Source organism: Natator depressus, chromosome 23 (genome assembly GCF_965152275.1).
Source record: "Natator depressus isolate rNatDep1 chromosome 23, rNatDep2.hap1, whole genome shotgun sequence".
NCBI classification, from domain to species: Eukaryota; Metazoa; Chordata; order Testudines; family Cheloniidae; genus Natator; species Natator depressus.
Genome location: NC_134256.1, coordinates 18,650,493 through 18,768,453, shown reverse-complemented (window position 1 = coordinate 18,768,453; position 117,961 = coordinate 18,650,493). Strand labels below are relative to the sequence as shown.

At 60.5% G+C, this 117,961-nt stretch overlaps 9 protein-coding genes across 14 annotated transcripts; 7 read left to right on the top strand and 2 right to left on the bottom strand.

Moving 5' to 3' along the window:
- The first annotated feature begins 20,923 nt into the window (after nucleotides 1-20,923).
- Nucleotides 20,924-24,426, top strand: LOC141976867 (uncharacterized). Its single transcript, XM_074938032.1, has 5 exons — nucleotides 20,924-21,134; nucleotides 22,934-22,969; nucleotides 23,288-23,413; nucleotides 23,610-23,694; nucleotides 24,261-24,426. The coding sequence occupies exons 1-5, from the start codon at nucleotides 20,924-20,926 to the stop codon at nucleotides 24,424-24,426; spliced, it is 624 nt and encodes a 207-aa protein (XP_074794133.1).
- A 431-nt stretch (nucleotides 24,427-24,857) lies between these two features.
- On the bottom strand, nucleotides 24,858-26,338 carry TMEM238 (transmembrane protein 238). The gene is made up of 2 exons (XM_074937499.1): nucleotides 25,965-26,338; nucleotides 24,858-25,173 (listed from the first exon to the last, which is right to left on the bottom strand). Exon 1 carries the CDS (start codon nucleotides 26,336-26,338, stop codon nucleotides 25,967-25,969), a length of 372 nt encoding a protein of 123 aa, XP_074793600.1. The 3' UTR covers nucleotides 24,858-25,173; nucleotides 25,965-25,966.
- A 4,302-nt stretch (nucleotides 26,339-30,640) lies between these two features.
- Nucleotides 30,641-38,073, top strand: LOC141976865 (uncharacterized). Its single transcript, XM_074938031.1, has 5 exons — nucleotides 30,641-31,728; nucleotides 32,364-32,413; nucleotides 32,586-32,674; nucleotides 33,157-34,607; nucleotides 37,962-38,073. Exons 1-5 carry the CDS (start codon nucleotides 30,641-30,643, stop codon nucleotides 38,071-38,073), a joined length of 2,790 nt encoding a protein of 929 aa, XP_074794132.1.
- A 2,306-nt stretch (nucleotides 38,074-40,379) lies between these two features.
- Nucleotides 40,380-41,196, top strand: COX6B2 (cytochrome c oxidase subunit 6B2). The gene is made up of 3 exons (XM_074937502.1): nucleotides 40,380-40,524; nucleotides 40,721-40,821; nucleotides 41,143-41,196. The coding sequence occupies exons 1-3, from the start codon at nucleotides 40,389-40,391 to the stop codon at nucleotides 41,194-41,196; spliced, it is 291 nt and encodes a 96-aa protein (XP_074793603.1). The 5' UTR covers nucleotides 40,380-40,388.
- A 1,001-nt stretch (nucleotides 41,197-42,197) lies between these two features.
- RASIP1 (Ras interacting protein 1) lies at nucleotides 42,198-53,952 on the top strand. The gene is made up of 12 exons (XM_074937485.1): nucleotides 42,198-42,332; nucleotides 44,552-44,706; nucleotides 45,050-45,627; nucleotides 46,137-46,507; nucleotides 47,223-47,843; nucleotides 48,415-48,452; nucleotides 48,917-49,068; nucleotides 49,352-49,467; nucleotides 49,635-49,875; nucleotides 51,270-51,442; nucleotides 51,663-51,810; nucleotides 53,512-53,952. The coding sequence occupies exons 2-12, from the start codon at nucleotides 44,573-44,575 to the stop codon at nucleotides 53,709-53,711; spliced, it is 2,772 nt and encodes a 923-aa protein (XP_074793586.1). The 5' UTR covers nucleotides 42,198-42,332; nucleotides 44,552-44,572; the 3' UTR covers nucleotides 53,712-53,952.
- Nucleotides 53,953-58,212: 4,260 nt separating this feature from the next.
- On the top strand, nucleotides 58,213-65,519 carry MAMSTR (MEF2 activating motif and SAP domain containing transcriptional regulator). The gene is made up of 12 exons (XM_074938030.1): nucleotides 58,213-58,349; nucleotides 59,466-59,519; nucleotides 59,734-59,792; nucleotides 60,304-60,379; nucleotides 60,637-60,786; nucleotides 61,208-61,326; nucleotides 62,122-62,298; nucleotides 62,802-62,837; nucleotides 63,401-63,763; nucleotides 64,270-64,398; nucleotides 64,500-64,554; nucleotides 64,894-65,519. Exons 1-12 carry the CDS (start codon nucleotides 58,295-58,297, stop codon nucleotides 65,307-65,309), a joined length of 1,689 nt encoding a protein of 562 aa, XP_074794131.1. The 5' UTR covers nucleotides 58,213-58,294; the 3' UTR covers nucleotides 65,310-65,519.
- Nucleotides 65,520-67,568: 2,049 nt separating this feature from the next.
- Nucleotides 67,569-71,417, bottom strand: IZUMO1 (izumo sperm-oocyte fusion 1). The gene is made up of 8 exons (XM_074937396.1): nucleotides 71,176-71,417; nucleotides 70,929-71,003; nucleotides 70,081-70,167; nucleotides 69,103-69,183; nucleotides 68,602-68,702; nucleotides 68,265-68,415; nucleotides 67,956-68,127; nucleotides 67,569-67,762 (listed from the first exon to the last, which is right to left on the bottom strand). Exons 1-8 carry the CDS (start codon nucleotides 71,408-71,410, stop codon nucleotides 67,687-67,689), a joined length of 978 nt encoding a protein of 325 aa, XP_074793497.1. The 5' UTR covers nucleotides 71,411-71,417; the 3' UTR covers nucleotides 67,569-67,686.
- A 1,235-nt stretch (nucleotides 71,418-72,652) lies between these two features.
- Nucleotides 72,653-104,328, top strand: NTN5 (netrin 5). Its single transcript, XM_074937312.1, has 7 exons — nucleotides 72,653-72,860; nucleotides 95,874-96,841; nucleotides 97,285-97,473; nucleotides 97,578-97,727; nucleotides 99,173-99,226; nucleotides 100,494-100,574; nucleotides 103,624-104,328. Exons 2-7 carry the CDS (start codon nucleotides 95,905-95,907, stop codon nucleotides 103,950-103,952), a joined length of 1,740 nt encoding a protein of 579 aa, XP_074793413.1. The 5' UTR covers nucleotides 72,653-72,860; nucleotides 95,874-95,904; the 3' UTR covers nucleotides 103,953-104,328.
- A 5,288-nt stretch (nucleotides 104,329-109,616) lies between these two features.
- Nucleotides 109,617-115,036, top strand: LOC141976227 (sulfotransferase 2B1-like). 6 transcript variants are annotated; one of them, XM_074937066.1, is made up of 7 exons: nucleotides 109,617-109,721; nucleotides 111,482-111,638; nucleotides 112,631-112,839; nucleotides 112,958-113,084; nucleotides 113,358-113,452; nucleotides 114,075-114,233; nucleotides 114,363-115,036. In XM_074937066.1, exons 2-7 carry the CDS (start codon nucleotides 111,494-111,496, stop codon nucleotides 114,549-114,551), a joined length of 924 nt encoding a protein of 307 aa, XP_074793167.1. In that variant the 5' UTR covers nucleotides 109,617-109,721; nucleotides 111,482-111,493; the 3' UTR covers nucleotides 114,552-115,036. The 6 variants fall into 6 exon arrangements, with proteins under 6 accessions (XP_074793167.1, XP_074793169.1, XP_074793168.1 ...); XM_074937068.1 differs by having other exon boundaries at nucleotides 114,075-114,255; XM_074937067.1 differs by having other exon boundaries at nucleotides 114,029-114,233.
- Nucleotides 115,037-117,961: the final 2,925 nt, after the last annotated feature.

Below are 117,961 nucleotides of genomic sequence, written 5' to 3'. Positions count from 1 at the left end.
GCCAGGGCTCGCACTGCGTCACTGGGGCACAGCGGGATCCCCGTGCCTGGGCTCACACTGCATCACTGCGGCAAAGTGGGATCCCAGTGCCGGGACTCGCACTGCGTCACTGGGGCACAGCGGGGTCTCCGTGCTGGGGCTCGCACAGCGTCACTGGGGCACAGCGGGATCCCAGTGCCAGGGCTTGCACTGCGTCACTGGGGCACAGCGGGGTCTCCGTGCTGGGGCTCGCACTGCGTCACTGGGGCACAGCGGGATCCCAGTGCCAGGGCTCGCACTGCGTCACTGGGGCACAGCGGGGTCTCCGTGCCAGGGCTCGCACTGCGTCACTGGGGCACAGCAGGATCCCCGTGCCAGGGCTCGCACTGCGTCACTGGGGCACAGCGGGATCCCCGTGCCTGGGCTCGCACTGCGTCACTGGGGCACAGCGGGGTCTCCGTGCCGGGGCTCGCACAGCGTCACTGGGGCACAGCGGGATCCCCGTGCCTGGGCTCACACTGCATCACTGCGGCAAAGTGGGATCCCAGTGCCGGGACTCGCACTGCGTCACTGGGGCACAGCGGGGTCTCCGTGCTGGGGCTCGCACAGCGTCACTGGGGCACAGCGGGATCCCAGTGCCAGGGCTCGCACTGCGTCACTGGGGCACAGCGGGATCACCGTGCCAGGGCTCGCACTGCGTCACTGGGGCACAGCGGGATCCCCGTGCCTGGGCTCGCACTGCGTCACTGGGGCACAGCGGGGTCTCCGTGCCAGGGCTCGCACTATGTCACTGGGGCACAGCGGGGTCTCTGTGCCGGGGCTTGCACTGCATCACTGGGGCGCGGTGGGGTATCTGTGCCAGGTTTCGGACTGCATCACTGGGGCATGGAAGGGTCCTCATGCTGGGACTCGCACTGCATCACTGGGGTGCAGCAGGGTCCCTGTGCCGGGGCTCGCACCGTGTCACTAGGAACCGGAGTTACTTCTCCCCTGGGTCCAGCAGGGGAATTCTGGGGAAATCTCCTTCCTTGTTTGCCTCTTAAGCAAGAGCCAGGCCCAATCGGTCCTCCCGCACATCCGGCTTCCCTCCCCCGACCTCCCCGCCGATCTTCGCCCCCACCCCCACCCCCCGCTCAGGGGATGAAAGCGGGACAGCAGCCCGGGCCTGGAGGCACCAAAATGCTTCCGAAGGCTCTTAGGAGCACCCAATGCAGCCACCTGTGGGGTGGGGCACGGCGGCTGGTCATACAGGGACCCCTCGCTCGGTGCTGAGTTGCGGCCCCCCAGGGGGGCTGTTTAGGACGCAGCAATGCACTGTGGCATGGGGGCCAGCACTGCCGGCTAGGGGAGAGCCCCTCCCTGCTGAGACCCCCCCCCAGCATAGCACCCCCCCGTAGAGCCGCACTGGAAAAAGCACCCCAAGACCTGACTCCCAGCCCACCCCACCCACTCTAACCACTAGACCCCAGGGCCTTCATGGGGGGACTAGACAATTGGGGGAAATCTCACCCCTAGAGCCCCTGGTGGGGTCACTGCGCTGAACTGAAAGTTGGGCTTTTCAGGGTTAAAAGGATTTTTTGTTTCCTTCGTTTCCCTCATTACATGTGGCCATCTGGCCCCAAAGCCACCTCGGAAGGGGAGCCAGGACACCTGGGTTCTCCCCAGATCTGGGAGGGGAGTGGAGTCTAGTGGTTACAGCGGGGGGGCTGGGCGCCAGGACATCTGGGTTCAGACTCAGCCCCACGTAAGAGCCCGAGTGGGGGGCGCCCCCCAGGTCCCCTCCCCAGTGCATTGTGGTCTGGTGGCCGGGAGATGAAAGCTTTGGCCTTCTGCTGGCTGGTGAGACGCTGACTGTGCGGCCCGGGGCCCTGTGTGGATTTCACAAGCCCCCCCCCAGCCCAGGTGTGTCCCCCCGCTGGACTGAGAGCTGAGTCAAAGCCACGCTGGTCAGTTCGGAGTCACCCCTGGAGCCGCAGCTGCCGTCAAACTGGGCTTGACACGCTCCGGGCCCCCTGGCTTCCGGCTCCTCTGCGGCTGATGTGTCAGCTGGCCCTCCCCGCTCACAGGCACCATCGCCGGGGGCCCCGACTCAACCACCAGCCCCCACGCCCCTCCCAGAGCCGGGGAGAGAACCCAGGAGTCCTGGCTCCCAGCTCCCCCCCCCACCAACCACTAGACATGACTCCCCTCCTGGGGAGAGAACCCAGGCATCCTGGCTGCCACCCCACCCCCCACCCCCAACACTAGACATTACCTCCCTCCCAGAGCCGGGGAGAGAACCCAGGAGTCCTGGCTCCCAGGGTCCTGCTCTAACCACCAGCCCCCACTCCCCTCCCAGAGCCGGGGAGAGAACCCAGGCGTCCGGCTCCCAGCCTCCCCTCTGCTGGCCTGCTCTGACCCACATGCCTCCCAGGGGAGGGTCCCCTTTGCCTGCTTTCTGCCTTCCCAGGCGCCCAGCGGGCAACCGATGGCTCTGTGTCTCTCCCTAGCCAGAGTGTGTCACTGGCACCCCGATTGACAACCCTCCAGCCCCGTCTCCAGGCGGTCTCCCCCCCTGCCCCCGCCCAACCCGTGGGTCAGCTGCTAGGCCAGAGCAATGGAGAAGTGAGAGCGGAGCTCACTTTTCTCCCCCATAGCTGCCCCCCATGAGGGTTGCCCCCATGCCTGGGGTAGCAAGGGGATCCTATGCCCACTAGAACCATGGATAGAACCCAGGAGTCCTGGCTCCCAGCCCCCCAGCTCTAACCACTAGACCCCACTCCCCTCCCAGAGCTGGGATTGAACCCAGGAGTCCTGGCTCCCAGCCCCACCCCCAGCTGTACCCACTAGACCCCACACTTCTCCCAGAGCCAGGGAGAGAACCCAGGCGTCCTGGCTCCCAGGCCCCCGACTCTCTTCTCAGAGCTGGGGAGTGAACCCAGAAGTCCTGGCTCCCAGCCCCCACACCCCCCAGCTCTAACCACTAGACCCCACTCCCCTCCCAGAGCCAGACATCCAGCTGGCCAGGTCCAGCCCCTCCGTGACCCCGCTCTGTGGGAGCCAAGCTCCCAGCCCACAAGCCCCACTGACAACCCAGCAGTATAAGGGCCCCACTTCACAGCTGCTGGGAAGGGGCCCCCCTCGGCCTGCTGGGAAAGCCAGCCTGGGGCCAGGGGGGAATATAGGCCCCATTGTGTCTGGCCCTGACCTCATAGGTCCATGACCCCCACAGGGCTAGCAACTGTGTGTGTGTGTGTGTGTGGGGGGGTGCTCCTGGGTATCCCAGCCCCTCCTTTCCCAGCAGGGGGCACTGTGGGGCACGGGGTGGGGGCTCCAGCTGGGGGGGCGGGTTTCCTGGCTACCCCAGCAACTCCTTTCCCAGCAGGGGGTGCTGTGGGGAGTGGGTTGGCGGCACTAGCTGGTGGGGTCCTGGCTACCCCAGCCCCATCTCTGCCAGCAGGGGGCGCTGTGGGGCACAGGTTGGGGGCTCCAGCTGGGGGGTTCCTGGCTACCCCAGCGTCTCCTTTCCCAGCAGGGGGTGCTGTGGGGAGTGGGGTGGAGGCGCTGGCTGGTGGGGTCCTGGCTACCCCAGCAGGGGGTGCTGTGGGGAGTGGGGTGGAGGCGCTGGCTGGTGGGGTCCTGGCTACCCCAGCAGGGGGTGCTGTGGGGAGTGGGGTGGAGACGCTGGCTGGTGGGGTCCTGGCTACCCCAGCAGGGGGTGCTGTGGGGAGTGGGGTGGAAACGCTGGCTGGTGGGGTCCTGGCTACCCCAGCAGGGGGTGCTGTGGGGAGTGGGGTGGAGGCGCTGGCTGGTGGGGTCCTGCTACCCCAGCAGGGGGTGCTGTGGGGAGTGGGGTGGAGGCGCTGGCTGGTGGGGTCCTGCTACCCCAGCAGGGGGTGCTGTGGGGAGTGGGGTGGAGGCGCTGGCTGGTGGGGTCCTGGCTACCCCAGCCTCACCTCTGCCAGCAGGGGGCGCTGTGTGAGCCTGGAGTAGCTGGGAACTGCCCCCTGCCCCGCTCCCTCCAGCGCCCCCTGGTGGGACAGGCCACCCTTGCAGCTGCTCCGGGGCGGGGTGGGGGGGGGAATGAGCCTTTTCTGCGTTAAGCAGCAGCGTATCCGGCAGGCCCGCGGCCTGGCCGGCGTGTGAATGGGCCCAGTGTGCGCCGGGCTCGGTGCCAGGTCCCTCGCCATAGAAACCCCCGGCCGCAGCCGTAAACAGGCCATCAGATATTCCCCTCCCGTGCCCGGTGGCCGGGGGTGGGGGGGAGGCAGCGCGAGCCAGTGGAGGGAGCGGGGAGAACACGAGGGAGGGTGAGGAAAGGAGCTGCCGGGGTGGGGGGGGCACTGGAGGGGGCCGGGCTGGCGGGGGTGGGAGGACGGGGAGATGCCCCCAAAGCCAGAGACTAGGCTGGGCTTCAGCCTGCAATATCTCAGCCCAGCGCTAGGGGGCGCTGCCCTCCATCCCCTTCCCCCCCTGGCCGTGCCCAGCCCCACGCCAGGGGACTGGACGGGTGGACACGCTGCTGCCCTCTGCAGGATGCACTGAGAACTGCCCTGTCAACCCCTCCGACAAGGTTCCCCAAACCGTGAGGTGCAAAGGAGCGTTCGGGGGGTGGGGCACGGCTGGGGCCCAGGCCAGCCCCCACGGGGATGGGGAGGGAGCGCCACCCAGCCCCACCCCCGCCCTCAGTCCCTTTACCCCGCCCGCGTCCCTCCCCCATGGAGCGGCAGCCCCACTCCCAGGCCCGGCTGCAGGAGGTGGCGGGGAACTTGGATATAAGGGTGTGGGGTGTGACCCTGAAGAGTCTGGGGACCACTGCGCTAAGAGCTGGGGAGAGATATAGAGAAAACTGTTTTACCGAAGACAGGGAAACTGAGGCACAGAGTAGGGAGGGTGATGGACTAAGGTCACACAGCAAATCAGAGGCAGAGCGAACCCAGGAGTCCTGGCTCCTACGCCCCTGCTCTAGCCACTAGACCCCACTCTCCTCCCAGAGCTCGGGAGAGAACCCAGGAGTCCTGGCTCCCAGCCCCCCACCCCTACATCAGTGTCTCTGGCACGATGGGGTCCCACGCTCACTTGGGGCCAGGAGCTTGTATCGTGATGCACTTCACATGGACATTTAATATCTCAGGAGTGAAAATCTCTCCTGATTACTTGTTTTTATTCTCTCTATTAACCTGGGAACGTTAACAGCAGGAAGGGGCAATATTCTTCTCTGGTATGGAGCCAAGGGCTAAACGACTGGGGTAGATGGGCCCAGGGGCTGATCATGGCGGGGATGGGAGGAGGCGGGATACCGGGGTAGATGGGCCGGGGGGCTGATCATGGGCAGGGGGATGGGAGGAGGCAGGATCCCGGGGTAGATGGGCCTGAGGGCTGATCATGGGGCAGATGGGAGGAGGGGGATACCGGGGTAGATGGGCCCGGGGGCTGATCATGGGGGAGATGGGGGTAGGCAGGATACCAAGGTAGATGAGCCCTGGGGCTGATCAAGGGGGGATGGGAGGAGGCAGGATACCAGGGCAGATGGGCCCAGGGGCTGATCACAGGGGAGATGGGAGGACAGGACATACCGGGGTAGATGGGCCCAGGAGCTGGTCATGGGGGCGGATGGGAGGAGGCAGGATACCGGGGTCGATGGGCCCGGGGGCTGATCACGGGGGGCGAGGATGGGAATGGAAGGATGGGGGATACCAGGTTAGATGGGCCCAGGTGCTGATCACGGGGGCGGGATGGGAGGAGGCAGGATACCAGGATAGATGGGCCCGGGGGCTGATCACGGGGGGGATGGGAGGAGGCAGGATACCGGGGCAGATGGGCCTGGGGGCTGATCATGGGGGGGATGGGAGGACAGGGGACACCAGGGTAGATGGGTCTGGGGACTGATCATGGGGTGGGGGGGGGGGGGCGGGATGGTAGGAGACAGGATACCGGGGTAGATGGGCCCAGGGGCTGATCACAGGGGGTTGGGAGGAGGCAGGATACCGGGGCAGATGGGCCTGGAGGCTGATCACAGGGGGGATGGGAGGAGGCAGGATACCAGGGTAGATGGGCCCGGGACCTGATCATGGGGTTGGGGGGCGTGGGGGGAAGTTTCTCAGCTGGTTCCCTGCCAGGGTTATGAAATTCTGTTATTTTCAGGGACAGCCTCTGCCGGTCAGTTCCTGTCCCCGTCCCCCCCCCCAACCGGTTTGCAAAACAAACACTTGGAAATCCTGACCCGCGTCCAAGACAGGAAGGTCAAAGGGGGGGCTGCGGTGGGGGCGGGCTCGGGGCCGCGACTCACGTCAGCACCTCATTGTAATGGAAACCAGAGCTGGGCCCGCAACCACCACAGACTATGGTGGAATAACATCCCCCCCCCCGGACAGTGTCCCCCCCACAGCCACTGCTCCCCCCCTCCGGCCTCCCAGCCAACGCCCCCTCCCCTGCCCCACAGTGCCCCCCCACCCCACGGCCAGCACCCCAACTCCATACCCTGGGGGAAAGGGCGGGGGGGGGGTGTTCAGGGCTGGGATGTGTATCCCAGCTTGGGGGTACAGGGCTGGGGGGGCAGGGCATGGGATGTGTTAACCCGCGGGGGAGGTCTGGGGGTGCAGGGCAGGGGAATGTGTATCCTGGCTGGGGGGTACAGGGCTGGGTGGGGGGCAGGGCAGGGGTCATGTATCCTAGCTGGGGGGTATGGGGCAGGACTGGAGGGGCAGGGCAGGGGATGTGTATCCTGGCTGGGGGGTACAGGGCTGGGGGGCAGGGCAAGGCAGGGGGGTATGAGGCTGGGGGGGAAAGGCCAGGGGACGTGTATCTCAGCTGGAGGGTAGGGTTAGGGGGGCAGGGCAGGGGACGTGTATCCCGGCTGGTGGGTACGGGGCTCGGGGGCTGAAGGCTGGGGGATGTGCATCCCAGCTGGGGGGGCAGGGCTGGGGGGGAAGGCCGGGGGACGTGGATCCCGGCTGGGGGGCAGGGCTGGGGGGCGAAGGCTGGGGGACATGGATCCCGGCTTGGGGGGCAGGGCTGGGGGGCGAAGGCTGGGGGACGTGTATCCCGACTGGGGGGGCAGGTCTGGGGGGGGAAGGCTGGGGGACATGGATCCCGGCTGGGGGGCAGGGCAGGCGGGGGCAAGGCCAGGGGACGTGTATCCTGGCTCGGGGGGCAGGGCTGGCGGGGGGGACGGCCGGGGGACATGGATCCCGGCTGGGGGGTACGGGGCTGGGGGGCTGAAGGCCGGGGGACGTGGATCCTGGCTGGGAGGGCAGGGCAGGGAAGGGGAGTACAGGGCTGGGGGGGCAGGGCAGGGGACGCGTATCCCGGCTGGGGGGTGCGGGGCTGGGGGGCTGAAGGGTGGGGGATGTGGATCCCGGCTGGGGGGGCAGGGCAGGGAAGGGGGGTCCGAAGCTGGGGGGGGGGCAGGGCAGGGGACGTGAATCCCGGCTGGGGGGCAGGGCAGGCTGGGTGTGGTTGTGCCGCCCGGAGCCAGGACTGTCCCTCCCGCCCCGTCCACACGCAGACAGACGGACGGTTTCCCTGCGTGACTCAGGACAGACCGACTGTCTCAGCCCCCGCCAAGGTGTGTGGTGGGGGGAGGGGAAGAGGGAATCGGAATGTTGGGATCAGCTGTTCAGTCCCCCCCCCGCCCCCTCCCCGGGGAGCTCTGACATCATGGACGGGTCAGTGGAGAAACCCCCTGGCCGGCCTCTGAGGGGCGCTGCGGGTCACTGTCACCGGGGATGGGGACCAGAGGCCCCCGGTGTATCCCTGGGGGAGGGGGCCAGGGATCGGCTGAAGGCAGGGATTGGGGGTCCCCCGTGTATCCCAGGGTGGGGGCAGGGCTGGGTGGGGGGCGGGGATCAGGGTCCCCCTGTGTATCCCAGGTCAGGGCAGTGCTGGGGAGCCAGGGTTCAGGGCCCTCTGTGTATCGCAGGGTGGGGGCAGTCGGGGGGCAGGGATCAGGGCCCCCTCTGTATCCCAGAGTGGGGGCAGGGCTGGGGCGGGTGGGGATTGGGGGCTCCTGTTTATCCCAGGGCAGGGGCAGTTGTGGGGGCAGGGATCGGGTCCCCCTATGTATTGCAGGGTGGGGGCACTCGGGGGGCCAGGGATCGGGTCTCCCTGTGTACTGCAGGGCAGGGGCAATCAGGGGGGCAGGGATCGCGTCCCCCTGTGCACCGGGGTTGCTGGGAGGCACCAGGGCGGGGCGGGGGGGGGCTGCCAGGCTGGGATCTGCCTGCGTGGACAAGTAAAGACAAAGCTGGGGAAGGAATGTGGGGCGGGGGGGTGGGGTGGGGGGGCTTGCGGGTGCCAAGGAAAACAGCCGTTGGAAGGGTAAATATTTAGCTCCAAGGTGACGGGGGAAGCGGCTGGGCCCTGGCTCCCCGCCCGAGGCCCTGCGCAGCCTCACCTGACACCGGGCTGGGGAAGGTGGGAGCGTTGCAGCGCCAGGCGGTTCCCCTGCCCCCCAGCGCCCCGGGGCCGACCCCACGCCTGCAGCTGCCCCCGGGCAGGCGGGCAGGGCTGGAGCGGGCAGGGCCTGGAATTTGGGGCACTGGGGACAGAGACGCACTGCTCGGGGGGCTCGCTGAGCAGTTGTGCACCCTGTGCAGGGAAGACGTACACTGCACGGCTGCACACACGGCATAGATGCACTGCAGGGCTACACACACCGCACGCGGCTATAAACACTGCACAGATGCACTGCATCATTTTGCATACTGCATCGTTACATTGCAGGGCTATACATAATGCACACTGCAGAGCTATACACACTGCATAGATACACTGCAAGGCTATACACACTGCATAGATTCACTGCAAGGCTCTGTACACTGCATAGACACACTGCAAGGCTATACACACACCATACACTGCAGAGCTATACACACTGCATAGATACACTGCAAGGCTATACACACTGCATAGATTCACTGCAAGGCTCGGTACACTGCATAGGCACACTGCAAGGCTATACACACTGCATAGATTCACTGCAAGGCTATACACACACCACACACTGCAAAGCTATACACACTGCATAGATTCACTGCAAGGCTATACACACCATACACTGCATAGCTATACACTCTGAATAGATATGCTGCAGGGCTATACACACACCACACACTGCAGAGCTATACACACTGCATAGATTCACTGCAAGGCTATACACACCACACACTGCATAGCTATACACTCTGAATAGATATGCTGCAGGGCTATACACACTGCATAAATACACTGCAAGGGTATACATGCCGCACACTGCAGGGCTATACACTCTGCACACTTCAGGGTTTTACAAATTGCAAAGATACGCTGCAGGGCTTCACCCTCTGTCACTGCACGGCTCCGCACCCTGCACGGCTCTGCACACTGCACATTGCATGGCTCTCTGCACTGCGTAGCTGTGCCGCACACACTGTCCCTGCACACGGCCAGGCTATAGCCCCTGCCCAGTTAGCCACACCGCGTATGTGCACTGCACACACACTGCCCAGCCCTGCACATGGCCCATAGAGACCCTGCTCACTGCCCCCCCCACACACACTGCATGGCTCTGCAGGCTGCTCACTGCAAGGCAGTGGGCAGTGTGTTAACAGGATGCGGTGCACACACACTGCCCACCGCACGGCCTTGCCCGCTGCACCCTGGGGTTCAGTCCGCCTTGGGGTCCTGCCCCAGCAGTGGTCACCTTGTCGGAGGCCACCAAGCTCTTGTCCTCTGGCCCGTCTGCGCCAGGGAGCATGAACCAAATGGCTTGGGATGGGCCGACACAGGGAGGGTGGCTTCCTAGGGAGCCTGTTCAATGGTGTGTGTGTGTGTGTGTGTGTGTGTGTGTGTGTGTGTGTGTGTGTGTGTCCTGACTCTGCTGGAGGGGATGGGCCCTGCGCTCTGTGAGTGTGTGTGAGTGTGTGTGTGTGTGTGTGTGTGTGTGTCCGTGTCTCTGCCGCCCTCTGCTGGAGGGGATGGCCCTGCGCTCTGTGTGTGTGTGTGTGTGTGTGTGTGTGAGTGTGTGTGTGTGTGTGTGTCCGTGTCCCTGCTGCCCTCTGCTGGAGGGGATGGGCCCTGCGCTCTGTGTGTGTGTGTGAGTGTGTGTGTGTGTGTGTGTGTGTGTCCCCGTGTCCCTGCTGCCCTCTGCTGGAGGGGATGGGCCCTGCGCTCTGTGTGTGTGTGTGTGTGTCCGTGTCTCTGCCGCCCTCTGCTGGAGGGGATGGGCCCTGCGCTCTGTGTGTGTGTGTGTGTGTGTGTGTGTGTCCGTGTCCCTGCTGCCCCCTGCTGGAGGGGATGGGCCCTGCGCTCTGTGTGTGTGTGTGTGTGTGTGTGTGTGTGTGTGTCCGTGTCCCTGCTGCCCTCTGCTGGAGGGGATGGGCCCTGCGCTCTGTGTGTGTGTGTGTGTGTGTGTGTGAATGTGTGTGTGTGTGTGTGTGTCCGTGTCCCTGCTGCCCCCTGCTGGAGGGGCTGGGCCCTGCTCTGTGTGTGTGTGTGTGTGGTGTGTGTGTGTGTGTCCATGCTGCCCTCTGCTGGAGGGGATGGGCCCTGCTGTGTGTGTGTAGGCCACCAGAGGCCGCTCGATTCGTTCGTCCTCCTGTCTTGCACAGGCTGTTACATTTCACCCGCACACGCCTCTGGTGAGTCCAACAGGTGTTTCACTAATGCATCTTCCAGAAAAGCGTCCATCTCCTGGGGCTGTGTATGTGTGTGTGGCTGCATTGTGTGTGTTGTGTTGTGTGTTGTTTTGCATGTGTGTGTTGTGTATTATTGTGTGAGTGTAGATGTGTTGTGCATTCTGTTGTGTTGCATGCATGTTGTGCATGTGTGTATGTGGTGTGAGTTATGATGCGTGTAGCTGGGCTGTGTCTAGTTTGGGTGTATAGGCTGGGTTGTGTGTGTTGCGTGTTGTGTGCCTATTGTGTTGTTGTGTCTGTGTGTAGTTGGGTTGTTGTGTGAGTGTAGCTGGGTTTTGTGTGTGTTGGGTGCGTGGTATTGTGTGTTACGTGCCTATTGTTTTTGGTTGTGTCTGGCTGTAGCTGGTTGCAGGATTGTGTTGGGTGAGTGTTGTATGCCTATTATTGTGTTGTGTCTGTTTGTAGTTGGGTTGTTGTGTGAGTGTAGCAGGGTTGTGTGTGTTGGGTGCGTGTTGTTGCATGTTAGGTGCCTATTGTTGTGTTGTTGTGTCTGTGTATACCTGGGTTGTTGTGTAAGTGTAGCAGGGTTGTGTGTTCTGTGTTGTTTGCCTGGTATTGCGTTGTTGTGTCTGTGTGCAGCTGGGTTGTTGCGTGAGTGTAGCAACAGGGTTGTGTGTGTTGTTGTGTGTTGCACGCCTATTGTTGCGTGGTTGTCTGTGTGTAGCTGGGTTGTTGTGTGAGTGTAGCAGGTTGTGCGTGTTGCATGTTGTGTGCCTATTGTGTTTTTGTGTCTGTGTGTAGCTGGATTGTTGTGTGAATGTAGGAGGGCTGTGTCTGTTGTTGTGTGTTGTTGAGTTGTGTTCTGTGCTTACTGCCCCCCACCCCAGCTCTGGTATTTTGCCCTCCGGGCCCCTAGTTTTCACAGCACCGGCTGTTTCCTTAGTGACTCCCCCCCCCCGCCAGTGCCGGGGCTGGGGGGGGCAGGATGATGCTGGGGGGGGACGGGGGTTGACGCCTCGCAGGAAGCATGCCCAGCTCTGCCGGTGCCCCTCACTCCCGACCCGCAGCCCCCTGCTCGCCCAGCCCCGGACTCCCCCCAGCTCTCCCGGTGCCCCTCATGCCCGAGGGGGGCGAGCTGGGGGGTGGCACTTCGCCCCCAGTCCAACCTCGGTGCCATTCGCAACTTGCTGGACAGAGGCACAGACAGAGCCTTTGGGTCAGGGGCTCCCGGGGGGCAGCGTCAGACTTGGGGCTCTCGCTCCCTCCCCCCCCAGCCACACTGCCGGGGGCGCCATCTGCCCCCACCCCGTGTCTCCTGCTCTGCCCCAGAGCAGCTTTCTAACCACCCCAGCCCCCTTCCCCAGTGAAGTCTAGAGGGAAACTGAGGCATGCTGCAGCATTACGGGCTTCTGGGTGGGCGTGGGGAAGTGAGGTTGGGGGGAAGTGAGGGAGGGGATGTTGGAGGGTATTAGAGGGAGAGTTATTCAAAGCACAATCAGTTCAGGGTGCTCGTCTCCCCCCTCCCCCACCCCCCCAGCTGACAGAGGCCCCACATGCTTCCACCAGGGCAGGCCAGTGGCGTCCACAACTCCGAGACAGGCCCCCCCCCGTCCCCCGCCACGGCTCCCTGGGGCGAATCTGTCCCTGTGGGAGGCTGGCCCAGGGCCCGGCTCCAGGATCCGCCCGGCCTCAGGCTGGCACAGTTTGGCCGAGACCTCGTCATGGGCCAGGGCACTAGCCAGCCACGTGGCCACAGCCCCCAGCTGCGACTCCGTCTCCTGGCCCCCCCCGAGAACAGCCCTTATCCCACCCCTCCCCACCAGCCCCTTTGGGGCTCCGGCCCCAGTCCCTGCTCCCGGCGCCCCTCGCTCAACCCTTCGGGGGACTCCCCGGATCCGTCACCCGGGGGCTGTTTATCTGCCCGGCGGATTTGAGCTCCTCTCGCTCTGACGAGGCTGCGGAGAATAAGAACCCCTGGCGCCGGTGCCCGCCGGAGACCCGGCCTTTCCCGACGGCTCTCCCTTCGCCCCCAAGGCTCCCTGGGCATTTCTCCCAGGGCTTTGAGGCCCCCTCCCCGTTGGTTCTCCACCCCGTTGGCGCCCCCCAGCAGCGGGGCATGGCGTTGATTTCCCGGGGTGCCTCTCCGCCAAGGCATTAGGCCGACACTTCTTTCCTCCTCACCTGGGCCCCCCCTCTGCTCTCACCCTCCTGGCTTTACAATCCCCCCTGCAGTGGGGCGCCTTCTGCAGCTGTCCCGCCCTGGGACCGTAACTGGCCTCCCAGCCCCACCTGGACCCCTCCAGGGCCTGTGTGAGTCACCCCGCCCCCCCGTCACAGCCAGTCATTCCCCCCAAGCAGCAGGGTGACCCCCGACCCCCGCCATGTCCCCTGGGCAGCTCCAGGAGCAGCGTTCAAGCCTTCGGCACCCACCGGGGAGCCGTGCAAAGTGCAGAGGGAAACTGAGGCAAGCACCGGCCCCATCAAAATAGTACAGAAAACTCCCCCTACGTTACAACCCCCCCAGCACCGCCCTGGGGCATCGGGGCTGGGACTGACGGCCCGGGAGAGCACCCCCTGCTGAGCCCCTGCCCCGCTCCTTGCAGCCCAGCGCCCCCCTCTGAGCCCCCGCCCCGCTCCCCACAGCCCAGCGGCCCCTGCTGAGCCCCTGCCCCGCTCCCCGCGGCCCAGCGACCCCGCTGAGCCCCCCACCCCGCTCCCCGCGGCCCAGTGCCCCCCGCTGAGCCCCCTGCCCAACTCCCTGCAGCCCAGTACCCCTCTCTGAGCCCCCGCCCCGCTCCCCGCAGCCCAGCATATCCCAGTGCCAGCTGAAGGGTTTTTCCCTCTGGAAATTCACGTATGTCGCAAAGGGTTTCTTAATAATCTTTGTTGGCTGAGGAGCCCCAGCTGGGCTCATTGTGCAAGGCAGTGAAAACCAAGCTAAGCTCACAACTGAATCCTGCCAACGCAACCAAGTGCAACCGGACGCAAGGCAAGACAAGGGAACCGGGTGCCCCAGAATATCCGGCACCGCTCGGCAACGCCACCCGGCACAGGGCCGCCGACCACAGCACGAGCAGGACGCGAACCGCCCCGAGACAGGGCAATGGTGCACCGCACGACGGGGCGAGGCAACCCGCTGCCATCCAATGGGAGAGAGAAACCGTGCGATAACACAACACGATACCGGGCAACAACACCCACAGCGCCCCAGCGAACCACGTCAGATGCGGCGTCCTATTCCGGACGAGCCCAGGCCGGGAGGGAGTCGGCGGTGCAATGCTGCACCAGGAAACGACGCGGCCCACTTCTCATGCAACGCAAGCGAAAGTCGCGCAATCAAACGTGCGAGAAAACACGACAGTGTAAAGCACTATCAGGCAGTAATGCAATGAACTATGTGTCGCCGTAGCGTGCGGCAGAATGCACCGCAAGGAAACACAGGGCGAATCAGGCCACAGATCAGCGCGGAAGAGAGAGGAATGCAAGGAAAAGCAACGCCACACCAGGCCATAATGCCGCACAATCCAGGGCCGCCCAGAGGATTCAGGGGGCCTGGGGTCTTCGGCGGCGGGGGTCCTTCCGCTCCCGGTCTTCGCCGAAGACCCGGAGCGGAAGAAGTCGCGGCAGGTCCTTCACGCCAGGTGTGTTCAGCGGCACTGAAGGACCCACTGCCGAAGTGCTGCCGAAAACTCTCCTGGGGGCCCCTGCGGGGCCCAGGGCCTGGGGCAAATTGCCCCATTTGCCCCTCCTCTGGGAGGCCCTGGCACAATCTAATGCAGGGGTTCTCAAACTGGGGGTTGGGACCCCTCAGGGGGTCACGAGGTTATTACACAGGGGGTCGCGAGCTGTCAGCCTCCACCCCAAACCCCGCTTTGCCTCCAGCATTTATAATGGTGTTACATATAAACAAAGGGGGTTTTAATGTACCGGGGGGTCGCACTCAAAGGCTAGCTGTGTGAAAGGGGTCGCCAGGACAAACGTTTGAGAACCAGTGAAATGCCACAGAATATAAGGCGAGCGACAACAACACAATCAAATGTCACGGAACAGAATCCGCCATCTATAAAACTCCCGAAACGAGAGTGAAATACAGTGGGACAGAAGCCACTGCCGGGCCGGAGAACGGGATCCGGTAGGACGCCGTGCGGTAGAAGACACTGCCGGGCCGGAGAACGGGATCCGGTAGGACGCCGTGCGGTAGAAGACACTGCCGGGCCGGAGAACGGGATCCGGTAGGACACCGTGCAGTAGAAGACACTGCCGGGCCGGAGAAAGGGATCCGGTAGGACGCCGTGCGGTAGAAGCCACTGCCGGGCCGGAGAAAGGGATCCGGTAGGACGCCGTGCGGTAGAAGACACTGCCGGGCCGGAGAACGGGATCCAGTAGGACGCCGTGCGGTAGAAGCTGCTGCCGGGCCGGAGAACAGGATCCGGTAGGACGCCGTGCGGTAGAAGACACTGCCGGGCCGGAGAACGGGATCCGGTAGGACGCCGTGCGGTAGAAGCCGCTGCCGGGCTGGAGAACGGGATCCGGTGGGACGCCGTGCGGTAGAAGCCGCTGCCGGGCCGGAGAACGGGATCCCGTAGGACACCATGCGGTAGAAGACACTGCCGGGCCGGAGAACGGGATCCGGTAGGACGCCATGCGGTAGAAGACACTGCCGGGCCGGAGAACGGGATCCGGTGGGACGCCGTGCGGTAGAAGCCGCTGCCGGGCCGGAGAACGGGATCCGGTGGGACGCCGTGCGGTAGAGGCAGTTGAATAAAGTGCCACGCAATGCAACACAACGTCACCCAGGGCAGTAATGCAGGAGAACACAACGCAATCCCATCACACAATACAGGCCACAATGCAACCGAATGGGATGCCGTGCAAGGCACCAACACAATATTATCACTACAATACACCCCACCCTGCCCCCGTGACATCACCAGCGCCCCTGCCGCACGGGAACCTTGCACGGGCAGTGCACAAGCCCCCTGGACTCAGGCCCCCCCGCCGCACAAATCCAGGACCCACCCACACGGTGCAGGGCCCGAGATTTCACGCACACCCAGAGAGCAGGGCCCAGCCCCTCCAGCAGGGGGCGGCAGGGACAACCCCCCCCCCTGCACCCACCCACCCCCCCAACACACACACACAGCTCGGGGCTGGTCAGGCTGCAAGGACCCGGCCCCCGGCTGTGCTGGGTTGGGGGAGGCTGCTCCTCCCCCGGGATGCGGGGCGGGGGGGGTGCGGTCTGGCTCTGCTGACGCAAGGGTTGAAATGCAGGAGTCCCAGGCCGGCTTGTGGTGGTGGGGGGGGGTTCAGTCTTGCACCACCCCCCAGGGGCACAATTACCAGGAAGCGGCTGCAGGTGCAGGCGACTGGCCCAGCTGGGTCTGGCTTAGAGGCATGAGTCAGACAGGCCTCTGGCCGGCAACCCAACCCCTCACTCCCGACCCGCAGCCCCCTACTAGCCCGGCCCTGGGCTCCCCCCCACAGCTCTGCCCGTGCCCCTCACTCCCGACCCACAGCCCCCTACTAGCCCGGCCCTGGGCTCCCCCCCCCACAGCTCTGCCAGTGCCCCCTCACTCCTGACCCCCAGCCCTGGCTAGCCCGGCCCTGGGCTCCCCCCCGCAGCTCTGCCGGTGCCCCTCACTCCCGACCCCCAGCCCCTGCTAGCCCAGCCCTGCACCCCCAGCTCTGCTGGAGCCCCTCACTCCCAACCCACAGCCCCTGCTAGCCCAGCCCCCCTCAACCGCCCCCAGCTCAAATGACAAAGGAGTCGGGTCTGCCCTGACACACAGATTCCTGGGACAGCTGCAGGCCGGCGCTGGGGCTTAGACAAACACATGGCTCATATCCTCGCCCCCCGCCCGTCTGCACCCGCTCGCGCGCACACACACACACACACACACACCCCCGCTGAGTACACAGGAAGCCGGGGTCCCCCTGCATGGGGCCAGCCTGTGACGCAAACGTCCCGTGTCACGGCAGGCCCAGGCGGCCGCAGTGCGGTGGGGCTGGCACCAGGCCCGGGCCGCGGTCTGGCCAGGCGCACGGGCAGCCGGAGAGGGGTGGGCGGGAGGGGGGGGAGTGCGTCCGCACAGACAGAGGGGGCAGTGATCCACACGGAGACACTGACACACACACGCAGCACGGCAGCCTGGGAGCCAGGAGCATGGACACACGCCACGTGTGTGTGTGTGTGTGTGTGTGTGTGTGTGTGTGTCCCTGCTGCCTCCTACTGGAGGGGCCAGGCCCTGTTCTCTGTGTGTGTGTGTGTGTGTTTGTGTGTGTGTGTCCCTGCTGCCTCCTACTGGAGGGGCTGGGCCAGGGGTGGGCACAACATGGCTCAGCCCCCCTCCGGCTCCTACGCGCTCCAGTGGCCCCCTCCAGTGATCCAATAGGAGCTTTAGGGGGGTACCTGCGCACGGGGCAGGGCGCAGAGACGCCTGGCCGCGCCTCCGCCTAGGAGCCGGAGGTGGACATGTCGCTGCTTCCGGGAGCTGCTTGAGGTAAGCGCTCCTCAGAGCCTGCACCCCTCAGCCTAACCCCACGCCCCAACCCCCTGCCCCAGCCCTGATCCCTCCCTCCCTCCAAACCCCTCAGTCCCAGCCCAGAGCACCCTCCAGGACCCCCAAACAGAGCACTCACTGCCTCCCCACCCCAACCCCAATTTTGGGAGCATTCATGGCCTGCCGTACAATTTCTATTCCCCGATGTGGCCCTCGGGCCAAAAAGTTTGACCACCCCTGGGCTGGGCCCTGCTCTGTGTGTGTGTGTCCCTGCTGGAGGGGCTGGGCCCTGCCCTGTGTGTCAGTCACATGGGACCTGTGCCCTAGTGGGCCAAGCACCGGCCTGGGCCTCAGGACGCCTGGGTTCTGTCCCAGCTCCAGTTGGTGACCTTGGCCAGGTCCCTTCCTTGCTGTGTGCCTCAGTTTCCCCACATGTGTGCAAGGGGGATGGTGCCCCAGCCCCTCCCTTTGGCGAGCCTGGCGAGCTGTCGGGCAGTGAGCGCCAGGGATTGTGGGCATTGGACGGGTTGAGGGGAACCCTAGGGCAGATCCCGGCGGGGGGATCCCCGAAACAGACGGGGACCCAGGCAGCTTCTCTTTTTTCAACCACTGCATCAGCGAACCCTGCCTCAGCTTGGCATCTGTCTGGCAGGGGTCATGGGTCATGGGGAGGTCAGGGGTCACGTACATCTGCACTATAGGCTCAGGGTCACAATGGGGGGTTGGAGGGGTCACTATGGGGGTCAGAGTTCACAATGGGGCCTATCCACTTACTGCTATAGGCCCAGAGGTAGGGGTCACAGTGAGGGGTCAGGGGACACTATGGGGTCAGGGTTCATGGTATAGGTTAAAGATCATGTGGAAGTCAAGGGTCATGCACTCTAGGCCCAAAGTCAGGGGGTCACTGGGCGGGTCAGAGGTCACTGTTCTCTACTGGAGGACTCCTCCCAGAATCCTTTGCAAGAAGTGGCCAAGGCCCTTCCTTGCAGGGGCTTCTGCAAAGGATTCTGGGTGATGGGCTTGATCCGCCTCCCCCCACACCCCCATTGCTTTGGGGTCACCTTGTACTGAGCAGCACCCCATAGATCCCGGCTGCTGGGCCCCATCCCTGCCCAGCACAAGCCAGCTCGGGTCGTGGGGTGGGGAGGGGAATGACTGGAACTGCCCCAGCCACCCCCCAGACAAAGCAGATTCGGGGCTTGGGTGCGGTGGTGGGTAAAAGGGGGCAGTGGGGGGAGGGGGAGGGAATACCCCGATCGCAAGGCCACTGAGCCAGATGGCGAGGGATCCCCCAGCCCTGGGGTGCCCTGTCTCCCTGTGACACCCCCGAGCGCCGCGTCTGATCTCCCCCCCCGGCCCCTCAACTCCTGCCTTGGGACTGGGGGCAGGACAGCAGGATCGATTGGAGGCCATAAAGTGAGAGAGAGAGAGAAGGGTGGGTGTGGATGGATCGATGGATGGGGGGGTTGCGTGGGGATGGCTGGTGGGGCAGTTGTCTATGAGAGGGGGCTGTACGGGGTGGGGGCTATATAGGGTGGGGTCTGTACGGGGTGGGGTGATGGGGCAGGGGGCTGAACGGGTTGGGGGCTGTATGGGGTGGGGTGATGGGAGGGGGGCTATATGGGGTGGGGACTGTACAGGGAGGGGGGTGCCCGGGGGCGGTTGGCTGCTCCGGGCGGGGACGCCTGGCACACGAGGCAGCAAGCGGGGGCAGGGCTGGGGATCGGGCCCCCGTGGCAGCCCCAGGCCCCCCATGGCTCCAGCCCCGGCAGGGGCCGGGGGATCCCAGACAGGCCGGGGGAAGCCGGCAGCGGCTGGCGGGCAGGGGCAGGGGCAGGGCGGGCACTGCCCTCCTGGCTCCGATGACTCGTTCTGGCTGTGCTGGGTCATTTCACGCTGGGATCTGCTGGCTGGGAAAGATTGGACGCCAGTAGGGGAACTGAGCAGAGAGCCAGGGAGAGAACCCAGGAGTCCTGGCTCCCAGCCCCCCCGTGCTCCAACCCCTAGACCCCACTCCCCTCCCCGGGGCGGGGAGAGAACCCAGGAGTCCTGCCCCATCCTGGACCTGCAGGATCGTCCCAGCGTGGAAACGCGGCTGAACTGTACCCAACTCCCCCCGCCTGCCCCCACTGTCCCACAGCGCCCCCTGCTGGGAGAGGTGGGGCTGTGGGAGCCAGGAGCCACCCCACCCCTCCAGCCAGCCGCCCCCCCCCACCCGCCGGCTGACCCTGCCAGGGCTTTGTGGCTGCCTCTCCCCCCTTGGTGGCCCTGGCTGCCCTGCCCTGGCGGGTTTGTGGCCAGCCTGAGACATGACGCCGAGGCCACCCCAAAGCCCTGGGCTCCCCCCGCCAGCCCCACACTGCCCCACCACAGGGAAGGCAGGACGCCAGATGAGCTCAGAGCCTGGGGAGCAAGGGGGGATCTGGGGCATTTGGATCCTCAGCCCCCCATCCCGAAACACACTGGGGGGATCCCAGACACTGAATCAGCTCTGGGGGTGCCCCCCCACTCCAACCCCCCCCCCAGACTCCTGGGATCCATATGAGCCCAGAGACCCCAAGTGGCCCCGATTACCCTGAGGGGCTGTTGGGCCATGGGGGGTATGGAGGTCACGTGCTCCTGACTGGAGGGGGCCGAGTCACCCCCCTAGGCTATGTCCCCCCTTTCTGGGACTCAGCTTCCCCTGGGGTTGGAGATCCCACATAGCACCCTCCACAGGCCTCTTGGGGCCAGTGCCCCCCCCTCCGAAAAGCTCCCCCCCCATTTCACTGCTGGAACTATTCTGAGGTTCAGAGAGGAGCTGGGGGGCGGGCGCTGGGCAGAGCTACAGACACACAATGCAACACAACACAGCGCTGCATGCAACACAATGCAACACAACGCTGCATGGAACACAATGCGACACAATACAGCGCTGCACAGTGAGAAACAACACAGCACAGCGCTGCATGCAACACAACACAACACAATTCAACACAACACAGCGCTGCAGAATGCAACACAACACAACACAGCACAGAACTACCCAGTGGGAAACAACAGACCATAATGCAACTCAACACAGCACTGCCCACTGGGAAACAGCACAATCCAATGTCACATAACACAGGGTAGGAGAAGACCACATACTGTCCCACAACCAAATGTGCCACACTGAAATACAATGTAACGTGGTGTGATACAAGGGAACACAATACACAACACAACAGCTCAGTGGAACACAAAACAATGCTGCCAAGTACACACAGTACAGCCAGTGTTATGAAAGGTTACACAACTCAGCACAATGGCATTCAACACACTGCAGCAACACAATGCAACACAACGCAGGACGACATACAGATGCAACACAACCCAGAGACATAACACAAAGCAAGACAACACCACATGGATGTAACTGCAATGCAACAGAATACAATAGAGGGTGCAACACAAATCAAGACAACACAACATCATGCACAATGCAAGACAACCCAGCCAGCACCACACACAATACAACAGAAGGTGACACAGGAAGTCTCAACACAACAACAGCGCAACCTGGGACCGACACAACCCACCGTACCCCTGGTGAAGAGGCCGCTCACCAGCCACACAGCACCACATGGGACAACTTCAGGTCAAACACAACACCAACCACAAGACAACACAACTCGGCTTGGGGTCGGGGCTTTCCACACTCACCCTACCCACCCACAGCGCTTTAGCAGGGATCCAGACAACACAACACAACACAACTTGGTGTTGTGCAGGCTCGTCCCTGCTCACTGACCCTCCCCTTCCAAAATACCCTTCACAAACTGCACACAACACAACTCAACACAACAGGGCTTGGTCTACGGTCCCGCCATGAGACGCGAGCCGGGCTGGATCGCGGATTGCAGAGGAGGCGGCTCTCGCCCCCTGGGGGTGCAGAAGGTGGGTGTTGTGTTGTGTTGTGTTGTGTCACAACAACTCTGCCTCGGCCGCGGAGCAGCTGGGAAAAAGGAGCAAGCGGCGCCCTCTGGTGGCTGCAACCTGGAGCCGCAGCCTGCGCAAGAGGACCGGGGGCTGGTTCGGGGTTGGTTTCTTGGGGCGCGGGGGGGGGGGGGGGCGAGGCGGCAGCGTCCGTGCTGGGGAGGGACGGACGGATAGACAGACAGCCGGGACACGCGTTTGGTTAGTTAGTGTAGGGCCCCAGGTAAACACCTGGAAAGAGGCCAAAATATCCCGGTCTGTGAGTGGTGTGGGGAGGCCAGGCTGGGCTAGCAGGGGGCTGCCGGTGGGGAGTGAGGGGCACCAGCAGGGCTGGGGGGGTGCCAGGGGGGCTGGAGAATCTGGGTCAGGAGTGAGGGGCACCAACGGGGCTGGGGGGGTGCCAGAGGGGCTGGGGGCAGGGGGATGAGAGTGAGGGGCACTGCGGGGCTGGAGGGCGCCGGGGGGGCTGGGGGTCAGGAATGAGGGGCACCAGCAGGGCTGGGGGGGTGCCAGCGGGGCTGGAGGCTCTGGGTCAGAAGTGAGGGGCGCCAGTGGGGCTGGGGGTGAGGGGCACCGGCAGAGCTGGGGGGGGTGCCAGGGGGGCTGGGAGTGAGGGGCGCTGGGGGGGTGCCAGGGGGCCTGGGGGCTGTGGGTCAGGAGTGAGGCGCACTGGCGGGGCTGGGGGGGTGGAGGCTCTGGGTCAGGAGTGAGGGGCGCCAGCAGGGCTGTGGGGGGTGCGGGGGGGGGCTGGAGGATGTGGGTCAGGAGTAAGGGGCACCAGCGGGGCTGGGGGGGTGCCAGAGGGGCTGGGGGCAGGGAGTGAGGGGCACCGGCGGGGTTGGAGGGCGCCAGGGGGCCTGGGGGTCAGGATTGAGGGGCACCAGCAGGGCTGGGGGAGTGCCAGGGGGGCGGGAGGTTCTGGGTCAGGAGTGAGGGGCACCAGCGGGGCTGGGGGGGTGCCAGGGGGGCTAGAGTGAGGGGCGCCAGCGGGTCTGCGTCCGGGATCCCGTTCAGCAGTTGCAGGTTCCCAGAAATCCTGTGAGTTCATCACCCGAGACGCGGCGGCTCCGGGTTTCGGGGCGGGGGGGGGCAGTTAATGGCCCCAAATGTCGCTGAGGCTGAGAAAGGGGCGAAGGCAGGACACTGCCCCCAGCATCTCCCCTGGCAGGGGAGCGGGGGTCTGGCTGGCTCAGGGGGGCAGGGAATGAGACACGGGGCCTTTCCCCTCTAGGGGGTGCCAGCTCCCATCTGCCCCCAGGTCTGTGAGCTGCTTCCCCCCAGCCCCCCTCACTCCCGACCCGCAGCACCCTGCCAGCCCAGCCCCCCACGCCCAGGCCCCGGTCTCCTGGGGGCTCTAGAACGCCTGGGTTCTGTGAGGCGGGTTCCAGAACGGTGGAGCCACCGCGGGCTCTGTCCAGGCCCCTGGCCCTGCCCCGCCTCCTGGTGCCCCCTGGCGCGCACAGCCTGACCGCCCAGCACTGAGGGTCTTTGCCATGTGCTCCCTGCAGGGGGCGCTCCTGGCACGGGAAGGGAGCTGCCCCCGCCCCTGCCCCGCCCGCGTAGGGCTTGGGATGAAGACAGGCTCTGGCCCCCACCCGCCCCTGCCTCTGCTCTGCCTCCTGCTGGCGCTGAGTGTCGGGGGGGCTGGTGAGTGGGGGGCTGGCCCCTAGGGATGGGACCCAGGTGTCCGGGATGGCAGCATGAGGCACTGGTCCCTGCAGGACCCCGCAGCTCCCAGCCTGGGGGCCAGGATGGGAGGGGGGAGGCAGCCGGGGAACCTGTGCAGGGCGGCCCCCAGCCCCAAAGGGGAGAGTGGGGAAGGGACGAGCGAGAGGGGATGGGGGGACCGAGGCGGCCGGGAAGGATCGGGGCCAGTCTCAACTCTGCCCCTCCCCACAACAGGTGCCCCAGGGTTAGGCAGCTTCTTCAGACCCCTGAGTAAGTAACTGCCCCTCCCCACCACCTCATCCCCTCCCTCCCTGCCGCCCCCACAGGCCCACCCCCACATTTACTGCCCACAACTCCCATCTGCTTCCCTTCCCTACTCCTCAGCCCCACTGAATCCCCCCATTGTGCCCCCCCCGGCCACCCCACATCCCCTGCTCTGGGCTAGAGCAGACCAAGGGTGCCCCCTGGGGGGGAACACAAAGAATGACCTGGACCTCAAAGTGGGCCGGGGGAGGGACAAGGGGCCTGGGAGGATGGGGGGGGGGGGGGCGGGAGGCAGCTGGCACTAACAGGGGTGTCCCCCCCCAGCCTGCGCTCAGCCCCCCTCCCTGCGGAAGCCCTGCGGCGGCAACCCCGAGAGGTTCTACCCCAGCCAGTGTCTGCAGAGGAGATGCTGCCACGCCAACGGCACCTGCTACCACCGTGCCACCGATGGTGAGCGCCCCCCGGAGCCGGCCGCCCCCCGGAGCCGGCCGCATCCCCACCTGGGGCTCTGTGCCCCCAGCTCCCGAGGGGGTCCCCCTATAACCAGCCACCGTGTGCCCTACCCGAGAGCCAGCCGCAGCCGCAGCCCCGCCCCGGAGGCGGCTGGTGGATGCCGAGCTGCCCCAACCCTCCCTTTCCTTGGCAGCGCCGCGCCAGCGCCGGAATGCCGGGATCCTGGGGGGGATCTGCGTGGGGGCCGCCGGGCTGTTCCTTTGCGTCTGCGTCGCCTGGTAGGTAACGGCTGGAGCAGAACCACCCCGGGCTCCATGTCCCCGGGGGGGAGGGGGAGGGAACCGGAGCCATGCGGTCGGGTGGCTGGAGCGTCCCACGAGCACAGATGGGGCTCAGGATCCGCCCGGACTCCTGGGTCCTCCAGCCTCAGCGCTGGAAGCGAGCCAGCTTTCCACACACCCCAGTCCTGGCTGAGAGCTCAATGGCTGAGCCCAGCAAAGGACCTGGGGCCTTTCCCCTCTAGGGGGCACCAGTTCCCATCCAGCCCCAGGGCAAGGACTGGCTGGCTCAGGGGGTTGGGGAATGGGACATGGGGCCTTTCCCATTTGGGTCACTAGATACCCCAAAACACTCCCCTCCCATGTGAGAACCCAGTTGTCTCTCCCCCCCGCCCCTGCCCTAACCACAAGGCCCCACTCTCCTCCCATAGCCGGGGAGAAAACCCAGGTGTCCTGGCTCCCCCCCCCCCCGCTCTAATCACTAGGCCCCACTCTCTTCCCATAGCCAGGGAGAAAACCCAGCCCCCCTGGCTCCCAGCCCCCCATTCTCTCTCTGCTCCCCACAGCAGGCTGAAGGGCAGCCGGGCGGCAGGGAAGGAGGCGGGGGAACCAAAGTCAAAGTCGGATGCAGAGTTGGCTGATTATCTGATGAAGCTGCTGGAGGAGAGCGACCAGGAGGAAGAGGAGAGGATGGAGCCTAGGGAGGAAGAGCCAAAAGAAGGGGGGGAGTAGGGACAGGCTGGGGGGCAGCTGCCCCACCCCCATTTGGACTGCTGCACCCCTCACACAATAAAGGATTAATTTTTTCCACTTCTTTCCAGATCAGCTGGGGGGCACATGCTGCCCCCACGTTCTCTTCCCCCATCCGGATCCCTGAAAACACAGCCCCTGTGCTCCACCCCAGAATGGGGGCAGGGAATGGGGCACGGGGCCTTTCCCCTCTAGAGGGCGCCGGCTCCCATCCGGCCCCAGGGTGGAGACTGGCTGGCTCAGGGCAGAGGTATGGGACACAGGGCCTTTCCCCTCTAACCACTAGCCCCCACTCCCCTCCCAGAGCTAGGGAGAGAACCAGGAGTCCTGGCTCCCAGCCCCCCACTCTAACCACTAGACCCCGCTCCGCAGCGTGTGACGCAGGACAAGGAAGCACGGAACAGAGGGCCTGAGACACAAAGTGTTTTAAATACAAATGAAACTTCCCTGCGATGGACAGACAGATGGACAGATGCCCCTCTGCCGGGTCAGGAGAGCCAGCACCCCCCCCAAGCTCTGCCGTCCCAGCGCCGGGCGAGGGGTCCCCAGATACGCGGCCCCCGAGCGCAGGGGCTGGGTGTCTCTGTCCCTCTGTCCTGGGGCCAGTTCGGTCCGTCTGTCTCGCAGCCCTGTGGGTGCTCTTGGATCGGTGAGGGGGTGAGGGGTGCTGGTCCCAGACAGATCCCCCATCCGACTTGCCCCCCCACAGGGCTCCATCCCAAGAGGCATCTGGAAGAGACAGACAGTTGGTCATAAGCTGAAGGGGGGCGTGCTTGAGTTGGGTGGGGGGAGGGGAACATGGCGCTAGGGGACGCTGTGCTGGTGGGGGAGGGGAGGTTGGTGTTCCTTCTCAGCCCTTTCGCAGGGGGAAGGGTTTGGGGAGTAGGGCAATGTGGGCAGGGTCGGGGGCAGACAGGGTTTGGGGGCAGGATTTGGAGGGGCCCGAGGGGCAGGGCAGAGCTTGGGGGCACAAGGGTGCAAGATTTGGAGTCAGGGTTTGGAGGTAGGGTTTGGGGGCACAGGGAGTGCAAGGTTTGGAGGCAGGGCTTGGGTGCAGAGGGGTTGGGGACAGGGCTTGGGGGGCACAGAGGATCCAAGGATTGGAGGCAGGGCTTGGGGGGCAGAGTGGCGGGGAGAGGATTTGGGGGGCACAGGGGGTAGGGCTTGGGGGCACAGCAGAGAGGACAGGGTTTGGGGGCACAGGGGGTGCAAGGATTGGAGCCAGGGCTCGGGGGGCACAGGGTAGAGAGGACAGGGTTTGGGGGCACAGGGGGTGCAAGGATTGGAGCCAGGGCTTGGGGGGCACAGGGTAGAGAGGACAGGGTTTGGGGGCACAGGGGGTGCAAGGATTGGAGGCAGGGCTTGGGGGGCAGAGGGACCAGGGCTTGGGGACACAGAGGGCAGGGCAGAGAGGACAGGGTTTGGGGGCACAGGGGGTGCAAGGATTGGAAGCAGGGCTTAGGGACACAGGGGGCAGGGCAGTGGGGACAGGATTTGGGGGGCACAGGGGGCAGGGTTACCTCTAGACCGTCTCCCGGGTCGGGGGCCCCTGGCTCCCGCGCACGGGGCCCAGGGCCAGCGGGCCGGGTTGGCGCCGGGACCAGCGGCGGGAGAGCTTGCGGGCGAGGCGGGCCAGGGTGCCCCCCTTGGCGGCGTAGTCACGCCCCAGCTCCTCGGGCGCCAGCTCCAGGTTGCCCGTGTACCAGAGCACCCAGCCCAGCAGGCTCAGGAAGACCAGCACCGCCCCCGAGTAGATCAGCAGGTCTCCGAAGTCCTGGCCCCGCACCCGCAGCCGGGCGAAGATGCCCGTCAGCAGCGCCCCCATGCCCGCCCCGTCCAGCAGCAGCGCCAGGCCCAGCGCCAGGCGGCACCGGCCCAGCCCCCCCGAGGCCATGGCGGGGGGGGCAGCTCCCGAGGGGGTGAGGGGTCCGGCGGGGGGGGGGGGGGCAGAGACCCAGCAAGGCCCCGGGCTGGGAGGCCGCGGTCAGGTGCGCTGAGAACTGGGCAGGGCGGGACCCAGCAGGTATCGCTCCCTGCCCGGGGTTAACCCTTCCCTGCCGGGCACAGGCTGATGGGCGCGGCTGGGATGGTCACGCCTAGCTGGAGAGAGAACTCAGGAGTCCTGGCTCCCAGCACCCCGCCCCTTCTAACCACTAGCCCCCACTTCCCTCCCAGAGCCCGGGAGAGAACCCAGGATTCCTGACTCCCCCCCCCAACCACTAGACCCCACTCCCCTCCCAGTACTGGGGAGAGAACCCAGGCGTCCTGGCTCCCAGCCCTCCCCCCACACAAACACAATAGAGGGCGGGGCCTGGCTCAGTCACCGGGTCACTCAGATTCGCTCTACCTGCTGAGATCAAAGGAGACCCTGCCTACCCCTAAACCCCGCCCCCAGGTGTGCTTATCCAATCAGATGTGCGGAACGCCCCCCACTTCCTGCTCACCTTTACCTGTCCGGCCAATGAGAGCCCAGACGGTGGGGAAGGCCCAGTGGAGGTTGCTTTTAACCCATTCCTAACAGGTACGGGCCGCTCAAAGTTATAAACCCAGCATGGGTGAAACCCCCCCGGAGACAACCCGCGAGTCCTGGCTGTCCCCCACCCCCCATCCCACTTCTGTCCCCTCCCCGAGCTGGGGGGAGAACCCAGGAGTCCTGGCTCCCAGCCCCTCCCCCCGCTCTAACTACTAGATCCCACTCCCCTCCCAGAGCCAGGGGGAGAATCCAGGAGTCCTGGCTCCCAGCCCCACCACCTTCTAACCACTAATCCCCACTCCCCTCCCAGAGCTGGGGAGAGAACCCAGGTGTCCTGGCTCCCAGCCCAGAGGGAGGGCTACCCCTGTTTTTCGGGACACTAACTTGAGCCATGGGACACCACCAGACTGAATTCCCTGCCCAGCCAGGCTGGTCACTTAGCCTGTCTGGGCCTCAGTTTCACCATCCCTACAATGGGTAAAGCAGCCCTGCCCTGCCTTGTGGGTGGTGGTGGGTAAATAGCCTGCAGCTTGTGAGGCACCCAGAGGCCATGGTGATGGGGGCCCGAGGAGGCCCTGCGGCGGGGAGGAGCCTGCTGATATCACAATGCCAGGCCCCAGGTCAGAGGTTCCGGGCCGGCCCAGAGCAGCATGGGGCAGTGATGCTGGGAGCACCCTGCGCTGGGGCCATGGGCCCCTGGGTGCTGGCAGCCACAGGCCCCTGCTGCTGCTGTGACATGCCCCATGGTCTCGGCCTCCTGGGACCCCCAGCCTTGACAAGCCAGCCCTGACCCAGCTAGCTGGCCATGCTGATGTATCCACCAGGTGGGCTGAAGATGGGGACTGGTGTGTAAGGGGGCCAGGACTCCTGGGTTCTCTCCCTGGCTCTGGGAGAGGAGTGCGATCTAGTAGTTAGAGCAGGGGGGCTGAGAGCCAGGATGCCTGATTTCTATCCCTGGCTCTGGGAGGGGAGTGGGGTCTAATGGTCAGAGTTGGGGTGGGGAGGCTGGGAGCCAGGATGCCTGGTTCTCTCCCTGGCTCTGGGAGTGGAGTGGTGTCCAGTGGTTAGAGCAGGGGGGGCTGAGAGCCAGGACTCCTGGGTTCTCCTCTCGCTGACTCCCCCACCCAGGCATCGTGCGGAGGAGTCCACGCCCCTTCCCCGAATGCATCAGCGACTTCGCCTTCGCTGGCTGGATCCCGATCATCGGGGAGCTGCAGAGATTGCTGGGGCGGGGGGAGTACAACCCCTTGCAGCCCACCCCCCTCTTCGAGAGCAACTTCCTGCAGGTGAATGCTGCCCCCTGCTGTGGGGGGGGGGAAGCAGGGCAGCTCCTTGCCCAGCAACTGCAATCCCCTCCCTGCACCTTGGCTGGGCTCCGTCAGGCCCAGGGCCAAGGCCTCTCCCTGGTGGGGCCGGGAGCCATGGGTTCTAGTCCTGCTGCCTGGGGAAAGGGGTGTGTGCTCCAGCTGGGGGGCTGGTGCCTGGCACCCCCCACTAATCCCCCCCCGCCCCCTGCCTTGCAGGTGACCAAGCAGGGCGAGCTGGTGGATCTGCACAACCGTGCCAGCCTGGTCACCCTGGGCATCGCCGCCACCAGCCCCGCCCTGCTCCTGCCTGACGTCATGATCATCGCCCGCCCCATGGAGAGGCCCCAGGGGGAGCCTTTGGGCCCCAGGACAGCACACGCCCCACCAGAGCTGGAGCTGACCCGGTGAGTGCCAGCAGGGGGCACCCTTCCCAGCAGTCAGGGCTCAATGCCCCAGGATGGTGCTAGGGGGCGCCGTGCTGCAGGGCTCTGTCTAGCAGCCAGGCCAATATAAGCTGCAGGGGCCTGGTTTGTGACTCAGGGGCAGGAAAAGCCCTGGCGCCCCACCCCAGAGGTGGCTGCATCTCAGTGCTGTGTGAACAGATTCCAGGCCTACCTGCTCTAACCATTAGACCCCACTCCCCTCCCAGAGCCAGGGAAAGAACCCAGGAATCCTGGCTCCCAGCCCCCCCCCCAGCTCTAACCACTAGGCCCCCCTCCCCGAATGGGGCTGGAACCCAGGCCTCCAGCTGACCCGCCGCCCCTGGCAGGCTGATCCCACTGGAGCTGGTGAGCCTCTACCTGCACGACATGGGGGAGCAGCGGCTGAAGCTGCGACTGGCCACGGGGCGCGTCTACTACCTGAAGCTCTGCGCCCCCCGGGGGGAGGAGCGCCCGCTCTTTGCACGCTGGCTGCGGCTCATCTACCTGCTGAGGGCCCCCCCGGACAGCTGGGCCAGCATCCCCTCCTGGCACACCTCCGACCTGCGTGGGCGCAGCGCCAAGGTCAGCTGGGGGCAGCGCGGGGGGCGCAGGCCGGGGCAGGGCGGAATGGGCACGGCGGGTGTGAGGTGTATGGGCTGGAGGGGGCAGAGGATGGGGGGGATGTTGGACACCAGGGGGACCCGGCTGGGCAGCGTGGGGGGTGAGGGGCATGGCGTCAGTGGCTGGGGAGTGGGCAGTGGCCAGTGTCGGGAGTGCAGGGCAGAATGGGGGCACAGAGTGAGGGGAAGATCCTGTTCTGCTGGGCTGACCCCATTTCTCCATTGCTGCTCCCCCATCTCTCCAGCCACCCCATAGCCAGCGGCTGCGGCCCATCCAGGAGGAGGAGGAGCCCAGGGCCCCGATACCCCAACTTGGGGAGCCCCCGGGCAGTGGGAGCCGGACCCCCAGCCAGGGGCAGCTGAGAGGGAGGCAGCGTCCGGCCAGCCCCACCACGGGGCAGCAACCCTCCACGTAGGTACTGCTGGGCCAGCCGGAGGCTGTGGGGTGCGGGGGCTGGGAGCCAGGACTCCTGGGTTCTCTCCCCAGCTCTGGGAGGGGAAGTGGGGGCTAGTGATGGGAGCAGGGAGGTCTTTCTAGCTGATAGATCCCCTATGTCTCTCTTGAGCCCACGGTGCAGGGAAGCATGGAGGGGCAGGGGCTGGGACGCAGGGGGACCCCATTCCCTGAAGATCAGGGAGGTTTTGCGGAGACTCTGTACGTGGATCCCACCTGGCCTGGGGGGCTGCCCCTGCCATCCCTCCTCCCCCATGGGCCGGGCGGTTCTGATCTGGGCTCTCTCTCTGCAGGCGGAGCGCAGGGGGACAGGGGTCCACATGCTCCACATCGCCCAGCATAGGTAGGTACTGCACAGGCTGGCACAGGAATCAGGACGCTCCCACAGCGCCCCCTACTGGCAGAGGTGGGGCTGGGGCAGCCAGGAGTCCTCCTGGCTCCCAGCCCCTCACTCCCATCCTGTTTCCCAGCAGCCCTGGTGAGACGCTCCCCCAAACTCCTTGATGGACTTTCTGGGTCCCGGGCAGAGGTCACCAGCCCCTGGACACAGGTGAGGGCTGACAGGTGGGGGTGGCAACCCTTAACCTAGGGGGCTGAGGGGGGCTGTGCCTTGGGCAGCGGACCCACGTCTCCCAGGAAGGGGGGGCACGCTGGGAAAGGTATCTCCCCCAACCAGACCCCCCCATTACTAACCCAGAGGAGTTCCCCGTCTGCCCTGCTCTTCATGGGGCCTAGTGGGCGTTGCTGAGCAAGGGGTGATGCAGCAGCTGTCTGCAGGACAGGTGTCAGTGCAGTCTAGTGGTTAGAGCAGGGGGGGCTGGGAGCCAGGACGCCTGGGTTCTCTCCCTGACTCTGGGATGGGAGGGGGCTCTGGTGGTTAGAGCTGCCGTTACTCCAGGGTCCCTCCCCAGCAGGGCCCAATGTCCAGGGAGCTGAGCGCAGAGAGGAACCGTGGCCAGCTGAGCCTGGCCATCCCCTCTGGTTCCCGGAGCCCGGCAGGAACCCCGAGCCAGCGGGGATCTAGTGCCGGGTCTAGAGCCACCATGGCTCCTGGCTCCCCTGAGCGATCCAGAGCCTCCGTGGGCATGGGGCGCTCGGCAGTGGGCACCGCCTCCGTGGGCGTGGGGTGCTCGGTGGTGGGCACCGCCTCCGTGGGCGTGGGGCGCTCGGCGGTGGCCACGGTGTCGGCGGCGGCGGGTCCGTCCAGGCCGACCAGCGCCCGGCCCTCAGGGATGGGCAGAGAGATGGAGCCGGGCGAGAGATGCAGGGAGCCCAGCACGGAGACAAGACAAGCCCAGTCGGGCTGCGCCAGCTCCTCCACGGAGCAGGGCAGGTCCTGTTCCCAGAGCCAGCGTGGATCTAATGCAGCATCCAGAGCCACCGTGGCTCCCAGCTCCCCCGAGCGATCCAGAGCCTCTGTGGGCGTGGGGCGCTCGGCGGGGGGCACTGCCTCTGTGGGCGTGGGGCGCTCGGCGGGGGGCACCGCCTCCGTGGGCGTGGGGCGCTCTCTACCGTCCACTGCTTCAGTGGCAGCGGGTCCTTCCAAGCTGGCCAGCACCCAGCCCTCGGGGATGGAGCCGGACAGGAGATCTGGGGAGAGGAGCCGAGCCCAGCTGGGCCACACCAGCCCCTCCACGGAGCAGGGCCGTTCCTGTTCCCGGAGCCAGCATGGATCTAGTGCAGCGCCCGGGCCAACCAGAGCCACCGTGACCCCCAGCTCCCATGGGCAGCCTAGTAGCTCCAGAGCTCCCAGCTTTCCGGAGCCAGCCAGCTCGCCCATGGCTGCTGCTGCACCGCCGGAGAGATCTCAACTCTCTGGGGGTGTGGGGCCTTCGGAGGTCGCCACGGCGGCCCTGGCCATGGACCCCTCTGTGCAGAGAAGCCGGAACAGCTCCGGGTTGCATCGAGCCGAGAGACAGGGCAGGAGATCCAAGGAGACAGTCGGAGAAAGCAACAAAGGCAAAGCCCGGTCCAGCTCCGGCAGCCCGAGCCACAAGAGGCCGTCCAAGTAGGTGGGGTATCGGTTAAATACATCACCAGCCTCCGGGCCCCGCCCCAGAGGGGCCGCATCCCAGTGCCGTGTGAGGGGTCCCCGTATGACCAGCCCTGATGCCCCACCCCAGAGAGGCTGCATCCCAGGTCCAGATGAGGGGTCCCCATATGACCATCTCCTGTGCCCCACCCCAGAGGGGCCGCGTCTCAGCACTGAGTGAAATGATCTCCTATACTCTATATAATCGATTTGGTTAAGGAGCTTTGGGATCCTTATTGTGTAAAGAAACCTGCTGTGTGTGTGCGTGTGTGTATCCCTGTCATTCCCGGCTGGAGAGGAAGAGTCCTGCTCCATGTGTGTGCGTGAGCCCAAGCAAACTATCTGCCCTCTGCTGGCCGCGGTCGGATCTCTCTGACGCTGTATCCTATGCACCATACTGCTCCAGACTGAGGGGGATTATCTATTTACCTAAAGGGCAGGGGCTGGAGCTTTACAAATAGGAGGTAGTGGCCCATACCCCTATGGGCCGGAGGAGCAGGACGTGGGAGGGGGATGGTACCGTCACCCCCACCCGAGATCCTAATGTGAATATCTCAGGATATTTGGGCTCCCAGGTCACCAGAAGCTGAACTGTGGATCTTCCTCCGCAGGGAGAAGAGCGTGGAGTCGAAGGGGAAGTTGAAATCGGCCCTGGGTTCAGGTACGGAGGTAATTCTCCCTCCCACAGCAAGGGAATTTCCCACCCCGTGCCCCACAGTACTCCCTGCTCAGGTAGCCAGAAGCCCCCCCCCTCCAGCCAGTACCTCTGCCCCATGCCCCACAGCACCCCATGTGGCCGCCCTGTGTGTCTCATTGCTCTGTCAACCCCTCAGCCAGGCACAGGAGCAGCCTCACATTCGTGACTATCTACAGCGTCCTGTCGAACTCCCTGGACAAGCTGACGGGCGGGAAGCTGAGACAGGTAGGGGGCGCTGGTGGGCCGGGGTGCAATGGGCGGGGGGCAGGTGAGGACGGGTGGGAGGAGGTGGGGGGCTAGGATGGGTGGGGGAATGCAGGGGCTCCCTTGGATGGGAGGCAGGATGGGGGGCTCAGCCAGGTGAATCACACATGGGATCCAGCCCCTTTCCATTCATTCTCCTTCAGTGTGACGAGTTTGCAGGCCCTTGGTCCCCGGGGCTGAATCCCCGTCCACAGGCACCACCCAACTCCCCCGGGGAATGGCCAGGCAGGCCACGGAGCCTGAGCCCACATCTGCCTCCGGCATAGGGCCCCCGGGGCAAGGGGACTGTGTGAGCTGGGGGGGGACTGGCACCATTCCCATCCCCCATAATCCCCTGCAGCGCTCGTGCTCACTCCCATGGCACCCTGTGCCCTGAGCCCTCCCCCCCTTGGCATCCACTGCCCTGAGCCCCGTCTGATTCTCTGTGACTTCCCTCCCCAAAGAGAAGGAGCCAGGAAGATGCCAAGACGCAGCTGTCTTCAAAGCCCTCCAAGCGGGTCACCATCTCGGGCGTGGTGGAGCTGTCGGTCCCGGGCAGCCAGGAGACCAGCTCCGTGGCACCCTCAGCTATCGAGAGCACCAGGGTGCAGGGCCCGGCTGGCTCCGGGGCAGCTCCGCAGCGGGAGAGCGGCCCACTGCCCAAGGCGCAGTCTGGGAGATCAAGAGCCGCCACAGTTCCCAGCCCCGCTGAGCGATCCAGAGCCTCCATGGGCGTGGGGCGCTCAGCAGTGGCCACGGCCTCCGTGGGCGTGGAGCGTTCGGCAGTAGCCACAGCGTCGGCAGCAGTGGGTCCTTCCAGGCTGGGCAGTGCCCGGACCTCGGGGATGGGCGGAGAGAAGGACCCGGGCAGGAGATCCAGGGAGCTGAGTGTGGAGAGGAGCCGAGCCCAGCAGGGCCACGCCAGCCCCTCCACGGAGCAGGGTAGGTCCCGTTCCCGGAGCCCCATGGGGAGGCCAAGCCAGCCAGGGTCCAGTGCCGTGTCTGGAGATTCTGGAGCAGCCAGGCTTTCAGAGCGATCCAGAGTCTCAGTGGCCGCCGGCCCTTCGGAGAGATCCAGAGTCTCAGTGGCTGCTGGCCCTTCGGAGATGGCTACGGTGTCGGTGGCTGTGGGTCCACCCGAGCTGGAGCCATGGAGCAGCGCCCGGCTCTCGGGGAGGGACCAACTGAGCCTGCCAGGCAGGGGATCTAGAGAGCGCAGCAAGGCGGGGAGCTCCACGAGAAACGCTGGGACCCCTGGTGCCATGGCTGCCCTAGGGATGGAGGGTGATGATGTATCTAGAGAGACATCCAAGAAGTCCAGAGCCTCTGTGGTTCTAAGCTCTCCAGAAAGATCGAGACCTGTGGCTCTAGGTTCTGCGGAAAAATCGAGAGCGTCGGTAGCTCCAGGTTCTCCAAAGCGATTCAGTGTCTCAGTGGCCGCTGGCCCATCAGAAAGATCCAAAGCATCCGTGGCCGCTGGCCCTTCGGAGATGGCTACGGTGTCGGTGGCCGTGGGACGGTCTGAGCCAGGGTCTCTCAGCAGCTCCTGGACCCCGGGGACAGATGCTCAGAGGGCTTCCAACGCGGGGAAGAGCCGGCTTAGCTCCCCGTGCTCTGGGGCTCCTCTGGGGACGGAGGCCGGCCACGCATCCCCGGGCAGTGCCACCCTGGGGAGATCCGGGGAGCAGAGCCGAAGCCTGGCCAGGGAGGAAGGAGGGGCCCGTTCCCAGAGTCCCTCGAGCCAGGCGCCCCATGCGAGAGCTGCAGTCTCGAGGCCCAGAAGCACCCGGCCCTCGGAGCTGGACAGACAGGGGGAGCCGGGCTGGGGATCCAGCCATCCCAGTGCGACGAGGAGCCGGAGCAAAGGCCGGAAGGGAGACAAGCAGGACCCCTCTGTTGGGCACCCTGCCAGCAAGTATGTGGGGCTGGGGCACGTCATGTCAGCTGCATGTGTTCAGCAGAGGCCATTTCCGCAGGACTCCTGGGTTCTCTCCCCGGCTCTGGGAGGGGAGTGTGGTCTAGTGGTTAGAGCCGGGGAGGGGGCAGGACTCCTGGGTTCCATACCCAGCTCGGGCTAGCTGGACCAGCCTTCCATTCCATGAAACGGGTCATTTTGAGATTTGCTTCCCTTGTGACACTGCACAGAAATGAGGCCCTTTGAATGCATTCCCTGGCCAGCTGGGACCCGGGGGCGCTCTCCTGGCATGGCCACCTGCCCACCATCAGGGCACAGTCCTGTCATGTGATGCCTCTGCTCTGCGCCATTTGGGTGAGCGACCTGAGCCAGGGCGTGGCACTGGCCAGGGGCTACCCAGGACTGTGATGGCCCCCGTTGCCCTGAGTGCTCTGCGGAGAGATCTGCTCCCCAACTCCACAGGCAAAGCAAGCCGCCGCCAGACCTATGCAGGGCAGCCCTACAGGCACACCCCAACACTCAAGGGTCCCCCTGCAGCCTCCAGGCCCTGGGTGCCCCGGTTTACCAGCCCCCCTCCTCTCCCTGCGCTGCATTAACTCCCAGCGTTTGGCCCTACGTCTCGTGAGCCACAATCCAGGCAGGTTTTGCCACACTAGACTCAAGCAGTCTCTGTCCTCCTGCCCCAGGCCTGCCTCTGCAGCCAGCCGGTCTGGGATCCCCCTTTCATGAGACAGGCCCACGAAGGATCCTGGCGGGGCATCTCCACCGGGTCAAGCTCCTGCACCTGCCCTGGGTCAACTGGCCTGGACCGCCAGGCTAGAAAATTGCAGCGGAGTCATTTGGGCCTGGGTTCTGGGACCTTCCCGCTCACGGCCGTTTCTTTTCCCCTCTTCACGTTTTCAGGCCAGTTTCCTTCCCCCTTGCTGTGCATTTCAGCAGTTTCTGGCAAAAATGTTTTGTTCAGCCAATATTTTGTTTGTTTCTTGCCAATTTTTGGTCAAAATTAGGGCTGTTGATTAATCGCAGTTAACTCACGCGATTAACTCCAAAAAATGAACCGTGATGAAAAAAATCAATCGCTGTTTTAATCGCATTGTTAAACAATCAAATACCAACTGAAATGTATTAACTATTTTTGGATGGTTTTCTACATTTTCAAATATATTTGTTTCAATGACAACACAGAACACAAAGTGCACAGTGCTCACTTTATATTATTATTTTTATTACACATATTTCCACTGTAAAAATGATAAAAAAAATTAGGGTTTTTCAATTCGCCTCATACAAGTACCGTGATGCAATCTCTTTATCGAGAAAGTGAAACTTACAAATGTAGATTTTTGTTTGTTTGTTACATAACTGCACTCAAAACCAAAACAATGTAAAACTTTAGAGCCTACAAGTCCACTCAGTCCTACTTCTTGTTCAGCCAATTGCTCAGACAAACAAGTCTGTTTACGTTTACGGGAGATAATGCTGCTGGCTTCTTATTTAAATCTCACCTGAAAGTCAGAACAGGTGTTTGCATGGCACTTTTGTAGCCGGCGGTACAAGGTATTTACGTGCCAGATATTCTAAAGTAACATTTGTATGCCCCTTCATGCTTCGGCTACCATTGCAGAGGACATGCTTCCATGCTGATGATGCTTGTTAAAAAATAATGCATTAATTAAATTTGTGACTGAACTCCTTGGGGGAGAATTGTATGTCCCCTGCTCCGTTTTCCCCGCATTCTGCCATATATTTCATGTTATAGCAGTCTTGGATGAAGACCCAGCACATGCTGTTCGTTTTAAGAACACTTTCATTGCAGATTTCACAAAACGCAAAGAAGGTACCAATGTGAGATTTCTAAAGGTAGCTACAGCACTCGACCCAAGGTTTAAGAATCTGAAGTGCCTTCCAAAATCTGATCAGGATGGGGTGTGGAGCATGCTTTCAGAAGTCTTAAAAGAGCAACACTCCAATGCGGAAACTACAGAACCCAAACCACCAAAAAAGAAAATCAACCTTCTGCTGGTGGCATCTGACTCAGATGATGAAAATGAACTGCTCTGCTTTGGATTGTTATCGAGCAGAACCCGTCATCAGCATGGACGCATGTCCCCTGGAATGGTCATATGAATCTTTAGAGCATCTGGCACGTAAATAACTTGCAACGCCGGCTACAACAGTGCCATGCGAACGCCTGTTCTGACTTTCAGGTGACATTGTAAACAAGAAACCAGCAGCATTATCTCCTGCAAATGTAAGGAAACTTGTTTGTCTGAGTGATTGGCTGAACAGGAAGTAGGACTGAGTGGACTTGTAGGCTCTAAAGTTTTACCTTGTTTTATTTTTGAACGCAGTTTTTTGTGTGTGCATAATTCTACATTTGTAAGTTCAACTGTCATGATAAAGAGATTGCACTACAGTACTTGTCTTAGGTGAATTGAAAAATACTATTTCTTTTGTTTTTTACTGTGCAAATATTTGTAATAAAAATAAATATAAAGTGAGCGCTGTACACTTTGTATTTTGTGTTGTCATTTAAATCAATATATTTGAAAATGTAGAAAACATCCAAAAATATGTCAATAAATTGTATTCTATTATTGGTTAACAGTGCGATTAATTGTGATTAATTTTTCTAATGGTGCGATTAATCGCGATTAATTTTTTTAATCGCTTGACAGCCCTAGTCAAAATTTGTTTAATTTTTCAGCCATTTCTTGGGGAGGGGGGACGGTTGGCCAATTTTTATAGCCCAAATTTGGTCGATTATTTTCAACTAACCCTTTTCTTAGCCACTTGTTTTGCAGCTGTTTGTATTATCTGGCAATTTTTTCATGATTTTCCAGTTTCCTGGGTGATTTTTTTAGCCAAAGTCAAAATTTAGATGGAAATGGAAAATCATTGGGCCAGTTGTGATTTGCTATGGAAAATCCGCCCCATTTTCCGATCAACTTTAACCAGAGAGTTCTGCTTAATAGCTTCTCTTGACTTGCCTTTCTGCGGAGCAGGGCAGTTGGGGGGCTACTTACTCTTATGCAGAATCAGGTGTTTCGATTGCGACATTGGGGCCGGGACGGTCCCAGCTGATCACGGTGTGGGCGTTTGTCTCCACAGAGGCGGCAGTGAGCGGGCTGCAGACAGAATGAAATCCCAGTAGAGGTCAGGTAAGCGCAGGCATAGCTCCATCTCCGTGAGCTTGGATGTGGTGCATCAACACGCTGAGATCAGGGCCCCGGTCGTGCCGGGCGCTGTACAGACCGAGTGCAATCCCTGCACCGCACAGCGTCCCCTGCTGCGGGGTGCAGTGGCCAGCAGTATGTTCTCTGCCCTACATGACGACGGTTTCTCTTCCCGCAGGCCGGACACAGCCCGAGCTGGAGGGGAGGATTCGTCGCTGGGCCCCGGGAGTCTCTCAGGGACAGGACGGCTGGAGGGCCCAGGCCAGGGGATCGGGGCAGGGAACAGCTAGGACGCCCCACAGCGGCCGGCCGGCCAGGGGCACAGGGCAGCGAGTGTCGTGCCTTTCCCAGCTTTGCCTATTAAACTTTGCAGTGAACGTTGGGTCAGGGTTGTGTGTGCAACTGTCCTCCGCTGCGGCAGCCAGTGACCACCAAGGCTCAAGGCTGGACCCCCGCCCTAGGGCGGTGCTAGGGGGCTTGGGCTGCAGGGAGGGGGCTGAGTGCGGGGGGGGTCGGGGGAGGTGTCAGGGGACGCAGGGGGGAGGGGACTATGGGGGGGCATTCAGGAGGGTGATGGGGGAGCAGCATGAGGAGGATGGGATCCGGGGGGGCATTCAGGGAGGTGGGGAGAGCAGCATGGGAGGGTTCTGTGGGGGGGCATACAGGAGGGTGGGGGGAGCAGAAGGGGGGGACTGGCTCGGGGGGGGCTTTCAGGGGGGTGGAGAGAGCAGCGTGGGAGGGTTCTGTGGGGGGGCATATGGGAGGGTGGGGGGTGGGCTCCGTGTGGGGGACACGCTCGGGGGCTTGGCATTCGGGGGGGTGGGCGGAATCAGGACCGTGGAACCCCACGCTCTTATTGGCTGAAAGGCCTCCCCTCCCCGCACATTTCTAGAAGGTTCCGTGGCAGTTGCTCCTAACTGACATGCGGTGGGGAGGGGCCAGGCCCCGCCCTTTGCTCCCATTGGCCAGAGCCTTCCATGGCGGGGAACGTTCCAGCCAATAGGAACTCAGGGGACACTAAGTCCCCTGCCCTCTCAGAGTCTGTGGGGAGCAGTTCCAACCCATGGTCACACTGTATGGGGGGGCGGCGAGGGGAGCGCAGGCTGGGGGCGGGGGTTGGGGAAGGATCCTGGCGGCTGGGGGGGCGGCGAGGGGAGCGCAGGCTGGGGGGGGGGTTGGGGAAGGATCCTGGCGGTTGGGGGGGCAGTGAGGGGAGCGCAGGCTGGGGTTGGGGAAGGATCCTGGCGGCTGGGGGGGCAGTGAGGGGAGCGCAGGCGGGGGGGGGGTTGGGGAAGGATCCTGGCGGCTGGGGGGGCGGCGAAGGGAGCGCAGGTGGGGGCGGGGGTTGGGGAAGGATCCTGGCGGCTGGGGGGGCAGTGAGGGGAGCGCAGGCTGGGGTTGGGGAAGGATCCTGGCGGCTGGGGGGGCAGTGAGGGGAGCGCAGGCTGGGGGGGGGTTGGGGAAGGATCCTGGCGGCTGGGGGGGCGGCGAGGGGAGCGCAGGCTGGGGGGGGCGTTGGGGAAGGATCCTGGCGGCTGGGGGGGCAGTGAGGGGAGCGCAGGCTGGGGGGGGGGGTTGGGGAAAGATACTGGTGGCTGCGGGCGGCGAGGGGAGTGCAGGCTGGGGGGGGTCAGGGAGGGATTCTGGCAGCAGGTAGGGGGGCGGCGAGGGGAATGCAGGCTGGGGGGGTTGGGGAAGGATCCTGGTGGCTGGGGGGGCGGAGAGGGGAGTGAAGGCTGGGGGGGGTCAGGGCGGGATTCTGGCAGCAGGTAGGGGGGCAGCGAGGGAAGCGCAGGCTGGGGGGGTTGGGGTAGGATGCTGAGGGGGTTGGGGAAGGATGCTGGCAGCTGGGGGGGGCGAGGGGAGTGTAGGCTGGCGGGGGGGTCAGGGAGGGATTCTGGCAGCAGGTAGGGGGGCTGCGAGGGGAGCGCAGGCTGGGGGGGTCAGGGCAGGATTCTGGCAGCAGGTAGGGGGGCGGCGAGGGGAGCGCAGGCTGGGGGTTCAGGGAAGGATCCTGGCAGCGGGGGGGCAGCGCAGGGAGCCCAGCAGCAGGGGGTGGGGCAGCGAGGGGAGCGCAGGCTGGGGGTGGGGAGTGCAGGCCAGGGACTAGTCGTGGGGGGATCCTGACAGCTGGGGAGTCAGGGAGGGATCCAGCAGTGGGGGGGCGCACGCTGGGGGGGTCAGGGACAGATCTCAGGAGCGCCCCTGGGGGCAGAGGGAAAGGTCACCCCCCTATTTTATTCTTTCTCCCTTTAGAAGCCCAAAGCAACTGAATTTACTAGCTTGGGGCATTGGGGGTGAGACACAGGTGAGCCCCAGCTTTGGGAGGGGAGTGGGGGCCAGCAGCCAGAGCTCGGGGAGCAGGGCTGGGAGCCAGGACTCCTGGGTTCTCTCCCCGGCTCTGGGAGGGGAGGGGAAGGGAGGAAGGGTCTAGTGGTTAGAGCAGGGGGGCTGGGAGCCAGGACTCCTGGGTTCTCTTTCTGGCTCTGGGAGGGGAGTGGGATCTAGTAGTTACACCGGGGGGGCCAGGAGCCAGGACTCCTGGGTTCTACCTGGCTCTGAGAGGGGAGTGAGTCTCCACTTTCACGTGCCTACTTTTTCAGGAATGCAAAGCTCTTATGGAGCTGGCGCGGGGGAGAAGGGCGCCCCCCAGGGGTCCCGGGGGTATTACCGCACTGCCCCCTTCGACCCCCGCTTCCCCAACACCAACCAGACCCGCAACTGCTACCAGAACTACCTGGGTGAGTGGCAGAGGGCCCTCGGGAGGAGGGGGGGAAACTAGGAGCCAGGACTCCTGGGTTCTCTCCCTGGCTCCGGGAGGGGAGTGGGGTCTAGTAGTTGGGGGCAGGAGTTTGGCTATGAGGGGAAGGGTGGCAGGGTTGGGTCACTGGTGCCTCCTTGTGGTGGCAGAGGGTAATGCGTGCTGTCTTCCTGCAGACTATTACCGCTGCCTGAAGACACTGGGGGCGAAGGGAAAGGACATCAAGCCATGCCAGTGGTACTATCGGGTCTACAAGTCCCTGTGCCCCATCTCCTGGGTATGTGGGGTGCCAGGACCCCAGGGGTACCCCCCCACTCTGCACTCAGTGGGAGAGGAGGGGAAAAGGTCGCATGCCCTATTCCCTACCCTCCTGAGCCAGCCAGTGCCCTGCCCTGGGGCTGGATGGGAGCCGGTACCCCCCAGGGGAAAGCCCCCCTGTCTCATTCCCCACCCCCTGCTGGGAGGGGGGCTGGGCCCTGCTCTGTGCGTGGGGGTGGGGGGCCCTGCTGCCCCCTGCTGGGAGGGCTGAGACCTGCTCTGTGTGGAGCTGCCCCTCTGGATGTGGCCCCCACCCCTAACCCCGTTTCCCTCCCCCCAGGTGAAGCACTGGGATGAGCAGCGGGACAACGGCACCTTCGCTGGCAGGATCTAGGCCCAGCTGCTGCTGGGGGGGGAGGCAGACCCACAGGCCCTGCCCCATGGCGTGGTCCTGCCCACTGCAGCACACCCCGTAGCGACTCTCCCCGCTGGCACCTCAGAGCCCCACAATAAACCTGCTCGTTCCATAACTTGGCCCTGGAGTCCAAGTGTTCTAGTCCCCATAGCGCTCCCTCCGAGGAGATCCCCCGCTAGCTCTGGGTTTGGGCCCAGAAAGCCCTAGTGGGGATGCTGGGCGGTGCAGGCTGGGCCAGTCCCAGTGCACCCCCTCCCTGCCCCCTCACACTGCGTCCCTCTCCATACACACACACTGCCCCACCCTTCCTGCTCCCCCTTTCACCCCCCACTGTCCCCCAGACACTGCTCTCTCCCTCCCACCCACTACCCCCACATCCTGTGTCCTCCCCTCCCACCTCATGCCCCTCCCCCATTCACTGCTCCCCATATCATACCCCTGCCCCCCACTGTGCTTCCCAGTGCCCCATCCCCCATAGACTCACTGCCCCCTCCCCCACACCACGCTCCCTCCCCCACTCACGGTCCCCCCCTTGTACCCCTTCCCACTCATGCCTCCCCACCCCCTCACACATTGCATCCCCCCTCGTGCCCCTGCCCCCACTCGCATCCCCTGCCCCACCATACAGTGCTCCCCCACTCACAGCCCCCCACATTGTGCCCCTCCGCCACTCATGCCTCCCCATCGCACCCCCTCCCCCCATGCTGCCCCCAGACATCCCGCCCCTCCCCCACTCACTGCCCCCGCATCCCGCCCTCTTGCCCCCCACCTTGCACCCTCTCCCCCCCACCGCTCCCTCTCGCTTTTGGCCCCGCCCCCCCTTTGCTCTGCCCCTCCCCGCCCCCCAGCTTCGTGTCCCCCGCCCCGTCGGAGGGGCCCCGCTTCCTGGCCCGGCTCCTTTTCCTGCCCCCCCGCTCCAGCCGGGCGGGGGCCGGGGAAATCTGCGGTCAGTGACTCCAGCCCCGACTGGCAGCGGGCTGGCCGCAGAGCTGGGGCTGGGCTGGGGGTCGCGCCCCACCGAGGGGCCATGGGGCGGGCGGGGCAGCCCCCAGGCTGGAGCTGAGCGCGGGAGCGGAGCCCGGGAGAGGAGACGTCCGGCCCCCCGACGGGACTGGGTAAACCCCCCCCGCTTTCCTCTGGGGCAGCGCAGCTGGGGGGGAGAGGGGTGATTGGGGGGCAGCCGGGGGGAGGGGCAGAGTGGGGTGATCGGGGGCCAGTCAGCGGGGGGTGCTGAGTGGGATGATCGGGGACCACCGGGCGGGGGAGGTGGGGAGATCAGGAGCAGCCAGCCGGGGTGGGAAGTGGAGTGATTGGGGGCGGCCAGCCGGGGTGGGAAGTGGGGTGATTGGGGGCAGCCATCTGGGGGGGAGTGGGGTGATAGGGGGCAGCCTCCCCCCCCGCTGTAACCACTAGCCCCCACTCCCCAACCAGAGTGGGGGACAGAACCCAGGAGTCCTGGTAGCCCTGCCAGGCTCCTTACGGCTTTGGGGTAGGGGCGAAGTGGGAGTAATTCGGGAGGGCAGCCCAGGGGGGAAGGAGAAATTGGGGTGATTGGGGGGCAGCCAGCTAGCCAGGGGGAGGGGCAAAGTGGAGGTAATTGTGGGCTCCAGAGCTCAGATAGAACCCAGGAGTCCTGGCCCTCAGCCCCTGCCCCCACTCTAACCACTAGCCCCCACCCCCTCCCAGACTGCGGGACAGAACCCAGGAGTCCTGGTATCCCAGCCAGGCTCCTTACAGCTTTGGGGCATCGGGGTCTCCCCGATGTGGCGCCTTTGTCCCCTCTGAATCTCACCCTGGGGAGGGGGAAGCATTTGAACCAATAAAGGGCCTCGAAAGACAGCCCTGGATGGCCCTGGGGTCCCTCCACCTCCATGGATCCCCCCCCCCCCAGAGCAGCTGGCTCTGGGGCGGAGTGGGAGGGGGGCTTGCAGCTGGATCTAACTCGGTGGAAGCCACTAGCTGTGCACTGGCAGGACCAGACCTGGCCCCCAACATCCCAGCCCCCAACCTACCCCCATCCCCGACTCACCCCAACAACCCATCCCCCACTCACCCCAACCTCCCAGCCCCTAACCCACCCCCATCCCTGACTCACCCCAACACCCCATCCCCCAACCTACCCCCATCCCCTGCTCACCCCAACATCCCAGCCTCTCACCCACCCCCATCCCTGACTCACCCCAACACCCCATCCCCCACTCACCCCAGCATCCCAGCCCCAACCTACCCCCATCCCCCTTCACCCCAACATCCTGGCCCCCAACCTAACCCCATCCCCCACTCGCCCCAACATCCCGGCCCACAACCTACCCTCATCCCCCACTCACCCCAACATCCCGACCCCCAACCTAACCCCATCCCCCACTCGCCCCAACATCCCGGCCCACAACCTACCCTCATCCCCCACTCACCCCAACATCCCGACCCCCAACCTACCCCCATCCCCTGCTCACCCCAACATCCTGGCCCCCAACCTACCCCCATCCCCACTCGCCCCAACATCCTAGCCCCCATCCTACCCTCATTCCCCACTCACCCCAACATCCCGACCCCCAATGTACCCCCATCCCCCACTCGCCCCAACATCCCGTCCCTCAGCACACACCCAGCCCAATATCCCAACCCCCATCCTACCCCCCATCCCACACTCACCCCAGCATCCTGGCACCCAACGTACCCCCATTCCCCACTCAGCGCAACATCCTGCCCCCAACCCACCTCAACATCCCGACCCCCAAAGTGCCCCCATCCCCCTTCACCCCAACATCCCGGCCCCCAACCTACCCCCATCCCCCACTTGCCCCAACATCCCGTCCCTCAGCACTCACCCAATCCCCCCCTCACCCCAACATCCTAGCCCCCAACCTACCCCCATCATCCACCCACCCCAACATCCCGACCCCCATCCTACCCCCCATCCCCCACTCGCCCCAACCTACCCCCATCACCCCAACATCTCAGGTCCCAACCCACCCCCAGCCCTCACTCACCCCAACATCCTGGCCCCCATCCTACCCTCCCCCGCACCCTGCAACCTCCTGGCCCCCAACATACCCCAATCTCCCACTCACCCCAACATCCCGGCCCCCAACCTACCCCCATCCCCCACTTGCCCCAGCATCCCGGCCCCCAACCTCCCTCCATCCCCCACTCACCCCAACATCCCAGCCCCCAACCTCTCCCCCCCTCCCCCCACATCCTGCAACCTCCTGGCCCCTCACCAGCGCCCTCTGCCGGGTCTGGCTGCCGGCTCCCACCCTGTCTGGCTGTGCCCCTGCCCCTGGCACGACTGCCCCACTCCCGCCAGCGCTCTGCCATGGCCGTGTCCCCCCAGGTGCCCGGCGCCCCCGGCACCATGTTCTCGGAGGAGCGGAAGGAGGGCAGCCCCCGCTTCGGGAAACTCCACTTCCCCGTCGGGCTGTGGATCAACTCGCCCAAGAAACACTTCGTCAAGATGAGCCGCCGCTGGCCCAGCGTGGGCTCTGTCAGGTACCGGTTCCCTGCCTCCTGGACCGCCCCTCCCTCCTGCCCCCTGGAGCACCTCACAGCCCTGCTACCCCAATATTCTGCCCCCCGGATCAGACCCACGGGCCCGTCTGCCCTGGTATCCCGCACCCTCCTGCCCCCAGATCAGACCCACAGGCCCATCTATCTCAGTATCTTGCCTCCTTCCTCTCCCCGAGTCAGTCCATGGCCCCATCTCCCCCAGTATCGCCCCCTCCCATCTCACCTAGGCCAGCCCCACGGACCCCTCCAGCCCACACTCCCGGCCTCCCCTCTTCTCTCAGAGCAACAGGCCCATCTAGCCTGGCCTCCCGCCTTCCCTCCCCAGGTCCACCTCCTCGGACACGGCCAGCCGGGGCAGCGAGACGGTGGAGCTGCGGCCCCCCAGCAAGGCGAAGGCAGGCCGCCACAAGCGCCTCTCCAACCTGTTCCACCGCAGCCCCAGCAGTGGAGCGGGCGTGGGGGGCGGGCGCTGGGGCAGCGAGAAGAAGCTGGCGGATCTCATCGACCCGGTGCCCGAGGACCTGGTGGAGCTGTCCAGCCAGCCCCAGCTCCCAGGCATCCTGAAGATCTTCGGGGGAGCCATCTCCCGGGGGGCCAACTACAAGAGCGTGCTGGCCACGCCACGCTCCACGGCGCGCCAGCTGGTGCGGGAGGCGCTGGAGCGCTATGGGGTGGCGCCGGAGGAGGAGGAGGGGGGCTACGTGCTGTGCGACGTGGTGGGCCGCTTCGAGGGGCCCGGCGGGGCCTGGCAGGCCGAGCACCTGCGCCCCGTGGGCGACACCGAGCGGCCCCTGGTGCTGCAGGACGTGTGGAAGCCCAAGGCCGGCCTGTCGCGGCGCTTCGAGGTGCGGCGCCGGTGTGAGGTGGAGCGGGTTGGCGAGGCCGAGGATAACGAGACGGCGGGTGAGGCTGCAGGGGGGCTGCCCCTGTCCCCTGGGTCGTCCCAGGCCGGGAGCCACGGGACCCCCAGGTCATCCCAGGCCGGGAGCCACGGGACCCCCAGGTCATCCCAGGCCAGGAGTCACGGGACCCCTGGGCATGCCAGGCTCGGAGTCACGGGACCAACGGGTCATCCCAGGCCAGGAGCCATGGGACCCCCGGGTCATCCCAGGCCAGGAGCCACGGGACCCCTGGTCATCTCCCAGCCAGAAGCTATGGGGTTTCCCAGTCATCTCCTGGCTCGGAGACGTGCCCCCCCCCCCCACAACCATTTTCCTGCACCCAGGAGCCACGGGACCCTCTGTCGTCCCCAAATTCGGAACCATGGGGCCCCCCAGTTAAGTCCTGGCTCGGAGCTGCAGGGGGAGAATCCCTGAAACCCCCAGGGCAGGGAACCGGGCTGGGGGTCTCTGAAACCCCCGGATTGGAGAACCAGCCAGCCCTCTCTGAGGCTCCCCCTTCTCGCGCTCCAGGCATCAACGCCCAGGCGCGGCGGCTGCAGAAGAGCCGCTCACGGGCGGCCTCAGGGGGCCCAGCACCCAAGGAGCGGGCCGACAACCTGTCCCTACGCCGCAGCATCAGCGACATGAACCTGAGCGCCCGCAAGCGCCGCGAGCGCAAGGCCGTGCTGAGCGTGGCGGGCGCCGAGGTGGGGCCAGCCGGCGAGGAGCAGGACGGGGAGGTGGCCCCGGCCCAGGAGGCAGAGCCGGCGGACGGGGGCGCCAAGTCCGGGGAGGCCGAGGACTCAACAGACGGGGCCAACCTGGAGCAGCTGTCCCAGTGCCTGATCCAGCCCCCCACCCAGCACCCCTACTTCCTGCTGCTGCTCGGCTGCGACAAGCAGGTAGGGCAGGGGGCTCTGTGGGATGCTGGGCTGCAGGGAGCGGAGGCTCAGCAGGGGGCGCTGTGCTGCGGGGAGCAGAGTGGGGGTCAGTAGGGGGCACTGGGCTGCAGGGAATGTCTCAGTAGGGGGCGCTGTGCTGTGGGGTGAGGTCAGTAGGGGCTGCTGTGACTCCAGCCCCCAGGACCATTTGCTCCCCACTGTTGTCCAGCAGAGAGCATGCTGGGAGCACAGCTTTCCCATAATGCTTTGCACCCTCCGGGTTGGCCGTGGGGGAGGGAAGGGGTGGTGGGAGCACCCCGGGGGACGGGGGGGTGCAGTAATGGAAGAACCCATTTTAACATAGAAAATAGAGGGGATTCTTGGGAGATTTTCCCCCCCCCACAAGAGTGGTGGGGTGCCACAGTGGGAGAGAGCCCATTGCCCCCCAGAGGGCCAGGATGGCATGGCAGGTGTGGCATGGTGGGAGAGCCCATTCCCCCCCAGAGGGCAGGGGTGGTGCAGTGGGAGAGCCCATTCCCCCCCCAGAGAGTGGGGGTGGTGCAACAGGAAAGCCCATTCCTCCCCAGAGGGCAGGGGTGGTATGGTGGGAGAGCCCATTCCCCCCCAGAGGGCAGGGGTGATATGGCGGGAGAGCCCATTCCCTCCCAGAGGGCGGGGCAGGCCCACGTTCGATGCCACTCCCATTTTTACGCCATTTTCTCCCCTCACCCCCCAGGATTTTGTGATCTACGTGATGACCCGGCGCCGGCACGTCTTCGGGCGCCGCCTCCAGCCCGACAAGGGGGGCTACGTGGACACCTTCCTCTGTGCCCCGGACATCCTGCCCCGTCACTGCTGCGTGCGGGAGGCCGAGCCGGCCCCGGGGCTGGCCCTGGTGCGGCCCTTCCGGGGAGCAGCCGTCACCCTCAACGGGGGGGCCCTGGTGCGCGAGGCCGAGCTGCACCCCGGGGACCTGCTGGGGCTGGGCCAGCACTTCCTCTTCATGTACAAAGACCCCCGGACCCCCCAGCCTCGGCCGGCCTGGCTGCCCCAGCCTTGGGCCTCGCCCGGGCTGGCGGGCGCCTTCTCATGCCAGGCCTGCGGGCGCTCCCTCCAGGAGAGGCAGGACGCCTTCCAGGCCTACGTGGAGAGCCGGGAGCCCGAGCTGCGCTACCGGCCCCAGGAGGAGGAGGCGCTGCTGAGGGAGATCGTCCGGCTCCAGGGGGCCACTGCCTTCAACCTGGCCCCGGCTTTCCTCCTGGGCCTGTGCCTGGAGCACTCCACCCGCGTGCTGGAGCCCGGCCACTTCCCCCGCCTGGTGGCCAGGATGGCCCAGCTGGTCAAGGAGGCCGTCTGGGTAACGAGAGGGGGGATGGGACGGGGGCTCGGGGCTGGGGATCAGCAGTGGCGCATTAGCCACTGGGCCAATGGGGGCCCGTGCCCAGGACCCTGGCCAATTGGGGGGGCCCCGGAAAAATGGGTGCCCTGACCCGCTCTGTCTGCCCACCCAGCGCTCCTGCGAGGGGTGTGGGGGCTTGGCGTGCCAGGCAGGGGGCGGGGCAAGCCCCCTGCCCTGACCCCATGTCCCCGGCAGCAGCGCACGGGGGGCGGGGGCAGACGGACTGCAGGTGGACGGGGTGGGGAATGGGCCCCCACTTAGTCTGGCCCAGGTTCCTACAAAACCCCAATCCGCCCCTGGGGGTCAGGGACCCCTCCCAGAGTGGGGAAGGGCTGAGGGAAGAATGGCTGGGGGCAGGGCCTGCTGTGTATCCCAGGGTTGGGGCAGGGCTGGGCGTGGGGGCCCTTGTGTATCCCAGGGTGGGGGCAGGGATGGGGGTGGGGTCCCCCTGTGTATCGGGGGTCAGGGCTGGGGGAATGTGACAGCAGCCCCATGGCCTGTTCCAGATCCGTTCTCTCTTCCCTGCCAGGAGAAGATCAAGGAAGTCGGGGACCGGCAGCCGGAGAAGTGAGTGAGACCCCGGGACCCCAGCCACACCTCACCCTGGGATACACACGCCCTGTCACGCCCTCCTCTGCGGCAGCAGGCAGGGTAGGGGGTGCTCTGTCCTCAGACTCCAGCCCCATGCCAGAGGGGTTGCATCTTAGCCCCGGGCGAGGGGACCCCAGATACCCAGTCCCTGTGCCCCACCCCAGAGGGCCCGCGTCCCAGCACCGGGCAAGGGGTCCCCATATACGCAGCCCCCACACCCCACCCCAGAGGGGCCACGTCCCAGCGTCGGGCGAGGGGTCCCTGGATACCCACCCCAGCATCCACCCCAGAGGGGCCGTTAACCCATTCACGGCTAAGTATGTCCCAGTGGAAGCTGCTAAGAACTGCATGGGGTCCCAAAGGGCCCGGGGTGGGGGGAGGGTGTCCCAGCAGCTCCGATGATCCCCCAGTTGCTCCCCCCACCCCTCTCTTCTCTCCAGCCAGCAGGACAAGGGCCAGGTGGGGGCGCTCAGCATTGAAGAGGTGGCAGCTGACTTGCGCCCCCTGATGCTCTGGATGGCCAACGCAATGGAGCTGCTCAACCTGGTCCAGAAAAAAGTGCTGGACATGGAGAAAGAACTTGACCTGGAGGGTGAGCAGGACTCCTGGGTTCTCTCCCTGGCTCTGGGAGGGGAGTAGGGGCTAGTGGTTAGAGCAGGCGGAGAAGGCTGGGAGCCAGGACTCCTGGGTTCTCTCCCCAGCTCTGGGAGGGGAGTAGGGGCTACTAGTGGTTAGAGCAGGGGGCTGGGAGCCAGGACTCCTGGGTTCTCTCCCCAGTAGAGGATGGTGGGGTGAATCCCAGAGGGATGGGATGAGCTCAGCAGGGAGCCCGGCTCACAGAGAGCCCCACAGCTGGCCCCCTTTGTCCTCTCCAGGAAGTTCCCATGATGCTTTGCTGTCCAGCGACCTGGAGACCTGCGACGAGGCCATGGCAGTGCTGGACGAGGTCATCATGTCCACGTTCCAGCAGTCGGTGTATTACCTGACCAAGGTGAGCTCAGCCCCCCCTGCAGCCCAGCGCTCCCTAGGGCCAGCCCTGCCTGCCTGGGGAGAGCGCCCCCTGCTGAACCCCCCACTCCCTGCAGCCCAGCGCCCCCTAAAGCCCTGTTGGCTTATTGCAGCCCCTGCCTGGCGTTTAACCCTTTCCTTTCTGGGCAGACGCTGTACTCGGCCCTGCCCGCCCTGCTGGACAGTAACCCCTTCACTGCCGCAGCGGACCTGTCCCATGCCCAGGAGCTGAGCACCATGCCTGAGGGCATCCGTGGCACCCTGGCCATCTACCAGGCCACGCTGGAGCTGACCCGGGAGTGTGAGCTGCACCCCGACCTGGTATCCCAGACCTTCGGCTACCTCTTCTTCTTCTCCAACGCCTCCCTCTTCAACACCCTCATGGAGAGAGGTGAGTGGCTAGGGGCCGGGACTCCTGGGTTCTCTCCTGCTCTGGGAGGGGAGTGGGGGCTAGTGGTAAGAGCAGGGAGTTGGGATCCAGGACGCCTGGGTTCTCTCCCTGGCTCTGGGAGGGGACTGGGGTCTAGTGGATAGAGCGGGGGTGGGGAGGCTGGCAGCCAGGACTCCTGGGTTCTCTCCCCAGCTCTGACAGAGTCACCATTCTCATGAGCTAGACTCAGTGAATCACGGGCAGCCCGAAATCCCAGCCACCCTCCCCCGTTTCCTCCCATTGTCCCATCCCGGGATCAGCAGGAAGGCAGCTCCTTCCTGCCCATGGGCCCCGGGGCAGGGCAGGAAACGGGTCCTCCCCACCCCCACCGAGCCAGGAACCAAGGCTGGAGGGGAGGGCCATGAGGGGCAGGGATGTGTGAGGAGTCGGGAGGGAGGGCTCAGTCAGTGGGGGCCCAGGAACCATTGTGGGGTTGGGAAGGCTTGATCCCGGAGGGGGAATGGGGGGGTCGCTGGGGCTACACCAAATCCAAACTCTGAGGCAGGGCTCCCAGCCGTGTGTCTTTCCCCCTTCCCCCAGTCTCAACCCCTGGCTCCCTGCCCCCCATCTCTCCCCGCCCACCGCATGGCCTCCCCCACAGCGACCATCACACCCCCACACATCACAGTCTGCTTCACCCCTCCTCCCCCCTCATATTCATCATGTCTCCTGGTAGGTGAGTAGTCAGGACAAGAGGCTGGGCAGGGGTGGATGAAAGGGGTGGGGGGTTGGGAAGGTAGGTGGATGAATGGGAGGGAAGGCGGAGGGACGGCCGGGAGGGGAGGTGGGGGGACAGGAGGGAGGAAAGGCCGGGGTATGGCCTGGGGAGGGGAGGCAGGGGGATGGCCGGGGGGGAAGGCGGGGGTGAAGGATGGGAGGGAAGAGAGGGGGACCGCTGGGGGGGATGGATGGGAGAGAAGGCGGGGGGACGGCCGGGAGATGGGTGAGAGGGAAGGCAGGGGGACGGTGGGAGGGGAGGTGGGGGGAAGGCGGGGGGACAGCCGGGAGATGGATGAGAGAGAAGGCATGGGGAGGGCAGGGGGAAAGGCAGGGGGGACGGGTGGGAGGGGAGGCGGGGGGATGGCCGGGGGGACAGACGGGAGGGAAGGCTGGGGGATGGATGGGAGGGTAGGCGGAGGGATGGCCGGAGGGGAAGGCAGGGGGGAGTCAGGGGGGACGGATGGGAGGGAAGCCGGGGGGACAGCCGGGAGTTAAGGTGCACGGATGGACGGACGGGTGGGTTGGAGGGTGGGTGGCTGGATCCTGCCCCAGCGCAGGGTCAAGGCCCAGCTGCCCCGGGGGTCCCATCCAGCCCCACCCTGCTGTGACTGTGGGTCTCCTGCTCCCGACGGCAGGCACCGGGGGGCCCTTCTACCAGTGGGCCAAGGCCGTGCAGATCCGCACCAACCTGGACCTGGTGCTGGACTGGCTGCAGGGCGTGGGGCTGGGCGACATCGCTGCCGAGTTCTTCCGCAAGCTCTCCACCACCGCCAACCTGCTCTGCGTGCCCAAGACCAGCCTGGTCAAGGTGAGGGGCAGCCTGCAGGGGGCGCCGCGGCCACAGCGCCGCTGGGGGAATGGGGCAGGGGGCCTTTCCCCTCCAGGGGGCGCTGGCTCCCATCCGGGGCGGCGACTGGCTGGCTCAGAGCGGCGGAGAGGGGGGCACGGGGCGGGGGGATCTTTCCCCTCTAGGGGGCGCCATCCTCCTGCAGCTCCCAGGGATCTCAGCGTCTCTCGGCTCCCCCCAGGCGACCTGGTCCCGGCTGCGCAGCGACTACCCGGCCCTGACGCCCGCCCAGCTCCACCATGTGCTGAGCAACTACCACCTGGGGCTGGGGCGCCCGTACCCCGAGGGCTGGAGCCCCCCGCCGCAGGAGAGGGAGGAGATGGCGAACAGTGAGTGCCGGCGCCCCTCACTCCCGCCCCGCAGCCCCCCCCCCCAGCCCCGCTCGCCCCCGACCCGCAGCCCCTGACAACTCAGCCCTGTCCCCCCCAAGCTCTGCCGGCGCCCCTCACTCCCGACCCGCAACACCCTGCCAGCCCAGCCCTGCCCCCCGCAGCCCCGCCGGCGCCCCTCACTCCCGGTCCGCAGCCCCCTGCCAGCCCAGCCCTGCCCCCCGCAGGCGCCCCTCACTCCCGACCCGCAGCCCCCTGCCAGCCCAGCCCTGCCCCCCGCAGCCCCGCCGGCGCCCCTCACTCCCGGTCCGCAGCCCCCTGCCAGCCCAGCCCTGCCCCCCGCAGGCGCCCCTCACTCCCGACCCGCAGCCCCCTGCCAGCCCAGCCCTGCCCCCCGCAGCCCCGCCGGCGCCCCTCACTCCCGGTCCGCAGCCCCCTGCCAGCCCAGCCCTGCCCCCCGCAGCCCCGCCGGCGCCCCTCACTCCCGGTCCGCAGCCCCCTGCCAGCCCAGCCCTGCCCCCCGCAGGCGCCCCTCACTCCCGACCCGCAGCCCCCTGCCAGCCCAGCCCTGCCCCCGCAGCCCCGCCGGCGCCCCTCACTCCCGACCCGCAGCCCCCTGCCAGACCAGCCCTGTCCCCCCAGCCCCGCCGGCACCCCTCACTCCCACCCCGCAGCCCCGCCCCCCCAGCCTCCTGCCAGACCAGCCCTGTTCCCCCCAGCCCCGCCGGCACCCCTCACTCCCACCCCGCAACCCTGCCCCCCCCCAGCCCCGCCGGCACCCCTCACTCCCAACCCGCAGCGCCCTGCCAGCCCAGCCCTGCCCCCCGCAGCCCCGCTGGCGCCCCTCACTCCCGACCCGCAGCCCCCTGCCAGCCCAGCCCTGCCCCCCGCAGGCGCCCCTCACTCCCGACCCGCAGCCCCCTGCCAGCCCAGCCCTGCCCCTCCAGCCCCACCGGCGCCCCTCACTCCCGCCCCGCAGCCCCCTGCCAGCCCAGCCCTGCCCCCCCAGCCCCACCGGCGCCCCTCACTCCCACCCCGCAGCCCCGCCCCCCCAGCCTCCTGCCAGACCAGCCCTGTTCCCCCCAGCCCCGCCGGCACCCCTCACTCCCGCCCCGCAACCCCGCCCCCCCCCAGCCCCGCCGGCGCCCCTCACTCCCAACCCGCAGCCCCCTGCCAGCCCAGCCCTGCCCCCCCCCAGCCCCGCCGGCGCCCCTCACTCCCACCCCGCAGCCCCGCCCCCCCAGCCTCCTGCCAGACCAGCCCTGTCCCCCCAGCCCCGTCGGCGCCCCTCACTCCCGCCCTGCAGCCCCGACCCACAGCCCCTGACAGCTCAGCCCTGCCCCCCCCAAGCTCCGCCGGCGCCCCTCACTCCCGACCCGCAGCCCCCTACCAGCCCAGCCCTGCCCCCCGCAGCCCCGTCGGTGCCCCTCACTGCCGACCCGTAGCCCCGCCCCTCCCAGCCCTGCCGGCGCCCCTCACTCCCGACCCGCAGCCCCCTGCCAGCCCAGCCCTGCCCCCCGCAGCCCCACCAGCGCTCCTCACTCCCGACCCACAGCCCCCTGCCAGCCCAGCCCTGCCCCCTCCAGTCCCGCCGGTGCCCCTCACTCCCGACCCGCAGCCCTGCCCCCCCGCAGCCCCGCCGGCGCCCCTCACTCCCGGTCCGCAGCCCCTGCCAGCTCTCACCCCTCTCCCCTCCCCCAGGTGAGATCTTCGAGAGTTTCTCTGACCACCCGCCCCTGATCCTGCCCAACGAGGGGTTCCGGCTCTGCCCCACGGCCCCGGTGACGGACGACGCCCTCCACCGCCAGTTGTGCGGCCTGCGCCGTTTCCTCTGGGACCTGGAGCAGGCCTCGCTGCCAGCCAACCAGCGGGCAGCCCATGGGCTGGAAGGCGGCCAGTGACCGCGGCTGGCACCAAGGGCACCGAGCGCCTGCCGACACCCGACCCACCTACCCGGGCTCCCCAGTGTGGGGGGACAGACATCGCAGGGCCTGGACAGTGGGGGGCTTCACCCCAATAGCCCCCCAAAGTGCCTCCCCTCTGGGAGAGCTGGGACCCCGATGTGGTTCCCGTAGCCCCTGGGCTTGGACGAACTGTGTATTCCACTGTGTGTAGCAATAAACCCTGTCTCTGTGTCAGCGCCCATCTCTGCCAGCAGGAGGTGCTGGGGGCCTCTCCCAGCAGCGGGGTCTGAGTGTGTGAGACAGAGACCAATGCTGCCCCTGCTGGTGTGTTTGTGGTGGGGGTGGGGAGAGCCAGGACTCCTGGGTTCTCTCCCTAGCTCTGGGTCGAGAGTGGGGCCTAGTGGTTAGAGCATTGCAGGGCTGGGAGCCAGGCCTCCTGGGTACAGTCCCTGGCTGGGGAAGGGGAGTGGTATCTAGTGGTCAGAGCAGAGCTGTCCCGGCTGGGTCTATATTTATCAATGGCGTCAATCCCGGGCGTGATTTAATCCTGGAAACTTTAGCTGGGGAAAGACGCATGAGCTCATCGCGCCCGGCTGCAGCCGCCACCCCCCTCCCCGCCCCCTCCAGGGTCCCTTCACAGCTACAGCACCCAGCCCTGCCCCCCAACCACCCCTCAGGCATCCAGAGACAGGGATCAGCCCCCACAGAAGCGAGGGGAAAGAACCCTGGAGTCCTGACTCCCAGCCCCCATGCTCTACACATTAGACACCACTCCCCACTTCAGAGCTGGAGATGGAACCCAGGAGTCCTGTCTGCCCTTCCGCAGCCCACACTCCAGTAGGGGGCAGAGCCCATCTCACCCCCCCCCCCCGGGTTTTCCCTGCAGGTGCTTTTGGTTTGACCGTTTGTCTGGCTCAGCATCAGCATGGAGCTGGGGCTGGGGGGGGGGAACATGGGGGTACAGGGCCAGGCAGAGGTGGGGCCTGGGTGCGGGGTGGGAGGGACCGTGGCTGGGGGCAGGGTGGGCATCAGGTCGGCTCTAAATACCCGCAGCTGAAACTGATCCGCAGTGTCAGTGAAATCCAGCTCGGGCCGGACGGCCAGAGACAGGTGCCACCTGTCGCGGGATCCCCCAGTGCCCCGCTGCAGCCGCCGGCAAAGGGCACTCGGCGCGCCGGTCCCTGGCTCGCCCTGGGCCCCGCAACTGCCCTCGGCACAGCCCCACAGCGCAGCCCCAGCTCCCAACACGTGTGTCCAGGCCACACCTAGTGCGATGGGGCCGCGATCTCGGTGACTGTGTCTGGGCAGCGCCCGGCGTGACGGGGCCCCAATCTCGGGGACTCTGTGTCTGGGCAGCGCCCGGCGTGACGGGGCCCCGATCTCGGTGACTCTGTGTCTGGGCAGCGCCCGGCGTGACGGGGCCCCAATCTCGGGGACTCTGTGTCTGGGCAGCGCCCGGCGTGACAGGGCCCCAATCTCGGTGACTCTGTGTCTGGGCAGCGCCCGGCGTGACGGGGCCCCAATCTCGGGGACTCTGTGTCTGGGCAGCGCCCGGCGTGACGGGGCCCCAATCTCGGGGACTCTGTGTCTGGGCAGCACCCGGCGCAACGGGGCCCCAATCTCGGGGACTCTGTGTCTGGGCAGCGCCCGGCCCGACGGGGCCCCGATCTCGCTGACTGTGTCTGGGCTGCGCCTGGCCCGATGGGGCCCCGATCTCGGTGACACTGTGTCTGGGCAGCGCCCGGAGCGACAGGGCCCGGATCTCGCTGACTCTGTGTCTGAGGAGTGAGGAGTTCTGGTGCTGAGCCAGGAAAAGGACCCAGGAGTCCTGACTCTCACACCGCCCCCTCCCCCGTACTAACTCGTGGAGGCGCAAGAGTCACATCCCCCTCTCCTGGTCAAACCCAGGACTCCTGGGTTCTCCCCGGCTCTGGGAGCGGGGTGGGGACTAATGGTTAGAGAGGGGGTAGGGAGCAGGACTCCTGGGTTCTCCCCGGCTCTGGGAGTGGGGTGGGAACTAATGGTTAGAGAGGGGGTAGGGAGCAGGACGCCTGGGTTCTCCCCGACTCTGGGAGGGGGGTGGGGTCTAGGGTCAGCCCAGGGGCGGGTCCCTGCTGAGCCAGCAGCGCGAGTGGCGGTGTCGGATGACCGGCAGGTGGGGGCTTTTCACACGTGGGGGGGGTCGCAGCTGCTGCCCCCCCCTTTATCGGGGCAGCTGTGACATCACCGGCCCGCGGTCCCCCCCCCCCCCAACCCTGCAGAGCCCGCCCGTGACCGGCCCCAGCGCCCCCCACGCAGCCGGGCCGGGACCCGCGGGGAGAGACCGACCGAGCCGGGCCGGACAGCGACCGGGACAGTCACCGCGCGGCGCTGGTGGGTGGGACCCCGATCCCCGAACCTGCCCCCTGGGGCCTCCCGATCCCCCAGCCCTCCCCCTGGGAGCCCCGATCCCCCCAACCTGCCCCCCGATCCCCCAGCCTTCCCCCTGGTGCCCTCCGATCCCCCCAACCTGCCCCCTGGATGTCCGATCCCCCAGCCTGCCCCCTGGAGCCCCCCCCATGCACCCAACATGCCCCCTGGGGCCCCCGATCCCCCAACCGGGCCCCTGATACTCCAAACCCGCCCCCTGGGCCCCATGATCCCCCTCAACCTGTCCCTTGGGGCCCCAATCCCCGCAACCCACCCCCTCAGGCCTCGATCCCCCAACCTGCTCCCCAGTCCCTCCAACCCACCTCCTGGGACCCCCAATAACTCCAACCTGCCCCCTGGGCCCCCCTGATCTTCCAACATCCCCCCTGGGGCCCCCCCAATCCCCCATCCTGCTCCGTGGGTACCCTAATACTCCCTACACACCCCCTGGGCCCTGTACTCCCCCCAACCTGCCCCTCGGTCCCTCCAACCTGCCCCCTGGGGGCTTCTGATCCTCCTAAACCACCCACTGGGCCTCCCAACTTGCTCTCTGGGGCCCTGTGATCCCCCCAGCCCACCCCCTGGGGCCCCAGATACCCCCAACTTCCCCCATGAAGCCCCCAATCCCCCAGCCTGCTCCCGGAGCCTCCAACCTTCCCCCCTTGAGACCCGATCCCCCCAGCCTGCCCTCTGGGTCCCCTGATATCTGCAATCCCCTTAACCTGTTCTCGGGGGCCCCGTGATCCCCCCAGCCTGCCCCTTGGGGCCCCTAATCCTCACAATGCACCCCCTGGAGCCTCCAACCTGCCCCCTTGAGACCCGATCCCCCCAACTCACCCCCTGGGGCCCCCAATCCCTCTGACCTGCCTCCCGATATCCGCAACCCACCCCCTGGGGGCCTCCAACCTGCCTTCTGGAGCCCCACAATCCCCCCAACCCACTCTCTGGAGCCCTGTGATCTCCCCAGCCTGTCCCTTCGGGCCCCCGATCCCCCCAACATGCCCTCTGGAGCCCCAATCCCCCAAAGTGCCCCTGACCCCCCATCTGCCTCCTGGGGCCCCAACCTGCTCCCTGGAGCCCCCAATCCCCACTACCCACCCCCTGGAATTCCCCAATCCCCCAAATTGGCCTCCTGTACCCCCTGATCCCCCAACCTGCTCCTTGGGGCCACCTGATCCCCCACCTGCTCCCTAGAGCCTCCAACCCATAACTCAGCCCCTAGATCCCCCAACTGGATCCCCCCAAACTTGACCGCTCTCCCCAATCCTGACCCCCAGTCGATCTCCCTTCACCCAATCCTGCCCCAGCCCCCCCAAATCTGCCCCCCCAAGACATCCCTGCCCTCAAACCTGCCCCCAATCCCTTTCCCACAAATCTGATCTCCCAAATCTGTCCCCCTATAGCCCCCCTGAAATCTGCCCTCTGGATCTTCATGTCCCAGAATGTGCCCCACCAGGTCCCCCCAAACCCTGCTGTCTGACCTCCTGCCTCCCAAACTGTCCCCCAGATATGCCTGTCTCTAAACTGTCCCATCCTGTCCCCCAAGCTCCCTAGATCGGCCCCCAGATCTCCTCTCCCCTCTCCCCTTTGTTCTCTCCCCCTCCACACAGATCCCCCTAGATCTGCCCTTCACCCCCGCCTATGCCCCCACCCCAGCCTCCCCCCTCAGCAAGGAGCTGGGATGTGTGTCTAGAATTAAAATGACCCCCTATGCAGGAAAAAGTCTCTGTCCCAACAGGATTAGAACTGGGGGAGGGGTGTGCTGGGAACCAGAACTCCTGGGTCCTTTCCTGGCTTGGCTTGGGGTGGGGTGGGGTGGGGAGGAGAGAGGTGGTTAGAGCAGGGGGACTGGAAGTCAGGACTCCTGGGTTCTTTCCCAGCTCTGGGAAGGGAGTGGGGGCTAGTGGTTAGAGCAGGGGGGGCTGGGAGCCACTGAGTGAGAATTTCTGAGTGTTTCCTGCCTGCCATTATCCACCCCGGGACATTTCAATCTCCCTCAATTTATGGGGGCCCCTTTCTTGGGGGAGGGGTTGTTCAGTCACAAGCTCTATCTGTGACCCCCACATTCTCCTTCTGTCTCTCCTCCCTGCTGGATTGTTTTGGGGTCCCCTCAGCCCAGGGCCGCCAGCCAGGTGCCCCCCCATTCGCGCTCGATACCCCCAGCCCTGACCATGACCCTGCTGGCCTCCGAGCGCTCCATGCTGATCCGCAGCAAGTTCCGATCCGGTGAGTGGGGCCGGGAAACGGGACCCCCGCTCCCCTGTCCTGCATGCCTGGGTCCCCAAGGCCTCATTCTGGCCCACCTGAGGTCCCGCCTCTGCCCGGATGCCTGGGTCCCAGAGCTGAAGGGATTCCTCTGCTGGGGGGAGGGGGTGTCTGTGAACAAAACAACCCTGCCCCCTCCTGGCCGGGGCAAAGCCCAGGCCCTGGTTTAGCCCCAAAGGGCGGAGGAGGGGGAGGGGGCTGAGTGGCACCAGTGGGGGAAAGGGGGCAGGGTGATCCCCCAACCCCCATGGCCATAACCATCCCCCTCCCAAGCTGGGGTCTGGAGCTCTGCGCTGCAGGGCCCCCACCAGCCTGCTCTGCCGGGAGATAGTAGGCAGCCCTGTGGGGGTTAATGAATCAGGATCCCCCCCCGGAAACGAGCTTCTCCTTCACTTCCTGTCCTAAATCGCCTCTTGGCTGCCTGTTCAACAGCCAGCCGCAGCCACCCCAGAGCCAGCCGCAGCCCACAGTCTCAGAGCCAGAGTCTGCAGCCCAGCGCCCCCTGCTGAGCCCCCGCCCCCCGCAGCCCAGCGCCCCCTGCTGAGCACCCGTCCCTCCCTGCAGCACAGGGCCCCCCGCTGAGCCCCCAGGGGTATTCCATGGGTGGGGGTTATATGGGGTGGGGAGAGGGTGGTCCTGTGGGGGATGGGGTGTCTCATGTTACCGGCTCCCGAAATAGCTCTCGCTCCCCTCACCCCAGCTGCCACTCGCCAGACACCTGCTAGGGGGGCGGGGGGAGGATAAGAATAGAAGGGAGCGCCATGCCCCTCCCCCCTCCTCTGCCTGCTCCCCTCCCATGCCCCTCCCCTTCCCCACCTGCCCCTCGCTGGCCCCTCCTTCTCCCCCGCCGGTCCTCTGCTCCCCCACCCCATGCACCCCAATCCCATGCTCCTCCCCCCTGCCCCCCTTTTCCTCCCGGGTGGGAACTGAGAGGCAGCAGGGGCTGGGGGGGTTGCCCAGGATTGTGGGGCTGCATGCAGAGCTCTAGGGGGGACCCCTGGGATGTGGGAGAAAAGGGGATTCCTGGGGGGAGGGGCTGGTGGTCCCACCCCCCTGACTGTGTTCTTCCCCCCCCAGTGCTGCAGCTGAGGATGCAGCATCGCAGATCCCAGGAGCAGCATCTCCTGACACGTGAGTGGGACCAAGGGGTTGGAATGGGGCAGGGCTGTTAAGGAGTAGGTCCATGGGGGAGGGGCTGGGGGGCAGGGGCCGGGGCCCTGGAGGTGTTGGGTAACCAACCACAGCATGTCTGTGATGGAGCCCAACCTCACAGCCCTCCTTGGTTTCCAGGGACGCCTCTCGTACTGAGGGTGGAGGGCTCTAATCTTCCCGTCTCTCCCCACAGCTCTGACCAAGCCTCCCCCGACCTACCTGGAGGTGAACGGGACCCCAGAGCAGAGCCGGGTGAGCAAGCAGGATGGCCTGGGGGCAGGAGAGACTTGTGTGGCTATGTTACTGCTGCAAGGCAGGCTGGGTAATGGGATATGCAAATGACCCCCCCACCCACTGGAGGGGCTTATTGTGCTGGAGACGCATTCAGGTGGAAGGGAGTCAAACTCCCCATTGGACAGTGGGGGAAACTGAGCCACAGAGAGGGGAAGGGACTCGCAGGGGAGAGAACCCAGGAGTCCTGGTTCCAATACCCCCCCCCAACCAGTAGACCCCACTCCCCTCCCAGAGCCAGGAGAGAACCCAGGTGTCCTGGTTCCCAGCCCCCACCCCCTCTAACCACTAGATGCCACAACCCTCCTAGAGCTGGGGAGAGAACAGGAGCCCTGGATCCCAGTCCCCACTGCTCTAACCACTAGACCCCACGCCCACCCCTCCACAACCAGTGCTCCTGCCCTGCTCCCCCCCCAGCACCCCAATACCCCCCTTTGCTGTTCCAGGCTGTTCTGACCCCCACCCCTTACAGGCCAACGAGACCCTGAAGGTGAAGGTCCAGACGAGAACCCACAAACTAGGAGCTGCCAAGGGCCAGTTCACAGAAGGTAGGTGCCGCCCGGACACCTGGGTCCCCAATCCCACACTCCGGCTCATCTGGGGTCCCCCCCACCAGGACATCTGGGTCCCCAATCCTTTGCCCCAGCCCATCTACGGCTCACCTGCCTGGCTGCCTGGGGTCCTGGTTCCTTCTCCCAGATGTCTGGGTCCCATGACTGGCACAGACAGATCAGTGCATGGTACTTGGGCTTCCCGCACCCATGACCTGTGCCCCCTCCACTCACGCTGTGCCCCCCCCCGGCAGAGTCTGGGGGGGACCCCTCAGAGCGGAAGGAGAAGAAGACGCGTCTGTCCGAGGATCTGAAGGAGAAACTCCTGCAACGGCCGGGGCCGCTGGAACTCGTGACGAAAAACATCCTTTCCCTGGACGCCAGCCTCAAAGATGCTGTGAAAGGTACGGCAGGCACCAGGACTCCTGGGTTCTGTCCCCGGCTCTGGGAGGGGAGTGGGGTCTAGTGGTTAGATCGGGGGCTGAGATCCAGGACTCCTGGGTTCTCTCCCCAGCTCTGGGAGGGGAGTGGCGTCTAGTGGGATAGAGCGGGGGGCTGAGATCCAGGACTCCTGGGTTCTCTCTCCGGCTCTGGGAGGGGAGTGGGGTCTAGTGGGTAGAGCGGGGGGCTGGGAGCCAGGACTCCTGGGTTCTCTCCCCGGGTCTTAGGCTAAATGAGTGGCTGAAGGTGGATGTGTTCTGGGGATAGGGGGGCCGGCTGGCTCAGGGGGGCAGGTGAGATTTTCGAGACTTCTCTAATTCCCCCCCCCCCCCCCCCCCCCGCCAGCTGATCCAGCCCCTGCTGCCCCTGGGACCTTCCTATTAGACGAGGATCTCAGCAGTTCTTCGTCGTCCTCCTCGTCTTCTTCCCCGTGCCTCACCCCCTGCCTGGGGGGGCCCCCCGGCAACCCACCCCCCCCCTCGGCCTCAGGGGCCGCTGTCCAGGTGAGATACATGGGGGAGCCCAGAGCTGGGGACAGGAGGGGGCTGCGGATCGGAAGTGAGGGACACTGGCGGAGCTGGGGGGTGCCCTTGGTCTCTGCTGCCATCTGGTGTCTGGCTTTTTCCACTGCAGTTACCACAGGGGGTGTGTGTGGGGCGGGGGGTGTTGCAAGCCAGGACTCCTGGGTTCTATCCCCGGCTCTGGAAGAGGAGTGGGGTCTAGTGGTTAGAGTTGGGGGGAGGAGGGGGGCTGCCCAGGACTCCTGGGTTCTATCCCTGCTCTGTGACTCCTTGGCTTTCTGGGCCCCTCTCCCTGCAGCCAGAGCTGCTGTCGATCCTGGAGTCCCTGCCCCCCTCGGTGCCTGCCCCGGACCCCAATTCCCAGCCTCCTGCGGGCGGCCCCCCGGCTAAGGCCCCGGCCTCGCTGCCCAAGGTATGTGCCAGGCTGGGATGGGACCGGGGGTGGGGGGCTGTGGGACGGGTCCCCAGCAGGAACTGGGAGGGAACTGTAGGGGGGCTGGAGCTGGGGTGTCCCAGCCAGGGGGTGGGTGTTGGGGGTCCCATCCGGGGTGTGGGTACTGGGGGGTCCGAGCAGGGGGTGGGTGTTGGGGTGTCCCAGCGGGGGGATGGGGAAGTGGGGCCAGCATTGAGATGTCCCAGCCGGGGAGTGGGGGGGCCAGAATTGGGGTGTTCCAGTGGGGGATGTGAGGCTGGAGTTGGGGTGATCCCAGTGGTGGGGTGGGGTGGGGAGGGGGCCCCACTTGGTGGGTCCCAGCCAGATTCTCCCCCCTTCCCCAGGCTCCCCCACGCCCCAAGAAGGCGAAGGACCCCAAGCCCAAGGTGAGGAAGTTGAAGTACCACCAGTACGTGCCCCCCGCGGCCCGGCCCCCCCGGGCCCCGGCCCCCCTGGACGCCGCCTACGCCCGCCTGCTCCAGCAGCAGCAGCTCTTCCTCCAGCTCCAGATCCTGCAGCAACAGCAGCCGCCGGCCCCCCCGGGACCCCCCACAGCGCTGTGTGTGCCGGCCCTGCACCCCCTGAGTGCCAGGTACCCCCCAACTATCCCTGCACCCCCTGAGTGCCAGGTACCCCCCCTGCACCTCCCTGAACTCCCTGAGCGCTAGGTACCCCCCAACTCCCCCTGCACCCCCTCAGTGCCAGGTACCCCCCTGCACCCCCTCAGTGCCAGGTACCCCCCAACTATCTCTGCACCCTCTGAGTGCCAGGTACCCCCCCGTGCCCCCCTGCACCCCCTCAGTGCCAGGTACCCCCCTGAACTCCCTGCACCCCCTGAGCACCAGTTACCCCCAACCCCCACTGAACCCTCTCAATCCCCCCTAACTGAATCTGCCCCCCTCTAACTCCCCCTCTCTCTCTGCCCCCCCCCAGTATTTCCCCAGATCCGGTGATCAGCTTCGCGGCCCCCCAAATCACCCTGGCAGCCCCGCCCACACCCCCCACCCCTCCTGTGCCCCCCAAGCCTGAGCTGCTGCCTGCCAACCTGGATGACCTGACAGTGAGTGTGTCTGTGAGGGGGCAAAACTGGGGAGGACCCTGATCTTTCTCCTGCTCCCCCATGGGGGCAGACTGGCGGGGGGGCTGCCACGGTGGAGGAGGAGGAAATGGGGAGTGGGGATTTGGGGGTTGTGGGGGAATGGGGGAGGGTCATGGGCGTGGGGGGGGTTGTGACGGGGTGGGGAGGAGAGTTATTGGAGGGGTGGGGATGGGGCTGTGAAGGGGTGGGGAGGGGAGTTATTGGAGGGGTGGGGAGGGGATTATGAGGGGGTGGGGAGGGGTTATTGGAAGGGTGGGGCTGTGAGGGGGTGGGGAGGAGAGTTATTGGAGGGGTGGGGATGGGGCTGTGACGGGGTGGGGAGGGGAGTTATTGGAGGGGTGGGGGATTATGAGGGGGTGGGGAGGGGTTATTGGAAGGGTGGGGGTGATTATAGGGATAGGGAGCTTGTGAGGGGCTAGAGGATTGGAGGGGTTCTCTCCTCTGCCAAGAAGACATTCTTGGGGGGGTGGAACGGGGGCGTCCGTCTGTCCCCCCCCCCCACTGACACCCCCCTCACCCCCCAGGTGTCAGAGCTCCGCCAGCAGCTGCGCCAGCGCGGGCAGCCGGTGTCGGGCACCAAGCCGGCCCTGCTGGAGCGGCTGAAGCCCTTCCAGGTGCGGGGGGCCCCGGGGCCGCCCCCCCCGGCCCTGCCCCCCGCCGACCGGGCGCTGAGGGAGAAGCAGCGGCTCATTGACAGCCTGACCTGGGAGCTGCGGCGGGAGCAGCAGGAGGCCGACGACCTGCGGGAGGAGCTGCAGCTGCACAAGTGCCGGCGAGGCCGCCCGGAGGGGGAGCCCCTGCCCCCCTCGCCCCCGGCCAGCCACGGCCCCCAGCCCTCCGCCGGGGAGACCCCCGAGAGCACGGCCCCTGGGAGAGAGGGCTTCCTGGTGAGAGCTGGGGGCGGGGCTTGTGTGCCAGGGGCGGGGCATGATCAGGGGTGAGGGTGTGTGTGCCGGGGGTGGGGCTTGTGTGCCAGGAGGCGGGGTGTGTGCCAGGGGGCGGGGCATGATCAGGGGTGGGAGCATGTGTGCCGGGGGCGGGGCAGGATTAGGGGTGGGAGCATGCGTGTTGGGGGCAGGGCATGATCAGGGGCAGGGCATGTGTGCCAAGGGGCAGGGCATGATCAGGGGCGGGGAGGATGGGCCAAATGGTGGGGCGCATGGCAGTGGGTGTGGCCGTACCATAATTGGAGTGGGCGGAGCAATCGGAGAGGGTGGGGCATCCCAGGTAAGCGGGGAGTGGCTGAGGGGGTGGGGTCATGACCAGTTGGTAGGGGAGGGGCACTCGGAGGGAGGCGGGGCCTAGCCAAGGAGGGAGGGGCAAAGGGCTATGTGGGGAGCAGGGGATGAGCTGGGGGACTCTCAAATTTACCCCCATGTCCCTCCCCCCTCAGGTTTTCTGCCCCCCTTCCTGTGAGCCAATCGGGGAGGACCTAGAACTGCCCCTGCAGATCACGGCCAGCCCCGCCCCGGCCCCCCGCTCCCTGGAGGAGGAGCTGCAGGAGGCCATCCAGAAAGCCCAGGTACTGGGGGGGTCCCCATATACCCAGCCCCCGTGCTCCACCCCAGAGGGGCCGTGCCCCAGTCTCGGCCCTTCACTCCCTTTCTCCCTCCCCGTCCACAGCTGGTCCCAAGTCAGTCGATTGAAGACATCCTGGAGGAGCCGCTGGGGTGTGCAGGTGAGACCCGGTACCCCCGCCCCGCCCTCAGCACTCGCCCCCCTGCCCCAGCCTGGTGTATGGGGCGCCATGGTGCAGGGGGCTCGGCCAGGGTTCCTGGGCTGTGGGGAGCTGGGCAGGGGGCTCCACGGAGGAGGGGGATTCAGCGGGGGGCGTTGGGCTGCGGGGAGCGGCATGGCGGGCTCAGCGGGGAGCGGTATGGGGGGCTCAGCGGGGGGCATTGGGCTGCAGAGAGCGGGGGAGGAGGGCTCAGCAGGGGGCGCTGGGCTGCGGGGAGCAGCATGGGGGGTGCCATTCAGCATCCCATGTCTATCTAACCCCCTCACACCCCCTCTCCAGGTGACCTGCTCCCCACGGATGCCCCCTTGCTGCTCCCCACGGAGCCGCGCCGGCCCCCCTCGCCCCTCAGCCAGCAGGGGGCGCCCAGCAAGAAGCCCCGTCGCAGCCCGTCGGCAGCGGCCATCTTGGATTTCCCCGGCCACTACGACTTCCTCACCCCTCCCTCCTCCTCCTCCTCGTCCCCCTCGGACTCCCTGCGCGGGGTCTTCTCCCCGGAGCCCCCGGAGGGGCCCCCGTCGCCTGGCCCCCGGCCCGCCTTCGACCCCGTCGATTGGCTGGAGGCCTTGACGGCCGGCCCGGCCTCGGGGCTGGGGCCCGGCGCCCCCGGCGGCAGCAGCATCTTCTCCACTGACTTCTTTGACTCGCCCGAACTGAGCGTCAACCACATGATTGACCTGATGGTGGAGCAGTGGTAGGGGGTGCGGGCCCCCCTGGCCCAGCCATTGGGAGCCCCCCACCGCCACCCCAGAGACGCCAACCAATCACACCAATACGGGCGCCATCTTGGATGGGCGACGTCAACTCCGGGCACCATCTTGCATGACTGGACCCATTGTTCGGAGTGATGTCAATCCGGGCGCCATGTTGGATGGGTGGAACCATTGTTCAGGGTGACATCAACTCCAGGCGCCATCTTGGATGGGTAGAAGCATTATTCTCGGTGACGTCAACTCCCGGCACCATCTTGGATAGGTGGAACCCTTATTTGGCATGACCTCAATTGCAGGTGTCATCTTGGATATTTGGAACCATTACTCCAGGTGACATCAACTCTGGGTGCCATCTTGGATGGGTGAAACCATTTTTTGCAGTGACGTCAACTCTAGGTGCCATTTTGGATAGGTGATATCAATTCCAGATGCCATCTTGGATGGGTGAAACCATTGTTTGGGGTTGACATCAGCTCGGGATGCCACCATTGATTGGTGAAGCCAACTGGATGCTATGTTGGATGGATGAAATCATTGCTTGGGGATGATGCCAACTCCAGACACCATCTTGGATGGGTGAAACCATTTTACTGGGTGACGTCAACACTGGATGCCATCTTGGATGGATTAAACCATTGCTGTTTTGGTTGTCAGCCCCAAGGGGCGTCTTGGAAGGATCAAACTGTTGGTGTTCAGAGTGATACGGTGGGTGGCTGCCATCTTATGTAAGTCATACCATAAGTGTTCAGGGTCACATCAGCTCCAGCTGTCATCTTGAATGGTTAAGCCATTGTTTGGGGGTGATGCCAGCTTCCACCACCATCTTAAATGGATCAGACCACTGGTGTTTGAGTCACGTCAGCTCCAAGTGCCATCTTGGATCGGTCCAGTCATTGGTGCTTGGGGTGATGCCAAGTCCAAATGCCCTCTTTATTTGGGCCGTACCATTTAATTGGACCTGAGTGTTTCATTGGCAGGTGGAAGGCAACTCCACCTGTGGGATGCCATCTTGTTTGGGACATACCACCTTTGACTCCAGTGTCTTACTGACCAGAGGGGAGGCTGTGGAAACCATCTTAGTTTGGATTGTACCATCTTTGGACCTGGCTGGGTTGGGAGTGGAGTGGCCAACTCTAGACACCATCTTGGACGGATCGTACCGTTTTTTTTTAACCTCTTGTTTTACTGGCAGAGGGGGGTGGGGAATGGTGACTGTAGACGCCATCTTGGTTGGACTGTACCATCTCTGAGCCTAGTGTTCTATTGGGGGCTGCCCCACTCCCGCTGCCTCCCCCGGCCCTTTTCACTCTCCCCCCACTGGGACCGGGTCCTCCTCTCCTCCCGAGCCCTTCACCCCCCTCCTCCCACCCAGGCTGCCCCCCAGCTCTTGGCCTCCTCCCATTTACACCCCGTCTCCCCCACCCCCACTCATCACTGTGCCCTGCCTGATAATTAAGGGGTGGGGAGTCTCTGACCACTGGTGAGGGGGCAGCTCCCTAAGGGGGCTGAACTAGTGGGGGAGGTGTCATAGCACAGGGTGGGGGGATGGGAGCTGACAGTGGCCAAAGGCTACTGAGAAATTTGGACTGATTGGGTGATAGGGCACCGCTGTGGGGAAGCTCGTAGCCCCCCCCAGGCACTGCTGTGGGGAAGCTCGCAACCCCTTTGGGGCACTGCCGTGGGGAAGCTCACAACAGTGGAGCTCAACTCCTGTTTGCTCCTCAGAGTGGGGGTAGGGGCTCGCTCTCACACACATCACTGTGGGGGGGCAGTGGGGACTCTGGCCTCCCATGAGCCCCGATTCGCAGGGGACTGAGTAGAAACCCCCACTTATATCCAACCCCCCCAATACACCTGGAACTGCCTAGCCTCGTTCAAACCCGCGCCCCAGCTCCACAGTTCTGATGGCTCCGCCCACATGGATCGGGAGGCCCCTCCCCCAAGTGCTGGCTGGGGGAGGGGTCAGTCGAGGGGGGACTCCTGGAAGCCAAGCTGCTCCCCCCACACAATAAAGCCCCTTCCCACTGCACCGGCTGCCTCTATGGTTTTTAACTCCAGCTGGGCAGGGCGGGGTCAGCTGAGGGGTTGTCCATAGGGAGGGAAACTGAGGCACGATGAGTTTCGCATAGAACCTAGGTGTCCTGGCTCCCAGCTCCCCCCTCCACCCCGCTCCAACCACTAGACACCGCTCCCTTCCCCGAGGCGGGGACAGAACCCGGGAGTCTGGGGCGACAGTGTGTTGGCAATAAAATCCCATCTATTTCAACGTAGCGGAGGGAGGGGGTCCAGTACCCCCCCTCACCTCGGAGGTGGGAGGAACCAGTGCTGGGCTGGCAGGGGGGTTGGTTCCGGGGGGGGCAGGTCACATCTTCAGCTGCCCCCCCTGGCTGCCACCATCCTCCTCGGGCACCTTCTGCTGGCCGCGATAGATGTAGGCACTGTAGGGTGGGGAAGGCGGGTTAGCGAAGGAGAATGGGGGAGCTGTTGGCGGGGGGGAGACAAAGTCAGCATCTGCCCCCCACCCTGGCACGGGCCTTTCCCCCCATCCTCCCCCAGACACACAGACCCTGGCACATGGGTGCCCTGCCCCCCGGGGGAAGGGGTGGGGGGGACCCCGGCATCTGGACTCACCAGCCCCCGAGGAGCAGTAGGACCAGCCCGGCGCTGCTCCCGATGATGACCCAGACGGTCCAGTCTCCAGGCCCCCCCAGGGGGATCGGGCTCCGTGGTGGGGGGGGCAGCGTCAGGGGCCCCAGCAGGGGCGGCAAAGGCGGTAGGGTGCTATTCACCGGCAGGGGAGTCACTGCAATAGGGAGGGGACAGGTGTTAGAGCGGGGGGGGGCTGGCTCCTCTCCCAGCTCTGGGAGGGGAGTAGGGGCTAGTTGTTAGAACTGGGGGGAAGGGCTGGGGGCCAGGACTCCTGGGTTCTGTCCGCCTCACCTGTCACCTGGAAGCGCAGCTTGGAGCAGACCCAGCCCTGGGTGTTCAGCATCTCGCAGCGATAGTGCCCTGAGTCGTTCACTGTCGCCTCCTTCTTCACGAGGAAGGCGTCGGGGCCCGTGACTATGACCTGCTCCACGCCCCCCACCGCCTGCCGGAGAGACACAGGGATCAGGCAGGCTGGGGGTTGGGAGTGAGGGGCACCAGCAGCGCTGGGGGGAGCCCAGGGCTGGGCTAGCAGGGGGCTGCAGGTCGGGAGCGAGGGGCACCGGCAGAGCTGCGGGGGGGCAGGGCTGGGCTGGCAGGGGCTGCGGGTCGGGAGTGTGGGGCACTGTACCCGGTAGAAGCGGTAGCTCTTGGCCCCATAGCTGGCACGGTGCCAGGTCAAGGCACAGTCCAGGATCAGGTCGTCCTCCTGCTGGACCTGCAGCCTCCGCTCTGCCAGAGACCCAGAGATCAGAGCCCATAACCCCCCCCCCCCCCCCGGCCATCTCATCCACCCCAGTAACGCTCCCCACATCGACCCCAGCAGTGTGCCCTGGGTCACAGCAATTGGCCCATCCCTCCCTGTAACCCCCGCCCGGCCCATCCAGTCCAGCTTCTGACAGTGGCCAAAGTCAGATATAGGGGACCCCATCGTTACCCACAATACACCTCACCATGTGGTGGGGAGGGGATTTTCCTTCCTGACCCTGCAGGAGGAGTCAGGCCCTGGAGCCTGAGAGTGAAACCCCAAAACAGGCTGGAGGCCTCTAGACCCCCCCCCCGAATCCCTTCACAGTAGACCCCCCCACACATCGTCTGACCCCTCCATCCCTCCCTGGCACCCCCCGCTCACCCCCACAGCGCAGGTCCCGGTTGCAGGAGTAGATCTCGGTGCCACAGACCCGACAGTCGATGAACTGGTGAACCATGCGCCCTGCGAAGAGGAGGGGGTCAGAGCCCAGCGGGGAGTTCAGAGCCGGGGGGCTGTCAGGGCCTAAGGGGTGATCAGAGCCAGGGGTGGGGGGTAAGAGCCCTACAGAGAGGTGGTGGTCAGGGCCCGGGGGGGTGCCAGAGCCCTGCAGAGAGGCAGGGATCAGGGCCAAGAGGGGTGTCAGGGATGGTAGGGGTCAGAGCCCAGGGGGTGTCAGGGTTAGGGCCCTGCAGAGAGGTGGGGGTCAGAGCCCAGGGGGGAATCAGAGCCCCAGAAGCTGGAGTGGGGGGACAGCCCCTCGGGGAGTAAGGTTGGTGCCAGTGTCCTGGGGGGTCAGAACCTGACTTGCTGGGGGAATTGGACCCAGGCATTCAGGGGCTGGCGGGAGGCAAGGGATTACTGGGGATCAGCAGGGAGGCCCTGAACAGCTGCGGGGGGGTTAGCATTAGGAGGTCAGGGCTCCCTGGCCTGGAGTGCAGTCAAGGATAAGACCCTCCCAGCATGGAGATCCCTGACCCCCCCAGGGAATCAGAGATGGGGTCCCTGGAACCCCCAGGATCTGTCCCTGCCCCCCACCCCCCCGCCAGCTCCCACTCACCACACTTATTCGGGCAAAAAACTGCAAAACAAGAAGGAAGAAGAAGGGTGAGAAATGGGGCCCATCCCCCCCCAATCCCCTGGGGAACAGGGCTGTGGGTCGGGAGTGAGGGGCACCGGCCGGGCTTGGGGGGAACAGGGCTGGGCTAGCAGGGGGCTGCAGGTTGAGAGTGAGGGGCACCGGCAGGGCTGGGCTAGCAGGGGGCTGCGGGTCGGAAGTGAGGGGCACCGGCAGAGGTTGGGGGGAACACAGCTGGGCTAGAAGGGGGCTGTGGGTCAGGAGTGAGGGGCACCTTCCCTCACCCTCTCTCTGGAATCGGGCCATGAGGCTTGTGAAGGTCTCTCTCAGCTCCTGCAGACTCCACATCACCTCGTTGAAGAGCTGCCCATCTGCAGAGCAACCAGGGTGCTGTGAACACCACACAGGACAGTGCCACGGCCCCACACAACTGGGCAGCCCTGTGAGCGTAGCTCCCGTCTAGCCACACCCATAGCCCTCAGCCACCCCAGCCCCACCCCTCAGATCCTCACCATGTGACAGCAGCGCAGCTCCTGCCCCGCCCCATCATTAGGTTCAAGAGGCAACAGGGGAATTTAACTGAAAACCAGACACCCCTCCCCGACACCAAAGCGGAGCCCCTCCCCCCATATCCCACCACCCACATACAGAGCAAACACCCCCACCCCCCGCGAAAATCCCTCTCCTAGAATCGACCCACGTCGTCTAAGCGGTTCAGGGTTCAAATGGTTAATCGAGCTGCAAAATCGCAGAGCAGCCAGCAGAGGGCGCTGCCTCATTGGCAATTGGAAGGGGGGGCCCAGGGCTGGGCTAGCAGGGGGCTGCGGTCGGGAGTGAGGGGCACCGGCAGGGCTGGGGGGAGCCCAGGGCCGGGCTAGCAGGGGGCTGCGGGTCGGGAGTGAGGGGCACTGGCGGGGCCGGGCTAGCAGGGGGCTGCGGGTCGGGAGTGAGGGGCACTGGCGGGGCCGGGCTAGCAGGGGGCTGCGGGTCGGGAGTGAGGGGCACCGGCAGGGCTGGGGGGAGCCCAGGGCCAGGCTAGCAGGGGGCTGCGGGTCGGGAGTGAGGGGCACTGGCGGGGCCGGGCTAGCAGGGGGCTGCGGGTCGGGAGTGAGGGGCACCCCAGGGCTGGTACCTTTGAAGTCATTCTCCATGATTCGGGTCACGGCCCGTCTGAAGTGGGCGGCGGCTTCTCCCATCGTCTTCTCATCTGGGGGGGTGATGTGTTAGTGGGGGGGGCAGCAAAGGGGATGAGACCCAACGCTCTGGATTGCTGCCCCCCAGACAGCCCCTCGTCTCCTAACATCCCCCCAACTCCCTCTCCTCCCTCCCTCCGGGCTGTATTGGGGTGGCAGAGGCGGGGGGTAGGGGCCCCTGCGCACCGATGACCCCCATGTAGGTCTGGGGCCCGATGGGCAGCTCCGCCAGCCCCTGGAGGCTGCGCTCGAGCAGGGCCTCCAGCCGCGCCCGTAGGTCCGGGTCCCCCCGCAGCTGCCTGACCAGGTAGGGCCCCTTCAGCTCCCGCAGCAGCCGCATGGAGCCGGGGTCACAGCGCAGGCAGCCCCGGACCCCCGGACCCCCCAGCACCCACAGCACCAGCCACACCGCCCAGGCCATGGCCGGCCACCAGGGGGTGACCTCGCACCACCCCGCCCCCCTGCCTCGCGGCCAATCGCCTTCAGCACCCACCCCTGACATCACAATGGCCTGGCCAATCACATGGTAAGATTCAACCCTTCACACCCTGACCTGGGCGAGGGGTCCCTGTATACTCAGCCCCTGCCCCACCCCAGAGGGGCCACGTCCCAGTGCCGTGCAAGGGGTCCCTGTATACCCAGCCCCTGCCCCACCCCAGAGGGGCTGCATCCCAACGCTGGGCATGTGAAATCCGAGCTCCTTTAGGGTGACAGGCGTCTCTGATTCAGGGTTAATCCCACCTGCCTTTCCCTTCCCCCTCCAAGCTGAGTCCCAAATGGTTGCTGTGTCCCCACAGCCCCGCACTGAGTCCCCGGCCCCCTGGCAGGGCCGGGGCCCTGTTGGTCTTTCATAGCGGCTTGTGTGTCAGGGCTGGGACCACCTGCCCGGGCGGGGGTCAGAATAACTCTGGACACGGTCTGCTTCGGATTAATTAACCTTTGATCCAAATGGGCAACCCGGGGTGGGGGGCGGAGGGGGGTCATAAAACCAGCATCGAGATTGATGGCTGCTTTCATCAAGTGAGGGACAGAGTTGGCCAGCTGGGAATGGGAGGTGGGGCTGCGGGTCGGGAGTGAGGGGCACCGGCAGAGCTTTGGGGGGAGCCCAGGGCTGGGCTAACAGGGGGCTGCGAGTTGGGAGTGAGGGGCAGAGCTGGGGCCCTGCCCAGGGCTGGGCTGGCAGAGGGCTACGGGTTGGGAGTGAGGGGCACCGTCAGAGCTGTGGGGGAATCAAGGGCCCTATTGTGCCGGGTGCTGCACAGACCTAGAGATCGTCCCTGCCCCATGGAGTTCCCACTCTAACTAGATCCCAAGAGAATCATTCTCCCCACTTTACAGCCGTGGGGCAGCTGAGAATAAAAACAGATTCCTCTGCCCCTCGTGCCCCATTCCCTGCCCCCCTGAGCCAGCCAGTCCCTGCCCTGGGGCTGGATGGGAGCCAGTGCCCCCTAGAGGGGAAAGGCCCCGTGCCCCATTCCCCGCCCCCCTGAGCCAGCCAGTCCCAGCCCTGGGGCTGGATGGGAGCCAGCGCCCCCTTGAGGGGAAAGGCCCCGTGCCCCATTCCCCACCCCTCTGAGCCAGCCAGTCCCTGCCCTGGGGCCGGATGGGAGCCAGCGCCCCCTAGAGGGGAAGGTTTGAACCCAGCCACGACCCAAGTACTGGTCTGGATCCCTCCATCCAGTGGTTCTCCACCAGGGATACGTGTATCCCCAGGGGTACGCCGAGGTCTCCCAGGGGGTCTATCAACTCATCCAGATATTTGCCTGGTTTTACAGCAGGCGACAGAAAACGCGCCTGCGAAGTCAGGACAAGGGAACATTTCATCCAGATGGTGACGGGTTCGGACGGCTCTGTGTACGATCCCCTGGGAGGTAAGGACAGGATTTCTATCCCGGTTGGTTCATCTGATATGGGGACAAGGCGAGGGGAAGCAGGTTTTCAGTAACACTGTGGCTGGGGCACTGTCGTATTTGGTGGGTTGATTTTGGAAGCACGTCGTTTTTCAGGGAGGTGAAACTCGGGGGAACGCAAGACGCGTTGGCCTCCTGAAAGGGGTACAATCGTCTGGGAAGGCTGAGAGCCAGCACCATCCTCTCTGCTGATTCCTTCCTTCGCTCCCTCTCCCCGTCCCGTCCCCGCCCCTCCTTTTCCCAGCCCCACACGCCTCTCCCCACAGCCGGCCCCTCTGGAGTGCCAAGCCCTCAGCAGCTGGGACGGGCTGGAGGGCTCAGTGGGGAACACCAGGCAACCCCAGCCCTTGCCCTATGAGAGCAGCACCCAGCTCGGTGTTCCTGTCCCTCCTTGGAGAATCCGGGGTGTCTGGCTCGTCTTTCGGGGGGCGACCGTCTCCCCCGCGGCATGGTGAGTCCGAGCGAGTCCAGGGTCCGCCCCGGCTGTATCGGTTTCTCAAACCCCCCCCATGCAGCCCAAATCGGAGTGGGATCTAAGAGGTGCCCATGTGGGTCCATAGTGAGACATGTGTAAATCTGAGTCCCTGATGGGCGTCCTGGGGACACTCCTCTCCCCGAGGAGAGAACCTAACTCCTAGCTCCCAGCCCCACTTCTCTAACCACTAGACCCCATTCCCCTCCCATAGTCAGAGAGAGAATCCAGGAGTCCTGGCTCCCAGACCCGCCTCCCCCCCCCCCCCGCAACCACTAGCCCGCACTTCCCTCCCAGAGCCAGGGCTAGGACTCCTGGGTCCCCTAAATGGGGTGCAGAGGGGTCAGATCCAGAAGCCCCAACACACAGTTCGGGGCTGGCCATTCGGGGTGAGTTGGGCATCAACTCCGGGTGGGTGCAGAGCGTGGGATGAAGGAGAAATGGAAGGTGAGTTTCTCTGGGAAATGTGCGTGTGAATGAGAGAAAGAACGAATGAAGAAATGAGGAAAGACATGAAACTATGAAAAGAAAGAAAGAAGGCTGTAAAAGGAGAAAAGAAAGAATGAAAAACAGGAAAGAGAATGAATCAATTAATTAGCGAAAAGTGAATGAAGAATGAACAAGTGAAAAGACGATTGAAACCGAGAAGAAAGATTGAGAGGGAGATTGAAATGAAAAATAGCTAAGAATGAATGATTGAAAAAGCGAAAATGGGTTGAAAAGTGCGAATGAATCAAAAAATCGAAAAGAATGAAAATAGCAAATGAAAAAATAAACTAGCGAATGGATGGAGAGAAAGAAGGTGTTAGGAAGGCAAAGAGTGGGGAAAAGAGCAGGAAGAATAGAAAAGAATTAATGAAAAAAATGGATTAGTGAAAAAAAGAGAACGAATCAAAACTAGAAAAGAAAGTATGAATGAAAGAAAAAAGAATGAATGAAAAATTGAAAAGAAATATCATCTGAATAAGAAAAAGAAAAAGGAGGAAATTTACTAGACAACAGAGAATGAATAAAAAAAGAAAGGGAAACATAGAAAAGACTGGAAAAGAAAAATGAATGAAAAAGAAAGAATTGAAAATAGAAAAGAAAGAAAGAGCAAATGGATGAAAGAAAAAAGAACTAATGAAAAATAGCAAAGATAAAGAATGAAAAAGAAAAATGAAAAACTTAACTAGAGAATGAATGATAAAGAGAATGAAAAACAGAAAAGAAGGACTGAAAGAAAGAGAGAATGAATGGAAATTTGAAAAGAAATGTTGGATGAATGGATGAAAAAACAAAAATGAAGAAATGAATGAGAAATTAGAAAATGAATGAAAAAGAAAGAAAAATTGAAAATAGGAAAGAAAGAATGAAAGCAAAAGAGAGTGAATGAAACCGAACTGAAGAGAAATATCGAATGAATGAATGAAACAGACACTAACTGGAGATTAATGCAAATCAGAAAAGAATGAATGGAAAAAAGAAAGAGAACAAATGACCCAAGGAAGATGGAATGGAAAATTGAAAAGAGAGGATGAAAAGGGACAATGAATGAATGAACGAGAGACGAGAGGGAACGAAAGAATGAAAAAGGAAAGAACTAATGCAGTAAACAGAAAAGGGGGGAAGAGAGAGGATGAAAAATAGAACATTTTGAATGAGAAAGAAGAAGAGAATGAGTGGGAAATGGAAACGAAAGAAAGAAAGAAAAAGAAAGAAAGAAAGAAAGAAAGAAAAGTGTTCCTGTGCTGGGGGGGGGGGGTATTACAGTATAAGCCTCCCCCCCACACACACGTGGTGTCTCTGCCAGCTGCCGGGGCGGGGGGGGGACCATTAGCTCATATTTTAGCACCAGAGGGTTGCAAGCTTTGTTGCTTGTCGGCTCAGCTCACTGCATCCCCCCAGGCTCTGTGCACCCCCCAGCCCCTGGGGGCCACCCTCCTGGCCCCCGCATTTGAGGGACTTCCCTGCACCCCCTATCTGCTCCCCCTCATGTCAGGGGCTCTGGGTGCCCCCTCCCCCATGCCAGGGGCTCTGTGTCCCCTCCCTCCATGCCAGGGGCTCTGGGTGCCCATCCCTTGCGCCAGGACCCCCCATTCTCCTCCCTATGCCTGGGGCTCAGTGTGTACCCATACTTTGGGATCAGCTGCATTAGGCTGAGGGATTAGCTCCATCCAGGCATCAGGCTCAGCATGTTAGTACCAATGCTTGGGCATTAACTGCAACATACTCGGGATTTTACCATCAATACTGGGGCATTAGCTCTAGGAGGTTCAGGGTGTTAGTATTGATACTGGGGTATTAGCTGGACCAGGCTTAGGGTGCCAGTATCAGTGCTGGGGTATTAGGTGCAGCAGGCATGGGATGTTAGTACCAATACTGGGGTATTAGCTGCAACAGGCTATGGGTGTTAGTATCAATACTGGGGTATTAGCTGCAACAGGCTATGGGTGTTAGTATCAATACTGGGGTATTAGCTAGGGCGGGCCCAGGGTGGGTTGGGGTGTGTGGGACCCGGAGACGTGTGGGTAGGGGCGGGGTAGGAAGGGAGAAGATATTCACAGCTGGAGGAAATAAGACGAGTGGGAGCCGTGGGCAGCTGTGCTCCGAGCAGGGCCGAAGGTGAGAAATCAAAGGGCTGTGAATGTTTTTCGCTAATGCTGTAGGAAGGGGTTAAAAAGTATGTGATCCTTTGGTCTAACCCCTAGACCCCGCTCCCCTTCTAAAGCCAGGGATAGAACCCAGGTGTCCTGGCTCCCAGTCCCCTCTGCTGTAACCACTACCCCCACTCCCCACCCAGAACTGGGGATAGAACCCAGGAGTCCTGGCTGCCCCCCACCCTCCCTGCTCTAACCAAAGGGAGTGGGGTCTAGTGGTTAGAGTGGGGGATGGCTGGGAGCCAGGACTCCTGGGTTCTATCCCCAGTTGTGGGAGGGGAGTGGGAGCTAATGGTTACTGCAGGGGGGAGTGGGAGCCAGGACGCCTGGGTTCTCTCCCTGGCTCTGGGAGGGGACTGGGGTCTAGTGGTGAGAGTGGGGGCGGGCTCTTTAGAAAACAACATCCAATTTCACAGTTCCCCCGGCCGTTTCCCCTTCTCCCGTCGGAGGTTGAACAAATCGGAGCCGCGCGGAGGTAATAAATCTTTGATTTCAGCTGGGCCGTCAGCTCGCGTGGAGGCCGAGACCCCAGGGCTTGTAAACTGGGCAAAGGGGCGGGATGGTGGGGTCTTGTAAACCCAGGATCTAACTGAAAGCAAACAAACCCCGGGTGATCCGAGGGCTGCGAAATCTGGGCCCTGGGGGAACAGGCCCCAGGCGCTGGCCAGGTTGGGGAGCACATGGAGAGGGGAGACGCTGGCGTGGATGAGTTTGGGGGGCAGGAGGGGGGCGTGCTGAGACTTTTCGGGGCTGGAGTGAAGCAGGAAGAGAGGCGGGAGGCAGCGGTGCTGGAACTCAGGGTGCTGGGGGGCCCCTGGCTTGCTGTGGTTTCCATCATATCCAGAGTTTGCAGTTTGGTTCAATGGCTCTCAGCACCCCGGTGGGGGGAAGGATGGAGGCTTGCGGTGAGCGGGCAGGTGGGGACGGCGTAGCATGACCGACCGCGGGCCCGAGCTAGGTGCACTGTGGACACAAGCCGGGTTTAAGAGCCTTTGCCGGGAGGGAAGCCAATGGCCTGGAACAGCTCATAAGAGCGACCCAGGAGCGCGGCGAAAGGAGAATAAATCAGCAGGGTCTAAAGGTGGGAATATTAACAAACAGTAACACAGAGTAGCCGAGATTAGTTAATAATGATACTAAATAGCAATTTAACATTCTTAATGGCAGAAAGCTTAACAGCCTGGAATGTGCGTGAACATAATTAATCCTGTTAAAAAACTCTATACGGGCTAACAAGAGTGATCATCCTCCGAGCCCAGTATTACTAACACCTGAGAAATGTATATTAATAATGACAAAGGCCGATAATGTGTCATAATAACAGTATAAGAAAACCTAAGTTAATATGAATAATATTAAATAACCTAGAATTGTTCAGAACAGTGATTATTATTATTAGACTAATAGTAATAACTAATACAGACCAGAGAACACATAATATGAATAATAAATAGCCTAAAATTGTTACTAAGAATTATTATCATTAGTATTAAACTGGAATTCATAATAATAATTAATCAATAGTCTTGAATTGTTAATAGGAATTATTACGGTTACACTAGCATTCAGAACAAGTAATTAATTAATTAATAGCCCAGAATTGTTCAGAAGAATCATTATTGCTAGGCTAGAATTCATAATAATTGAGCAATAGTTTAGGCTTGTTAATAAGAATTATTATAAGCCTAGATTTAATAATAAATTCATTCATAGCTTAGAATCATTGAGAATCAGATTGATGATGATTAGTCTAGAATTATTATTTCTACTTTTATTTAATGAATATCACAGCAATGCTAATATTAATAATAAATTAGCTAGAATTATTAACAGTATTATTTATTAATAAACTACAATGATTAAGTACTTATTGTTATTTAGTGATATATTATTATTACATTATTATTGTACTAATCTGAAATTAGTAGTAAGTACATATTCTTTAATACTAATGTAGAATGATTATTAATAAGTAATTGACAGCATGTACTTGTTAATAACAAATAATAGCCCATGATGGTTAATAATTAATAGAGTAAAATATAATACATTTATAAATATTTGTTAACAGCATAGAACTATTATTAATAATAAAAAATAGGTTAGAATCGTTCGTAATAATCAACGATCACATTAGATATTTAATAATATTAATAATTATAGAAGAAGAAATGCCTGTGACGGTTGTTAAAAATTTGAAATAAACAGTAATGTGAGGTTGGAACAGAACCAATAATTAATAATCCATTTGACTAGGAATAACAAGAATTTATTGTACTTTAAGATTTTTATTAATAAATTATATTTTAGAATGTTTAATAAGCTTAATAAAAGAGTAGCCTAAGCTAACTGGTAGTAGAAATAATGAATTATAATAAATAATTAGCTTATGATGTTTAGTAATAACATCAATGCATAATAAGTGATTATAAAAATATTAGGAATAATAAATAAATAGCCTATGATTTTTAGTAATAATACTAATAATTAATCAGTCTAGAGGGTTGAAAACAAATAGTGGTGTATGATTGTTTATAAGAATAAACAGCTTTTGACGGTAGGTAAAAATATTAATGCATAAACACTGAACATAAGTAAGAAACTATAGCTTATATTTATTAATAAAGAGCTAATAATTAATCATTAGTAATAGGCACTGGTAAGTCATAGAATATTCATCTGTAATGATTTAAGATTGTTAGTGATATAAATCATATCTTAGAGTTGTTACTAAGAATATATTAAAATTAGTTAATAATTATAAGTGATAATAAATTACCTCTGATAGTTCATAAACCAAACATTTAATATATAATAATTTACATTTCTTAGTAATAAAAGTAATACATTATCGCTTATAGTTGATAGTAATACAGTAATAATTAGTTATAATAAATAGCCTCTGATAGTTCATAAATATTATAATAATTTAAGCTAGCTAGTAATATTAATAAATTATAGTGTATACTTGTTGATAAATTAATAATTCATGTATAATAGTAATTAGCAAGTAGTTACTGAAAGTTCATAAAATATTACTCTATAATGTAAGATTATTAATATTATTAATTATCTTTTAGCATTGTTAATATTAATTAATAAATAACCCCTGGTAGTTCATAAAATAATAATCTATAATAATGTGACTGTTAGTAATAATATTAACAAACTATAGCTTAGAGTTGTTAATAATAAAAAATCGTTCTAATAATTAATAAATGTCCTCTATGATGTCATTAAATATTAATCTACAATAACTAAATATTGTTAGTGATAATGTTAATAAATTATAGCTTAAAATTGTTAATAGTAACATTAATAGTAACATAAATAGTTAGTTAATAATTAATTAGTTAATGAGTATTTATACATTGATGATCATATTACTTACGATTGCCCGTGCTAATGCTCAAGCCATAGCTTATTTCGTTTAGCCAGATGACGACAAATTGCTTGGAATTGCTAACTGCAGTAATTACACATCCTGGCCTGTAGGGGCTAGAAATAATTTCCTTGTTTCATAGGCCCAGAACCTCACAACTGTGGGGGGGCCTAACAGCCATGGGCCCCGTCAACTCCAATGGGGCGAGAGCCAATTTACCCCAGCTGGGGATCTCCCCCCCACCCCATCCCATGTGTCCAGTCCTATGGGAATTAGGCACCTAAACCCATTTGACTATCTGGGCTATAGAGTCTAAGTGTCTACTCTGCCCTGTTCAGCAGAGAATTTCCCCCAAATGCCCCACAACCCAGGGTGGGAGCAGAAACATTGGGCCGCGGGCACGGAGCAAGAGAGACGGTCACCACGCCAAAAGAACAGGGAGAGATTGCTTGTAGAACCAGTGCTGGCTACCCACTGAGAACGGGGCTCATGAATGTCTCGTGTCATTATATTATGTTGACATTGTCATCGGTGATACGGGCAGTAGATCATGACACGATTCCTCGCTGTTGTTATTTTCTGTTCTTATGTGGCATCTCCCTTACTGGAGGTTTGCAGCCACAGCGGAGTCTGTTCTGTGCCATCCTCTGCTCATCTCTTTGGGGATGACAGGGGCTTGGAGCCGCCACGTCATGAATCCAACGTCTTCTTTTTCTGCCTTGTGGTCTTCTGCCATCGATTCCCGGGGCCTGTAAACACGCCGCGCCTACCGAACCTCTTAAACTAGGCCCGGCGAAGCAAATCTTTCTTTTGCTAAGATTCTTTCTGCTAGTGTTTGCCGAGTCCCGGTCTTGTTCGTTGGTTACGCCGTCCGCCCCTAATATTTGCAGAATTCGCTGATAGCACTAGATGTCGTCCGGTTGTGATTGCTTTGGGGTCATTTATTTGAATGTCCCCATGTCACAGCCGGGATTTCAGTTAGACCAGATTTCAAAGGCAGGTTATTTTTATATTTAGTGTTTCATATGAGCAGCAATTATTTTATATAATATATCATTTAATTTAAATTGATAATACAGACAATACACAATTCCTTATCGTTCTTCATGATTCTTTTATTATTTTATATTACTGATAACTACTTTATATAATTTATTATTTAACGTATTTCTATTATTAAACTATTATTGGTCATACAAATGATACGTAATTGCTAATGATGCATTTTTATTTATGGTATCAATACTTACTATTATTTTATGTACTTTATTATTCATTTGCATTATTATTGAATTAAAATAGATGGTGGGAGGTGCTGTGCATAATTGTTTTTAAATATCCTAAAATCAAACTCTACTGAGTTCTCCAGAAATATTTTTCTCACTTTGTTTCTGTGCGACGGGGCCCCGATCTCGGTGACTCTGTGTCTGGGCAGCGCCCGGCGCGACGGGGCCCCGATCTCGGTGACTCTGTGTCTGGGCAGTGCCCGGCCTGACAGGGCCTCAAATCCGATCTCAGTGAGTCTTTATTCCATGTGCTAATCTGGAGCAGGCACTAATAATCATCAGAGCGCAGCCACTAGCGAGTTACCACGATACGATCCCCAGAGAGTTCAGGGTAGTGCAGAACAATGTTTATCTTTCCCTCAGCAGGGGTAAAATTATCACGGAAGAGCTGGGAAATGTGACCCCGCTAGCTCGTGGAGCAGGGAAAGACCAGTCAGCGCTTTGAAGATTTAAAGCATTAGGAGACCAGACGCGCAGCTAGTGTCTCTCGGCCGGAGCTCCATTGGGGTCACTGGGGCTGATTTACCCCACCTCAGGGTCTGTGATAAAGCTGTTCTTTAGAGAACAACTGGGGCACGGTCCCTTCTCTGCTGAATGTCTCTGGTCCTCACAGCGGTACCAGGGCTCAGCCAGGTTGGAGTGGGCAGCGGGGCACAGAAGAAATCCAGGATCCGCGACCCCAGCTTTCTCCCCCACTTGAAATCCGCCCCTCAGGAGCTGGGTAATGAACTTTATTGGACTTAATATATCAGTCAGTGCTGGTCATTTGTTACCTAGCAGCGGTTTCATTTTTCCTCTTATGTATTTACCTGACTTAGTCAGTCAATCTATCTATCTATCCTCGTCCAGCCCCCCATCTATCTATCTATCTCCATCCACCCCCTCTATCTATCTATCTATCTATCTATCTATCTCCATCCACCCCCTCTATCTATCTATCTATCTATCTATCTATCTATCTATTCCCATTCAGTGGTGAGGTGCGGGGGGCAAGCGGGAGGCAGGGGGGAGGCACAGTTTTGGTGCCATGGAAACAATTTGTGCATTTGTGTCAATTTCACTCAATTCTTCCGGTCCAAGAAAAAAATGAAAAAAAAAATCCTCCCCCCCAAAATGTTTCGTTTAGACATGTTCTAACCAAATCATTTTGTTTTTTCAATTGAAAGCGTCTCTTCCTTCAGAAATCGCCTTGTGTTTTTAAAAACGCTCAGCTTTGAAGGGAGACGTTTCCTTCAACCCGAATCACAAACAATTCCAACTTTTGGGTGCAATGAAAATGTCACCAAAAAATAATTTTTTTTTAACTAAAAATGCATCTGCCCCCCCCCCCGCCCCGATTTATCAGAAGAACCAGAAAGTCTCTTTGTCACCCAGCTCATGAGAGGAACAAATTCAAAAGGTCCTATCTCAGTTATTCTCAACCAGGAATACGAATACCCCCAGGGGTACCCAGAGGTCTTCCAGGGGGTCCATGAACTCATCCAGATATTTGCCTAGTTTTACAACAGGCGACATAAAAAGCACTAGCGAAGTCAGGACAAACCGAAATTTCCTACAGATAATGACTTGTTTATACAGCTCTAGGTACTATCCACGGATATGTAAGTACAATATTTATATTCCAGTCCAGTAAGTACAATATTTATAACAATATGGTAAAAACGAGAAAGTCAGGTGGTTTCCAGGAATCGTGTGACTGGGACGCTTTTGTATTCTTAGTTCTGATTTTGGAAGCAAGTCGTTTCTAAGTGAAGTGAAACTTTGGGGGCACGCAGGACAAATCAGGCTCCTGAAAGTCCCATCGTCTGGAAAGGCTGCGAGCCTCTGGCCTAGCTCATGGGATTTTCTGTAGGCAAGGGTGTGATCTTCTGCAAAGTTGAATCTTAACGAAGAGAAGGCTAAGATGTGACTTGATCCTAGTCTAGAAGTACCGATGTGGGGAACAAAGATTGGATAACGGGCTTGTCGATCAAGCAAAGGTCTAATGTGGCTGGAAGCTGAAGCTGGACAAATTCCGACTGGAAATAAGGTGGAACAAGGAGGGTGACTAGCCATTGCAATTGGAACAATTCCCCCTGGGTCGTGGTGGATTCTCCGTCACCGACAATTTTTCAGTCAAGACGGGATGTTTTTCTAAATGCTCCTCTCTAGGGGATGTTCTCGGCCCTGCGTTATCCAGGAGGTCAGAGCTCATCACAGTCGTCCCTTGGAGTCTATGAAGTTTTTTTGGTCGGAGGGCATTGGGGGACTGTTTTTAAAATGATTTATGTTCCCCGTCGCTCTGCCCTACAGGGGTGCCTCAGAACATCTGGCTCGGGGCGAGGGGGAATATTTCGGTGTTGACGCGTGAAATGGAAAGGCAGCAGGGGAGCTGATGTGAAATTTGCTCCTTCCTCTGGACTCATCTTTCTTTCTAGGCACCAGGCCATTCGTTAGCAATGCACTTGCCGATTCCTTCTAGGCCCAGGATCGAAGTTAGAGGCGGGTTGAGCGGTTAGGATTCTGCTCTCACTAACTCCGGGATTTCTGGCAGTGTAAATGAGAACAGAATTGGGCCCGAAGGAAACCAGTTGCAAAGGTCCTCGGCTGGTGGAAACATATCATTTCATGCCTGGAGAAAGTTTATTTGGAATGGGGGAAATGGGCCAATTCTTTAGCTGACAATTCTTTAGCTATTTTTTCCCTCGTGAAAGTCAGTGGATCTACGTTGATTTACACACGGCTGATGATTTGGCCTGGTCTTGGTCACCGAGAGGAGAAATAGATTTAACTTGGCCATCTGTTGTAGTTCTCGTGTGTTAATTGTAACACCGGCAGGTACAGCAGAGTGGGGGGGAAGGGGATTTTGTCTCTGTGAAATACAAGAGGCCTGTTGCTTTAAAAAAAAACAAAAGATGGCAAACTTAAAAAAAGGCATCGTCTCATTTTGTGGATCAATGAACATGATTTATGGGGGCGATTTTCAGAAGTGGAGATTGAGTGTCTAGCTGCTGGTCGCACCTGCGATACCCCTCTTCTTTGGCCTCTGCTGTTCGGAGCCGTTTGATCGACACCAGCTGAAGATCCGATTCTTTTTAAACGACTTTAGCTGCAACAATCATTCTTCACTCCGTTGCACGGCAGTCTGATTGCCAGGGCTGGTGGGGAACAGGACTTTCTGTTATGTGGGAAATTCTGACATCTGGGGGAGGGCGGGGGGAGCCTGTTCAGAGTCTGAACCAAAAGCTGAAATTTCCCACAAAACACAAATTCTGAATAATGTCAATTCCAGGCCCAGCCGAATGATTTGTTTTGAAAATATTGAAACTTTTGATTTTTGATAAGGTTAAAACATTCCATATTGACTGGATTGTTTTGATTCATTTTGTTTGGACTTTGGTATTTATATTCAGTCTTAAATATATATTCTGGAGATTACATCTTAAATATATACATATTCTATATATTACTTTAGATCTTATATATATATAACATTTTAGAGCTTAAAATAGCTATAATTTTAGAGTTTTACTATATTTATTTTTATATATAATCAGATCTTAAATATGTATATACTATACATTAGAGCTTAAATTTATATATAATATATCTTATATATGTTCTATAGATTATATTTAATATTATATGTTAAATATGTTACATTAAATATATAAAATATAATATTAAAACAAAGAGAAGACTGAGAGGGGACATGATCACAACGTGCAAGTACATGAAAGGGAGAGGGAGAGAAATTGTTTTCGTTAACCTCTGAGGACAGGACCAGAAGCAATGGGCTTAAATTGCAGCAAGGGTGGTTTAGGTTGGACATTAGGGAAAATTTCCTGTCAGGGTGGTTAAACACTGGAATAAATTGCCCAGGGAAGTTGTGGAATCTCCATCACTGGAGCTTTATAAGAGCAGGTTGGACAAACACCTGTCAGGGATGGTCTAGTTAATATTTAGCCCTGCCATGAGTGCAGAGGACTGGACTATATGACCTCTCGAGGTCCCCTCCAGTCCTATGATTGTATGATTCTATGAATTATACAGTATTATGTAAACATAATAATAATATAATATAAAAGCTAAAACAAAATAATAAACTCAGAACGTTTCAACTTTGTCAGAGCATAATGAGAAAGTTGAAACAATTCACTTGGGCATCTCCCTGACTAAAATTTCCTTGAAATTGACACATTCCCCCACAATAATTTTGATTTCCACAAAATTGGAATTTCCAATAGAAAACAGATCTGGTGGAAAATATTTTTGACCCTTTCTAACAGCAAGTTTGTGTTGTTCCAGTAACACAAGTGAAGACTCACACGTGTGTTTCATTTCTTAAAGGATCCATTCTTTAATTTAATTCTATCATGTAAACAAATGAAGAGATTGAAGTGGCGCTCCTCAGGAAATCCATCCTTTCGTCACGGGGAAGCACCGACGGTTGGAGGAGGGGGCGTTATATTTTTCCTACGTAGCAAAGAGCTTGAAGCTGCACTTTGAGGGCACTATTGAAGCTCATCTTTTACCCTGGAGCTGACTTGTGCTTGCGTTGTAGCAAAAATATATTTAATTCCCCCGCCTCACACAATTCCTGTCATTGTAAGTGAGACTTGCCATGAAAACAGGTGCAAAAAAAGGTCAAAACTAATGTGGTGATTGAGTGGCAGGTGTTTTTGTAAAATCCAAGATGCCTGTTGCTAAACAAACGACGGCAAATTTCAAAAATTCTCTTGCAGTTTGTGCGGTCTGGGTTGATGCCTTACCGCTGATGTTTTAGGAGTTTACTGATTTGCCCTCATTCACCACAGCTGAGGGTCTGGTCCTGTAGACTAGAAAAAAACATTCATTTAACTTTAAATTCTGAAATGGGACAGCAAGTCCCAAGAAAATTCAGACAGAAGCATCTTTGCTGAGTGAATCCCTGACCCTAAAAACTGATCACAAATTTGGGCGCAGTATTTCAAAGCACCTGTTTGGTTGGTTGGTTTTTTAGAAGCACGGGTTTGGGGATTTAGGTCTTTTTGAAACCCCCTACAAATAAAAACCTCGCCTTCCCGTTCTGAATCCCTGAATGTTATTCAGACTCTGATATTTTGGGATAGTTTTTAACAGAAGGCCATCCCGGTTTTCTTTCGCTTGAATTCTATATACAAGGCAGTGTCATGTTATTTGAAAAATATCTCACTGCCTACAGGAGGTTCTTCTTAACAGCCTTCAGTGATGGCAGATGGTGAAACAGAAGGAAAATCTGGTGTGGTGATGGGGGGAGGTGAAGGTTACGGGAGGAGTGGAAAATCGAATTTGGAAAGTTCCAATCATTAGAGAGGAATCAGAGGGAAAGAGAGAGGGTTTTTGGGGGGAGGGGTTACTTTTATTTTTTTAAGGAGGAGGGTTTTAAGAGAGAAGAAGACAAGACGAATGAAAGATGAAGGGGGAAATTCTAACTGAATGAAGAAAAGTTTAAATAAACTGAAAGAGGTCTTTTCAGGTTGTAAAAGAAACTTCACCAGGGCCTGGTTCTCAGCGAGTGGGAATCCAAGGAAGCGACGTTGGTTGATCAGGTGACATCTTCATCAGGCGGTGCAGTTCTGGTTGAGTCCCAGTGGATTTTTTAGAAAGATAGCAGGGCAATATTTTCAAAAGCACTTCAGTTCATTTGGAGCCTTCGATCCCGCCAAAAGTCAGAGGGACCAATTTTCAAAGGTGTTTAGGTGACTTTGGAAAACTTGAATCCCAACTTTGATTTTAAACTCCCCTCACGCGTGTTTTGACATGGTTGTTTCTAGTCTATGCTGGTGTTTGAGTGAGAAGAGTCAGATCTCCCCTCCCTCTGCATCTTTGACGCTCTCTGTTTGGCCCCTACCTCTCTGGACAGTGAAAATAATTGAGTCGGTTTCACCTGGGCATCTTGTCAATTTCACACACACACATACACCCCCTTTGTTCTGGTCAGTTTCCCTCTGTGGGTTTTTCTAGGCTAGTTCTCCCCTGGTCTACAGCCCGAGAAGGTTTCTGATTTCAGGGAAATAATATGCCTTGGTTTATTAATCACTCTGATGGCTACGTGGCCGCGGATCCTGATGGGGCTAACTCAGAGCTCAGCATGGGAGTTCGTGGGAGTGGGCCTCTGCCCTGGGCCTGATCAGATGTGCATGTTTCTCGGCCTTCATCTGAAGCAGTGACGGGCTCAACCTGCAGCTCGCGAGCTGCCAGTGGCTCTTTAACATGTCTCCTGTGGCTCTCTGCAGCACATCGTATTAAAACACTCTCTGATTTCATTATTAACCAATCTAAGTTATTTACCCATCTGGATGCTTTTACTGTGTTCTTAACCAGTGAAGTTACCAACTTGCACTAAGTTATTAACTCATTTGCGGCAAGAATTATAGATCTCGTTGTATAAACTTACATATTTCCTCATCAGACTGTTTAAATATGAATAGTACTGTAGTAAATGAAACAATGAGTTCACACTGCTATGGCTCTTTCAGGTAATGCTGATCACTGATTCGGCTCCTGAATCCCTGAGGTCTGAGTGTCACTGATAAGCATCAGCTCTGGCCATGGTCAGGGATGGGACACTGGGCTAGACAGGCCTCGTTTGTGATCCAGACTCAGTTCTGACTCACGCTGCGTATTCCTAGGGTTCCCTTTTGACTCATCCTGGCGTAGACTGTCTGGGGATCAGGTCCCATTGACTCCAATGGAGCTATGGCTGATTGACGCTGGCTGGGAATCTCGCCCAGAAGTAGCTGGCTGCTGATCTAGCGGGTCACAGGGTCGGGCCCCTCGTCCCCACCTGCCTCCTGGCTGCAGAGCTGACAGCGCTGGCGAGGAGCGTGCAGATCGGAGACGTTAGCAGCAGAGACAGGATGCTGAGCAGCTGATCTCAAGGGGAGTCCAGATTTTGCTGTATGTGTCTGTCTGTTTCCTCCTAGGCTTACCTCTTTGTCTGCACCCTGGGAGGGGCGGAATCTGATCACGAGCTGTGGTAATATCCGTCGGTTACTTAGCTGTGTTACCGCAGGGTCCACAAGGCGTGGCCGAGATCGGGGAAGCCTGGGTCCCTGGGCACCTGGCACAAGCATCTCACAGGGCCGCGGCATGGCATTTCTGCCCTTGCTTGGCCAGCGCTGGCTCTGAGCCACGTGGTGTCCGGGGGGGGAAGTTTCAGGATAGGCAGGTGCTTCAGGTGTTTGGCTCAGGTGGGTGGGTTTCCTCTTTGTTTAAAAGAAAGAGCCCTCCAAAAAAGTTTTTTTTCTGGGGGGCAGGGGGGTTGTTTTGTTTTTGCTTGGGTGTTGTTGTTGGTGTGCTGGGTGGTTGTTGTGTGTAGGTTTGTGTGAGTGTGTTTTTGCTTGGATGTAGGGGTTTTTTTGGGAGGGGGGTGTTGGTTTTAGCTGTCTGTTTGCTTTTTTTGTGAGGGATGTTTGTCCTGTGTAGGTTTGTGTGTGCGGTATGTGTGGTGTGTTTTGTGTGTACTTTTTTTTGGGGGGAGGGTTGTTTTTTGCCGTCTAGTTGCTTGGGGAGGGTTGTCATGTGTAGGTTTGCAGGGGGCTGTATGGTTCTTTTTGCTTTTGTGTGTTTTTTGGTGGGTGGGTGTGTCTGTGTCTTGTTTTTTGCATCTGTGAGTGTGTGCTGATTTGCGTCCTTCCGGAGTAGTGAGATGCCACAACCTCACCAGTGTCTCTGGGCCCGTCCTTTTCTTCCACCTCTCGGGAAGGACAGTGCGGACTGGAAAGATTTATTGAGCAGCTAATCTAACGAGGGCAGCTCCCCTGCGCGGTTCATTAGTGCAGAGAACACACTGCTGGTCATTTATTGGCCAGTCAGCGAACATGGGGGCGCGGATTGAAATGGGGGGCTGGGGGTTGGAGAAAATGCCACCGCTGAACAGAAGAGCAAAAACCCCGTGAGTTCCTGATCCGGAGCCCTCAATGTTCCCTGGCCTCATTCCGGCATGCTGGATTCAGAGATTCAGACAAAAGTGTTTCAGTGGATAGTTTATAGAGCAGTATAAACAAGTCATTGTATGAAATGTTAGTTTGTACTCACTTTGCTGGTGCTTTTTCTGTCACCTGTTGCAAAACTAGGCAAATATCTGGATGAGTTGATGTTAATGTACCCCCTGGAAGACCTCCGCATGCCCCCAGGGATACATGTATCCCCGGTTGAGAACCACTGCTTCATCAGATCCCCCAACCATCTGTATAACCCAGATGATTCAGTGTCACCCACTTCCCCCCTGTGTCTCTCTCTCCCCCACGGTCCCTCAGCACCACGTTGCAATCTGTAACATTATTATGAAGGGGTTATTAGGCACGCAGGAACAGCTTTTAAAGATTTGTAAGTAATGAAGAGCAAGGCTAGATTTTCCTAGCGATCCATAATGGCTTCTCTGCACAAAGGATTGCTAAGATGAATAGCGTTTAAAAGTTAGTTATGAGTAAAGATCAGGGCTAACTGACTAATAAAAATAATCGCAGACATGATTACAGATCCTAATAGATTTCAGATATTAGTTATTAACAAACTGCAATGCTAGGTTTTAATAATGAGTCACAATTATTGCTCTACACAAATGATTGCAAATAGGAATAGAATGCACAGATTAGTTAGTAATAAAGATCAGGGATCAATTTGAATAATACTTAATAATTACACACATGATTACAAATCTGAATAGATTTTCAATAGTAGTAATTAATAGAAGGCAAGGATAGGTTCTGATAAGGATTAATAACGGCTGTCACACATGAACAATTGCTGGCCTCATGAATATCTTTTCAGTATTCACAGTAAAGAGCAATGATAGGTTCTAATAATAAATAATGGTTACTCATTACACACTAATTACTACTGTCAGTAATAGAGTTTGAATATTAGTAAGGTAGATTTTAATAATGATTTTGACATCGGTTATACACAATTATTAATAATATGAATTGCTTTTAAATATTACTAACAGAAGTTAGTGGTTACTAAAAGCAACACCAGGTTTTAATAGCAATTAATAATTACTGTCACCTGTACATTCATTACTGTCAGTAATAGGTGTCACATTTAATAATGACTACTGAATGTGACATTGTTAATAATGTCCGTTTTATGGTGTTAATATTAATTTCCATTATTTTTTGTTTTGTCATGCATAATAATTAGGGCATATGTATTAACAATGGCTAATAGCACCACTTTACTGATATTTGATCATTGACATTTGATTATTTATTTGCTGTCATTCCGTTTATTAATTAATATTATTATAGTTAATTGTAGACAATCAGTAATTGTCTTCAATTATTTGTTAATATTCGTTATTAATCAAATATTGGTTACTTATAGCTCATTTATAGCATCACAATTTACCATGTGCTATTCATTATTTGTGAATATTTAGTAATAGGACTAATATAATTACATGTAACTTATAATAAGTGAGTATTATTATATAATTAATTCCCAGTAATTGTGATAGGTTCTTTATTAATCACAATAATTGATTGTTTATTAAACATCAATATTTATTAACTGTTATTAATTGCAAATTATTTGTTATCAAGTAGTAATTGTCATGAAATATTCATTAGTCATGATAGATTATTGCTAGTAATTATTGATTGCTAATTATTAGACATTAGTTGTCATTATTTATTGGTAAGTATTGTCATTAACTAATAGCAATTGTCTATTGCTAGTTAATTGTAAGTAATTATTAATTATTGCTAATTATTTGTTAGCAAGTATTGTCACATTCATTAGCAATTATGAATTATTACCAGTAATTATTACTGATTGTTTAATTTTTGTTAGCAGTTAGTTGTAATTATTTATTAGAAAGTATTAATTGCCACTAATTAAATATTTGGCAATTGTCTATTGCTAATTAAGTGTTAGTAATTATTACTGATTGCTAGGTATTGGTGATTATTAATTTTTTTATTTGTTAGCAATTACTACTTGTCACTAAATATTAATTGCCAATTACACATAATTATTAAGTATTAATTAACCATGTTAGTATATATCTCATTATGGATGGCCATGAGTTATCAACACTGATGCATAATTATCAATAAATATGTGTTGGCTAGTAATATCACTCATGCTTTTAGCCATTAACAACTGATGCTAATAATCAATTCATTTTTAATAATCATTAATGATTAGATAGCCATTATTAACCACAGCCCTTTACCCCCCAGGACTAATGAGTAACTTTCCATCCCGACCTGCTTGTTGAATTCAGCGACTTCCCAACCAGGGCTAATGCTGGGCCCCAGATCCACCCTCCACCCCGCCCCCAACAGCTCTCCAAAAAACCAATGCCGACAGCTTCCCCCACACCCAATCTCCCCCAGCCCAGTATAAGCTGCTTGCTGCTGGTGGCCTCCTGCACTTCTCCACTGGCCTCCTCGTCTTTCCCTCCTTCTGTCGCTTTATTCTTCCCTCTTTTCTTCATTTCCTCCCATCTTTCTTTGATTCTTTCAGCTTTATGTCTTTTGTCATTCATTCCTCAGCTCTTTCCTCATCCATCCATCCATCCATCCATCCATAGATCCATCCTTCCCTTCTTTGTGTCTCCTTCATTCTTCCTTCTCCCGTCAGTTCCCATTTGTTCACCCTCTCTTTAATTCTTTCCTTCCTTCCTTCTTTTCTTTGTTTCTTCCATTCGTCCGTTCATTCTTTCCTATATGTTTCCCTCACTCTTTTTCCTTCATTCATTCTTTCCTTCAGTCGTCTGCCACACTTTCGGGTGCAGTTTCTTTCCTTCATCCATTGGTTCTGTCCTTTATTTCTTTCCTTCATTCTTGCGTTTATTCTTTCACTCACACTTTCCTACATCCAAAACTTTCTTTCTTTCTTTCTTTCTTTGAACCTGAAATCAAATACAGGAGAAAAATTGCAAAAGTTCCAGGACTGCTCCCACCAAGAGGGAGCTGAGAGACCTGTTAAACCCTTTGCTTAGCTCATCCCTCACCCGCTGGGTGCCTCTGTTGGCCACCTGTCACAGCCCATCTGATGCCTAGGTCCACTCGAGTGACGGTGTCTAGGCAGCACCCGGCACGACGGGCGCTGATCTTAGCAACTCTGTGTCTGGGCAGCATCTGGCGGAACTCAGCCCCGATCTCGGCGACTTTGTGTCTGGGAAGCACCCAGCCCGACGGGGCCCCGATCTCGGTGACTCCGTGTCTGGGCAGCGCCCGGCCCAACGGGGCCCCAATCTCGGTGACTGGGTCTGGGCAGCGCCCGGCCCGACGGGGCCCCGATCTCGGTGACTCTGTGTCTGAGCAGTGCCCGGCCCGACGGGGCCCCGATCTCGGTGACTCTGTGTCTGGGCAGCGCCCAGCCCGACGGGGCCCCGATCTCGGTGACTCTGTGTCTGAGCAGTGCCCGGCCCGACGGGGCCCCGATCTCGGTGACTCTGTGTCTGGGCAGCGCCCAGCCCGACGGGGCCCCGATCTCGGTGACTCTGTGTCTGGGCAGCGCCCAGCCTGACGGGGCCCCGATCTCGGTGACTCTGTGTGTGGGCAGCGCCCGGCACGACGGGGCCCCGATCTCAGTGTGTCTGTGTCTGGGCAGCGCCCGGCCTTACGGGGCCCAGATCTCGGCGACTGTGTCCGGGCAGCGCCCGGCGCGAAGGGGCCCCGATCTCGGTGACTGTGTCTGGGCAGCTCATAATAATCGTTATCAGTGTGCGGCCAGCATGTCCCAAACTGAGAAACGATTGGGTGATGTTTGCGTTCAGGGTGGTCACTGGGATTTTAGGAGGAAGGTTCAGGGACATGAGGGTGAGTTTAGGGGGAAGGTTCGGGGGGAGGCTGAGAGCGAGTTTCAGCGGGCCAGGGGAGATAGGGTGCTTAGAAAGGGTCCCATCCTTCCCCCTCTGCCCTCCCATGCTCCTGCGCCATGTCCCATTATTATTGTAGGTCCTACCCAATGACAGTATCCACTCCCTGGCAGCCCAGACCTGCTCCCGGACCTGGCCTGGCTGAGGCCTCTGATCCAGGGCCAGTAACCCCCAACCCAGAGGGGCTGGGGTCTGGTGCTCGGGGTGGGATGGGCCCCGGGAGAGCGAAGACAGGGACCTCCCAGCCCTGCAGGAATGTTAACAATTAGAGCTGGCCTCAGCAATTAGCAATCAGGGAAATCAGAGCTGGGCACAGACTAACGGCTTCCAGCACGTCTGCCCCACCTGGGGGGCTTCTCAATAGCTCCCACTGTCCTCCCAGTGCAAAGGGAGAGAACCCAGGCGTCCTGACTCCCCACCCCCACATCCTCGCTCTAATCATTGGCCCCCATTCCTCTCCCAGCGCTGGGGCTAGAACCCAGGAGTCCTGGCTGTGAACTGACACCTCCCGCTCCAGACGTAGGGGAAGGTGTGGCTGGGAGGTTTTTCCCACAATCCCCCTTGGGTGATAAATAGCTGGAAGAAGCAGTGGGATGGGCCCGAGTGTAAACTCCCAGCTGCCATGAATCAAACGGAAGAGCCTTCCAGACATGAGAGGGGCTGTGCTGGGGGGCGCGGGGAGCTGGGCCCAGTGCTGGAGGATGCTGGCAGCCGCAAGATCTTGAGAGAGAGAGAGGATCGGACAGGAGGATGTGCAGGGCACTGCTGCGGGGAAGCTCACAGCACTGGAGTCCCTGGCAGGGGCAGTGCTGCAGGGAAGCTCGCAGAGAAGAGCGCTCTCGGTTGGGAGCGGTTCCTGGCAGTTTGTATATTTTCTTGCCCTGGAGGGGCGGGAGCTGAGTTGGGGGGTGGGGGGCCCAGATGGGGGCGAAGGTGTTTACTTAACATGGCGCGCAGGAACGCAGCGAAAATCAAGAATTTGCGACGACCTAATCCCACACTTAGCACCCCTGAGTCATCGATCAGTGTCCAAGAGACACAGGGAGGCAGAGACAGGTGTCTGGCCGGGCTAACGCAGAATAAGAGAATTTCCTTCTGGTCACAATCAGGCACCCGTCGCGCCGAGACCTGCCCAGACACAGAGGCACTGAGATTGGGGCCCCGTCGTGCCGGGCGCAGACACAGAGTTGCAAGATCGGGGCCCCGTCGCGCCGGGTGCTGCCCAGACACAGAGTCGCCGAGATCGGGGCCCCGTCGTGCCGGGTGCTGCCCAGACACAGAGTCACTGAGATCGGGGCCCCGTCGTGCCGGGTGCTGCCCAGACACAGAGTCACGGAGATCAGGGCCCCGTCAGAGTTCTACACGTGGACACAGAGGATTCAAGTGGGAAACAGAACCCAGGGGTCCTCACTATTTTATCCCTGCAAAATTGTGGCTGCATCAGAACCAGTTCTCTGTGTGGAGTGAAAGGCCCCGTGCCCCATTCCCCACCCCGAGCCAGCTGGTGCCCTGCCCTGGGGCCAGATCGCAGACAGCGCCCCCTAGAGGGGAAAGGCCCTGTGTCCCATCCCTGGTCTCCTGAGCCAGCTGTTCCCACTGGGGATCATTTGGGGCTCTCCGTGCGGTGGCTGGCTGGGTGGGTGTCCTTTACCCCTCCTATCTCAACCCAGAGGCCTCCTTAATCCTGGATTGACTCCAGCTGCCAGCGGACCCTCTCTCAGATCCACCCCTTCCCCATCGGCACCCCCAGGGAGAGGGAAGGGGGCTTGGGTGGGTTGGAGGGGGAGCGGGAATCAGGACAGAAACAAGCCGATGAGCCCTTAATAACCGTGAGAGTCTGGATTTAAAGGGCCTCTTCTCACAGCAGTCACGCACCCGGATTAGCGCCGAGCTGGGGCTGCCGGGGTGGGGGCCTGTTAACCTTTTCCAGGCTGGCCGCAGCCAGGACCGGGGCAGGTTGGAGCAAGCCTGGGGCATGCAGATGCCGAGATCCTAGGGGGACCAGTGGCCGGTCAGTTCCACCCGGTCCCTTACCCTCCGGGACGCCTGGAGATTGGCGTGAGATCAAAGCGACCTCCTGGGCCCGGGGCCGAAAACGGGTGTGTCCCAGAGTGACAGAGGCTGGTTCAGGTGAGACCGCCCCAAATTCCGGCTTCCCCAGGCGGGCGAAAGGACCAGTCAGGGGAGGAACAGCTGAGATGGGTGGGCAGGATTATCCCTGCTGAGGGGGGAAGGAGGATGGATCCCAGCTCAAGGGGGGCGTAAAGAGGTCAGGGATCAGCTGGGCTCCACGTGGGACAGAGACGTGCTGGGGTCTGTTCCTGGCGAGGGAGATCTAGGGTGGATATTAAGAGGGGGCTCACAGGGGCCGGAGCAGGGCACCGGCATTGGGCATGGGGCCCTATTATGATTGTAGGACCAGGTGGGGCAAACCCTCGTTGGGGAGGGCTCACTCACCATGGGTCTGGTAGAGCGCAGGTGGGGATAGACTGGCCGCGCTCCCCAGACCCCTGCCGGCCTGCCGCTGCAGTGAGCCCAGCTGTGTGACCCTTTCCCCCCCAACCCACAGAATTCCTAGCCAAGCTGAGCTGGGGGAGAAATTCATTCCTGCCCTGCTCACCCCAAATCTGTTGATCATTTAGACCCTGCATGTAACACCCCAAGCAGGAAGCTACAAAGATAATTCTCTGAGCACCAGTCCAAGCCCAGCTCTGGGAGAGGAGTGGGAGCTAGTGGTTAGAACTGGGGGGCTGGGAGCCGGGACTCCTGGGTTTTATCCCTGGCTCTGGGAGGGGAGTGGAGTCTAGTGGTTACGGGGAGGGGCTGGGAGTCAGGACTCCTGGGTTCTATGGGAGGCCGCATGGTGGTGTATGTAACACACCAGCTACGTATGTTCTATAGCCCTTTTGTGTCTGGTTTAGCTCGAGGGTAACAGCCTACTACAGCCGACTGGAGCTGGCAAATGGAGCTACTCCACTAGGTCATTGAGCATAAGCTCTGGCTTTGGTGTCCCAGAAGCAGCATTCTGCCCTGGGTGGGGAAGGTGTTAGTTGGAGCAAGTGGGTCAGAGACGGTCCCCTGGGCCCCACCCGCTTCAGGGCAGAACACGTGGGGCACGACAGCGAAGGAGATCCAGCCTGCTGAGTGGTTAGCCTGTGGAACTCACCGCCACTGGATATGGCTGCGGCAGAGTCCTGCTGAGTGACAGCTGTTTCTGTGATCCACCACAGCTATCCCTAGAGTGGGGAAGGAATGAGAAGCCACCTGCTTTCTGGCAAGCGGGTGGGCCTGGGGCTGGCTCCTGCAGGCCGTCTTCTGCCCACCCTGCCCCTCACCCTCTCCTGTCTTTGTCTCTCCAGGTGATGCCGTCCCGGCACTGACCACCTGGCCATGCCTGGCGTCTGGCGGAGCCTGGGAGTGCTGCTCTTGCTCCAGCTGGCCCTGCTGGGCCTGACCTCCGACCCCTGCTACGATGCCGCCCGGCGGCCCCGCTACTGCCTCCCGGAGCCGGCCGACCTGGCCGCCGGGCGCCCCGTCCAGGCCTCCGCCACCTGCGGCCGCCCCCCGCAGCGCCTGTGTGCCTTCCGCCACCCGGGCGATGCCTCGTCCCGCCGGTGCCGCCTCTGCGACGGGGCCAACCCTGCCGCCGCCCACCCCGCCGCCTACCTGACCGACGCGGGCGGCGAGGCCACCTGCTGGCAGTCGGGGCCAGTGGCCAACGCCAGCCTGACCCTGGCCCTGGGGGGCCGCTTCGAGCTGCTCTACGTGGCCCTCCGCTTCTGCTCCCCCCGCCCCCACTCCCTGGCCCTCTACAAATCCACAGACCACGGCCACTCCTGGACCCCTTTCCAGTTCTTCTCCGCCCGCTGCCCCCAGGCCTATGGGCTGCCCCCGGCCTCCGCCGTCAGCAAGGCCTTGGAGCATGAGGCCATCTGCACCGCCGCCCAGACGGACCCCACGCCGCTGGTGGGGGGGCTGGTAGCCTTCATGCCCCTAGCTGGCCGCCCCTTGGCCCGGGCCTTCGAGTACAGCCCAGTGCTCCAGGACTGGGTGACGGCCACTGACCTGCGGGTGGCCTTGGATCGCAGGCACCGGGGGCTGGGGCTGCGGGGCCGGGAAGCCTCCTACGGGGTGTCGGAGCTGCAGGTCGGGGGCCGGTGCCGGTGCAACGGGCACGCTGCCCGGTGCGGGGCCACTGGGCCCAGCGGCGCCCCCCAGTGCCAGTGCCGCCACAACACGGCCGGCCCTGAGTGCGAGACGTGCAGGGCCTTCTACTGCGACCGGCCCTGGCAGCGCGCCACACCCAGCGATGCTCACGAGTGCGTGGGTGAGTGACGGGGGGTGCGTGGCTGCTGAGGGGTGGGCACTTGGGCAGCTCAAGGGTCCTTCTCAGCACAGAGACCCCTAGCGGGGATGGCAGGTAGCACAGGCCGGGGCAGCCCCAGGGTCCCTCTGAGCCCAGAGACCCCACAGGCTGGGATAGCAGGGGAGGGAGGGCATTGCAGGTCAGGACTGAGGGGCACTGGCAGAGTTGGGGGCGAGGTGGAGAGCCCGGGGCTGGGCTGGCAGGAGGCTGTGGCTCAGGACTGAGGGGCCCTGACAGAGGTTGCGGGGCGCCCAGGGCTGGGAGAGCAGTGTCGGGGGAGGCTGCGGGTCGGGATTGAGGGGCACCACGTGAAGGATGGGCTGGGTTTGCTGGTGTCTGAGGCTCCCCCTGCTGGGTGTCCCTGGAATGACGACTCCCCCACCTCTGCCCCACTGTCTCCACAGCCTGCGAATGCAACCGCCACTCGCACCGGTGCCGCTTTAACATGGAGCTGTACAAGCTTTCGGGGCGCAAGAGCGGGGGCGTCTGCCTGAGCTGCCGGCACCACACAGCTGGGCGGCACTGCCACTACTGCCAGCCGGGTTTCAAACGTGACCTGGGCCGGCCCATCACCAGCCGCAGGGCCTGCAAGGGTGAGCAACACAGGGCACTGCTGCGGGAAAGCTTGCAGCACGTCCCCACCCCTGGTGAGGCCTGCTGCTGGGATAGACATTAACCCTGCCTGTTTCCTTCCCAGCCTGCCAGTGCCACCCCATCGGAGCAGTTGGCACCATGTGCAACCAGACCACGGGGCAGTGCCAGTGCAAGATGGGTGTCACCGGGCTCACCTGCAACCGCTGCGCCCAGGGCTTTCAGCAGAGCCGCACTGCCCACATCCCCTGCGTCCGTAAGTCGGCCCCTTATACTTACTGGCTGAGTATAATCCCACAGACAGAGCTCATGTAGGCTGCTCAACACGGTGACCAGGCTGGGTCCATATATTCTGCTCAATACGATAACCAGGAAGGGCCCATATATTCTGCTCAACACGGTAACCAGGCTAGGTCCATATATTCTGCTCAATACGGTAACCAGGAAGGGCCCATATATTCTGCTCAATACGGTAACCAGTCAGTCCCTTTATACTGTCTTCAGTACAGGGTGACCAGACTGTCCTAATATTAGGGGCTTTGTCTCATATAGGCAACTGAAACACACACAGACACAAAGAAAGTGCCTCTGTTTGTCACACTTGCTATCTGGCCACCCTAGTTAGGTGCAGTAAACAAATTGGGACTTGTATTCTGTTCACTAAAGTAACCAGGAGGGGCTGCATATTCGTTCAATATAGTAATTAGTCAGTGCCCGTATATTCTGTTCAATATGGTAACTAGGCAAGGCTTGGCCACCAGGTAGGTCCTGTATATTGTGTGCTGGACGGTAACCAGTCTGGGCCCATATATTCTGTTCAATTTGGTAACTAAGTTGGGCCCATATATTCCATTCAGTTTGGTAATTGGGTTGGGCCCATATATACTGCTCAGTACGGTAGCCAGGCTGGGCCTGTGTATTCTATTGAATGTGGTAACTGCAGAGCCTTTATTTTCTATTCAATACCGTAAGGAGGTAGGGTCCCTATATTCTGTTCAATAAGGTAACCATTTGTAACATAGAAGCCCCGCCCACCAATTGATCCACGCATCAGATCCTGCCCAGGAAGCCCCGCCTCCTGGGAGTTTTGCGGGGGCGGGGGGAGAGAGAGATGCTAATTCAGGAAGTGAGGTCATATCTCTGGATCTGAGCTCTGGTTCAGGGCACTTCAGGAAGTCCCGCCTGTGGGGGAGGAGCTCAGTAAAGAAATGACCTCAGAGCTCTCCAGGGGTGTGGCGTGTGGTGTTATGCACTCCAGGAAGGCCCACCCCAAACTGGGCCTGGGTGGCGGGCATTGTTAATTCTGGAAGTGACATCATGGATCTGGCACTGTGGCCTGGCGTGTGGCACTTTGGGAAGTCTGGCGCTCCAGGATGTCCCACCTCCGACGGTGGAAGGGGGAGAGAGAGAGTGTCATTCAGGAAGTGACATCATAACTCTAGAAGTGAGTCATCCATCCATCCAGGAAGTGCAAACACTAATTCAGGAAGTGATATCATAGCTCATGACTTCAATCTGTCCTGGCAAACAGTCAAGAATCACACCTGGGACACGCTTAGTGGCAGCCTCTCTTGCATGTTGCATGAGCGAACCTTGCTCTCTACATGCATGAGACAGGGAGGGGGTGGCAGGATCATGCTTATTAAATCCACACATCTCTCTCTTTCTCCCTCCCTTCTTCCCTCCATCCCTCTCTCCCAGGCGTTCAAGAAGTGATGACCACCACGGCTGCCTACCCCTTGGAGTGGAACACAGGTGCCTGGGGCAGGATGAGAGGGATCAAAGGTTGGGCATCGTAATCCCCACTCCCATTTCCCAGCCTCAGGATGGAGCAGTCACCCCCACCTGTGTCCTTCCACCCGGTGCAAGGCTCTGTAGGGAGGATGACTGCCTACTACTGCTGCCAGCTAGGGAAAGCCGCACCTTTAGAGTGACTAACAGAGAGCCATGGCTTTGGGGGGAGGGTTCAAATCTTCCTGGTAAGACACAGTGGAGGCTGTGCTGCAATGCTGTGTGGGTCGCAGAGCCGGCGGGTTCATGGCATGGACCAACCCAGTGTGCCGGCTCTGGTGGAGGGGAAGTTGGGAGGGTGCCGAGGAAGGGGGGCACCTAGCAGATGGGGATGGAAGCGGGGCAGGCAGCAGAGGTCAGAAGAAGGAAATGGGGGGAAGAGGACAATGGGAAGAGGAGGGGAATATCAGGAGGGGGCATATGGCTGATCACATTTGTTGGGATACCTATAAAGAAGACCCTCCCCCAATGGAGTTTCAAGGTTCCAGGGGCTGTAGGCGGGAAGTGATGTTATAGCTAGTGCGCCATGATGTACGGCATGCCAGGAATTGGGAAATGTAATTCATAGACCTGGAACTGTGACACAGTGTAGGACAATCCAGGTAGTCCCGCCTCCAAAGTGGGGGAAATGCTTATTGAGGAAGTGACATCGTAGCCCTGGAGCTGTGCTGTAGGGTAAGACATTCCAGGGAATCCTTCTCAAAGGTGGATGGTGAACACAAATTCAGGAAGTGACATCATAAGCCCAGAATTATGTCCTCTACCTTGCATTCCAGGAAGTCCTACCTCCAAGGAGGGAGGCATGCTAGTTCAGGAAGTGACATCATAGCTCCAGAACTGTGCAGTACTAGGAAGTGCTGCCTCTGGGGAGGAGGGGGAAATGTTATTTCGGGAAGTGACATCATGCCTCTGGAGCTGTGTTATAGGTCCTGCCTCCAGGGGGGAGGGACACATGTAAATTCAGGAAGTGATGTGATAGCCTAACAACTGTACCATGGAATTTTGGCACTGCAGGAAATCCCACCTCCAAGGAAGCAGGAATGATAATTCAGGAAGTGACTTCATAACTCTGGAGCTGGAGGTCCCACCTCCAGGACTGGAGTCGCAGTTGTGGGGATCAAAGGCATGATTTGGGAAAGATCCCGGTTCATGAGAAGCAGGAAGGGGTGGGGAGCCAGGGACAGGCTAACCCCACTGTACCCATGTCCCCCCATCTGTGCTTTCCCCTCAGGCACTGAATGCCAGACTCACTGCAACCCCTCGCACGGCCGCATCCACATGAACCTGCGAAAATACTGCAAGAAGGATTACGGTAACATTGACCTGACATCATTATCATCTATCTATCTAGCCATCTCCATACACTCCCTCTATCTATTCATCTATCTACCGCAGCCACCTATCTGTCTCTCTTTCTGTCTCTCTCTCCCCATACATGTCCATCCTGAAGCTGGGAAATTTTATATTATTAGAAAGAAAGAAAGAAACAAAGAAACAAAGAAAGAAGTGCTATGGGGATAGATAGCTAGATAGATGTGTACGGAGAAGGATGAATATGATTTATTCCCAAGCAATGCTCTGTTCGGGATCTGGTCCCTGCTCATCACCCTCGCTGTGGCAATTGGCCAGCAGGAAATTCTCCTGCACTGCGGGGTTGACCCTGAGCCGGAGGCCGGGGCTCAAGGCACAAAGGGCGTTAGGAGTCTACGTGGTTTTTCTCCCAGGGATTAGGAGGGGATTATCAGGATGGGCCGCCCACTGCCCCTGGCCCCAGCTCCTGTGAGCAGCTAAAGGGCGACGCACACTCTGCACAAAGGACAGTGAGAGATCAGCCTGCCCCACTCTCTGCTTCCACCCCCGACCTGTGTGTCCACCCCCCCACAACCACCTCTGTGTCCATTCCCCCTCCTCCACCACCCTTCCTCGCTGGCTGTCTCAGTATCAGGCCCTGAGCCAAAATACCTGGGCGAGTCCGGGCGGCCAAGTCCCTGGGCATGATCAGGCACCATTCCTGGGAGAGTGGGGCTTTCTCTGGGGTGGTTACAATTTCTGGGCATGGCAGGGTCTGATTGCTGTCCCTGGGTAGGAGCTGGGGCCACTTGAGGGTTTTATGGCATATATCACTGGGTATTAATCAGCATCAGTTGGTATCTGTGGACATCACTGGGTGTTATTGGATATCAATAGATATCACCGGCTAGCACTGCATATTGTTTGGGTATCAATGAGTATTGTTGGGTATCACTGGTTATCATGGTTTGTTGGGTTTCAATGGGTATCGATGGATATCACTGGGTATTATTGGTTTCAGTGAGTATTGCTGGATATCACTGGGTATTGTTGGGGTTCAATGGGTATTGTCGGGTATCACTGGATATCACTGGGTATTGTTGGTTTCAGTGCGTATTGCTGGATATCACGGGATATCACTGGGTATTGTTGGTTTCAGTGCGTATTGCTGGATATCACGGGATATCACTGGGTATTGTTGGGGTTCAGTGGGTATTGCTGGGTATCACTGGATATTGCTGAGTATTGTTGGTTTCAGTGAGTATTGCCGGGTACCACTGGATATCACTGGGTATTGTTGGGGTTCAGTGGATATTGCTGGGTATCACTGGATATTGCTGAGTATTGTTGGTGTTCAATGGCTATTGTAGGGTATCACTAGATATTGCTGAGTATTGTTGGTGTTCAATGGCTATTGTAGGGTATCACTGGATAGTGGGGTCAATGGATATTGTAGGGTATCACTGGATATTGGGGTTCAATGGCTATTATTGGGTATCACTGGGTATTGTTGTTTTCAGTGGATATTGCTAGTTATCACTGGATACAGTTGGGTTTCAGTGGGTATTGCTGGCAGAGTTGGATATTGGTGGGTATCACTGGATATTGGTAGGCACTCTTTGGTATCAGTAGGCATCTTCAGTATCAGTGGGCATTGCTGGGCACTGCTGGATATTGGTGAGCATTGGGCATGGTAGGCACTGTTGCGTATTGGTGGGTAAGTTTCACTGGGTACTGAAGTGCACTTCAGTTCATCGATGAGTAACGTTGGGTATTGGTGAGTATCATTGGTTGTTGGTAGACACTGTTGGGCACCATTTGGGGTCACAGAGTTTTGATGGGTATCACTAAGTATTGGTGGGCATCAATGAGTATTGATGGGCATTGGCATTATTTGGTAATGTTGGGTGTTGATAAGTATCATTGGGGAATGTTTTACATCAATGAATAATGTTGCATATTGGGACTCATTGGATATTGGTGGGCACTGTTGGGCATCATTGGGTATCGGTGGATACTGGTATCAGCATCATTGCCTAATGTTGGGTAACACTGAGTATTGTAGGGTATTGGTATTATTGTCTATAATTGAGTATCATTGCGCATCATTAGGTATTGTAGGGTATTAGTATCATTGTCTATTGTTGAATATCGTTGGGTATTGATATCATTATCTACTGTTGGGTACCATTGGGTATTCTTGAGTACTGGTATGGTCTAATGCTGAGTATCACTGATTATGGTTGGGTGTTGGTATCATTGGCTAATGGTGAATATTGCTGAGTATCGTTGAGTATTATTGGGCATTGGTATCATTGGCTGAGTATTGTTGAATAACATTGAGTATTGCTGGGTGTTGGTATCATTGGCTAATGTCGATTATCATTGAGTATCAATGGGGAAAGGTGAGGTTTCGTATTACTGGATAATGTTGAGTATTACTGTGTATTGTTGGGTATTGCTATCTATGGCTAATGTCAATTATCATTGAGTATCATTGCGTAATGGTGAGGTTTGGTATCGCTGGCTAACGTTGAGTATCATTACACGTTGTTGGGTACTGCTATAAATGACTAATGTTGAGCATCGTTGAGTATCATTGGGGAATGGTGAGGACTGGTATCGACTAATGGGTATTGTTGAATATCATTGGGGATTGTTATCATCGACTAATGGGTATTGTTGAGTATCAGTGGGTATTGTTATCATCGACTAATGGGTATTGTTGAATATCATTGGGTATTGTTGGGTATTGGTATCATTGACTAATGGGTATTGTTGAATATCAGTGGGTATTGTTATCATCAACTAATGGGTATTGTTATCATCAACTAATGGGTATTGTTATCATCGACTAATGGGTATTGTTGAATATCATTGGGTATTGTTATCATCGACTAATGGGTATTGTTGAGTATCAGTGGGGATTGGTATCACTGGCTAACGCTGAGCATCGTTGTATATCATTGGCTGATGAGCATTCCTGGCTACCATTGGGGACTGGCATCACTGGCTAATGTTGGGGATTGGGGGGTATCCTGCCCCTCCTGACCTCTGACCTCCTCCTGCAGTGCTGCATGCCCAGCTGCTGGCCATGGTGGAGTCGGGCGAGTGGTGGCAATTCACGACCTCGGTGCTGGCAGTCTATCGGCAGCGCCAGGTGCCCATCCGCCGGGGCGAGCAACCGCTCTGGGTGCCCCGGCAGGACCTGGCCTGCGGCTGCCTGCGCCTCCAAATCGGCAAGGCCTACCTGGTGATCGGGAACGACGCGGAGTCGCCCGACCCGGCGCGCCTGGTGCTGGACAGGAACAGCCTGGCGCTGCCCTGGCGCCATGTCTGGGCCCACAAGCTCCGTCGCTTCCAGCAGCAGAACCGGCGGGGCAACTGCCGGAGCCCCTGAAACCCAAGGAGGTGGGATGGAAATGCCGGGGACACTAAGGCCAGGGGAGGGGGTGCGCCAGGCACCCCAAGACCCGGGGCAGGATCTGTAATGCCTGGCGCCGCTCCTCCAGGGGCTGAGATCCCCCTTTGGCCCTGAAATTGGGCCCAATCCCCTCCTCAATCCCCTGGATTCCCCATAATCAGACCCTGTCCCCCCTCCATGCAGGGCCCAATCCTACCTCCCCTCATCCAGCCCTGAGGGAGGGCCCGTCCCCACCCAGCTTCCCACTCCCCCCTCACCCCACATTTTTGCAATCAGGTTGGGGGGAGGACAGAGGAAAGACCAAAAATGACCTTTGACCCCTGACCTATGGCCTGCTCTGCTCTTGCACTTGTAAAAAAGATAAATGGAATAAAATGAGAAATTATTTTACTCTCAGGAGAGTCTGTTTATTGGGAAGGGAGTGGGGTCCTGGTTAAAGTATGCGGCGGGAAGGGAATGGTGGCTAGGGCCTCTCCCCTCTAGGGGGCGCCAGCTCCCATCCAGCCCCCAGGCCAGGACTGGCTGGCTCAGGGGGCAGGGAATGGGGCGCGGGGCCTTTGATGTGCTGGTTCCCAGCTGCCCTTGTCAGCACTGGGAGGGTGTAGGGGGGAACACACGTCCTGGTTGAACCCAGCCTTGTTGCCATTGACCGGAACCAATCGTTGGGCGCGGGCGTGAAATCGGCATCTGTGCCAGAGGGTCCTGTTACTGCGGGGGCGGGGGGGGGGAGGGGCTGTGCATATCCACCCCCCACCTCCTGCCACTTCACACCTTCCTGCCCATTCACTCCGCCTGCCAGCCCCGCTCAGCCTCTGACTCTGTGGGGCCCTGCCCCATGTCCAAATCCCCAGCCCCCTCTCCCCAGAGCCCTGAGCACCCTGGCTCCAGAGGGACTCCCAGGACCCAAAACCCCCACCCCCCCAATCTGAACACCAGAGATGGACACTCACAGCCCCATCTGGCCAGCTGTCTGGGACTGTCTGACCCACTGGGTCTGGTGCAAACACCCACCTCCAACCCCTCTACCTGTCTGTCCCTCCATCCCCCTCACCCTGTCTCTCCATCCATCCCCCCACACCTCCCATCTACCCGTCCCTCCATCCCCCTCACCCCTGTCTCTCCATCCATCCCCCCACACCTCCCATCTACCCATCCCTCCATCCCCCTCACCCTATCTATCCATCCACCCCCCCACAACCTCCATCTATCCATCCCCCCACACATCCATCCTGCCATCCACCCCAACTATATCTATCCCCATCCACCCCATCTATCTATCTCTCTATCTATCCCCATACAGCCTCTCTCTCTCTATCTTCCCATATATACTGCTCTATCTTTATCCATGCGATTGGCGGTGGGGTACCAGGGTAGATGGGCCCCAGGGGCTGATCCTGGGGTAGGGACACTAGGATACCATGGTCGGTGGGCCCGGGGCATGATCCGGGGGGCAGGCAGGAGGTGGGATACTGGGGTAGGTGGGCCCGGGGGCTGAAACGGGGGAGGCAGGAGGCAGGATACTGGGGTAGATGGGCCTGGGGCAGGGCCAGACTGCCGCCCCTGGAATTGTGCCACCCCTGGGTGCACGTGCTTCCTTTGCTGGTGCCTAGAGCTGGTGCTGGCCTGGGGGGGCTGAAACAGGGGGAGGCAGGAGGCAGGATACTGGGGTAGATGGGGCCCGGGGGGCTGATCCGGGGGACAGGCAGGGGGTGGGATACCAGTGTAGATGGGCCCCAGGGGCTAATCCAGAGGCAGGGAGGTAGGAAGGACGTTGGGTTAGTCACCCTCAGCCCCAGCTAATCCCCCCCAACCCCTTACAGTGCTGGGAGGGGGAGGGGTGCGGGCAGCTGCTGGGGGCTCAGGCAGGTGGGGAGGGGGGCAGGGCTCTGACCCCAGATGGGGGAGGCAGGAATCGGGGAGGGGGGCTGAGTGGGATGCTCTCTGGGTACCTGGGGGCACCATGGGGCTGGGCAAGGGGTGCCCCTGGTGAAGCCTGGCACAAACCCTCTGTATGGGGCACAGCGCCCCCGAGGGGCCTCAGAGGCAGCCCGCCCCCCTCCAGCCCCCTAAGCGAGGCCCATCGCCAGGCAGAGCCTGCCCCCGCCCCTTCCATTTCTGGAGCCGCTTCTCCCCCTGGTGGCCGTTCCCCGCACAGCAGCCGCAGGCTCCGGCGCTGGGTTATTTGCTAGTGACAGGCCGCGACTCTGCAGGCGATACGGGGTTAATCCAGGGGAGGGGGGTTGGGCCTGGTTCCACAGAGAGGGAAACTGAGGCACCGACGCTGGTGAACCAAATGGCTGGAGCATGACAGAGGCCAGTAAGGACTCCTGGGTTCTCTCCCCAGCTCTGGGAGGGGAGTGGGGTCCAGTGGTTAGGGCGGAGGGGTGGGGGCTGGGAGCCAGGACTCCTGGGTTCTCTCCCCAGCTTGGGGAGGTGGGTGGGGATCAGGGGACTGGACTGGAACTGGTGCCCCTCACTGCCAACCCGCAGCCCCCTGCTAGCTCAGCTCGGGGTCTGTGCCCCAGCCCCTTAACCTTTGGGTGGTGTCTTTCCAGGGCATCTGTGTTGTCCCTGACCCACGGCCCCGCCCCCCCCACCCCCCCATGTGGGAACCTACCTGCCAGCCACTGGTACAAGGGGTGTGAACCTGGCCGGGACCACAAGGAAAGTCCAAAGCAGACTGAGGCGTTACAAAGGGATCCCACAACACTGGGCGACTGGGCCACAAAATGGCAGATGAAATGCAATGCTGAGAAATGCAAAGCAACGCCCATTGGGAAAACATAATCCCGACTATTCATACAGAATTAGCTGGTACCCCGAGAGAGAGAGATCTTGGCGTCATTGTGGAGAGTTCTCTGAAAACATTCACTCAATGTGCAGCGGCCGTCAAAGAAGCGAACAGAATATTGGGACTCATTAGGAAAGGGATGGATAATAAGACAGAAAATATCCTAATGCCACTACATAAATCCATGGTGCACCCACGTCTTGAATACTGCGTCCAGATCTGGTCACCCCAGCTCCCAAAAGATACAGTGGAACTGGAAAAGCTGCAGAGAAGGTCAATAAAAATGATCAGGGGGCTGGAACAGCTTCTGTACGAGGAGAGATTAATAAAACTGGGACTTTTCAGCTTGGAAAAGAGACGACCAAGAGGGGATATGATGAAGGTCTAATAAATCCTGACTGGTGTGGAGGAACATGAGAACTAGCAGTCACTCAATGAAATTACTAGGCAGCAGGTTTAAAACAAACAGAAGGAAGTATTTCTTCACCCAACGCCCCATCAATCTGTGGAACTCCTTGCCGGGGATGTTGTAAGGCAGAAAGTATAACAGGGGTCCAAAAAGAACGAGATAAGTTCCTGGAGGACAGGTCCATCAATGGCTCCTAGCCAAGCTGGTCAGGGACGCAACCCCATGCTCTGGGTGTCCCTAAGCCTCTGACTGCCAGGAGCTGGGACTGGACGACAGGGGATGGATCACTCGTTAATTGCCCTGTTCTGTTCATTCCCTCTGAAGCCCCTGGCCCCAGCCACTGTCAGACGACAGGACACTGGGCTAGATGGACCATTGGTGTGACCCAGTGCGGCCATTCTGTACATTCAAGTCATTGCTCACTATGAGGCAGGAGGGGGACAGGCCAAGGGGCTGGGTGTGTGGATCCCCCCTCTACCCCACAGTGCAGCCCCAGAACCCTTCGGCCGAGAGTAGACCCCAGGGCTGGGCAATGCCCTCTCTAGAGGGGATTCTGCATGGAGGCTGCCCCGGCCTGCACCACCCGACGTCCCCACTAGGGGTCTCTGACAAGGGTGTGCAGAGCCAGGGCGCGTGGGGCCATTCAAACCCCGCTAGTAGCTCACACAAGAACAGCACCGAGCATCTGCCAATGTTCATTCCAGCCCCTCCATGTGCCCCTGCTGGGCTCGTCCACACCCGACGCAGGGGCTGCTCCCATCCACCTCCCCAAGGGCAGGGGTAATTCCCGTTGGCTGAGTGCTGGCTACTTGGGCACTGAGGTTGGCTTAACCGTGCCGCTCGGGGCTGGACTTTTCCCACCCCGAGCGAGGTAATTTTCTAGCGTAGCCCCAGGCAAATCCTCTGCTTGGAAAGATTCCATTTTTATTGGGAAAGCTGGTTTCCCTGCACGCCTCTGAGCCCAGGGAGGAAGATTTCCCTGGATAATAATCGACACCTGCTCAAGAAGCTGTTAGGGGCTGATTTATGGCTATTTCCCTGGGGCGGGGGGGGGGAGGTTGACCTGCTGACAATTTGTGTTTTAACTTACCTGTTGGAGAGAGACCTTGGAGTCATTGGCCACACCTTGAATACTGGGTGGAGGTGTGGTCCCCCCCATCTCGAAAAAGATACATTGGAATTGGAAAAGGTTCCGAAAAGGGCAACAAAAATTATTAGGGGTCTGGAACGGCTTCTGTATGAGGAGAGATTAATAAGACGGGGACTTTTCAACTTGGAAAAGAGACGACTAAGGCGGGATACAATAGATGGCTATAAACTCATGACTGATGTGGAGAAAATAGATAGATAGATAGATAGATAGATAGATAATCTGGGAATGGATAGATGGATATTTAAAAGAACTTCCCATGCTCCTATGCAGGCTTGGAAGGTTTAAGTTTTTATGGGTCAATGTCAGTAAACGTCAATTTCACACGGACACACGGGAAAATTATTTCCATTGATATAAAACCATGACTGGTGTGGAGAAAGTAAATCAGGAAGTGTTGTTTACTCCTTTTCATAATACAAGAACGAGGGGTCACCCAATGAAATGAATAGGCAGCAGGTTTAAACCTAACAAAAGGAAGTATTTCTTCACCCAACGCACAGTCAACCTGAGGAACTCCTTGCCAGAGGATGTTGTGAAGGCCAAGACTATAACAGGGTTCAAAAAAGAACTTGATAAATTCATGGAGGATAGGTCCATCAATGGCTGTTAGCCAGGATGGGCAGGGATGGTGTCCCAAGCCTGTTTGCTGGGAGGACGACAGGGGATGGATCACTCGCTGATTCCCTGGTCTGTCCATTCCCGCTGGGGCACCTGGCACTGGCCACTGTCGGCAGACAGGCCACTGGGCGAGATGGACATTTGGTCCGACCCAGTCTGGCCGTTCTTATGTTCTTAACCTCCTGCATCTCCCCATCTGCTGTCCCCTCATAATTATCATCTGACCCCCCCCCCATTCTGCACATCTCTCAATATTTCACTGGATAAAAATAGAGAAAAATGCTTAACCCGGGTCATGTTGTGCCCTTCTGGACCTTTCCCTCAACACCCCTCTCTTCCCGGGCCTGGAGCCCCTGAGCTGGCCCCTCTCCAGCAGCGCGCCGGGGACAGGCCCCAAATCAACCCAGCTGCGCCCTGGGGGGTCCGGGGCACGAAGCCAGGCGCTGCCGGCGCCCAGGGGCCTGGAAAGGCCCGGCTGGCCACTGCGCGGGCTCCCGGCGGGAGGCACCCGCTGTTCCCACCGGACCCCCGAGTGGGGCAGCCCCCCCGCGGGACGCCCCCCCGCCACATCACTGCGCAGCGCGGGGCCCGGCTCCGGCTCCGGCTCCGGCTCCGGCTGGGGCTGCCCTGGGGGCGGGGATCCCCCAGCAGCGACCCGGATTCACACAAAGCACCATTGTGCGGGGCTGGCAGTGGGACCCACGTGGACCCTGTGGGGCGGGGCCCTGGGAACCCGGGACACAGACAGAGCCCTGGAGAGACCCCGGCCGGAGGGTAAGGGGGGTGGGGTGCAGCCCTCCAGCCCTGCCGGTGCCCCTCACTCCCGACCCCCAGCCCCCTCCCACACCGCCCCTCACTCCCGACCCGCAGCCCCCTGCCAGACCAGCCCTGTCCCCCCGGCACCCCTCACTCCTGCCCCGCAGCCCCGCCCCCCCCAGCCCTGCCGGTGCCCCTCACTCCCGACCCGCAGCCCCCTGCCAGCCCCCCCCAAACCGCCCCTCACTCCCGACCCGCAGCCCCCTGCCAGCCCCCCCCAGCGCCCCTCACTCCCGACCCGCAGCCCCCTGCCAGCCCCCCCAGCACCCCTCACTCCCGACCCGCAGCCCCCCCCCAGCCCCCCCCCAGCGCCCCTCACTCCCGACCCACAGCCGCCTGCCAGCCCAGCCCCCCACCCCCAGCCCTGCTGGTGCCCCTCACTCCCGACCCGCAACCCCCTGCCAGCCCTGCCCCCGCCCCCCAGCCCTGCCGGTGCCCCTCACTCCCGACCCGCAGCCCCCTGCCAGACCAGCCCCCCACCCCCAGCCCTGCCGGTGCCCCTCACTCCCGACCCGCAGCCCCCTGCCAGCCCCCCCCAGCGCCCCTCACTCCCGACCCGCAGCCCCCTGCCAGACCAGCCCCCCACCCCCAGCCCTGCCGGTGCCCCTCACTCCCGACCCGCAGCCCCCTGCCAGCCCCCCCCAGCGCCCCTCACTCCCGACCCGCAGCCCCCTGCCAGCCCCCCCCAGCGCCCCTCACTCCCGACCCGCAGCCCCCTGCCAGCCCCCCCCAGCGCACCTCACTCCCGACCCGCAGCCCCCTGCCAGCCCCCCCCAGCGCCCCTCACTCCCGACCCACAGCCGCCTGCCAGCCCAGCCCCCCACCCCCAGCCCTGCTGGTGCCCCTCACTCCCGACCCGCAACCCCCTGCCAGCCCTGCCCCCGCCCCCCAGCCCTGCCGGTGCCCCTCACTCCCGACCCGCAGCCCCCTGCCAGCCCCCCCCCACACCGCCCCTCACTCCCGACCCGCAGCCCCCTGCCAGACCAGCCCCCCACCCCCAGCCCTGCCGGTGCCCCTCACTCCCGACCCGCAGCCCCCTGCCAGCCCCCCCCAGCGCCCCTCACTCCCAACCCGCAGCCCCCTGCCAGCCCCCCCCAGCGCCCCTCACTCCCGACCCGCAGCCCCCTGCCAGCCCCCCCCAGCGCACCTCACTCCCGACCCGCAGCCCCCTGCCAGCCCCCCCCAGCGCCCCTCACTCCCGACCCACAGCCGCCTGCCAGCCCAGCCCCCCACCCCCAGCCCTGCCGGTGCCCCTCACTCCCGACCCGCAGCCCCCTGCCAGCCCCCCCCACACCGCCCCTCACTCCTGAACCGCAGCCCCCTGCCAGCCCTGCCCCCGCCCCCCAGCCCTGCCGGTGCCCCTCACTCCCGACCCGCAGCCCCCTGCCAGCCCAGCCCCCGCCCCCCAGCCTTGCCGGTGCCCCTCACTCCCGACCTGCAGCCCCCTGCTAGCCCAGCCCTGCCGATGCCCCTCTCTTCTCCCTAACTTCGACTCTACAACTCCAGACTGTCCAGCCCCTCCCCCCTCCTGCACTGCCCCAGTGGGTCCCTAGAGGGCGATCCCTTCCCCGGGGTGGCGGTTGGGAATTGGGGGGCTGGAGGGGGAGGGGCTCAGAGGTGGGGATGGCGACACAGCAGGGGGATTAATGGGGAGGGGGGGACCCAATAACACAGGGCTGGTGCTGCCCATTGCTGAAGGTCCCCCCGTGTCCCCGCAGCCCCCCAGCTCCATGGCCGTCCCCGGCCCGCACTCGGTGCTGTACGAGGGGATGATGCTCCCGGCCCTGGTGCACAGCACGGAGAGCCTGAGGTACGCTCAGCTCGGCTTCCAGGTGCGAGACAGAGACATCTTCAGTGTCACATACCCCAAATCGGGTGAGAGACCCCCCCAGTACCTACTGCTGTACCCCCGCCCCTACACCTCCCCCACACCAGGTGAGAGACCCCCCATGCCCCTCTCCACCCCATATCCTCCTTACCTGCCCTGCACCCCCGAGCCCCACATGCCCAATACCTCCCCTGTACCCCTTTATATCCCCTGACAGTCCCTGAGCCCCACCCCAGTGCGCCCCTACCCTAAATCACATGAGAGGCCCCCAGAGCCCCCCTCTGCCTGCCATACCTCCCCTGCACCCCCACGCCTACCCACAAAATTATGTTAGATCCCCCTAGACCCCCTGAATACCCTCACCCCCCACTAACCTAACCCAAAGCAGATGAGACCCCGCCCAATTCCTGGGATCCTCCTATTCCTCCCCATCCCCTGGTGCCCCCCCCACATTTTCCCCCCATCTTTCCCCCCACATGCCTCCATGTACTGCCGTCCCATCCCTAGCTCCGGCTACTAACCCCCCTCCTGAGTCTGCAGGACCGCCCCCTCCACCCCCAGCCCCTGGGATCCCCCATAGCCTCCCCCAGGATCCCCACTGCACCCCCTGAACCCCAACATCTGCATCTCCCTAAACTCCACTTGCCTCCTCTGAACGCTGGCACAGCCTTTGAGCGCCCAGCCATCCCCCATAGCCCCTGGGTCTCCCCACCTCCTCCACCCCCTAACTCCCCGTCCTTTTCCCCTCCCCCCTCTGACCCCCAGGATCCTAGCTTCCTACCCTATCCCCCAGGGCGTCCCTCCTTCATACCCCATTCCTCTGACACTCCGGAAGCCACCCTGAACTCCAGGATCCCCCTGCACCCTGACATCCCCCTGACCCCTGTGAACTCTCCTCCACCTCCCTCCCGCAGCCCCATCTTCTCCCCACATTCCCCCCCATGCTTCCCCCCCACACCTGGCTCTAACCACCCCCTGGGGCCCGCTCCACCGATATCTACCCAGCCCCCCAGCTCCATCATTCTCCCCCCACCCCCAGGCACCACCTGGATGCAGGAGCTGCTGACCCTCATCCACAGCAACGGAGACCCCCAGCTGGCATGGTCGGTGCCCTCCTGGGAGCGGGTGCCCTGGGTTGAGCAGACCACGGCAGCTGGGTTCCTGGAGAACCGGCCCTGTCCGCGGCTCATCTCATCCCACCTGCCCTGCGGCCTCGTTCCGACCTCCCTCCACGGCTCCAACGCCAAGGTGAGGGGCTGCGGGTCGGGAGTGAGGGGCACCGGCAGTGCTGGGGGTAGCCTGGAGCTAGCAGGGGGCTGCGGGTCGGGAGTGAGGGGCACCGTCTCAGTCCCTGTCCCTGTCCCAGGTGATCTATACTGTGAGGAACCCCAAGGACGTCTGTGTCTCTCTCTATTATTACTCTAAAATGGCCTCGTTCCTGGAGTTCCCGGAAGATTTTGGGGAATTTGTGGAGCTCTTCAGCACAGGCAAAGGTACCAGGCAGCGCGGTGCAGTGGTTGGGGGGGGGGGGGGGGGCTGAGAGCCAGGACACCTGGGTTCTCTCCCTGGCTCCGGGAGAGGAGTGGGGGCTAGTGGTTAGAGCAGGGGGGGCAGAGGGGGTGGGAGCCAGGACTCCGGGCTGAGGAGCTGCGTGTGGCCCGGCTTTTATACCAAAAGGATCTTCAAGCCCAGCCTCTGGGTCCCTCTGTTCGTTTGATGCATGAGTTGGTATTTTACCTCCCTCCCTAATCCCGCCTTGCTTCCAGTGCTGTTCGGCTCCTGGTTCCAGCACGTCAAGGGCTGGCTGGGCCTTAGGGACCGGCTCAACTTCCTACTCCTGACCTATGAGGAAATGCATCAGGTGAGAGACTAGCACCAGACACAGAAAGGGAAAGACCCCGACCCCACACCCTGGGTCACACCCCTGGGCCCATCTACCCCAGTATCCTGCCCCCTCCCCACCCCCTGAGTCGGAGCCCAGCCGGTCCCATCTACCCTGGTATCCCACCCCCTCCCTGCCCCCAGATCAGCCCCCCGGGCCCATCCACCCTGATATCCCACCCCCTCCCTGCCCCCAGATCAGCCCCCCGGGTCCATCTACCCCAGTGTCCTGCCCCCTCCCTGCCCCCAGATCAGCCCCCTGGGCCCATCCACCCTGGTATCCCACCCCCTCCCTGCCCCCAGAGCCCATCCACCCTGGGGTCCCACCCCCTCCCTGCCCCCAGATCAGCCCCCCGGGCCCATCCACCCTGGGGTCCCACCCCCTCCCTGCCCCCAGATCAGCCCCCCGGGCCCATCCACCCTGGGGTCCCACCCCCTCCCTGCCCCCAGATCAGCCCCCCGGGCCCATCCACCCTGGGGTCCCACCCCCTCCCTGCCCCCAGATCAGCCCCCCGGGCCCATCCACCCTGGTATCCCACCCCCTCCCTGCCCCCAGATCAGCCCCCCAGGTCCATCCACCCCAGTGTCCCGCCCTGTGACAGGACCTGCGGGGCAGCGTGGAGCGGATCTGCCAGTTCCTGGGCAAGCCGCTGGAGGCGCGGGCGCTGGACGGGGTGGTGGAGAACGCCTCCTTCCAGGCCATGAAGCAGAACAAGATGTGCAACTACAGCCTGGTGCCGGAGAACATCATGGACCAACGGGTCAGCCCCTTCCTGAGGAAAGGTGGGAGAGGGGCTGGGCGGGGGCTCCCAGCTACCCCGGCCTGGCCTCTCCCAGCAGGGGGCCTTGGGGAAGACTCCCTGAACCCCTCCATTCTCTGCTTCCCACAGGGGTCCCGGGCGACTGGAAGGGGCATTTCACGGTGGCGCAGAGCCAGGCATTTGACCGGCTCTACCAGGAGCAAATGCAGGACGTGGGCGTCCGATTCCCATGGGACGAGGCCTGAGGGGTCACCGCCCCCCTCCTCCGGACAGCTACAGTCTGTGGGGACCCCTAGATCCGTGTGTGTGGGCACTTGAAGAGTGCACCTCCCACCCCCACCCTGCTCTAACCACTAGACCCCATCCCCTCTCCCAGAGCTGGGGATAGAACCCAGGAGTCCTGGATTCTGCTCCTGGCCTCTGTCACTCTACAGCCATTTGGGCTTATCAGCGTCCGTGCCTCAGTTTCCCTCTCTGTGGGACGGGGCTGAACCCCCCTCCCCTGGATTAACCCCATATTGCCCGCAGAGCCATGGCGTGTCACTAACAAACAACCCCAGCACCAGAGGGTGCGGCCACCGTGCCGGGAACCGGCCACCAGGGGGAGAAGCGGCTCCAGAAATGGAGGGGGCGGGACAAGCGTTCCCTGAGACTGAGCCCTGCTTAGGGGACTGGAGTGTGTGTGGGGAGGGGGGGGGGCTGCCTCTTAGGCCCCTTGTGAGTACTGTGCCCCATACAGAGGGTTTGTGCCACGACTTGCCAGCAGCTCCCCTCCCCCAGTCCCATGGCGCCCCCCCAGGTACCCACAGAGCATCCCACTCAGCCCCCTCCCCCCCAATTCCTGCCTCCCCCATCCGGGATCAGAGCCCTGCCCCCCTCCTGAACAGCCTGAGCCCCCAGCACCTGCCCACACCCCTCCCCCTCCCAGCACTGTAAGGGGTTGGGGGGATTAGCTGGGGCTTGGGGTGACTAACCCAACGTCCTTCCATCTCCGGCAGGGGCTGCAGCCTGGAGTCCCCTTCCCCCATCCCTGCCCCTGGATCAGCCCCCAGGGCCCATCTACCCCAGTATCCCGCCTTCTGCCTACCCCGCGGATCAGCCCCCCAGGCCCATCTACCCCAGTACCCCATCTCCTGCCCTCCCCCCAGATCAGGCCCCGGGGCCCATCTACCCCGGCATCCCGCCCCCTCCTCCCTGCCTCCCGGATCAGCCCCTGGGGCCACATCTACCCCAGTATCCGAGCGCCCCATATCCCAGTATGCGAGCGCCCCACTCTGGGCCCCACCAGCCTGTCCCAGCCTGGGGCATTGGGGTTTGCCTATGCTGGCCCTTAGGGTCCTGGAGCGGGTCCTTGGGGCAGAGCTAATTTGAGGCTAAATCTATGGAGATAGTTACCCGCTCCCCAACCGCCCCGAGGTCTGCTCTGTCCCTGGGGCACCACCCCCTCCAGCCTGTCTGTGCCCAGCCCCTCAACTGCTGGGGGCCCGCTTTGCACTCGGATCGGCTGCCTCTGTGGGAGCCCCCCCTGCCTCCCTTAACCGCTGTCCCCTCAGTCCAGCCCTCTGCTAAGCACCCAGCCCGGGGTCATGTCTGCAGCAAAACCTAGAGTCAAACAGGAGCAAGTTCAAGGCTTGGAAACAGATACAAGAAGAATATCAACCATGGGGTAGGGTCTGCGCTTATTCCTAGTTAAACTGGCTAGAACCCATAGTTATTACCAGTTAATAACCAGTCGGGAACCTGTAGTAATTACCAGTTAATAAACTGGCTAGAGTCATAAACACAGTCTAGAGCCTGAATTTATTCCCAGTTTCCTTTCCTGGTCCTTTCTCCCCCGTTGGTCCAACCATCCAGCATTTGTCCCATGGGAAAGCCAGGATCCACTTCTCACAAGAGGCTTACCCTGGCAGGCTGTTTTCTCCATAAGAGAGCCCAACTTGGGGCCCACACCCCCAACCCCCCACACGGTTCCCCCACTTTTCTCTCTGGTTGCACAGAGGCGTTTTGTTAATTCACTTTGCCCCAGTGGGCCCCCCACGCAAAGCCTTTCTCTCAGGCATCTTGTCTAGGGCGTCCACACGTGGCTGGGCCGGGCCCCAGGTGTCCTCTCTCCTGGGTGAGTTAGCACCCAGAGCCACCGGCCCAGGGCCACATTCCCCCTCCCAGAGCCTGGAGAGAACCCAGGAGTCCTGGCTCCCAGCACCCCCCATCACTAGACCCCACTCCCCTGCCAGAGCCAAGAAAGAACCCAGGAGTCCTGGCTGGAGGTTGGGGGGGGTCCCCAAATGTGTCCAGTGTCTGAATCCCAGCACCAACTCCCCTCCGTCTCCAGCGGGGAGCAGCCCAAGAGGGTTCTGTTGCATTGGGGGAGGGTCTTTTCATAACTCTCCCCCTCATTTTCCTCCTTCTCTTACAGTGGCTGGCACCTAGGGCCCCCCGGACAGCAGTCAGCAGTCCCACAGCTCCAGCCTCCCCACGGACCTAGCTCCAGGACCCCCACCCATGGGGGGGGGGCTGGGGGCATTCCCCCCTCATTCAGGGGAATCCCTCTTCACAGGAAAGTTGCAGCATTCCACATTTCCCATGGATGGATCACTTGGGGTGGGAGTGGAGATAGTTTGGGGTATGCCCTGCAGGCCCCCTCAATCTATCCTCTGAGGGCCTGTACCCCAAGATTCCTGCAGCCCTGCACAGACAGCCCCTCTCTCCAGATTGCTGCACCCCAAGATTGGGGAGAGAGATCCATACCCCAAGAATTCCCTCTAGATGGATTTGGGGGACCCCTTAGCTGTCTGCTCCGCACATCCCAAATCCTCCCCTACCTCCTGGAAGAGGGAGCCCCCTTAGTTGGTCCCAGGCCAAAGGATGGGACCCCAAATTTCATTTGGGGATTAGACACAGGGCCTCTAGCCCAAGATCTGTAAATGGGGAGGATGCTGGGAACCCCTAAACTGTACCCAGAGGCCAGTTAATGCCGTTAGGGGGTGCCCTGTACTGCAGATGTAGTGGGGGGAGGGCTTGGGGTGACAGCAGCCCTACCCCAGTCCAGGATCTGGGCTCCCCCAAACAAGTACCCAGCCCCCTCATTTGTACATAGCCCCAGCAGAGGTGGGAAGTCCCTGGGGGGGCTGCTGGAATGAGAACCCTGGAGCCCCTGCTCAGAACAGAGCCACAGAGAGGATCAAAAACCCTGAGTCGGTCTCCATGCTGGGTGAGGGGTCCCCCCGCCCCCAGCCCCCTTCCCCACCCCAAAGGGGTCGCATCCCAGAGCAGGGCGAGGGGTCCCCGTATAGCCAGCCCCCGCGCCCCACCCCAGAGGCAGCTGGGTAAATAATCTGGGGGGGGGGGGGGCAGAGCAACAGCTGCAAAAACCTACATCCCTGTCTGTGCTGGCGCGCAGGGTCAAAGCCCCGGGGGGCGCTGCGCCCCGCTCTGAGGGAAATCCCCGCACCCTGCAGTCACGGCGCTCGGGCCGGGGAGGGGAAGGGGGCTCCAGTGGTGGGGGTGGGGCTGGGAGTCAGGACTCCTGGGTTCTCTCCCCGGCTCTCGGAGGGGAGCCGGGACTCCTGAGATCAGCATCGGGCCCTGACGGCGCAGTGAGGTGATAGCGAGTGTCCCGTGGCCAGGTGTGGGGGGGTCCTGCCCCACACACTGTAGTACCCCCCCAGCGGGGGGCAGAGCCCTGCTTCCCCCCCCAGCGCGGCGCCTTTAAGAACTCAGCCGACCCG

Coding starts and splice junctions, on each gene's coding strand:
- LOC141976867 (XM_074938032.1), top strand. CDS start 20,924: ATGAGACGCGAGCCGGGCTGGATCGCGGATTGCAGAGGAGGCGGCTCT. Junction 21,135..22,933: donor GGACCGGGGGCTGGTTCGGG/GTTGGTTTCTTG, acceptor TCCCCACAACAG/GTGCCCCAGGGTTAGGCAGC. Junction 23,695..24,260: donor CTTTGCGTCTGCGTCGCCTG/GTAGGTAACGGC, acceptor TGCTCCCCACAG/CAGGCTGAAGGGCAGCCGGG.
- TMEM238 (XM_074937499.1), bottom strand. CDS start 26,338: ATGGCCTCGGGGGGGCTGGGCCGGTGCCGCCTGGCGCTGGGCCTGGCG.
- LOC141976865 (XM_074938031.1), top strand. CDS start 30,641: ATGTCCAGGGAGCTGAGCGCAGAGAGGAACCGTGGCCAGCTGAGCCTG. Junction 32,414..32,585: donor GAAATCGGCCCTGGGTTCAG/GTACGGAGGTAA, acceptor TCAACCCCTCAG/CCAGGCACAGGAGCAGCCTC. Junction 32,675..33,156: donor CGGGCGGGAAGCTGAGACAG/GTAGGGGGCGCT, acceptor CCCTCCCCAAAG/AGAAGGAGCCAGGAAGATGC.
- COX6B2 (XM_074937502.1), top strand. CDS start 40,389: ATGCAAAGCTCTTATGGAGCTGGCGCGGGGGAGAAGGGCGCCCCCCAG. Junction 40,525..40,720: donor CTGCTACCAGAACTACCTGG/GTGAGTGGCAGA, acceptor GTCTTCCTGCAG/ACTATTACCGCTGCCTGAAG. Junction 40,822..41,142: donor CCCTGTGCCCCATCTCCTGG/GTATGTGGGGTG, acceptor CCCTCCCCCCAG/GTGAAGCACTGGGATGAGCA.
- RASIP1 (XM_074937485.1), top strand. CDS start 44,573: ATGTTCTCGGAGGAGCGGAAGGAGGGCAGCCCCCGCTTCGGGAAACTC. Junction 44,707..45,049: donor CCCAGCGTGGGCTCTGTCAG/GTACCGGTTCCC, acceptor TTCCCTCCCCAG/GTCCACCTCCTCGGACACGG. Junction 49,468..49,634: donor CGGTGTATTACCTGACCAAG/GTGAGCTCAGCC, acceptor CTTTCTGGGCAG/ACGCTGTACTCGGCCCTGCC.
- MAMSTR (XM_074938030.1), top strand. CDS start 58,295: ATGACCCTGCTGGCCTCCGAGCGCTCCATGCTGATCCGCAGCAAGTTC. Junction 58,350..59,465: donor CCGCAGCAAGTTCCGATCCG/GTGAGTGGGGCC, acceptor TTCCCCCCCCAG/TGCTGCAGCTGAGGATGCAG. Junction 63,764..64,269: donor CTGGGAGAGAGGGCTTCCTG/GTGAGAGCTGGG, acceptor CTCCCCCCTCAG/GTTTTCTGCCCCCCTTCCTG.
- IZUMO1 (XM_074937396.1), bottom strand. CDS start 71,410: ATGGCCTGGGCGGTGTGGCTGGTGCTGTGGGTGCTGGGGGGTCCGGGG. Junction 69,184..70,080: donor GGCCCGATTCCAGAGAGAGG/GTGAGGGAAGGT, acceptor TCCTCTTCGCAG/GGCGCATGGTTCACCAGTTC. Junction 67,763..67,955: donor CTACTGCTCCTCGGGGGCTG/GTGAGTCCAGAT, acceptor CCCACCCTACAG/TGCCTACATCTATCGCGGCC.
- NTN5 (XM_074937312.1), top strand. CDS start 95,905: ATGCCTGGCGTCTGGCGGAGCCTGGGAGTGCTGCTCTTGCTCCAGCTG. Junction 97,728..99,172: donor TGCCCACATCCCCTGCGTCC/GTAAGTCGGCCC, acceptor CCTCTCTCCCAG/GCGTTCAAGAAGTGATGACC. Junction 99,227..100,493: donor CCCCTTGGAGTGGAACACAG/GTGCCTGGGGCA, acceptor CTTTCCCCTCAG/GCACTGAATGCCAGACTCAC.
- LOC141976227 (XM_074937066.1), top strand. CDS start 111,494: ATGGCCGTCCCCGGCCCGCACTCGGTGCTGTACGAGGGGATGATGCTC. Junction 112,840..112,957: donor TCCACGGCTCCAACGCCAAG/GTGAGGGGCTGC, acceptor TCCCTGTCCCAG/GTGATCTATACTGTGAGGAA. Junction 113,453..114,074: donor CCTATGAGGAAATGCATCAG/GTGAGAGACTAG, acceptor GCCCTGTGACAG/GACCTGCGGGGCAGCGTGGA.